This window comes from Thunnus thynnus, chromosome 14, assembly GCF_963924715.1.
Source record: "Thunnus thynnus chromosome 14, fThuThy2.1, whole genome shotgun sequence".
NCBI lineage: Eukaryota > Metazoa > Chordata > Actinopteri > Scombriformes > Scombridae > Thunnus > Thunnus thynnus.
This window is the reverse complement of record NC_089530.1, coordinates 16,210,212-16,314,738: the sequence shown is the minus strand read 5'-3', so window position 1 is coordinate 16,314,738 and position 104,527 is coordinate 16,210,212. Positions and strand designations below refer to the sequence as shown.

Below are 104,527 nucleotides of genomic sequence, written 5' to 3'. Positions count from 1 at the left end.
AGTGACTAAAAAAAGGGGCCTTAATATTTAAACCAAAGAAAACCAAAAGTGATACCACAGATGGCAGCACCACCTGCTGGTTGTGAGTGGTCAGTGGTGTGGGGTAAGAGGGTTAAGGGTTATCCTCACTGTGTGCAGAGATCAGTTATGGTTAGCTCAGCACTGAGTGAATTTCTAGAGTCTATAGTCTATGGATGTTGTGGCTTGTGATGTATTGCCAGGTCAAATCCCAGCAAAAAAGAAAGTCATGCTCTTCACTTCATCAAGTGTGAGCAATGGCACTAAAACCCCAAATGGTCCAGTGAAGCTGCTCGGTGGCTAAAAGCAGAAGACTGGAAGCAGGATGAAAAAGAGTTTCCAGGACAAACACAGGTTGAAAATATTTGCCGTTTCACAGCAGTCATTCATGCTCTCCATGCTCTTATTTTATCGCAGACACCCCTTTGTGATATGACGCAAGAAGTGGTGTTTTAGCTGTGCAAACATCTCTGGACTCTGGACCTCGATGACCAGTGAGCTGTAAACTTCCCAACCACTACCCACCCACATGTTGCCACATATGGGACTTACTGTACACAAACACAAAATGACTCATCCTTGTGTAAGAAGGGAACCGCCCAGGTGTGAGCAGTATCAATGTGCCAGTATCTCAGCCTATAGAGTACCTGACCCCACACTCAACTCACCACTGCTCCCTCTTCCTCATATCCTAATACTGTTTGGAATGTGTTGCCGGGCAACGGTCTCCGTAAACACAGCACCTGGCAACTTCGACAGGAAACCTCCACAGCTCTGTGGAAAATGAGATGCCATTGCTCTGCGCATACCCATTTTTTTTGGATAACTGTGCATGAGTTCTTTCTCTGCATCTGTTATTCTGTCAATCTTCACAATTTTGTACACCATGTAAAACAGTACCGATTGTGTTTGTTTTCAACAACTGCTGTGATTTTTCCAAACGATCAACCTAATCTCTATGTGTTGGTTCATGAACTCTCAGCATCGGCTCCCATTCCTCCTCATTACTACTAGTAGCCTTTCACCAATTAGCTCACCCTCTGATTTGCATTACAGAGGTGGCAAAGGAAGTGCCATTACTGGACCTCCACACTGCTTACTCTGTCCCATCAATTTCCTGTTATTGTTGGCAGTTGAGCTGAAGCCCCAGTATTGATCCCTCACCCTGGGAGAAGATAAGGTGGGGAATCGAGATGGATTCCATATCTATTATCTAATGGAATTCCTCCTCCCAGAAAGGGCTATGGATTTTCTGCCATTGAAGCTGTGAAAATGTGTGTCTATGTGGGCCTCTGCTGTGTGTGTGTGAGTGTCCTCTCTCCAAGCACAGAATGACGCTTTTGTAGGATGGATTAATGCAGTAAGCAGAATATGATGGAAAGTGGCACTGAGGCTTTACGGACTGTTGAAGCATTCAGGGAAATGCACTCTCTATGAATGTGTATTGACCTGCTGCTCTCCAAATGGCCCTCTCAAAGAAGTGCGCATACATAGGCTCTCATGTGTGGAGTATTGCATCAAATACTGACACACAACTAGTGCTGTGATGGGGGCTTTCTTTAGACTGCAGCTTATATATCAGAGGGATACCACTTTCTCATAACAAAAGGTATATGTGGTGGCTTATTATTGGTGAATAAATCTTGCTTTATAGATGGTTATAAGCCATTGATAAGAACACTTTTTGGCCTGTCAGGTTGTGGAAAAACTGCTGGTTAGTCATAACAGCCAAGTCATTAATAAACAGTCCCACTTTCTAATAAGCTGACAGCAAAAGTTAGTCATCTGCAATTAGAAATGTTAATAAGTCGCTAAAAAAGGGTTCACCGGCTAGTTTCTAACATTGTCTGTCTGCTGTTTGGTTTTGGACAGGAGGCGTACAGCGGGATTTTAGAGCTTTTTCACTGAAAACTGGCTACTGAGCCTGGAAAAGACATTCATTAGAGCAGTAACACAGAACCAAACAGTAAAGTTATGGGCTGTAAAAACTAAAACTATTACCTGAATGAAGCTAAAACGCTCTGTAGAGCCAAGGGAAACTGCAGAGTCAGGTGCTGTTAATTATCTGTGGGTTTGTCACTATGCGCAACATCTTTCACATGCACGCAATCATTTTGTTTATTGTCGATATAAAAATACTGATTAAGATTGCAGCTCTTTTGTCGAGGGTCAGAGGTCAAATGGCCAACTGGAGGGGTCTACTTGATGAAATAAAAAGACAATGGTTTATAACTGATCTATAAAGAATCAGTACATAGTTTATTAACCATTAGTAAAGCCATTAATTATAACTTATAAATCATATACAAAGAGTGACTTATTAGAAAGTGATACCTATCAGAGATTAACCATTTTTCAAAGAAAAAAAGATTTGTAATGAGTTGTATCTATGACATCATCACTGTTCACTGGCATACTCTCTTTCTTTGTTGCTTTCTTTTGTGCCTGTGTCCTGCATGCTACCTTATCAGAGCATCAGATAAGCTGTGCAGATCATCCTCCTCCTTAATCACAAACAGGCACAGGCAGACCCTGCACAGATAGCAGCTCTGATTTTCATTTTCTAATATCCCATATAGACATTAAGAGGAATTTCATCCCCAGAATTGCAAGCGCACATGGCCGAGGTGGGAGAAGCTGGAACCGTAATGTTTCTGCATTCCATTATGATTTGATTGTCTTCCAAAAAACCTGGAGTCGTCACAGTGGCAAAAATGTGTTTGGAATGCGTCGGAAATAATGAAGAATCAACAGCCCATCACTGTGAAAGCTGTGTGTCTAGTTGCTCTGTGGCCTCGCAACAATATCACATTCAAGCTTAAATCAATGTGCTATGCAGCAGAATGCAGGTGGGTCTGTGGTATGTTGTGCAATGATAAGTCCCTGTGTAATCAAGCTGTGGCACAGTTACACATATGGTGAATACTGTCATTCTGAGTGACTGCTGATAAGAGGGTGCCTGCTTTACAACACACAAGGGACAGAGCTGGAGTGTTTTGTGTGTGCAGTCAGGTGATTATTGTACATGAACAGTAGTTGTGTCGGAATATTAGTACTGGTTAGAGCAGCAGTATAGTTACCACCGTTTACCTTATTCTAGACTGTATTTAATAGATTCTGGTACACACACATACTGTACAAACACACTCCTCTGTGGCACAGGCTAAAACCCAGAGACAGAAGCCAGTGCTGTAATGGGGAAGGTGATAGCCTTAGTGGGTAAATGAATGTCAGCAGCAATTAGAGGCATCTAACAGAATAATAGCATCTAACAGAGAGGCCACAGCACAGAGGGGTCAGGAGTTTACCATGTATCACCAGGAATACATCCACACAGACCAGACACTTTCAGCCAAGGACGTCTCGAGGGCAGAGCGACAATAGGACAGGCATGCATGCAGGCAGGGTCCACATAATATGAGATCAGCAGACTCATAAAAAGAAAGAAAGAAAGAAAGAAAGAAAGAAAGAAAGAAAGAAAGAAAAACACTTAAAGAAAGGAAAAGGGAAGCAAAGAAAGAAAAAAATGACTTTTGATGTCCTTTAATAAAAACAAAGGCACTTAAAAATAACACCACATACAGCTCATACCCATTGAGAAAACATCTATTCACCAGACCTTCTGAAACCCAACAATATTATTTACCAGACTGTAATAGCAAAGAGCATATTCACCTCTAAGGTGTGCAGAGACCAATTTTTTCCACATAACACATTCAACAGAGCAAGAACAGGTGATACATGGTTACATTCAATGAACACATGTACAACAGTCTCAGGTAAATTATGGAAAGTACAGCCATTATCCACATTCTTATCTATTTTGAACAGAAAAAAAATTGTCACGAGGGCCCCATGAAGCACCCTCCACTGCAGATCCCCTGAACCTTGAAGAAAGAAGGTAGTAAACAAGGAAGTAAAGAAAGAAAGAACAAAGTAAATAAAGAAATAAAGACAAAAGGAAGACAGAAGGAAGTAAAGTAATTAACTGATTGGAGGAGCACCCATGTTCTCAGGAAATGACTCACGGTTCAGACAAAGAAGGAGGGAGAGCACACAGAGGGTTGGAGGTCAAAAAATGAAGCTATCTATTAAAACAAACTATTTACAATAAACAAGTCAATTAGGTGTAATAACATCAGCAAAATCAGTGATGTATGTGGGTGTGTGGGTGAGTGGAGAATAATGCATGGAGGTGGGATGCTGAAAGAAATGACAAATTAAACCAATAAAACCAGGAGACGATGTGGCAGCATGACTGAGCTGGCCAGCTATGAAAACTATCCAAACCAGCAACCCAGATGAACCTCCTCTCACTGATGACCTCCACTCTGCTCACTACTTCCAGAAAGGGGAGGAGAAAACACAACCAGACCAGGCAGAGTAGAGGAGCAGGAGGGGTCTTCACATACTGCATATTCAGAGTTTTTCCCAAGAGCCTGTCACACTGGGCTAATCTTATCCCACGCTGACACTGTCTACCAGCAGAGAGAAGGTCCAAAGATAGAAAAAGGGAAGATGGTAGCGGGAGGATGATGGGAGGTGTAGAGGGACGAGGCAGGGGGCTGAAAGGAAGGAGGCAGGAGATGGATGGAGGGACAGAGACAGTCAGGAGGGTTGTTAGAGACAAATTCCTCCCCAATTCGAATCAGAGAAAAGCACCTAAAACAATAGTGTACATGCATTTCAGGCGATCAGACGACCTTAAAGCAATGTAAACCTGTGGTGTCTTTTGCTTCAGTTCTGCATTTTTTTATTATTCCCCCCAAACAGATGCCTTGTGTGGTTGTTGAAGTGTGTGGGAGGCATGGGTTGAAGATGACATCAAGCTTAATTAGATATAATTATCCCTCTCTGTATCTGCAACCTCCAGACCTCAAGCTTAGCTACTGTACACTCCAAACACATCACACGGCGCCCTCTGTTGGCTGGAAGAGCCTCTTATTCTACAGTAAGTGTTTAGTGTTTACATGCGGTCAATGGGCCATATGGAAAGTGGAGAGGTTCCAGTTTTGACACCATTAACTTTAATATACGTATCTGTCCCTTGGCGGAAAAAAGTGTCTGAACACACCCTGTACTCTGGCGCCAAGCAGGATAGTGTGTCACCTCTCTGAACATTTAAAGCTCACTGTGGAGAAGGAGTGGGGTTTTTCCAGGTGTAACAAAATGGTATCGATCTACAAAAGCCAGCAGCACAAGAAAACTGTATCCTCTGAGAAAAGCTTACCATATGCCAGAAAGAGGTTTTATTAGCGTAAACATGTGATTTGACTGTGATGTGAGACATTTAATCTCCCTTCTGTCATATGTAAGTCTGTTCCCATTCTTATTTATAACTACAGTACATGTTATTGCTACAGCAGTGCAAAAACTGTTTGTGGATTTATGACACATTACATAGCAAACTGTGACTGAACAGGATGCTGACATACAGGATTATATTATTTGCTTCTACTGTTATAATGAACTATATAAGTCACATAACTGAGCTTATGTATGAAGATAACAATATATTTGAGAAAATGCAGCTGAGGAAAATGTTTTGACGTTTGCAAAGCACAAGTACATGTTGTCTGACTGAAGCAGTTCATGTCTCAAAGGTTAGTTTAACGGGTTAAATTTAAATATAGTTTTCTTTTCAAGCAATGTTAATGTAATCATTTCCAAAATGCTTGCAGATGAAACTGTTTGCATCCTATAATAATCTCCTGTGTCCATGGCAACCATATTTCCTCTGGTACCGAGGAGCTCAGGTGCTCGCTGTTCTGTTCCTCCACACATTCTGTGCAGACATCGCACACACAAGTGTACACACACACACATGCACACACACACACACACACACAGTCAAGATAAGGGCTCCCCTGACAACAGTGCACAGCTTGCATGGAGTGAATGAAATGAACACCAGAAACACCCAGCAAACTGTTACATCAACCCTTTCTGGCAAAGTCCTCCCCATCACATCTGCTTTTGTTATCGGTTCATAGGAGCTCCCTTCTGCTGGGTTAGGGTTTGAGAGAAATCCGTCTCTCGCTGCACTGTTCTTTTTTGCTTTCTTATCATCCTCAGGGAAAAATAAAACATACAGGACCCCGGCTGGTATGGTGCCTCTGCTATATAATGTATACTTCACTGTCAAGAGTAGAGGTTTGTAGTACCACACCTACTCCAGCACAGGTAGGATTATAGAGGATTTTAGGTCAATGTGGACACGGGATGATGAGTGACAGCCAGAAGATTGATATTGTCTTAGCTAAAAGGGTCTGTGTCACACAGAATACAGAGTATTATATTATAATGCTCCTCGTGTCTGTTTGCCAATACGACCTTGCCTGTCACAGACTCCTAAGTGGCATAATTGCTTGTACAACCTTCAGGAGGTTGTGGATGCTTGTCCCCCCATTAGATTCAAGTGTTTCTGGACAGCACATGGACAGTGCACATTAAGGGCGGGCTCTATTCCCTCCCTCTCCTCCTCTTCACCTTTCATCTCTCCATCCCTCTCTCTCTCTCTCTCTCTCTCTTTTTTTTTTATGAGAACTGTCACATTCATTCCCCTTGCTCTCCTGCTGCAAGTGAAGTCCTAGCCAGCCGCCAGTCTTTGCCTTAGGGTGTGTGATAGAAGAGCTTTCATTTATTAACGATTATATCACTAACACAAACCAGACCAAAGAGCTCCTTTTTCTTCTGCTGACTGGAACACAGGAGCAGCGCCGGTCATCAGAGGCAACAGTGGAAGTCCCCACGTGGAAGAGATCTGAAGGCTTCAGACAAATTCTCTGATCAACACGTCAGACTAGAAGAGAGAGCTAATGTATTCAACCTACATGCTTGTATCTATAGTTAAAAGCTGCAGGTTAACTGGCACGCTGTGATCAAATTGTGTCAAAAACTCTTTCTTGTGTCAATGCATGAGACATGAAATAATGCCTTGTGACCCTGAGGTAACAGTATTGTTCTGCTATCTATTACTATGTGCTTTATCACTGTCAAAAAAAATGACAAAAATTGTATCATAACCAGTACCAGTACCAATGTTTAGGTAAATCTCTTCATCGTCCTCTACCTCCCACAAAAGGTCAAGTGATGGGTATTGTTTCTCAATTTTGGAAGTGATATAAGTTGTTTCTTACTTTAAAAAAAAGGTGTTGTATCATTTGTGTTGTTTTTGTCACTTAGCAAATGACAACTTAGACAACTTCAAACCTGTAATTATTTTTTTCTTGTTTCTTTTTCATTTGTTATGAATGTTCTCTCATTCTTTCACAAAAACAATAAAGGATTATGGAGATTGCAGGTGATTAAGGAGGTGAGTGACCCCAATGGCTGCCACCAGTGTAATTTTGCAGTGTTTGTCTCACTTAGTTTTAATCCTTACAATCAAGCACCTCTTGAAGTCCCATCTGATTGCTCTGTTTCATGCAGAAATTCTGCGAACCAAGCGAGATCCATGTGACCTTTAAAAGAAATTTCAATCAGGAGAAACACAGTGAATGACGTAAAGATGATTGTTTATTATAACAGATGACGTAGTGGTAATTAAGTCTTGGTCAGGAAAGTCTTTGGTGCTTGGACTCGACAGGGAGATTTTTAATCGAGGGGCATCAGCCCTCAGCAGCAGCAGCATAATAAATCCCCCCATGGAGTCCAGGCACTGGTGGTGGTGGTGGCTGATGACTTCTGCTGAGACTGATAAGGATGATGAGCCTGATGAAGTGATGAAACTGATGAATCTGCGAAGACAGGGTGGTGATGGGGAGGTGGAGGGACAGCATGAACGCACTAGAGGCAGAGAGAGAAATATTTAAAAAGACAGCAGCAAGACGATAGGCTAACAATGGAGGTGTTTCACTGTGCTATTGGATAGATGTGAACAGCTGATGTGAACAGCTGATAGCTCAATTAACAGCCCCAGATAATGACAGCAAGGGAAATTATGAGTGAGCAAATAAGAAATATAACTACAGGCCTCTGCATGCAAAAGATAGTCTTCCTGACTGAACTTTTGCTAAAGCTCCAAAAAACATTGTTGGAGCCATCAGTTAAATTCCCGTGATGGAATTGGGAACAGAGTATTTAGGGGTGGGTTTGGAGTCAGTCTGGTGATTAAACTTTAGGAGGAATACACATAAACAATAAGCACAAGTCACCCAGCATGTAACTAATTCCAAACATAACCAATGATGCAAAATGATGGCGAAGTAAACATGTACTTAGTGTTTTGGCAGCGTGTCTGGTCACACCATTACATTACTTACCAGGCCAAGGTAGTGCCAACACAAAGACATGTTGGCTTGCTGGCAGACTGGCTGATCTAATGGTTGCTCTGTTAGCCTGCAGTCATCCAGCCCAGCTCCCCTGTCTCAGCAGCCCTCCATCTGTCATTGGAAAGCCGCAGTGGTCCCCCAGGTGGGAGCGTTGTGTCAGCTTGGCAGGATCATTACAGCAGGGCCTGGGAGTGCCGTTGGTGCAGCCTGCTCCTCTGCAGTCCCTGCCCAGCTCTAACCCCTGCCAGGTAGCAAGATCTCACACAGACCTAATGTATTCACACTAATTAAACGGTGCCAGGCACCACAAGTGCCCGGCCGTTAAAATAGAAAGACCAACTGTTTGTATCAGAGGATAGTAATGTCCATTCCTACCTCCAGTGCCACCTGGATCACCTGGATCTGAGGGAAACCAAAGAGTGGCAAAAAAACCCAACCTTTTCCTGGATTTTTTTCCTTAATTAGATTGTGTAGACAGTAGGGAGCTGACAGGAAATGAGGGGAGAGAGATGAGGGATCAGATTCAACAAAGGACAAGGTCAGGCTCTGATGTTGTGATTACACGGTCAGCATCCTAAGTCCTTTGAAATCAACACATCCACTACAGATATGAATTCTGAATATGCAAAAACATTAACAAGCCATTATGAATTTGACATTGAAACTAACTTAAACACTTAAAGATTAAGATATTAATTTTGATCCAAGAATTTCACAGAACAAGAATATGATTAAAACACATTTGACATTTGGCAAAGAACAATACATCAATTAATCAATGATTAAAAGGGTATAGGCCAAATATAACCGGATAATGACGACTGGTTGATGGCTTGAGGTTGAGCAAGGGCTGACTGGAAAGGAGGACGCAGATCAGTTGCAAACATGAGAGGTGGCAGTGAGAACACAATCCTTGGAAGCACATCATGTGTAATTGCAGAGTGAGTAACGGTGATGGAGAGGGCTGAGGGAGTTAATGGCTGATGCCAGTGGTTGGTCCTGTGTTCATTAATTTAATGTGTTTTACTCCTGCAACAGATGCTTTATCATGACTCGTTATTTGGCCCCTCTTTTGCGTTATATTAAAAGGCACAGTCCAGAAATCTGCAGGTAGATCTTCCTTGAAGAGACCACCGGCACCATCATGCACCATTCTTATACTAATGAATGAAATGACACCTGAGTTATAAAGAAGAAGGAGCTGAAGAGGAAGACCTGTGATGTTTGATAAAAAAGAATATGTGTGATGACAATCAGTGTGACTGTGGTGAAGTGATAGATGCTGTTAGGTCGCCTGTGAACAGAGGGATGAGGAGAGCTGAATGCAGTAGTCCAATATGTTTGATTGCTTATTAGTGATCTCCTTCCAGAAGTGTTGTACGGGTGGACAGCACCAGATTGCACACGAGTAATCATCTAAAGTGTTAGGGGAACAAAGTGAGCAGGTGTTTGATTGTGAGAGACCCATTTGGGACAGATTTGTCTGTGATAGATTTTGAGGTGTGACTGATAGATATTTCTCCCATTTTGTGTTCCGGAGAGAAATCGAAGGGTCTGGGTTGTTGAGTGGTTTTCTCTTGTAATATTCAGACTTTATCTTGCAATTATGGATGCTGGGAGATTTTTTTTTTTAAACTGACTTTTGGTGTTACAACAGATTTGACTAGAGGGAAGGATTCAGTGCCTGTATGTCATATTTCCGGAGCAGTTCTTCATGATATGAGTGAGTTATGCAAAACCCTTATCTGGAATGTTTATTCATCTATTTTTTTATTCGTCAAGCAAAAGTTCAGGGTTGTGCCTAAAGTGTATTTGTTTGGTGCCAGAATTGATATTAGGATTTTTTGATTGTAAAAATTTGTAATTTATAAACACACATTTCTTTAAAATCATATTGAGTAACCATTTAGATACTGTCAGATGGTAGATATTTAATGTACACAATCTACTGTACCAAATTTTAAGGTTTTAATTGAATTACCAGTGAGTTTGTGATAATTCATATGGTTCCATCTTATAAAAATAGATTTGTAATTACTTGATCTGTTATTACATCATAACTATATTATATTGCAAAAGATGTTTATATTTTTGACCTTTCCCTATGAATAATTCCAGCATAATTTATGATCTAATATCACTCTCAAAAATGTAGTTTCATATACAATTTCATCATTTATGAATCAGTTTCTACACTTGCTACTGGTATACACTCTTGGTTAGATATGCAGCATGACTGCTTCTGTTGACTTGCCTTTGTACACTGTCCCAATGATGGTCTTACCACATATCGCGGCTGACCCACAAGCCCTTGCTTGCCAATTTGCATAAATCACAGTCTACATCTGACAGTTACTAGGCAGCGCAGGCGAGGAGATGCCCAGCCCCCGTGCAGAAACCAGGCCACCAACCCAGAGAATGGGAGGCCTGTCTGCCAGAGTGACAAATGTGTGCGGATCCTACACTAACTGCCTCCTCTTGTAAGAATGGTGTGTGTGTGTGTGTGTCCATGTCTGCATCTGTTGGCACATGTGTGGGTACACCCCTGTGTGACATGACAAATAAAGGATAAAAGGTGCTCCAGGGCCTGAAATAAAGCAACTTGACAAACAATATATCTAGGAGGACTTAATACAGTGAAAAACACCTGCTGTCTTATTCAGTTTTCTGAGCTTCATTGCAGCATCACAGTCACCTTTGCTACTGGAGATTAAACAGAGCCAGTGTATGGAGGGTGAGGTGGTGTTAACCATGACAGGCAGGTGAATAAGGTGAGTGCGTCCCACTGAACCCTCTCAGACATGGCACTGACCCACGGAAACCCAGCTACCTCTCCATCCATAAAGACTTCTTATACACTACATGGCCAATAGTATGTGGACACTTAAACATTACAACCCATACGTCATGGTTGAACATTTCACTCTAAAACCATATGAAATTATCTGCTGCTTCCACTCTTCTGGGATGATTTACCGCAAGATTTTGTAACCCCACCGCAGAGATTTACTCCTTTCGGATTTCCAATTCATCCCAAAGGTGTTGGATGGGGTTGAGGTCAAAGCTCTATGCAGGCTGGCCAAGTTCTTCTACACCAAATCTTTATTGACTTGGTTTTGTGCACAGGGGCAGGAAATAGGAAGGGGCTTTCCCCAAACTGTTGCCATCAAGTTGGAAACACTATTGTCTAAAATATCACTGCATGTTTTGGCATTAAGATATCTCTTAATCAGAACTAAAGTAATTGGACAGTGGTGCAAATGTTCAATATTACACCCTATTGGATCAATTATTTTGATTGATTGTTAACAGAAACAACCACAGTAGATTATGATACTTTATATGAGTTTATAGCTCATATTTTGGTTGTGCCACCTATGATTTAATTTTAATGAACAATTATAATTCAAACAATAGACACACAGTGAATGACACTCATCGGGTCGTTTCAGCTATGATGATGATGATGCTTAACTGTGGTACTTGATATGAAAATGTCAGGTGGAGATAGAGGGCTGTGCTGGCAAGTTTAATGAGTTTCTAAGTGCTTAAGTAGCTGCATTGGAAGACACCATGGGGTTGGAGATGGGTCTCTCTCGTCTCTCCAATTAGATATGAGCAGAGGCTTAGTGTAGTGTGAGGCCAATCTAAAGTGACAGTCAGAAAACAACATGGCGGGGATTGAGGGGGATGAAAGATGGAAGTCAACCAGAGCGTGACAGACCAGTCATTTCCCAGAGTACAGCGCTGACGCTCATGTCTATCTCTCTCAGTGAGTGTTACACTACACAATAATGGTTTGCTGCAGTTAGTTTAATCACAAAGCCATGGCTTATACATCTATGGATACAACTCAACTCTGTGATCATGTGAGGAAAAAACATGCAGTGACAGGAATTCCACCAGATACTGAAAAAAGGTCTTAGTAACTACGGGTCACTGTGATTTTCCATGCAAGTCCTGCTTACACTCATACTGTCTCTGCTACAAAAGATGCCTCAGGGGTTCTTGTGTTATGCTGTGATGATAAAGCGTGCCCAGCACTGACATTGCAGCTGTTTACACATCCCCTATGGAGGACCACTCTCTTTGTAACACCCAGCCCCTGGGTTACATAATTCTACGTGCATGTGGGTAGAATGTGAGTAACAAAGCAAGGGGGGAGAAATCAGCCCGTTCTCCCAAGAAAAACAACAGTATAGGTCATAAATTCAGGAGCCAAAAATTACTTATAGTTACATTTGAGTGAAAGATGCTATCTAGCGGCTGTAGTAATTATGACCCGGAGAAGTGACGCAGTTCAGTTGACATCTATATAAGGGGACAAATTTCCATATTTGGAGGTGGCGGGTTGGGTGTCATGTTTCGAACCATGAGTCAGGACAGTTTTTTAAAAACCGTAACTGCGATTGTTGTGGTGTTGTTGCCATGAAGATGAAGGTTGCCTAACTTAAAGGAAGTATTAACTTTAACCCACACCACCTTTCAAGTGATCATTTTAACCCAAAACGTGATCTTTCCCTTACCCTAACCAAGTGGTTTTTGTGCCTAAACCAAACCAGACCTTAACCACAGTGTTGTCACACCATAAAACATAATTATTTTTTAATAGTGATTTGTAACGGTTTTGGAAAGCTGCCAACAGAGGCGGCAAATTAGAAAACGCTCCTTTAAGTTGTTCTGGAGTGCATGGTACAATCAACCTATGCGGTCGTTTAATTATGAGGATGTGTTAGAAGAAATCTACACACTTCTCAAGCTGTGTGTTCAGGCTGAATGATGATACAATTACACATATCCTTTACTTTGATACTGTTGTTTGGTTTGCGGATTAAGATGCCAGACACGTACTGTGCATAGGCAAACACAGCTGTTCATCCCAGCGATAAAAGAGGTGCTCTGCCCCCTCTTACACATTGTACAGCTCTGTCAGCATGTGTGAAGAAAGTGCAAAATCACCCTGTTGCTGAGAATGAGCAGCACATTCTCTGCATATACATATATATATATATATATATATATATATATATATATATATACACATACATGATATCTGTGCACTGAATCTGTATAAATGTTATCTGGACAGAGGCGTGATTGCAAAAAAGATTGTTCATCTCCTTCAGATGCTAGTTGTACACCAATCAGGATTCAGGTGGAAACATTTAGTTGTGGTCTGACAAAACCCCCACACTTCAAAAGCACTTTTGATGTTTCCCCTCTGTTTTTCCAGGCCACTCATGCATCAGTAGTTTTGTGAAAAACACAGACTCTGAGACAATATTAGAAACGATGCCTGCAGGCGGTTCTTTGAAGCTGAACGCCAGAGCCAGTCGGCCAGTCAGCCCATTGATAGCGTGCTACTCTCCCCACTAGTTTGGATGATGCTGGTCTTCAGCCGGGGCTAGAGGGAATACAAAACAGCTTTTTCCTCTAACCTATGTCAAGAGTGATGTTAAATCTTAATATCGTGGTCTGGGCTTCAACAGAGGCCGTTGAAAATCTTGCAGTCATTTGCTCAATAGAGCATGTTTGCATAAAGCAAATCAAGTATGTCATAATATGTACTCATTTCAAGTTAATATAACAGAAGTCAAAGGGTATCCTGGTGCTTTAGTCCTCTGAAGTGTTAAATATTCATGATGGCACAGGTTCACATTTTAGATCATGCTTGCACTTTTTCCCAGCTCTCCCTCAGGGCACTAAAATACTTAAGAAAGCAGATACATCCCTAAAAGCCCAAAGCAACAATGCCATTCAGTAAATGCTGCCCTGGCAGTAAACATAAACTCCACAGTGGCAGTACTCCACTAACAACACAATTTCCCTTCATTTTATTTGATCAGGTTTTATGTAAAGTCTTTGCATCAGATGTCTGAGATTCCGGGTTGACTCTCGCTGGGAAAAAAACACATCACCGCTGGGACGCTAATCATAGCTGCTGCTCTTGGAATAGCTTCGCTAGCAGGCATGAAATCATGCATACGTTACAGCAGCCATTAGGGATTACCTAGGTGTTCTATTTTATGTCACTTCTCAAACAAACACACAGAGGGATGTTCTTAAAGTAATTGGTCCTCCTTTAATGAATTATAATGAGCCTTGTATTGATATATAAGACAGATGATGGTGTATGGAGACACTTAATGCTGTCTTATATATACATTTGCATGATGCCACAGAGTGACAAACGTGTGCTAGTCATATATCACATACTGTTTTGCCTACAGACTACTGACTAATAGACTGAGATAATTTTTACTCATAGAATTCACATATCTAATTTAGAAATCCATGCTGCTTCTGAGGAAATGCCAAGTGATTGTTGTTGTCAATTTTTTTTTAGTTCTATCTTGCATCATTAAACTAATTAATGAGTGTTTTCCTGTTAACTTTCCTGGACTGCTCTCTTCCTGATATCCATATTTCATAAGCATGTCTCACCATTCCTCCCTTTCTCCTCTATCCCAGCTCTTTTTCGTGCCAGTGCAGTTGACTGCACAACAGGGAGCAGCTTATATTCTGGGTTCCTCTTAATTATTAATGGGCTTCTCGACACATAGCCTAATCCATCTACACAACTTGAAATACTGACACGGGGAGAAATCACTCTTTCTGAGGTGTGATTTCTCCTTATGTGATTAGAAGCTGACCCAATTTCACCTGGTTTTACAGTAGATACAGTCCCCTCTGGAAATATGGTGTTAGGCTGCCAACCTCTTCAAATCCTAAAAATCATTTAGTTGTAGGGTTACATTGTCTTCAGGTTCATCCACTTCACTTATCTAGTAGGTAATTATGTGGATTAAGTGTAAATTCACTACTTGCAACCAAGGGGAAACTCTCTTTGCTGATTCTGTCCACAATTTAAGCCTTACACAGTTATTCTTATCACTCTAAGGATATAAAACACTTTCAGTGTTGACATCTTTGTTAAAGCTGTGACACATACGGGCCTAGATAGGTTTGTGGGTCTTGATCAAATGTACTTACTAGATGCTGTGGTTCATGAATGCTCGAGAGGTTTCATGACTACTAATATTTACTTGTCAGAATGTTTTGCAAAATAGTTGTCAACTAGTTCTTATTGATGTGATTATTAAACTCAAGACTAAGAGTCTACAGCAAAGCTCTAGCTCTGTGAGGCTGTACTTTGGCACTGCGGTGCCTTGAGTTAATAGTAGTCATCATGCTAACATGCTAACAATGACAATATTAACATGCTGATTTTACCCAGGCATAAAGCTTACCATGTTCACCATCTTATTTTTGTGTGTTAGCACGCTAACATTTGCTAATTAGCGCTAAACACAAAGCACAGCTGAGGCTACTGAGAATTTCATTAGTTTTGCATGTATCTGGTTATAAACCAAAAAAAAAAGAGGAAAAATAAACATTTTGGCCTGATGATGGTGGTACATGAGTGTTAAGGGATTACTAAAGTTATTCCAATTCATCCTGAGGGAACATTAATGTTTGCACCAAAGCACAATATAATAGTTGGCAGGATATTTCACTTGAAACCACAAATGTCAACCTCATGGTGGTACTTGAAGAAAAGTCAGGGGATCACCAACATCAGTAGGATACATCATCTGGTAACAATGAATGTCTGTACAAAATTTCTTGTTAATGCATCCAATCATTGAGATATTTCCAGACCTTACATTGCCATCCCTACAGCCAAGCTGCTAGTGTGGCAAAGAAAACATGAATAGATAGCTGTTCTGTGCAGCATTTAGCAGCTTTGCACTTAAAACTATAAATATTAACTAGTAACTGTGGTAAAAAGTAGTATGTGTATATGCAACACAAATGTTTTACAAGTTAACTGCTGGAAATTTGGTGATACTGGCTAAAATATTTTATCCACAAGCACTCAGCTGTCACCTTTAAAACGTTGACTAGTGGTTGTACTGAGACAGTGGAGGACAAACTGTGTCCTGATGGGGTCTTCAACACAGCCTCTGACAGAGGTAAGGTCAGAGCCTATTGATTTTTAACACTGCTCAATGAGACAGCAGGCTGCTCAGTGCAAAAGACACCACTGTAGAGCCAGTGTAAAGAAACATGGCCTAAGCTCAGTTACACTGGCTGCTACATTCATTTCTTGTAGGTGTCCTATAATGAAAAAAGTAACACAGAGGATCTCTATATGATTGGCTTTCCACCTGGATGCTTTCATCCATTTTATCTCTCAGATCAGCAATCACCTCCAAGAAGAAAGGCAGCAGCAATAGGATAGGCTTCCATCGCGGCACCATGCACTACAGTAGAGCAGCCATGGATGTGGCCTTTGTGTGCTCTATAGCATAGGTGGGAGGGAAAGTGGGGCTTGGGATCTTTAATGTGCAGGGTGGAATTATATATCCTTTTAATCATGCTCCCCCTCCCAACAGCAGTTTAGGATGAGAGTGACGGAGAGCCAACACAAAGCTAATTCCGCCCCTGTCACATCCGATCGTCTCTTACCTCGCAAATGAGCAGCAGTAATGACACTCGCCTGATGGCCCATGCTCACGCACATTTGCAGGGGTAATGTTTGATAGAAATCAATCCGAGATAATATGGTGGATGGGAGCGCTGAGGTGATTTTCTGGAGATGGGTTTTGTCTAGTGGCAATGGCTCAGGCTTTGAGTATGTCTCTTTTGGCTTCCAAATCAGTTTGTAAGCCTGTATTTTCAAGCCATTTTAACTCATGACCCTTTCATTAGAAAATTTAGGGATCTTTTGCCTTGTGGTGTTTAGCACTGCTTGTTCTGTTAGTCACTGGAAGTCTTATGGATATAAAAATGTTAGCTGGATGTGATTAAGACAACAAAATAGATCACATCATTTCTGCGTAGGCTGTGGAGATAGTTTGCTCCATTCTTTTAGCATTAATAGTCTACACTTCTGTCATTGTGAACAAAACAACAAAATAATGCAGTGCTCTAGAAGCTGAAATGATACTGATAAGTCTTGTATTGTATTAAATTAAGGAACTCACAAAGCCATACACTACAGTAAAACTATGAATAACATTTTGCACCATGTGTGCAAGTGTAAAAAAGGGCAGTGGCTGATCAAACAATCAATTTAAGAAGACTGGTTGTCTGTGATACTAATGTGTGTAACAGGCAACCAGCAAGTCCATGTAGCAAGGTAGGTATATTATGACAAAAATGTCACCCAAAACTGTTAAAATATGGCTTTATTTTTTAAATGTTTTCACAGAAATAAGGTATGTTATTTCAAATATGTGCTAAACTTCTTATTGTTCCTATAAGAACCTAGACCTATCTAGACATATCAATGCCATGGATTACCACTAAATGTACCAGTGATGAGATGATCACTCACACAGCAATAATAAGATCTATTACATTATAATTACTTGGGCAAGTGTTAAAAGACTGGAGAGTAAATCAAGAGTCCCAACCTTAAACAGGGAGCATCAATTATTCCAACTAATTTGACTTTTTCACCCAATTCATACAGCTCTATGTACTGTATGGACATGCTGAGAGCCACTAACAACACCATGAATTATACATTTCTCCAGCGACAGAACATATTATGGAATCTGAGAGGCAATATGAGCAAATCTCCCTTTTTATTCATGCCAGTCTTGTTTAATGAATCACTTGGAGATTGCTCTCACTGTTGCCATTAATCAGAGCTTCTCTGCTGCTGATTGAAGAGGGTAATATGAACAGGAATACCAATGAGTGGAGGAATGTGCACAGGGCTGAAAAATGTCTGAATAACTCAGCCATACAAACAGCCAAGTGCTGTGTGCAGTCCAAACACAACCTTGTCCCATCTCTACTATGAATAAAGTCCATTACAATTTGACTGTGTTCTCCGATGATATAGAGTGACTATATCAAACCGCTGTGTGCCCACAAGGGACTGAGACAATTTGGTTTTAGACTGCTATTGGAAAACCATGTAAGCTACCAGAGTCATATTGGTATTTTGGAAGCTGCATGACTCAATGTTAAGTCCAAAACACAAATTTGCTTCATTGATTGAAGAAAAGTGGACTGGTCTTTTGGCTCGAGGGAGCATTTTGTTCATAAATTGAATCTATAAATTTGTCCATATGCAGTTAATGTCCCTGGAATAAGGACAAGTTAGAAAACATTTGGGTTTGTGGGATGTCATTTCTCTTTGCTTTTCATATTCTGTTCCTTTTTGCATCCCTACTGGATTCACAGAAATTACACTTTGAAGAGTAAGACCAAGATATTTACAGGAATAGTTTGACATTTTGAGGGAAAAACACTTCCTTGTTGAGATTTCGATGGGTTTGTGCGATATAGCCTACAAAGCTAACTCCAGCATTACATTAGCTTATCTTAGCTTAGCACAGAGACTGGAAACAGGGGGAAACAGCTGGTTAGCCTCTGTTCAACAGTAATAATGTGCTAATTAGTGAGTTTTAGAAGTGCTAATAGGTGGCTAGCTGTTTCCAGTCTTTGTGCTAAGCTAAGCTAGGATAACCGTGTGCTGGCTATAGCTTCACGTTCACTGTACAGACATGATATCAACTGTTTCATAAATCTCAGCAAGAAGGCAAATAAGAGGCGAATGATCATAGTTAATATTAATGTTAGCATCATGAATAAATCTTGACATGGCATGATATTACAAAGGGAGGGCAGAAATGCTGCTTCATGGTACTATGGTATAATTCAATTTAATTAGTAAATTGTTAGACCATGATGAATTGCCTAGAAAATTATCTGTAGGGCATACAACCATATTTTTGCACAAACCTGATAAGCCGAGTATCCTTTCTTTAAAACCCAAGGACACACACATGCACATATGCACATGATTCCTCAATGACTGCGCGCATGCACGCACACGCACACGCACGCACACACACACACACACACACACACGCACACACACACACATGAGAGTACTGCATGGCTATCACACAGAGCATTCCATCATACTGTCACTCACATCTGCTGCCCTTTCTCATTACCACACCCTCCCGATTCTCCCTCTCCTTTACCTCCCCTTCAGCCTTCTCTCTCCTCCTCTCCATTCCTCCACATTATTCCCCCACTCCCCTTCCTTCCTGCTCTACAGATTTATCCTTCCACGCTAACAAAAATGAACAGAATTCCCGTGCATGTAGCTCTGTGGCGATGAGGCAGGTGGGCTGACACGCTTTTACACCGGCCTGATGTCCTCTGAGCCTCAGACAGCATGTTCGCAGTCTGAAAAAAAGGCCAGAGTGGTTTCAGCACACCTCACATGATTGAAACCAGTGATTTTTCACATGTGCACACTGGTTAGTGTGCCAGAATTAGACAGCAGGTATAATTTTTTTTTTACATCTCACTGAACATGTGAAAATGGATTGATGGAATATACCATTGTTGCATCACTAGACAGTAAATCCAAGGTAGCTCTGTCTGTTTGGGCAAAGGTAGTTTGCTGAGGTCTCTGCAGGTTTTTTTTTCTCCTCTGCTGCTTCCAGAAAGGGATAAATGACAAAACCATGTCAGGGCGGTGATGCAAGGAGGATAATTAGGATTCACAAAACACAGTTTGTCCTCAAAAGCAAATCACTTCCCTGGTGCTCTGGGGCTACCAAGGCACAGATCATTTTATATATCAGCACCTAGCAACTGGCAGATGGAGTGAACTTAGTGCAGGCTGCCAAAGCTGATAGGACACTGCAGGACTGCAAAATGAGCTGTGATGATTCCCCTGCTGAGGCCAACAAGAGAGACATACCTCATTAAGATGCATAGCATCCTTGAATGCCCGGCCACACTTTACAGCACCAAGTTGCCCCTTGCAAACATGTTCACAATGCCACTGAAAACATACATTTAGTAGCTGATGGCTGTAAAATAGACACAGGCAAGCTTGGTGATAATAAATGTACTAGTAGATCATAAAATATGACAAAAAATAAACTAGATCACTATGTAATATGCAGTTTAGAAACACACTGTTACTTATTAATGGACTGCAAACAGCAGGACCATTGTCATCTATTGTTTGAAATGCTGCTTTTTTAAGACGGCTAACATGCAGCTATTGATCTGCGGTGACATGCTAGCGAAAACACACAGCGAGCCAACAGGAATTCTGTCCATTTTCTCCATATAAGACCACAACTCAACTCTCTACATGGAGAAAGACGGGCCATTAAAACTGCACCTGTTGTGAGGATATAAACATGTGTTCCTCATACCATCTATCATAAACCTGACTGCAAAGCACCTTTGTTGTACAAGCAGGAAGAGGCATATTCTCATTACGAAACTTCTTGCCCTGAAGGAAAGCAAAGATGAATATAGTGCTTTATCAAGGTGTATTTGGTATACGTGGGTGTCCCTGGAGACTGCAGCTACCTACTGTACAGTGAGTGTGCTTATAAACATACCAGCCATCTTTTCTTTGTCCTCGTAGTTCATTTCTTCCCGTTACATTCTCTATCATATCCTGTTTATTGTATTAGCCTGCTAATGTCATCCTCTTTTTCCAAAATAACAGGAGAAGAAGGAAAGGGAAACCGATTTCACTTGTCCAACAACTAAAACAAAGAAGTGGGGCCTGGAAGATAAGAAACAGGAGCAAGAAGAATGAGTGGGAGACACTGAAAACAGGGGCTGCGAGAAGAAAGAGAGACAAAGACAGAGAGGCAGAGACTCCTGGGACGGGCCTACAGGGCTGTGGAGAGAGGAGCTTAATTTCCCAACACCATCTGTTACCAGTCCCTGGGTTGAAAGCTCCACTTATGTCAAACCTCCCACAACCACACACCAGTAGAGCACCACAGAGCCGTGAGAAACCCTACCCACTGTCTTTCCTCGTCTATCCCCTGCACACCTATGCATGCACTCTCATCCTTTACGGTGGCACTACAACTCACACTTTAGCCGAGATAAATGAATTTGCCTGCTATTTTCTGGGTCATAGTGGATTTATGAGTCAGTATACTTATTTGGGCATCAGCATGTAAGGATTTTCTTTTAATATATTCACTTTTACACCTGTTCACTGACCACTTTATCAATGGGGTCTTGATACAGTAACTCCCATTTCTGCTGTGTTGGACTCCAAATTATCTTGATAAACTGTCAGTGTTTAATCTCAGCCGGCTGGCATCGATTGAAGAGAAGCCCACAGGGGATGCTGGGTGTGTATATATAGGCCTTTCTACTGGGAAAGAAGAGCCCACGACTCAAAATGTGTCAATGGAAGTGCCTCCGAGCTACTGTTTTTCCCTTTCTGCCTGGTTTTGTTAGCACTGAGCACTCTGGTAGAGAAATGTCTGGCCTATATTCAAGACTTTGTGGAGGCATGAAAATATGTCAAACTGCAGGGCTGAAGACAATTATGTATAATATGTGTAACATATAGTGCTTGAGTGCAGTCCCCAATGCGCTGGTGTTGCACTCTGGGTAATGTTCTTGTGCGAGATGTTACTTGCAAGAAGGTGAAGGTCATTGCAGGTTATCATTTGTGGTATTTTAGTGCACGAGTGAATGGCAGATTGTATTTTTCTTGTTACATGCAGTTTTTTTTATTATTAATGCATTAAGAGCTACATCTTCCTCTTTGGCTTCTTATAGGAAAAATACATTTTTCCCGCCAAAAATTCCATAAGAACAGACTGTAGTTGCAGCTCCTGCATCCCTGATATGAGGAAATGCTGATATCCATAAAAGAATGGAGGATATTGAGCCAGGGTGGTGGTGGTGGTGGGAGGGGGGGGGTTACCCTGAGGACAGACCATTCCCTGGCATTTTAATCACTTCATTTACACACTCTCTCAGGGTATTTCTATGCAAATTTTCTGAAAAGGTCACACCGCAAAGAGGGATATCTATTCTGTTCCAAATGGTGTTTATAAACAGGAAAAGGCCAAGTCCACACACAGATTGGCCTAACAGTGTATTAGCACAATTTATTCATCAGGGGTTTTGCCTCCAGGATGAATCGGTGGTGAATCCTCATGATGAAAATACTTTTCACAGGTATATACTTACAGTAATGGCTTCAGTGTACCTAAGTAGTCTGACATTTCCTTTAATGAAGGGAGTCCTCATGTGGCCATTTGGGTTACTACACCTAAGTCTTTAAACAAACTTAAAACTATCACTGTAATACTTTCTTTTACATTACTTATTTTACAGTTCTAAAAAGTTAAAAAAAGAAAATTAAAAAGTATAAAGTTCAGAACAAAATGTGCCACAAAGTGGTCACAGTACATATTTTGAGTAAGTCCTCAGAGTTGTAATTAAAAATATATATTAAAAAAAGTAGTAATGTCATTACAAAGGGAGTCCTCAAGTGGCCATTTGGGTTACTACAGCTAAATCTTTGAACAAACTTTAAAACTATTACTGTAATACTGGATGTCACTAACACTTAAGTTTAAATTCGTGCAATTTGAAAGTCAAATCTGAATCACAACCAAACCACTGAATATTGTGTACTTTGTAATGAAAACCATACTAAATTAAATGTAATTATGAAGAGATTTATGTACACCCAACTTGTTATACTGTTAAGCTGAACTAAAAATATAAAAAGGATCAGAAAATAGTTCTTCAAATAAATATACCCAAAGACAAAAGATATTTTTTTCCAATTTTTTCCAAAGTTTATTTGATGACAATATACAAGAACATCTTGAGCACGGAGACCATCCCTGGCTGTCCGGGCTCACTGTAGGGAGATAGAAGCAAAATTAGTACCAGAGCAAATTTGATTTCTACAACAAAAAACTTCTTGACAATGTGATATTAAGTTAAAGAGTGCAAATTCAGACAAATAATATTTTTAGGTTAGACAAACAATTTTAACCCAACATAGTTTGATGCTTTATAACAAAAAACATTGTTATGACTCATGTAAGACAAGTTGTTTTTTTTTCTTTTTTTGAGAACATAAATTTCAGTGACAAATTCACACATCCGCAGGCTTTTAGTTCAATTGCCCCAAATCCAACACACAAAAACAAAAAAATAAAGATACACATGCTACACTCAAGTTCTGCTTCTATTAACTAGGGATTTTAAGCATAGTAAAAGCACTTGTCTGTTAAAATGTAAGCAGAGTGGGCAAGGCCTACTGATATTCCCATTATAGCAGCGACAGTGGTACAAAGGACTGAGGTAGAGGGAAAATCTATTAGCAGGGAGTGTGAAACATTGAAAGGGGGGTGAACACTGAGGGGGAGACTGCAGGGGAAAGTAGGGCGTGACATGCACGACACAACTCAGGTCTATCAGCTTTTGATGTGCAACACAATGGCACACCATGCTTGTTGTGCTGCTATACCTGCACACTGACACTTCATTTCTGCCAAAGAAATCCATGGGAAGCAAAATCAAGAACAAAAGATGGAACAAAAAAAAAAGTTAACAAGTTGAAAATTGAAACATGAGAAAGAAACGATCTCTGAATGGATTTGTAGTGGTTGCACTCCACAGGTCATTCACCACATTTAGACAAGCCAATCAAAACCCTGGCAGACATGGTGGGACTGCATCATTTTAAAGAGCCAGTTGAGCTTTAGTTATTACAGGTGCAACTATGTGGTATTTAAGACAGTCCAGCAGGGTTTTGAAATTCAGGGGTCTATTGTAAGTGACTTTATACTAGTGACTTGTTCCCCAGAGGGTCTAGAAGTATGCTTGGTTTCCTTCAAACAAAAACCAGGTAGTGGTTACTTCTGCGTTTGCGGTTATGTCTTCTCACACCGTCATTAGGTTTGAAAAATACAGTCTAAAAAACACTATTAGTTTCCAGTTCAAGCTAGTCATCATTAGTGTAGAGCAGTGGAGTAGGAATGACCAGGTTAAGTATTAAATAATGGGTCAAATCCCTTCTGATTGGATGCTACTGTGCATCCAGAGGGAAAAGCATAAAGGCTATGACTCTTAGGTGGGAAGGTGAGGGTGTAAAAAGGGAGGAGTTAGCCAGTATCTATCACTCCTGGATTATCTGCACACTGCAGTTAGTCTACTTATGAACAACATTTACCTTCTACAGTTCCCGAAGAACATTTGATATGATTGGAAAGATGACAAAGGAAATTAAAACAGTAAAAGTTGTGAAAAACAAAGATTAGCAGGGTAGGAAAAGAACAGGTGTACAATGAAAATCAAGAAAGAATCAAGTGTACTGAATTCAACAACACCTTCCTTTGCTTTAAGGAATACTCATTTTAATTTTGAGCACAGATACGAGAATAAAAAAAAAAGACAAATATTCGCTTTGCACCAAGTGCATAAAACTACGGTCACAATACCTTTTTGCCAGCAGCGCCCACACTGGCCTTCTTGATGCCTCGTACTTTCTTCATTCTGTTCTTGCGTTCCTTGCGCTGTTTCCTTGAGGTCTTCTTCTTCTCATAGAGACCGTGCTGAGGAACAAAGATGAACGCAAGTTTAATTATATGATCTTACATGCAATACATAGCAAAACATACAATGACATGAGAGTTTAATTATTCTTGACCAGCCCTCAGACCAGCATTGGTGGCCTGGAAACAACTGATCTGTACCGTCTCACTACAAATAAATTTGACAGACTTGAAATGCTTGAGAACTACGTTAGGGGGGTCTACTTTAAGCATTAATGAATTTGTTTTAGATATTATTTAAGTTAACAAATGTGCAACTCAAAGTGCACATTATGTCTACATTAATAAAAAAAGACTGATCAGTTTTAGATGGATTCCCTCAGGAATTAATTAGAAGAGATTATGGAAATTCACAAGAACCCAGGGAAAAAATACAACAGAATTTATATTAATAATGGGATTAACTAAATTTCATACATACACAATGCACAACTGTTCAACATTATCCACATGAATTATGGATAATTACTTTACGGTGTTAACTTCATACCTTTCCAATAGTACCCATCATCCACCTCTATACTGTCAAATGCTGCCTTCTACAAAATAAACATGTGACATCTTTCAGTATCTTACAACTGCAAGGGGTGTAGGGTTGCAACTAATGACTTTACTGATTAATCTACTGATCGTTTTCTCAATCAATCAATTAGTCATTTTGTCCATAAAAAAATGCCCGTTTAATTTTGCTGTGCTCATGGTGATGTCTTCAAATGTCTTGTTTTGTCTGATCAACAGTCCAAAACTAAAAGACATTCACTAATATCACGTATGACACAGGAAAGCTTCAAATCTTCACATTTAAGAAGCTGCAACCAGATAATTTTCCATCATTTTTCCTTAAAAAAAAAAACAAACAATTTTCCAATTATCAAAAATATTTGCTGATTAATGTTCTGTTGATTGACTAATCAACTTATTGCAGCAGCTCTAGAGGGGTATTAAGACACAGAATAACATAACATAGAAAAGCCGGCTGCTTCTGGCATTTCTACTTTTAGCAGGAGTTGTGGGACTTGGATGCTTTCTGCAGTTTAAAAAAAAAAAAAAATCACGTTAAAATAAATGTCCACTCTTTGTCTTGATTTGTCGGGATAAACTATCAAGACAATCACAGAGACACTCAACTAATGGCTAAAAATTGACCCTAGGGTGTCCTGGCAGCCTAATAGTTAATGTGCATCCGATAACTGCAACTTCCCTGTTTCCATTCCAACTTGAGACCTTCAGTTTCCTGTATCTCTCTTGAAGAGCCACCAATCACAAATAAAAAATGAAATTAAAAAACTCACCCTGGCCAGTCTGTGCTTGGGCTCATTCTTCTTTGCGTAGTCTAGGGAGTCGTACACCATGGCAAAGCCTGTCGTCTTGCCGCCACCAAACTGGGTCCTGAACCCAAAGACGAACACGACATCAGGGGTGGTCTTGTACATCTTGGCAAGTTTCTCCCTGATTTCAGTCTTGGGGACTGTGGCCTTGCCTGGATGCAGGACATCGACAACCTACAGAGAGAACAGACCAATGAATACACACACACGCATGTGTACAACATGATGAAGCTCAGGGTCTGATCAACACAATGTACATGCAGAAAGGGTTTGAGTCTTACCATTTGCTTCCTCTGAAGCAGCCGGTTCGTCATGAACTTGCGGGACCTGATGGTTACTGTGTCATTCTGAGGAAGCAACATAAAAAGTAAGGCTAAATCATACAATATGTCCAATACAAGTCTCAACACATAACACTGATGGCTCCAACTTTTTAACGCAGGTGTCACTATGTTCTGTCACAACAGCTTCTCAGGCATCTTGCAGGCTAACCCGGGAACTTACATGCTCCTACAGTCTTGATACACCGTTTAATAATCAACAATGTGCCAACTGACGAAGCTAAATACTGTATTAGTTAAACACTTTTGCTCACCTAAAATGTGGGCCTCGCTAAAGCTATCGGTAGCTAGCCTCTTCTAGCTACGGCGTAGCGCTCCTACGGTAACCACTACTTGACATATACATACTGTTTTGTGTCTTTAGACAACTATAAATGTTATAGTAGAGCTATAGTGAATATAAATTACTTAACATAAAAACTAGAGACTATACAAGCCGTTCAAAAGCAGGTAAATACAGCCTGTGTGCCATCTGTAGCGACAAACAGTCATGATAGCATTTTGGATTTCACCGTTTAATTTCCTGTCAGATAATGTCGTATCACATCAATATCGACATTTCATTGTTAAGCAGACTTTAACGGTCACTTAGTCTGCATGAAATATGTATTGATGGAAGGATTGACTAGATGATCGGTGGATTTTGATTCAATTTTTGCCACAAGACTCACCATCTTGACGCCGGCCTCGCTCAGGGACGTTGAAAAGGAGGAAGGACCAGCAGGCGACCGGATTAATGCCTGCAGAAAACTGAGTGGGTACGTCCTTGTGTTGCCTGATTGTAAAACGTTTTAGAAAAAAAAATTCGAGAATACACTTTCTTTTTTTTTCTTTTGCTTATCAGTTATATTATAAATGCAGGATAAAGAAATCGCACCTATAACGTATTTTATACGTCCAATTTCCCTTTGGGGAAAGCTGAGTGGTACAGATTCTACCCCCAAAACATTATTTTATTCAGCTTGCAGATATTAATTAACAAAACTCAATAAAGTTTGGGTAAAATCGCGCGACGGGGTGTTTGAAAATGAGAATGTGATAATTTGTCACTAAAACGAACACCAGCTGCAGTTCCTCTTCTTCCCACTAAACGCCAGTAATACAACGTCTGAATCCATCCAAAGCTCCTCATTCAGAATAGAAACCAAACAGTACTCATGCATAATCACTACCTGGCCTCAGGTCACAAATCACACAGAAGATATCACAAATCAACTCTATTTAGGAATGTGCACCATGCGAGCATTATATAAACTACAACAATGGAGGTTTAAAACAAGATTTTGACATAGCTGGCACCTCTATAATACATGACCACAAAGTAATAACCTGCATTAGTTCATATTGTACTTTATTGGCACAAAATTACTTAGAATCTGATCCCATTCCATAACACCTGTTCTCCTTTCCTGCAATTCATCCAGAGCTGATTCCTTTCTACACCGCCTCACTCCCTCAGATCTTCCATCCCCTGTATGACAACTCAAAATAACCCATAATGTGCTTACTCAACATTGTCTATCATGACTGGTACTGGTTTTAAAAAGTGCTATATAAATAAAGATATTATTATATTATTATTATTGTTATGTTAGTGTAGGTTTTACGAAAAATCTCTGTAGATTTGGTCAATGTGGCTCCAGAATAGACAGTTGTTTCCATGATAAAATACCTTCATAACCAGTTTCCACAATACAAAGTGTGTTACATTGATTTGGGACACTACAGAAGGAGATAGCGTTCCGTGAATGACAAAATGAGTGGAAACAATGTCATAAAATGCTCACAAAGAGATTTTGTTTTTAGTTTGTTAATGTGTATATATGATGTGATGTTTCAGACGCAGAGAGAGGAGTCTTCTCTCCTACACAGCATTTAGATCAGTGCTGCCGAGATGGTGGAACATTGTGTTAATAACACGAAGAACATACAGGAGAGATTTCTGCTCCTCATTTAAACACTGTGAGAATAATGACCCTTATTAAGTCGTGTTACATGATTTCATCCACAACACGAAAAACACATCGTCTTATTTTCTTTGTTACGGAACTTTATTGATCTTGCAGCAACAGTGTCCACTGGCATTGGAGTTTCATTTAAAATAAAGTTATTTAAAATCAGAACAGAAAGTTACAGTAAGTTTGTTTAAAATCTCGTTCAACACACAATGTTAAGCCCTCATTGTCAAACCAAACTGATTCGAAAGAAATCTGCAATCTGAATCATGATGCCATAATATAAAGAGTTTTGTTGACCAAAATGTGCAAAGCAAAATGGGTTCAAGCAACCCCTCGATGTATTCATCACCACACATGGCCAGAATGGATTACAAAGCCAAAAAGAAAAAAGAATAAAATCTTTGATAGACATCATTTCAGCCATTCAGTTGTTCCAGTCATACCGAGAAACAAACTTCATGAATGAATTTTGATAAAAACTGGTACTTCATGGTGATTTCTTTGCCAAGTTCAGAGCTGCTACTTGGACAATTAGCAGACAGAACTATGATTGTGGTGTAAAAATAAAACTATTAGGAATAAATGAACATGTGGCACTCTTTTAACCACATCGCCATCTGAACTTCAGCATCCCAAAAGTGCACCAAATGTGCGTCATCACACATCCAAACTTCACACCTGCTTGAACAAGGAAATAATGTAGGAAAAAAAAAAAGTACAAGTATCTGTTTTGCTCAGTTGCTAAATACAATGTTACCTGTTCAATGTTATAGTGAAAAAATAAACATCTGTTGGAAAGTACAAATTGATGACAAGGAACCTAGTTTTAGTTACTGCATTTCATGTAAAGTAAGGCATGGGCAGACACACATGAGACATGAGAAGAATAAGGTAATGTAAGATGGATTAAGGACACTGGGGACAGATTTGTAGATAAAAGGGACAGCACCTGTCAAGCCTGATGCAAACATTATTTTCTGACTCTTAGACACTTCTAACAAATCCTAAGGCTTGACAGTGCTTATTCCCAAACAGATACCCTCAATACTATGAAACTGTATTAAAAAATAAAAATGCATATAAAACATCTGGATTATTTCAAGTCTTTCCAAAAAAAAAATCTTCTCGTATTTCACCCCAAAAACTAACATTGGGATATAACCATTTCCACATTGTTCTAAATGTTTATATGGTCTGGATATTCAAAAACACCTGACAGATGTTGTAAAGTATTACCTCCTTGCTTAATTTATGAACACAAAGCTCTTGCCAACACAGCAAATCTATTAAGTAACCATCAAATCTAGAGAAAAAGAGTAACTTTTCTTGGCAGGAGAGAAATGTGTAAATAATATTCACAGCAAGGTCAAAATAGTGATAAATCAGCCGGCTTGATAATGTTATACTATACTGAAATGTTATTCTAAATGAAAAGTTCATTTTCAGTTGCCGGATTTATAATTAGTCTTACAGAATAGCGGGAATCAAACTCATTTGATGAACAGTTCAATCATGGCCTAAACGTCATTTAAAAAATACTTTCCCCTGAAAATTGGAAACTGACACACAGGCTTGTGTTAGTGATTGAAAATAAATTATTGGAATGGCATGAAATTGTCAACTAATCGGAAAATAAAAAAACACAGCATCCCTTTACATACTGTCACTGGATACTAAACAGACCAAACAACCAATAATAGATTGTGGAGCTTTTCAAGTAGTTCCAAAAATCAAAAAAAAAAAAAGAAAATAAAAGAAAAATCACTTAAATAACATGCTTACAAAGGTCTTCAAAACCAAAGACTGTGATGAATATCAAAGCTTTTGACTGATTCTAAGGCCAGTACTAAAAATTACCACTCCCTCCCCCAGTTAAGTTGGAAAATTGTCAGTTTTGTGCAGTGCCCTGTTGAGGATCCTGACTCGCAGAAAGCTGTAAGATGAGCACTGCAATCTACGAACTGGACAGACTGTCTGGGTGCATAATATTCACGCCCGCTCCCTTGTTGTGTGGTTTGATGATTTCTACAGCGACTGGTAACCATGGAAATCTATTCAAATAAACCTTCAAGCTAGTTTCCACAGTTGGCCGCACTGTACCTGTATGTATGATATACTGTTATTCCCATGGTTTACACACATTACATCCAGCAGCGAGACAGAGAGCTAAAGAAGATGGCTGCCATGAGGGCTCACAACATTGGTTTCTACAAGCCAAGCCACTGGCACGTGTAATGCCAGGTCATTTGCTTTTGCTGGTGTGGTTCCAGTCAGTTAGATGTCCATTTCAAACTGAGCGTCATCACCTTGAAAAACAAAAAGAGACAATAAGATGTTGAGACATGTTCAAAGGGTGTCACAAGTTTTAGCAGGGAGGGATTGGTGACTATACTGAGCATTTCCTATGATGCAAGTCGATTACTGTATCATTGTTCTTACCGGTAGTGGGTTTGCCATCATGGTTGTTAATGTGGTTGTTGGCTTCATTCTTCTGGTTCTCATTCAGGACATGTTGGCTGGTCACTCCAGGGATGACAGGCAGGTGAGCTGGTGGGGTCTGGGCGATGGGAGAATTACGCCTGTCCAGTAAGAACTTGCGGTCATAGATGATCCGGGTTCCTGCAACAGGACATATTTCAAATTTAAAAACTCACGCTTCCTCAGAAGAAATGTCATATGTGGGTGCTGTCAAATGTGTTGTGTCCAAGTCACAACAAGTGTTCTTCAAGGAAAAGGATTTATCTCTACCAACCCCAGTCTGTTCTGTAGTAGATGCAGGGCTTTGACTGTAAACAAGCAAATCTCACTGGAGCTGGCAATCAAGTTTTCAACCCAGAAAAGAAACAACTAAATGTGAAATGTAAGGAACAGGGACAAACCATTGTGACTGCACTTGCTTTGAGTCAGTGGTTCTCTAACTATTTTTTTTGTCATGTCCACCTTTGGAAGCCAAAAAAAGTGTAAACTCATTAAATTTTCAAATTGCATGTCTCTTTTTTAACATGGTTCCCCTTAAAGGATTTGGCTGGTGTGCAAATGAATATGTTTAGTTAAACACACAATAAGACACAAGGCTTTCCCACCATACTGACAGTGAACAAGAGCAACATAGGCTTCCTCATATTTTGGATTTCACTGAATGCTTGATGAGTGTCACCTGTGTATGTTTTCTGTCCTGTCAAAAATCTGTCCATCTTGTCCTATACATGTAATTTTACATTGCAAATTAAGTTTCCTAACCTCAATCATGGTATTCTTACTAGCATCAGAGCACTCCTGCTTATTACCAAACTAATCAGATTCATAAATGTTTTTCACATTATACATTTTGACCTGTTGCATCGGGAAAAGCACAGGTGCTCTGCTCCAGCAATCACCACAATGCAATGCAGCATTTTGTCGCTTACGTCTTTGTTAGACAAGTCAAAATGTCTGCTGTCTAATCAGGCTTTTCATCTTTAGTTTCACTTCATGCTTTTTTTCTAGCTATGTGCCGGCGTTACCTTTTTTCATTGAAATTGCTTTCTAATAGCCTTGCACCTGTATGTGATATGCATATAATTACTCTCCTTCAACTATGTGCACCCACCCGCCATGTCTCCATGCCAACTGCTTTAAATAATAGTATTCCTAATAAAATATATAAAGAGAAATAAAGCAATAACAAGCTGGAGCTGGATTGATTAATCAATTAGTTGACTGACAGAAAATTAATCTACAACTATTTTAATAATTGGTCAATAGTGTGTGTCATTTTTTGTGTCAGCTTAGTAAGATTTGCTTCTTTTTTCTGTTTTATATCATTGTAAACTGACTATTTTTGGGTTTAGGAATGTTGGTCAAACAAAAAAATACATTTGAAGACATCAGCTTGGATTCAGAGAAAAGTATGATGGACATTTTTAACTGTATTCTAACATTTCACTGGCAAAACGATTAATTATGAAAATAATCTTTAATCTAATCTAATCTAGATAAACAATATCCCTTGGCAGAAAAACTATATTATTCCTAAGCAGCTCCTGTAAATATTTAAAGCCTGTGAAATACACACACTGTTGAGATCTCTGCAGCGTTAGGTACATCCTCACACTGTAATGAATCATACTTTGCAGTCTGGCTGTGCTCCAAACATTATGACACACACAGCTGAAACTGGTTATCACATACTCATTTGCTATTGGTGCTGAACAAAACATGTTCACCTGCATTTTTTCCTTTCATGACTGTAATATATATATATATATGCACAAAACATTCATCAGAATCTCTGCGCTGCAAACCAGCCAATCACGAAGCAGGCAGGAGACAAAGGGGGCGGGACTAAGCTTTGTTTTTGTTTTGATCAGGATGACAAGGCAGCCTATAGGCCACAGTGACAGGAACACTGGTGGGAATGATGAGAACACAAACACCACAAAAAAAGCTAATATTCTCCGGCTTTTGTGCAAAAAATGTGACAAATTAAACGCGGCATGTTCTTACCTCCGGGAGTGGTAGAGAATAAAGTGCCTCCAGGGGTGGTACAATAGTCATGAGGTAGCTGCGTTGTGTCGTTGATCAACACCGTCCTGGTCGGGATGGCCCTGCTTTCGCTCAGCTGACGACTGGTCGACATTTTCAGCGCCGATTGGGTGACAGTTGCAGCAGCTACAGAAATTTGGGGGGTGTTTCTTTTCCCGACGGACGGTGGAAACCCGGGCCGTTCCCCACTCTCTTATTTCTTTCCAAAAGCTTTCTTGTCTCTCCTTTCGTCCTCCCAGCCGTCAGCACCGTCCCCTCCCTCAGCAAGGCAGGAAGCACGACACGCTGCGGGCGGATATGAAGTCAGCTGTGCGGAGCCTGAGAGGCTGTCAGCCAGGGGCGGGTTTAGTGATTTTGGGGGCCCCAGCGGGCAAAATTTACTTTCACCATTTCTTGAACTGGGAATGTTGGTACTGACAGTGTTAAAAGAAGTACTCAAAACTTTTTTCCTGAGTCAAACTATAAATACAGCACAATAAAAATAATGTGAAAGCTGGATTCAAATTTTGATTTTAAAGTAAAGAGTGAAAGAGAGGTATTGTTAGCACAATGTACTTAAATTTACTTAACTTGTGTTCGGGGTGGAGCTTTTAATCCGTGCATAATGCTGGATAGTTTAATGAATGATAATGCATCATATTTTATTTGTTGTATTTTGAGAGTAAAATCTGAATCTGTAGCGTTTTTTATGTCCTTTGTGGCCTTTTGTAATTTATTTTGGGGCACAATGAGTTAAAATGGTAACATACTTCAATATTTGTCATATCTAAACATAGTAAATCTATAGCTGTTTGGGGGTCTTTTAGTTGAGGGCCCCAGGCTGTTGCCTACCTTAACTAATGGTAAAGTCTGACCCTGGTGCCAGCTTATTTTTTTATAGTTTATGTTTTCATGTTTTTGTTTAGAAATTCTGTCAGCTGGTAGTTAATAGACTAAATTTAACCTGATGTCTCCTAATCTGGTCACATCGCCTAAAGTCATTCTCAATATGAATAATTAGCCTGAAATTAAACCAACAGTTATGTTTGATTGCCTGAATATTCCTCTCAGTCTTAACTAGCACAACTAACCAACTGGCTATCAAAAACGTTTATTGTGTGCATGTGTGTAGCGAACAGAAGGCTTTAAAACAAGCAAACAAAACACAGTCAGCATAATTATAAATAATCGAGGGGAAATCAAAGGAACATAAGTTAATGAAATATCCACGTTTTAATGTGTATTGTCCGAGATTCCTAAAAGTTAAATAAGAAGCTCGATGCTGCAATGAAGTTCTTCTCGTTAATTTTCCACGAGTGCAAACGGCAAAACTGAGTCCCCAAACTACCTTTGACCGAGAGCAACAGATGAGGAGAACTGCCCCTTACATGGGTGCCATGAAGTGACTGTTGCATGTCGTTGCAGCCCCGAGCCAGTAGAGGGCTCTGGTACCACTTGCCAGTAAGAGGGATTATGTACAGTCTTACACAGAATGTTATGGCAGTATTTAAGAGAAGTTGTGTCCCCATGTTGGTCATGTTATAATGTGGTTATGGCCGTTACTACATTAAAGTCAGCTCAACTAAAGACAAGTGTCGTATCTGATGACGTGTACCCTAAGATATCACAATGGGGTTCACATATACTCTTTTGAGACGATGGAAGGTAAACTTTTACAACAACAATTAATTATGATCAGCAGATTTCATACCTTAGATGGTGACACAGTCTGCGTCCACCATATAACTTCTTTTGAATCCAAAGTGAAACTATGTTACTGCTTGATAAAGGTGACAAAATTTTCAGATTGGTAATATTGAAATAAATAAGTTTTTTTTTTTTATTATTATTTTGCTTTTGTAAGGTGCTTCCATGGTGTGTGTGTGTTTTTTTTTTTAGATTTTTTATTTGGTATGGTTTGTGTTTAAAATTCAATTTATATTGATATTATTGCAGGTTTTAGTGTTTAGATATATTTCGTAGCTGAGTGATATGAAAGAAATCGAATAACACAATATTTTGACTCACTCCTGTTGAAAAATTGATGGCATTTTAAATAGGACCACTGTCATATCAAAATGCAGTATTAACATAGCTGTACCTCTATGGGCTGTCTCAAGGTCTGTTTTAATACGCAGTGCAAACTTCCACTCGTTTTTCATGCTGAATGAATCATATTTGTGATGGTATTTAGGAAGTGTAATATATCCGATAGTCCCTGAATGGATCATTTTCCAGACTGCGCAGGCGCGTTGCCCTTTCTGTCTACAAACTACCAAGGGTCACGTCTCGATGGTAACCCTAGATTTGCGAAACTCTCGCGAGCCGCTTCAAAATATTTTGTCTCGCTGTTTTATGATGTAACAACATTGTGGTTAAGGTCTGGTTAGGTTTTTGGCACAAATCCTCTTGGGTAGGATTAGGGAGAGATCATAGTTTGGGTTAAAATGATCACTGGAAATGTGGTAGGGGCTGAATTTATTACTTCCTTACAAATCTCGCGAGAGTCTTCGCAACGCTAGGGTTACCATCTATACAAGAACACTACCGAGCCGAGCTTACAGGCTTCCTTCCGACGCCATCCGCCTTCCCAGAGCCAGACAGCAACTCAAACCTGCAGTAAAACATGAGCTTCACAGTGGAAGAGAGGGGGAACCCAAACTCTCTGACTTACCGCCTGTTCTTCAGTAAGTAGAAAATGAACAGAGATGTTAAACTTTTGTCTTTGTGTGTTACTTTTAGGACTCCAACGTTTAACTTACACAGGCTAGCCGCAAACTCCCACGTGTCACTTATTCATTTAATGTTGCTGGTTTTGTTTCATCATATAAGTGAAAGTACTGATATATATGCTTTTATTGGAAATCACACGCAGATCCTTCACTTTGTGTGGACAGCATCAATGTCTCTGTTGAGTCATTGAAAGAATGTGCTAACCAGTTGTGCCGGTGTTGGTGGCTTACACTGATCTCATGTAATTAAAATGAACTGATTTCATACAAAATGCCTCGTCATCGACCTTACACCAAGATAATCACTTATTCTTGCCTGAACGTGGTTATTGTTATTATAGAAGGAAGTTGGTTGTTACGGGAAACCTCGCACGGTGCTCAAACACGTCCTGTAATTCATAAAAGCTCAGTGTTTGGTGGGACAACACCCTCTCTGATTATAAAATGTTGATAAATGCATTGGTATCGACAAGTCAGCAGCTCAAGATTGGGAGTTGGTATCCTGTTGGATAAAGTGTTCTCTGTGGACTGGTTATTCATTATCATAATTTGTTGTAGGCCTGCATAGTTTCTTGTCATAGTTCATAGTTTCTCAAGAAATGTCCAGGTCAAGTCACAAATCTGTCAGAATAAGCCTAAAGTCATAACTCTCAATCATCAAAATGCAAGACTTTAAGGTCTCTGAATGCAGATCATGTGCATTACAATAATGATACAGAGGCAACATAAGACTTTGGTTGGACAGTAGCTGTGTGTTTGCAATTTTTTGTAAGATTAATATCAGGGTTTCAATTAAGGCTATATTAAAGATGTTCACACCAAACACTGAGACCAGAGAAATGAGCAGACAGCCAACGGGAGTTTATTTCATTACACACGAACATACAAAACTCAGAAAATCACCAATGCAGCGGCCCCTTCAACTCACACCCAACCCCTATTTATACTAAAGCGGACGTGATTTTTGGCACTTCCTTGAGTCAATCATAACTTGGATCTTGACCAATGGGAGTTGGACTATTCCCAGATGTCTCCTGTTTGTCTGGTGGCCTCACATCCTTTGGGTGTGTCAGTGATCGGCGTCAAAGCGGCCTGGCAACAAGAGTATTTGGCTCTCCAGAGATTGTAACCAGACCTTTCATAAACAACTCCTTATCTATCTCTTCTGGTTACCCAGTTGTTTATTAAACATGAAGTGCTCTGTGTATTGTTTGGTACAATTCCACATGCTATCACGTTTTCTCGCTTCTACATAATCCCCCCATAGGATGAATCCTTCATCATACCAGTTTCAGAGATAGCGTGTGATACGTGAATTTTATATGTGTTAAGGTACAATTGGATACTCAATTTTGTGAGCACAAGCAGTGTTTTCTCACTAACCTAACCTCCTGTTCATCTGTGAAACAAGTGGATATGAGAGTACATAAAAATGTATATATATGGTGTATATAGTAGCACATAAGCATAACACATTCTAGCCTTTGTCCATTTCTTCTGATGGAGGCAAAAAACCTAGTGGTTGTCTTTCCTAGGGAAAAATACCTCCATCGCCCCTTCCGTCAGGCGGCAGTTCCACTTGGATGGACTCCGGCAGCCAACCAACGGGAGTTAATTTTGTTACACATAAACATACAAAACTCAGAAAAATCACCAAGCTGTTTATTGATATTGTTTGTGTCTGCCCATCATATTCATACAGTGTCTGATCTCACTGTCTTACAGAAAATGCTGAAGGAAAGTACATTTCACCATTCCATGATATACCAATGTATGCTGATGAGAGTCAGGTAACGTCTGTCACTTTCACCCCATTAAATTTATATTAAATGTGTACCCTTTAAAGCTAACCAGTGAAAAAAAGCCACCTGCAGTGCTGCTGTGAATATGTAGTTCTGTGGGTTAAACCACCGATTTCGGTAAACTACAGTATATCAGTTACAGATACAGAAAGTGTCCTGAGGTAATGCTCTCCAGAATAGCAAGGTCATAGTCTATTTGCGAAGGCGATGGCCTTTACTCTTTATTTTTCTGTGCTGTGCCAATATCTCTTGTGATTGCAGTACAAGATCTATTATCTTATCTTTCTGAAACAATTAATCATATTTATGGAGTTTGGACCAATGTAATAAAAGCTAGCATATAGCATATTATGTAAAGGTGATGTGTTTAAAGGTACAGTGTGTAGAATTTAGTGGCATCTAGCTTAATGGACTTGGCAGAAATGGAATATAGTATTCATAAGTACGTTTTAATTAGTGTGTAATCACCTGAATATAAGAATCAATGTGTATTTTCATTACCTTAGAATGAGCCCTTTATATCTACATAGGGAGCAGGTCCTCTTCCACAGAACCTGCCATGTTGCACCATCATGTTTATACAGTAGCCCACTGTAGGTTTGTGGCCACTGTGGGTTCTCCTACATGCTTGGAAGGGGATGGTGAGGGATATTCAGTTTGTTGCAGTCTGCAGCCTCACTGCTAGATGCCACTAAATCCTACCTGCACCTTTTAAATTGTGTCATCTTCAGGTCAACTTGGGGTTAGTTGTATTAAAGAGGTAGTTATGCAATGTTACATAATATATATAATGTACCGTTTCAAATTGTGAGATTATAACAGATTCTTCTGTCTTACAGAACATCTTTAACATGGTTGTTGAAGTACCAAGATGGACAAATGCAAAGATGGAGGTAGGAAACTAAAATGATCATCCCATATCAACGTTTGGATCTGTTTTAATGTTGCTTATTGCTATTCATGGATGAATTATTTTTTTCCCAAAGCTTCAAATTCAAAGCTCCTCTGTTGTAATTCGACACTGAGCAACTCTTAAAGAGTAACGATTTTGCAATTTATTCCCAGATTGCTACAAAAGACCCCTTGAACCCAATAAAGCAAGATGTGAAGAAGGGCAAGTTGCGTTATGTTGCCAATGTGTTCCCACATAAAGGCTACATATGGAACTACGGAGCCATACCTCAGGTTAGTATTTTGTTTCTGATGCTAATGTGTCCTTCTGAAACTTTGATGGCATTCATTTATAAGACTAGTCCTCCAAAATATTGAAAAGTGCCTTGTTTTGTGATGTTTTTAGACATGGGAAGATCCAGCACACAAAGATGGAGACACTGGCTGCTATGGTGACAATGACCCCATTGATGTCTGTGAAATTGGCAGTAAGGTACGACACCAGCTGATGATTTCACAGCCTTATGAAAATGTTCAATGTCTTACAGATCAGTTAATTCACAGTGACTAATCATTTCATTTTGTACATTAATATCAAGCATAATTGAGCTGATGCATGCTCTGCAAACCGAAAATGAACAGCAAACTGAAATGCCCTCAGGTGTGTTCCCGCGGAGAAGTAATCAAAGTGAAGGTACTCGGGATCCTGGCCATGATCGATGAGGGTGAGACTGATTGGAAAGTGATTGCAATCAATGTGGAGGACCCTGAAGCCAGCGACTTTAACAGTAAGGACCTCAAATGCCCCCATTTTTCCTTCTGTCTGACTGTCTGAACACTCCTGCATCAATCATATTCTGAACTTGTCTTTTTGTCCCCGTCTGTGTTCAGACATCAGCGATGTCAAGCGCCTGAAACCTGGCTATCTGGAGGCCACGGTCGACTGGTTCAGGAGGTACAAAGTGCCAGATGGGAAACCAGAGAATCGGTTTGCTTTCAATGATGAGTTCAAAGACAAGGTATCCAACTAACACACTTTATTTAGTCATTATTTCTAATGTAACAAATGGATTATGATTGATCTTAAGCAGTGTTCTGCTTTGTAAAACTTGCCTTGATTCTTTTTTTCAATTGACATGTCCTGCTGTAAGAAAAGTACACTGTCAAAGATTTGCAGTTAATGATCAAACTTGTGCAAACCTTCTCTAGTAAACTGGTCAGTGAGATGTGATACCATCATTTTAAAGGCATAGAGGTCCTTGCAAGCCTTTAAAAACTTCACTTGAACTAGAATTAAAATAGAAATTTTCTTGCATGAACCTTGTTGTTACCTGTGAAAACTTTTTGTGTTTCAGGACTTTGCCATTCAAGTAATCAAGAGCACTCACACATTCTGGAAAGACCTCATTTCCCAAAAGACCAGTGCTGGGGAACTGAACTGGTAAACGCCCTACAGATAAAAATACAGTTCCTTTTAGAACAATTGAACACTAACATACATTGATGGCTCTTGATCACATGACTGTATGTTTTCACACAATGCAGCAAAAACACTTGTGTCTCTGCCGGCGACAGCCCTTACTGCTGCTCAGCGGATGAGGCTAAAGCTACCGTTGGTGGGGTAAGTAACAGTTTGTTCATCTCTTTTGGCAACACATGGTCTGAAATTTCAACATCAGGCATCATTCCTTTTTCAATACAATTTCATAATGGATGTTTCATTGTATTTTTAGACATGTCCTTGTGGAAAAGAGGAACCTTTCCCCTCATCAGGTAACAATATATATTCTTGTCAATATTGCCTTGATTAATAAAAGCACATCTAATTTCTGCTGAGGTTGATTAATCTGTCTGTGACTCACTGTTATGTTGTTTTTTTCATTTACAGTAGATAAATGGTTCTACTATGAGAAGAAGTAAACCACCAGCTGCTTGAATTGGAGGAAAATAGGAATTCTTGAAGATGTTTCACATTAGGAACCAATGGGATGGTGGGATGGGATGTGGCAGGTTTGGTCTGTGTTGTCTGTTTTCCTGTAGATGGACACATAGTGGATAGATGCTGTAGAGAAAAAGAAACGTCAAAAAGTGCTCATGTCTTGACCAATGAATTTCCATTTATTTAACAAAGATCTCTTTGGAGATGTGCTGTCAAAAACCAAGTACAGATACAATGCCTAGTAGATAATTGTGCCCTGTATGCTATTCTGAACTGCTTTAATAAAGCTTCTCCAGTTAAATTATCATCAAAGTGTGTTTTATTTATTTTTTTTATTAAAAAAATAATTGCGTAACACTTTTCTATTGCAGAATTTATTCTTAAAAACCTTCCTGTTCAATAGTCTTTTCTATACAGTCTTTAGTTTAAACTGAACTTTTCTCATTGTTACAATGGTGCCACCTTGTGTTCACTGTCCTACATTACCTCTCCCTTCTAAACGTAATGTGTTTACATGGATACTTACTGTTTTCATATGGCTGTTTGTTAAGTGTGTTAGGTCATATCATCTGATTCCCTTGGCTTAAATGTTTGTTCCATAAGGGTGCACTATTAGGCCCAATGTGTACTATTTGACCGTAATTCCATTTTCCATTTCTCTTAATATTATTGATAAATAGTAAAAATACATTAAAATCAAAAGTACATTCAAAGTTACTAAAAAAAAAGACAAGTACAGTAAAAAGAATTAAATTTAAATGTTTTAATCATAACATTTATTTGTGGAGTTGTATTGTTTTATGTTGCTGGTATAAGGGTATAACAAAAAATGCAGTCTTGAGGGAAAATGGTAAACATGGGTATTCTTTTTTTTCAAACATTGTTTTATTTTATTGTTTTGATATGCAAAACAATAACAACCATGTGAGCTCAGGGAAAACATCCATAAATCAAATCAGAAAAATATATATCTGACAGATCATTGTCACTTTCAATTTAGTCCACAGTGTTTCTTCCTTTCTTTGGGATAATGTCCATTTCTCCCACTTTCTCTATTTGGGTTTCTAATTATCTCACAGTGTGTGTCTACTGATCCAGTGGGTCAGCTTTACCCCATTTCCATGTTATAGCCTTTTCACAGACCGATATTAATATTTTAACCAGATATTCATCCTTTCACTGTAAAGGACCATTTGTAAAATTATTTAAGTAAAGCAGAGAAATATCCATAGGGACATTATATCTTAATATTCTACCACTGCTGGACATACTGGTTCCCAGAATTTGGTTATTTTGGAGGCATTTCCAGGATACATGACCATGATCATCATTGACAGATCCACACTCCACACTCCAACACACATTATTTTTTGTTCAGGTGTTTAGCTGAGGTGTGATAAAGAATCTGATTCAATTTTTCCGTGAAAACTCCCTCCATGTCCACTAACTAGTGGTTTGGTGTTTCTTCCACATACTTTGCCAATCCCCGTTTGATATTACAATATTGAGGTCCTTTTCCCATTTCCCTTTATAGCCTATGTGCTGTTGAATGTCTACTGTTCATTAACAATCCACAACAGAGTGTTAAACATGGGTATTGTAAAAAAAAAAAAAAAAAAAGTACCTGGGTGCTTACATTCAAAATACATTATGTAATCTTTAGCGTTAAACTGTGCCAATATTAGATACTGCCAAGAAGGAAAAAAGGTCAAAATGTACTAGACCATTTGACCAATACACTTTCACTTATGACTACACCGTTATATGCTTATATTCTTGACACAGAGACAAGGATTATGGTTCATTTTCAATAAAAAAAACATTCCGGGCATATTTTTTTTCTCCTTTATTGAACATTATGAACATACAGACATTCAGCTGGTGGACATTTTATACAATTCAAGATTTCATAGTTTGAAAAAAGTAGATATCAATCGAATGAAATATGAAACGGTAAACAAATTAAATAATAAAAAAGAATCTAAACATATTAAATAAACAGTAATATCAGTAAAAGTCAGTATAACTTAATCAGCGGCTACAGAAAATAATTCTTTTTTCTTCATAAGGGTTAATGTACAAATTGAATTCAACCAGAAAAACATTAAAGCTTGGGGAGGACTTAGAACATTTCTGGCATGTGCGCCCCTCCCGCGGTCCATAGTGACGTATTTCCGGTTAACTGTCAAACTTGTAGGCTACATGTCAGTTGACGGGACGGACGGGACGGGCTTGGACCAAAACCCAACGGACGGGGAGTTGATAAAGTCGGCACACCGAGGTAAAAACCTCCCAAATGATGTACTAAATTTAATTCCCAGCTGTCACATTCCCGCCGTTGTCTTGTTTTCTGCGTATTATCCGATATTATAAAGTTATCATTGTGCGCGCTCAGGTTGTTTACTGAATTATTGTTTACTGTGTGACAGCTGATGTCGTTTTTACTAGCTACGTGTGATCAACCCAACTGAGGCAGCGATCGTGAAATCACTGGAAAAATCGTTTCTGAGGAGCTCAGTCATGAGTTTTAGTTGCCTGTCGAGTTTCACAGTATCATTAGTCAATATTTATTTGGGAATATTGCTTTTAGATGTGTGTGAAAACCTGCCGCCATTTATTACAAGACTAACGATATTTTTGCGTGTTAACTGAGTCCACAGTGCCTGTTATTTAACAGTATTCAGTACATACAATTAGCTGTTAAATGCCTCACTATATGCACTGTCTATATATGGAGTTTGGTGTGTACAAGTGATGCAGTTGAAACACTGTGTCATAAACAAATAATTGTAAACAATTGTGTAATTTATATTTCCAAGACCTCACTATTCATTGCAATAAGCACATCAAGTTCAACAGAGAGTGACAGGTGTGTGTGTGTATGTGTGTGTGTGAAGCAGGGGGTGACTGCTGATATCAAGTGTCCATGCCACAACCTGCCATAAAAATAGTCAGAGGAAGATCAGTGTGACTCAGTGAGAGGAGCTCTCAGAACAAACCGGCATCTAAAAATCACCTAAAACCAGTTTGTTGCTTAGTTTGTCCTCATTTCATTTCATGCTTTAAAGCTTGTGTGATTACACAGAGCTTACACATACCAGCAGAGTAATCCAGGGTCAGGAATAATGATTAACAATAAGCTTCAGAGCTAGATTCTGTAATGCAACAGCAATGTTTTGCAATAGTATACTAAATTCTATACCTAAAGTATTGGATAATTTATCATTTGCTTATTTGTGGTGTGTTGTAACTTTGGATGTGTGTTTATTAATAAATGTAGGTGTATTCGGGAGACAAGTCGTGGTAAATGTCTGAGAGGAGCTGGAACCTCACTGAGTGGTATCTTATGTACATTGCAATGTTCTTTAATGTGCCATAATAAATAATTAACTCCAGTCACATTGTCTGTATTACAGGCAGTCAGGAGCAATGTCTTTTATATTTGACTGGATCTACAGGAGCTTCAGCAGCGTCTTGCAGCTACTAGGTAGAGTATTGTACACACCTATCAACAAAACCAGAGGTTTTTTGTCACAGAAGATGAATTTACTTGACTTACAGAGCATCAATTGTCAAACAGTCATAACAATGCTGTGCTATTTGATTTTATCCTCCATCATTCCACCCCTATTTTGGAGCAAAATGCCTAAAATGCCATAAGGTCTGCCTAATAAGATCTTGCCAGAGCTTCCTGAAGTTTCTTGTGGAAATGTCAGAAGCGCTATATATGCTACAGAAGCAGAGCAGCAGGCCTAAAAATTGATTTTTTGTCTGCCTAAACCATTTTTTTTCAGTTTGAACAACTATGTGTGCCTTTGTCTGTATAGGTCAAGGCTACAAACAAAATACCAATCAATATCTTCCTAAAATTCAAAGAATACAGCACAAAATATGACAATTTTGACATTTTTTTTCTAAGTAGGTCAAGGCAGATCTCTAAAAAGGGCATTTGGAGACAATAAATGGACAACATTGTTAAAAAATAATGGCAGCAATTCCAGCCCAAATACTTACAAATGTGCAGATTTAAACTTTTCAGGATTTTCCTGGTATTATCTTTGTTTCTAATACCAATCAATATGCATAAATGTGTAGAAACACAGATTCACTAAAACCTCACTGACATTCCTGAAATAACAAACATGGTGTTTCTGATGACTGGAGGCTCCCATTCCTCCTCCTCCTCCTCCTCCTCCTGCTCATTATCATCCTCTTCAAGACTGAGATAGCAACATAATACAAGTTTGGAGTGACTTTTATATTAAATTCACATCCGTTTGTTTTCTTTCTATCACCAGGGTTGTACAGGAAGACTGGCAAGTTGGTGTTCCTCGGGCTAGACAATGCTGGCAAAACAACGCTCCTGCACATGCTCAGAGATGACAGGCTAGGACAGCACGTGCCCACGCTACATCCAAGTACGTCTTGTGATGTGACGTGTTGCCAGTTCAGCACTCAGCCCTGTTAGCAGGGCTGTAGGTCTTCTTTTCTTCATCTCATATCTAAAGTCAGTGTTTTCTTTCTGTCTTCAGCATCTGAGGAGTTGACCATCGCTGGAATGACCTTTACGACGTTTGACCTTGGAGGTCATACACAAGGTAAGAATAAAGAAAATGCTGTTTGATGCACTGGCAGCCGCCATTTAGAGTATGTGTCACATAAATACTGATGCTGTGTTGCTCCAACAGCACGGAGGATCTGGAAGAACTACCTCCCAGCCATAAACGGTATAGTCTACATGGTGGATTGTGCTGATCATGAGCGACTAGCGGAGGCTAAAGTTGAACTGGATGTAAGTTGACTGTATTGATTTCACCTCTTTTTTGTGACACACAACTGGTATCAAAGAAATTTCACTGATTTGGTGTGCATTAATATGACACTTCCTGTGTGTAGGCCCTTTTAACAGATGAAACCATCTCAAACGTCCCGGTTCTCATCCTGGGGAATAAGATTGATCGTCCAGAGGCCATCAGCGAGGATGCACTCAGAGGGATGTTTGGTCTGCATGGACACACAACTGGAAAGGTAATGAACACATGTGAGATTAACATCTGGTGCCACTCTAACACAGATTTTGGTACTAAATAATGTGATTGAAAGCTGAAGTCTGCAGATTTTTCACCAAACCTACCTACCTTTCAGCACAGAAGAAAGGTGTCATTAAACCGTCTGTTAAAACAGCTTTGCTTTAATTTCTTACAACAAATCTGAATTGCCAACAACAGGCAGCAGGCTTAGATCACCAATGATCTTGTTAAATACAGCAACAGTGAGAAGCATTTTTCACAATACTCGTATTATGCAATCGTTAATGTAAATCATGTTAAACACCTGCTGTTTCTAGGCAAAAGAGACAAGAAAAGAGAGCAGAGGGTGGCAGAATGCTATAGAGAAGCATTGGAGACGGCCTGTCTCACTGATTCACATCATTGAGTCAGATTACAGCTCTCACACTACCCTATGTTCTCTTTGTAGAACGTGCAGAAAGATACAGCTTTAGGAATAATGTTGCACACACAATGTTTATCGTAATGCATGCTGAAATGTGTGGGTCACTCAGATGTTAAAATCTGTGCCTTTTGATGTGTGTTTTTGTTCCGTTTCAGGGCAAAGTGTCACTGAAGGAGCTGAATTTGAGGCCAATGGAGGTTTTCATGTGCAGCGTGCTGAAGAGACAAGGATATGGAGACGGTTTCCGCTGGCTTTCCCAGTATATTGACTGATTCACTACAATTTCATACTTTACCTGATTAACAATGCTGCCTGTGCACACAAAGACATGTTCCACACAAAACTACCTGCTGTAGAGAGATGTTTTATTAAATATACTATAGATTGCAGATTTCCAGTTGGAAACATGTTTCAGGAGGTGTTTTTGTGTTGATATACCCTGTTTTGTTCATGCGTTAGAAGAAATCTGTCATATCAGTCATACCGCAGCGAGTCAAAGATAAGTTATGAATCATCAGTCTGTACTGTTCAGATTGAGTGTAGAGAATAATCTTCATGCTGTGGGTTCCACCTTCACTTAAAGCCTGTAGGAATTTCCGTCTTCTATATAGAACATGTCATCGCTGTGAACCAGTTTCTGACCCGGGTTTATTTTTAGCTGCTGGTGTAGACTTACAGCGAAGGTCAGTTTGGTTAACATTTTGTGCTTGGAGTCACTCTTCCTTGATTGAAGACAAAAGCGTTGTTGGTACAGATAAAACATATTTATATTTATCTTATTTATCTAAAACTAGTGGCTAACTTGAAGTACTATGCACCTTTTCCTAAAGTGCTGCCGTGAATTTGTGCCATATTTGTTTACCACAAAAGTGTTATCAATACAGTAGCCTGCTACCTCCAAGGATACTGACAGTCTTGCTGATTGCATGTTTTTTTTGTTTGTTTTTTTTAAAATCAATTAAGGGTTTACCAGTACAAGCCAATTATATATGAATGTGACCACAAGTGCATTAACTGGTTTATTTAATACCACATAACAGTGTTAAATCATTGCAGTATATGATAACTGCATCAGCACAGCCAGGTGATGTAACCAACTCAAACGTGTCCACAGTGGTGATGCCTACCTACCTGTTTTCATGATGGTGAATCACTGTGAAATGACTTGAGTACTTTGTGATTAGTTACTGCTCACAACATGCAGTGATATTATGAGAGTACTTGGGTGGTGCTTAGAAATAGGGTATGCAACAGCTATGCATGCAATTACCTGTTAGTGCAATATTATACCTTATTTTGTATATAAGCTATTATTTATATTTTGCAATATGAATCTGGCTTGCCGTCTGTTACATCAAGCTCATCAGCCCTGAAGTCATTTATCTGTTACAAAAGGTAGGTCATGTTGTCATTAAACGTGTGTGAAGTTTGAGCATAATAAATATTTTTGACAATCCTTTTAATCTGAGTCATTGTTATTGAATTGACATGACCAATTAGAAACATTCTGAAACCATATTTTTATTCCTGTATTATAATATATTATTAAATAAGATTAAACACTTATAGGATTATTTCATATGACTCCATATGTAATAAAATGCTTACATTTGTAATTTCTTACACATTTAACATAATTAAACTACAATATGGGCCCTCCTTAAAAACAACAACAACAACAAAAAAACAACTTAATTGTACAACGTTTTTGCCAAAGGTTGGAAACCTCTGGTTTAATCTTTAACAATGTGTTATATTTTAAAGGCTTGTCATATTATCCATTGTGTCAAATTTTCATCTATAAAGTAACTAAAGCTGTCAGATAAATGTAGTGGAGTAGAAAGTATAATATTTCCCTCTGAAATGTAGTGGAGTGGAAGTATAAAGAAGCATAAATTGGAAATTGTCAAGTAAAGTACAAATACCTCAAAATTGTACTTAAGTACAATACTTGAGTAAATGTACTTAGTTACTTTCCACCACTGACGAGTACATAACACATAACACATGAAATAGGGGATAAAAACAAAATAAATCAATGAAACGAGAGACAAAACATATTCTAAACAAATTAATTAAGAATAAAAAAAACCTTGAAAAAAAAGGAAAGACATGAGAAAAGAGCAATCAATTTGACCTCTGGTGCTTTCATCAAATATATTTCTGTAATATATGTATGTATGTAAGACCCCGTTGCTTTTTTTATTGTTTGTAAGAACAAGAGACTTGGGCGTTGAGTTATATATGGAAACTAGGCCAATTTTTTTTCCAAGAACGGCGAAATCATGACCCGCCCTACTCTGCCTCTGATTGGCTTACCCTGATATTCCTACCCTGACTTTAACCAATCTCACTTCTCATGCCTAAATTTAACCAACCCAACCAACGAAGGCAACGAGTACTAGCCAATCAGAGGGAGAGTAGGGCGGGTCCTGACTTCGCCATCCTTTGGGAAAAAATGGCGTCCGGTGACATAACATGACTATTCCCGCCTCCTTGTTTCCCATTGGTTCAGAGCTGGTCATGTTTACTCTCAGTCCAATCACAGTAACCGACAGTTGTCGTCTTTTTTCTTCTTGAATACCAATGAGACACAACCAGGAAGCTGGTAGCAGTCAGTTTGTAAACACAAACTATTACTGTAATTAAAGAATATTCATGATAGAAGAAAAGCTCGGAGGCCGTATGCTATATCTGCTCAGTATGTAGGTTTGTTTTCTTGTCTCACCGCCGGTGTCTTTCAACGGTTTTCCAGTTATCGACATGTGAGTAAAGTTCATCTGCATTGCTAACGACATGGAGGTGAAAGAAGTGGAGAGTTGTTGCTGTGTAGTCACGGTGTCAGAGGCTTTTTCTGCCAAGAGTCCCGTGAGCTGCAGCGGAGTTATCGTCCACCCCAGTACTGGAACGGTATTATGCACCGGCCTCCCGTTTTCCCGTTTTATCACCGACAAAGAGCCGCTTTCCGCACACCGAGGCTTCCTCTCGCCTCATAGCTTCAGCGAGAAACTTAAAATCCGCGTCAGCTTCTCCACTCAGCCAAATCTGGAGACAAACCAGTGCGCACAGGGAGAAGCATTCACACCCCCGAGAAGCAAAACAACGCATCAACACGAAGTTGTGGCTGAGCTGCTCATGCTGGTGAACTGCCTGGAGTTCAAACAGGCTTTCAGGGCAGTTTTCCAGGAGGCTGACCAGTGGCGTTTCCATGATGATGAGGAGGATGAGCAGCTGATCAAAGATGCTCAGTTCCTCAGCTGGTTTGCACTGCTCAAGACAGATGAAGGGGCACACAGCAGCCCACATGCAGGTACCATACCCTGGCAGAGCAGCTCATCTCTTCAGAAAGGCTGCCCGGTTGTTGCATGTGGTTCGCCTTTTGGCTCCCTCTGCTTGGACCTCTTCATCAGCACCCTCAGCAGAGGTATCATCAGTAACCTCGCAGGAGAGGACAATGCTGTCATCCTCACAGATTCCCGCTGCTTGCCAGGCACAGAGGGCGGGGGTGTGTTTGTGATGAAAGGCGCAGGCTGCTTCCACCTCATTGGGCTGATTGTGTCTCCGTTTGGCTGGAAGGCGACTGAGTGGATTGGCCTCACTCTAGTCTGCTCTGTCCAGTTGATCTTCAGGAACATCATCCGCTGCATGAGCATCCAAGATCCGCTCCGAGGTGTTTGGCTCCATCCAGGAGAAGCAGGCCTCCAGATGTCCACCACAGCCCAAGAGTCAAAAGCTGTTAAATACCCCACAGTGTGCTTCGTGGACAGTGGGCAGTTTTGGGGCTCAGGGGTTGTTGTCACCTCTCACCTGGTTCTAACCTGCCGGCACGTTGTCAACGGAAAGTCGACAGTCACCCTGAAGTTCCATCACAACGAAAGGTGACAGCACATTGATTGTCTTAACCCTATCCGGTGTAGGCTGTCACATCCTTCTCTGTACAGGAGGGGATTTTATTTAAAAAGGGGGAATTTATGCAAATGTTTAATCTGCCTTTTTTTCCTCTGCAGAAAACATTTTGACTTGTTAAAGCAGGTGGAAGTGATAACATTAATACTGGTGAGCCTGTATGCACACTACCAGGAGTCTGACACTGAGCTACTACTACTGTCATATCAAAATATCTGCCCTGAGATATTTGCTGGAGCTCACACCGCTCCAATCAAGCAGTACCTAGACAGTTTACAGGTGTATTTTGGTAGACAGATGTTCTCATATGTTTTATCATAGGTTGGCGGGTAATCTTAACTTTTTCTTTATATTTGCAAAGAGACACTGCTGTTTAATTGTAATTATTTGCTGCACCAGGCACTGCCAACTAAAGGCCACAATTTCATTAAAATATAGTGAAACTGGCACTTCTTTCCTGTAACTCCTTTCCTCTTGGTTCACCCTCACAGGTGTTTTCACTTATTTTGCCAGATTGGACCTCTTCTCAGAACTGTGCGTATGTAAACTGTGTATACTACCCACCTTTCAATAAGTATAAAAACACTGATTCTTTATATTCTTGTTTATCTGCAGGAGAAGTAATACAAGCAACAGAGAAGGAGGGACACTGCTTGGCTGTAGTGATAGAGGTTACTGACAGTTAAGTTTTTGATTAGAAACTGTATAATTTAAAACTTAATGGACTGCTGCTGTCTCTGCTTGCAACAACCCTAATCATGCTTTTTCATATCCCACTGCTTTTTGCCACACCACATGAGTAAATTTCACCTGGTGAATTACACCTTTAGTACGTGGATTTAGGTGACCTTATGTAATAGGATTTTTCACAGCAGATATTTTGAATTGTTGTAGTAGGAGAAGCAAAGGTGTCCCTAATAACACTAAGGATGCCTCTGTTTTATTCAAGTATCATGACAGTGTGACAATACACCCCTGAAACTGAAGCAGCTAAATGGAATTCAGCAATCATTAATTTTATTATTTACACCTGTGCTTTTCCTACTGTGACATTTTGACATGTCACAGTAGGAAAAGTGTCATAAATTGCTTCATCCAACTTCAACCTGAGCGGAGGTCTAATCAGCAGGATAACTGGAAACACCTGTGTAGGTGTGCAGGTTCTTTTAGCAAGTTCAACTGCTATAATGTTCCTGATCACAGTGTGTACTGATTCGGCACAAGTGGTACATAATTTGTAATGTTTGACGTTTGTCCACATGATTTCTGCTTCACAGATTCCATGATATTGTAGGTGATGTGCTGTTTTCTACTCAAGTGTCTTCACCCTATGATGTGGCTGTGGTGCAGCTAAGAGACTCAGCCCCAGAGGTTGTGGTCCCTAAACTGGCCCAGAGTTTCAATCCAGGTTTGATTTTAGTCTTGTGTAGCGGAAACAGAATTTCTTTTAATATAGCATGTTGCATAATTAGTGTCAGAGCAAATTTCAGTTTCTTTACACTAATGAAACTTTTCTGAGATTAATGTCCAGCTTGGTGTCTCTGCTTACAGGTGAATCTGTATTAGTGGTGGGCTATGGTGGGTTGGGTCAGAGATGCGGTCCCTCCCTGACCTGCGGCATCCTCTCCAAAGCTATCAACCTGAATTACCAGCCTGTCATGCTTCAGACCACTTGTGCAGTACAAGCAGGGGCCAGCGGAGGTGCTGTGGTGCGGACACACTCTGGAGAGCTGCTGGGTAAGAAACCCTGCAGCTACAAAGTCATGTTCTCTTTTTGATCAGTGGGGGGCACATGATGACCACTGAAAACATCAGCGTAACAATGCACCATATGTGTAAAGAAAAGGCAGCTATACTCATCAGATTGATCTTTCTGCACTGCTGTAGTGGCACTTTTAACAGAGCGTTAAGATTATCTGCTGTTTTGCAGGAATTGTGTCCAGCAACACAAGAGACCTGGCTGCCAAAGTGACCTACCCGCACCTCAACTTCAGCATCCCAGTTACTGTATTCCAGAGATTGCTGCAGCGATTTAACCAGACAAGAGATGTTAATGTGTTCAGGGTGTTGGACACCACAGCGGAAGATGTCAGAAGGGTTTGGAGGCTACAAAATGCTCAAAGTAAACTATAACTGAGGATCTAAACATCTTGAAAAGGTTAAGCGATTAAATAAATATAGATTATATGCAAAATCACATTAGATAATTAAAATGATATCACAAAACTAGTATTTTCAGATAGAAAACTTAACATATTTCATACCTCAGTTTGTTACAAACAGGCACAGAATCACAGATCTGAAGGAGTTAATGCAGCAAAAGAATCATCATGTATTTGTAATGTTAATACACTCACCCAGAATTATGCAGTAAACTATTACTACTATAGTGACATATTTAAAAGACCACTTCATAGTCAAGTTAAAGCTACTTTAATACTGGTAATGATTGTTTTGTTTTACTGTAATGTACAATAAGGTAATTCAATTAATAAAATTGTTTATTTTTGTGATATTCAATGTATCCTGGGTATATATTTCTGTACACAACCCTCGCAATTTACCCACATTATGACAACTAAAATACCAAACGAACATAAACAGAACCAGAGGGCTGAATAAAGCCAGAATAATCACCCTTATTTCTCCAAATGTAGTTATAAAGCATCAAATAAAACGATGGCAGAAAATATGTAAATTAGGTTTTTCATTCAACATCTAAGCATTAGTTATTGTACAGTTACAGCATCAAGAAATACTGAAGCATGTGTTAGGTGTACACCTGGTTCTGTTACGTATGGCCTGTTTTTACCAACCAGGAAAAATAATATAAAAAATGGACTGACAGGTTGCTGAAAATGATTGGTCCCTTTGGGTAGCCAGAAGACTCGCTGCCGGTGTCAGGTATTCAGACATCTGTTGGCAGGCATACCCACTCACAGCTAACACATTTAAGGTTTCACCCACTGGGACATTACTGCTCCTGATTTCCATTATCACAGAAACGTGAAACTGAGAAATGACATTTCAGAGGATTGGTTACTGTCAGTTTGTATGCTACGACAAGCTTTCTTGGCTTGAGCTCCCGAAGATGTGAGTACATGGTAACATATGTCACTATTCCCAGACTGAATAGTTGAATAGTTAACAGTGAAGAGGCTTAAGCGATGTCACAAGGAAGCCGAGGAGAGAGTTTTCTATAGGCATTGTGCTTTTAGAAGTGCTGATACGCAGACCTGGGTCTGTATCTCATTTCTGCTGGTTCCCCGTAGCTATAATCTACACTCCATTGCAGATTGAGGCAACACAAGAGTAGAAGCGAGCTGACAATAAGATCAGATCTGCTTCTCAGTGGAAAAGTCATAGAGAGGAGGTTTATGTCTTCTCTTCATGAGAAGAATTATTGTATATATTGAATTGTATATATTGAATATATTGAAATAATCTTGCCCAATAGCAGATTATTCCACTTGCAAGAACAGCAAGATTTCAAGAATAAATTAACTTGGTTAGGTGTTAAGTATAAAGAAAACTATAGGTATGAAGTAATACATTTTATTTCTACACTTGTTAAAGCTCCTCCAATGAATCACAGGAATTGCTTGGGGAAAGTGGTGGGCAATTGAAGGTGTGGCATACTCTGAATGTGCAGACCCTGATTATCTCTTAATGATGTATTCTCCATGCAAATATATGCAACAGTGGCGTTAGAGCAGACTGCAATGTCAGTGTGTATACTTGCATATACTTTGTATCCCACTCCTTAAGGATGAGAGAGCTGAAAATTCAGAAAGGAATAAAAAGGAAGTGAGAGAAAGAGCACAGACTTAGATGTATGGTGGCCAGCTGGGCCACATAGACCAGTTTATTTAATTTCATTTTTTTTATTAAACACAATAATTGATCCACATTATGATACGATGCACACTTGTCAACCAAGCAGAACGCTCTGCTAGTCTCTCAAGGCATTGATAACAGGACTAATAGGTGACGATCTGTCTTCTGATACACACATTATATACAAGCTAAAGAGTGATGCGTGAGAAATTTTTCTTTTAATAAGTCATGAATGAGACAGAGCACTACTGTCACACATGAGCTGAAGCGTATGATACGAAAACGGTAAAGTCAAAGGGTGCTTTTCAATATTCCAATGTGGCTTCCTCTCTTTATTGCCCGTTTCCTGCCTAAAACCAAGACTGGATATCTAAATGGTGTTAATCTACAGGAAGAAAAGATGAAAGAGGCCAATTAGACGACTGAAATGCACCCAATCTGTCTCCATTTTTTTAATGCAAGCACATGACAAGCACCCGCGGCTGCTTAAAGTCTCCATTATGCCAGCTAAAAACTGCTCAAAGATAGTTCAAAGGACATATAACAGAATAGAACAAAGATTCACAAATATGAGGGACAAAATCTCTGACTCCAGGCCCCATAATTACATAATAGTGATATTTCCCCTTCCCCTGCCCCTTTTAAGAACATTCTGTAACATGAAATACTCCCAAAACATAAGCATCTTCCCTCTCCCAAGCCGTGCATCCCTTTCCCTCACTTTTCAAAGTTGTTCTGAGAGCTTCACCATGTCCATCTCTTTGCGGGATCTGTGTGTGTGTTATGTGTTTGGAACCGTCGAGATGCTCCTGTAGAGAGGTTGGATCACACGTTGCTATTTACCAGATATATCCCCCATCATCCACCTCTCCCACCTCTCCCTCTTCCTCCTCAGCCTCCTCTGCAGTCTCCTCGGCTTCTTTCTCTTCCTCGTCTTCCCATCCAACCCCGCTGCCAAAATCACCTGAATATGCCAGTTCATCGTCTGTGGAAAGACGAAGAGAAAACACATGCAGGGAGATTGAATTATCCACTGTGGTCATCTTATATAATGCAATAAATTCTGTTCAGCATGTCTTCCACTCAACTTTGACAGAGTCCTCTCTGTACGAATGAGAAATTCTGAAATCAATTTAAAAACACTGACTGCAATGGCAAAATAAGGGCATGTGTTTGACTTTGTCTGGATTTTAATAGCTATTTCTAAACCTTGCCAGGGGACCCATTCTTATCAGGAGCAGGTTTAGTCCAACCAGCCCTCATTTATCTTGAAAGACTTTTCTCACAGCGACAAGCGACGCTTTAGAATGCAAATGACTCTGGACACATGAATGTGGCACTGGTCCCCGCAATGAGTTATGTTGCAGGGGGCCTAAGTCCTTTAACATAAAGGAAGCCTTGTGCAGAATGCAATTGGGGGTGCTGCAGAGAAGTGGGCTGATTTTTGAGTGTTTTTCTTCTTTTCTCGCTTCCAAGTTCAATTTCTATGCATGTATTGACAGTTGAAACCTATGGGATTTACCGCAATCTGGCTTGCCACGAATCCTAGATCCGCCTACTTCTCCACCATTTTGGTCCACACACCAGCACTCTCCCCTGTCACACTGCTGCTTCCTGTAGTAGCCGTCCTCGTCGCAGCTAGGGATGAATCGACCTGGCATTCACACGCACACACAAATAAATAAACAAAAGTCAGGTACAGGGCGGCAGCCTTACCGTACATGCTGTACATTCTGTCTGAACTCCATGGAGGCAAAGGCAGATAAACACATCCTGCATCATGCCTTATTACACGTGGCACTGAGCCCAAGTCAGAATGTAATGCATGCAGCATATGTGGCAGCCAATTCCATATTCCATGAATACAAATATGTTCACGGAGCAAGATAGGGAATAAGTATTAAGTCAGCATATTGGGGTTGTGTGTGTGTGTGTGTGTGTGTGTGTGTGTGTGTGTGTGTGTGTGTGTGTGTGTATGTGTTTGGGAGGGGGAGTGGACAGCTAATCATCATGGGATAAGGGAGGACATAAGATTGGAAACTTTTTCCATTTCTGAACTGTTACATGAATATGAAACACAGCTTGTGTTCACAAATGTGAGTGTGGAAAGATAGGAAAAGGCATGACAAAAGTTGTGTTTATCACTGACGCAGTGGCTCTTCAGAGATGGATGAATTTGTCATAAAATTAAATACTTCAGGGATATTTTTTATTAATTATAATGAAAAACAAGAAAATGAAGTGCGACACAAATGAGACTGGGCAAAACAGAACTGTCCATCCAGTCTTTCAAGGGAACATCTGAGCGTCGGGCTGGCGGCCTGCCCTCTGCTCGTCGCTCTGTGTCCTTGGAGAGTCCTGACTCAGAGCCCAGTCAGCCGGCCAAAATCTGCAGTGCACATATTTACCCACTAACACACACACACACACACACACACATACAAGCAACACACACTTATGGCTGCTTCCCTTTGCCGTCTGTCAGTATCAAGTTCTAATCCACAAGGCTGATCAGGAACTAATCCCCGCCTCCTGCTTGTGATCTGGTTGATTAAAACCCTCCACCAGGAAAGACAGATCTAGTTGGGTTGTAATGCTCTTATAGGAAGTCAGATACCTACCAAACTTTCTTTTGCCACCGTCTAGTACTTGGATCCTCTCAAGTTCAGCCAGGCAGGGCGGCTCTGAGAAAAAACAGGGCATGGTTTTTATAAGAAAAAATAAAGGAATAGAGCACACTCAAAACAATCAGCAAACAAAATCTGAACTCTCTTGTTGATGTAATCAATGACCTTTCCAATGACCTACTTCAGTTTTAAAAACAATTCCTATGCATTCCTTCATATTTTCCATAAAAAAAAAACTCAGGAGGTAGACCTAGTTTCTGCTTGGCTGGTTGGCTGACAGGTGCAATCTCCTAGAGCTGTGGGAGAACGAGGCTGTCAACGAGCAGCAGGAATGTTTTTAGTGGCTTGCAGTGACCATTTCACCTCATAGGGGAACAAGAGGATGAGTAGGATGACAAATAGTGACCGGCGCACCACAACAACACAGAGCTTGCCGTCCGCTGAGTGTCTTGAAATTTGAATGTATGAGCCAAGGGGAATGTCAGCACACAGGCATGTGAAGATGTAAAGCTAACATCCTCCCCACAATACTCACTCTCTCTCCAGAAGCAGAGGCACCACTCGGCGGTAGAGACCTTGCCGTCTCTGAAGGAGTCACAGGATTTGAAGAAGGGCCGGATGCAGACCTCGTATTTGTCCAGGTTGATGGCAGCCAGCTCTGCCTGGTCCAGGTACAGGTCGCTATTGGTGTCCAGCTTGGAAAACATCCAGCCTATAGAGTCCTTACAGCTGGCCACCAGGCTCCTGTCCAGCACTGCAAACACAAAGATAGACAAATAAACAAACATTAATTTTTTATCAGGGGCCAGCTGCACAAATGGAAAATGAAACCATGCCAGTGTGCTCAGAAATATTTCTTGTTCCCAATGTAAATCCACTCTATTCATCATTTTCTTCACACATGATGGGTTCAAAAAATGAATGAAAACAGTATTATAAAACTTATCTCAACCCATTAAGAGAATTTTCAACCTCAGACTTTAAATTTTGGTTAAGACTTGACGCTTATCAGGCATCAACTTGCTGCCAACCAGATCCTGAGGCTCACTTCCTGTTGCTTTGAAGCACAGCATGCTCCTGTAAGTGATGCAACATAATTTCGATGCATCCACCCAAGAGTTTTTGAGTTTCCAGCCCTCTTACTGTTTTCAAACACCTTTGATATCCAGAAAGTTGTTGCTAGATTTATCCAGTGAGAGCTTGATAACACGTGGGTGGATAAAACACCAACAGAACATAAAACTGAATTTGTGAGAACTTAATTTTTCTTGTTGGACTTCCTTTTGCTTTTCCAATTGCACTCACTGCATGATACACTTATTGCTGGTTATGGCTGTTATGTAATTTTGCAATCAACTTTTTTATTGCTCTTTTGCATCAGATACATACAAACAAACTACAATAAAAACAACAACAACAACATTTTGCAGGACACAAGGACCCAAAATTTAGCAATAGATAGAAATGGTGATTACAGCAATTCCTTGATTTTCTCTGCCATCACTTGCCATGCTGAAATAGTAGCAGCAGTATCCAGCACCATGCATTCTTGCCACTCATAGCTCCATATTAATTATATCTATATATGTGTTAATCCATTGAGCTTTTGTAACTGTATGCTTTTTGGCAGCAGTGATGCCCGTTACGTCTATTCAAAGTTAATTTAATGAGGAGGTATCATTTAAGAGTAGCACAGTGGGAGAGCATGGCACAGCTACATCCAGTAGAGGATCACAAACCTCACCCCAAAAAAGCCTCACATCCTTGCATTCCCAATACACATGCCATGTTCTTACATGGTAAGTCAGATGTAAGTCCATCTGGGCACCTTGGAGTGAGGGAGTCCCCTGAATATAGTTGAAATGAATCTGCTGATTCAGTCAAGTGGATCCTCTCCAATGTAGTACTTCAGATCCTTAGTCCATACGTGTATAGTGGAGAGAGCTTTATAGGAAGTAATCCGGAAGGGCCAATATAGTTGAGATACCAAACCTCTTTTATGCCCATTGTTATCCAAAATGGAGTACAAGGGATGGGTGTTAAATGGAGCGTTCCATGGCACTCCGTATGGTTTCTTCTATAATCGCAGTTGGAGATACAGAAAAAAGGATGAGATCACTAACGTTGGGGAGTCCTTTCTCATTGTAAATGTTGGCAAAAGTATGGACACCTTCAGTACTCCAGGCTGGGTATGTGACTGGGACCCCCACAGTGAGAAGAGAATACAGTAGTTATTGAAGATTGGGCTATTAAGATGCCATTTACATGTACTGTTAGATTCCTTCTCAGCAAGACGCCATACTGACAAAAGGAAACTCATTATGGGGCCAAGCTGTAGTTTAGCTTCCAAAGGGACAGCAGAGTAAATCAGATCTTCCAAACTATGTGGGTATGCTAAATTACCCTCTACAGGTTTGAAACAACCAACAGAATCAGAATTAACCCAATCTGATAATGGTCTCAAGACAAATGATCAAAAAATACGTTTAAAGTTAGGAACTAAAAGACCACCCTCTGATTTGTGATGTTGGAAAGCTGTCAGCTTTATGCATGGCCGTCTCCCACCCCAAATAAATTAGCTAAAGACTTCATTTTAACCCTAATAGGATTCAATTCTGAGTTTTATGGAAATAATGATGGTTTTGTCCAGTTAATTTTATAACTGGACAGGAAACCAAATTCTTCTTAAGTATCTAAAATATGAGGTACTGAGGTGGCAGCTTTGTCAAAGTATAACAATATGTCATCAGCATACAATGATATGGAATGAGTGGTATTATTGAAGTTGATGGGGGTGATAGACGGGTGTTGACAAATTTTCTGAGTGAAGGGCTCTAGTGATAAAGCAAATAGGAAAGCTTAAAGGGCAGCCCTGTTGACAAGAGTGCGATAAGGTAACCTTGGTTGATATAATGCCATTAGTGTTTGTCATTGCAGATGGGTTATTATATAATAATTGAATTAGTTTAATGAAATTGGAACCCAATTGAAAATGTTGCAAGTTCTCCCATAAGTAGTCCAATTCTAGCCTATCGAAAGCCTTTTCTGCATCAAGGCTCAACACGGCACATGAGGAGGTTATATCTTTGGCAGTATGAATTACATCGAGTAGTTGCTGAATGTTATCAGATGCAAGCCATGTGTTCATTAAACCTGTCTGATTGTAGTGAATTAATTTTGTTATATGGGGTTCTAAGCGGGAGGCTAAGATATGGGCAAAATTTTTTATTTCGGCATTAAGGATAGATAATGGTCTGTAATTGCTGCGTTTCGTGATGTCCTTGTTGGGCTTGGGCAATACAGCAATTAGAGCAGAATTAATGTCATTGAAAATGGCACCCACATCAATAGATCTATGAATCATGGCTAAAAAGTATTGTCCCAGCTCCTCCCAAAAGGTGAGCTAAAACTCTGGGGGCATCCCATCCCATCCTGGCAATTTGCCTTTTTTCATTCCAGCCATGGCATTTTTCAATTCAGTCAGAGTGATTGGTTCTCCAAGGCACTCAGCATCCTCTTGAGTGAGAACGGGAAGTTTTAAATATTGTAAAAAGATTCACATTTAGCTCTATGTAATGTTATTTCAGATCTGTAGCTCAGAATAAAATGAGCGAAACTCTGCATTTATTTCTAAGTAATTAACTTCTGCTCTGAGCTAATAGCCATGATGTTTGAATATTTTTCACATTTCTCCAAACTTGGAGCAGAGGGAGACTTGGTTTTGAACCATTAAAATAATAAGTTCTTCTTGTCCTATGCATTTGGAATTCAGCCCTTGTTCTTAATAGATTACTCAGGTTCACTCAGACTGAATCAATTCCCTTTTTCCAATTCTCAGTAAAACCAACCCCTTGCTGGTCATGTTTCAGCTTTTGCAAATCTTTCTCAAGTGTATTTATTTTGCCCAGTCTTGTTTGATTAAGGTGAGAAGCAAAGGAAACTGTGTTTCTTACAAATCCTTTAATTGCACCCCATAGGACTTGAGGATCCTCAACTTAGTCGGCATTCTCTAAGAAAAAAGTATTTCTGAAATGTTCACAATAATAATTGTTTTTAAGTAACATGGTGTTAAAGCACAATCTTGTAACCTTGGTAGGAGTATCGGCTGGCGTAAACTGTGAAGTAATAACACCATGGTCAGATAAAGGGTTAGGTAAAATCACAGCTGAATGAATTTGAGAAAATAAAGTCACAGAAGCCAGTTAATAATCTATCCTTGAATAGGTTTTATGTCTCTCTGAATAGAAACTATATTGCCTTCAAGAAGGGCTTACAGCTCTAAATAAATCTGTGAGACTGAAATCACTAATCAGACCTTGGAATGCTACTGTAGAGGGATGAGTATGCTGTGGTGGTACACTTTATCTGTCAAGTAAGGGATCAAGGATAGCGTTCATGGTTTAATGGTTTGGGATGTATAAACAAAGAAATACAATTTTCTGCCCATAAATATTTGTTTTATTGTAGGCAGTTCAGCTACCTTCACTTGCACAGCTTTCAATTACTGTGAAGGATAGACTGTGTCTCAACAACACTAAGGCACTGCGACTTGTGGAATTGAATGTGGCTGCAGTTGCAGTATAGTAGTGTCAGTTTGCCAATTGGTGCTTATAAGAATGCTTTAACTGTGACACTTGAACAAAAGACACATCTATCCTGTGCCTTTTAAGTCAATCTAGACATATTGAGTGTTTAATGCGGCCATTTAGGTTGTTTATATTCCACCTAGTCACATGTAGTATAGTCATAATTACAAATAAGACTAGGCAAGTTATTATATTCCTGCAGATGTACAATAATCAGAACTGTGGAGATCCAAAATCTAAAAAAAACATCTAACATTATACAACGAGGTAGCAACAGCCACTAACCAAATGCCCACCAACTGGGCACCTGATCTGAGAAAGCTGGCTATCACACCACCACCTCACAAAAGGTTATTGATCAAGATTAGAGCCCATTGAAATTATTTACCACGTAAAAATGTGAAACTAACATGAGATAAACAGCAAACCTTGGTGAGACAGGTAGCCTATGTAATGATGTTAAGTATGTCCTGAGATTTTTCTGTGGTATAAAACAATGCTTCCATATTCTGAGGTCCTATCTTTTGTAAAACAGATATCCAGTTGTGAGTTTTACTTCGTCAGTCTGTTGGGTCTGAGTGATGAGGAAGTCGTCAGCCTCTGCTTACGTCTTGAAGAGGTGGACTTCTGATCCATGAGACAGCTTCAGTCTGGCAAGGTAGATCAGGAATGGAGTGAACCCAAGTTTCCTTGCTGACTCCATCGCTTGGGAGAATGAGCGGTGCCATTTAATTGTGTAGTTACTATAGACAGCTACAAAGCGGATGGCTCTGATGATGACCTCAACCTGAGAGATCTGGCTGCCTTCAGGATTTGGTCATTCTCTGTGTAGCATAGCATCTTGCAGATAAATGTGCAGGACCCCCCAGTACTGTGTTCTGGTTCTATACGATGAGCCCTCATCACCTCCAGCAATAATCACTGGATTATTGATAAAAGTTGGTGAAAAATTGGCAAGAGCAATTGAGCTAAGCAGCCATCTTGTCTGCAGGTCACATGTCCTCACATGGCTGCTATGTCCTGAGGCAGAAAATACCATGTGAAAGGCCGCCAGAGTTTATTTATTTCCAGGGCACCAATGGGTATTTGTGCCAAAACTACCAAAAGTATTAGCACCTGTGTTTCTAGACTGAGGTATAATATGATGTAACTAAAGTATTGTAACTCCCTCTTAATACAGTTGGGATTCATTAAGTAGTAGCTCTAACCTGATGTGGTGCTGGCTGTAGTGGTTCTGGCCCCGGGCTTGCTGTTGTTGTTCTGCTTGGCATTGCTCTGCAGTAGCTGGAACCAGTCCCTCAGACGCTCCCCAAGATCAGCCAGATCCTGTCCGGTACAGCTATCTGTGGAGACCACAGGGAGAGGAAGAATATGATATTTGTTGCACCTATTCATGCTGGTGTGATGATTGTTGTTATTGTGTATGTCTGTGAGACACAATGAAAACGAATGATAGGGAACCTCGTATTCTAGTTATTACTGGTGAATTCATATTTAATATATTTGCCCAGATTACTTTTTGTCATGGTTATTGTGTATGTTCAATCTTACCATGATTACTCTCCTTGGAAGTAGGGGCAGCAGTTGGACAAGGACACAGACCTGAACACTTCAGAGTAAGATCTTTCCCTGTAAGACACGCCTGCTGCTCCAGCTTGCACTGCAACGCAAACACATACACATAAGTGCATTGAAACACACACACACACCAGCAATATCGACAAGGGGACACAAAGGTGAGGTAAAATGAGTTATTGCTGCAACACAGATCAAATATTCATGAGGTGACCGACTGTACGCCTTAATTCAAATTTGAGACTTGCTCCTGAATGCGCTTTCCAACCTCTATGTGCACACAAGGTCAGGAATAGTGATCCAAAAGACGAAGCATAAATCAATAAACACATGGGATTCTGTCATGACAATCCACCAGTTGGTCCTTCTAAGGCCATATATCATGGCTTTTTGTCTCTGCACCTCTTGAGAGTTTCTTCACACTGCTCAGCTCTAAATGCATGAGGTGTCGTCACCATTTACCCTACAATGAATAGTACATTATATTATCACGTATATAACAGAGTCAAAGCTGTGAACAGATGTACCAGCATCTGACTGATGCACATATTGTTATACATGTACTGTGTAGTATTTCACTGCACATCTGTTGATAGGTGTCAGGACTATTTTAGCAATTTTTATTACCACAACCAATTACAAAGCATACAATATATAACAGAACATGTGTGATGCTGAATCCACACGTACATGGGAATAATTTTCACTTTTTTTATTCTGAGAGATGCTGTGCAGTTCCACTGCCAATGATTTCCACCCTCCACCTACTCCCAGTGATTATTTACCTACCTTCATTTCTTTTCTATTTACAGAGAGATATAAATGTTCATTACTTTGATTAACAGTAAAAATATAAGCTTGTTAGTCAGTTTATATAAAAATGATTGACTGGAGCAGCTTTACAATAGTATAATATATATATATTTAATTTACAAGCAAACTATTTTAGTGGGGATAATTTAATACCATCTCCACTTTGGGAAGGAGGGGTGTCTTCCCCTCAATATAAGCCTCTCATACTTGACTCATCCTTTTTAGGATTGTATTTGATTTAGGTATAAGGTAGGTATAAAATATGTAGGGCTGGACAATATTGTCAAAGTCAGTATCATGATATTAATAGAAATATTTTTCCATTACTGCTATATTGAATATCATAATATTGTAAATGTATGTAAAATCACATAGATAGAAATAATATAAAACAATCAAATTTGTGTTACATGCAATTAATTGTGTTCTTGTTCGAGTTATGTTCATGTTGTTATGCTTTACATCATAAAAAACTCTTCAAATGTGCAAAACAAAACTTTCTTTTAGCTAGTTTTTAATTACAGTTGGCTTAGAATCATTAAATTGGACAACAGTTGTTAAATGTTAAATGATAACATGATATAACCACACCACTGAAAGCAGATAACCAGTAACACTGAATTATTGCCCAGCCCTATGAGTATGTATTTGTTCCAGTGTACCTTTGAAGCATAGTTGTGTCCGTCTGATCCGCACACAGGCCCAGTGGAGGAGATGGGACAGGGCTGACAGTTTCCATCAGGAGACCTGAGCACAGGCTGCTTGAGTCTGCAGGACAGAGGACACACAAACACTTGAGCCTCACTAAGTCCAGCTGAGACAGCAACTGTTTGCTAATTCTGTGTACAGACAGAGCAGCACCAACCTGAACATGAAGGTCTAGCAAACAGCCGTCCTCCATGTTGCCTGAATGTATTAGCTTATCATTAAACAGCAGGCAGTCGTACTGCACTGATGCACAAACAAAGCTTTATTATGACCACTGTAGCCAGCAGGGAAACACATCCCAGAACCAGCACAAGCCACTGACTGTAAACTTGGTTGTGTTGACCTTGTGTTAGTGTGCTTGAACAGAAAGCATTTTTGACTACAGGTATTTGTGTGTTTTAGGAGTTAGTTAGTCAGTACTTGTGCAGGGGCTACACACACTCACCTGTGTTCAAGTTTCTTGCGGTTGACGCACACAGCTCTCTGGTAGCCCTGGGCGATACACACCTTGTGTCGGCTGCACTTAACCTTTTGACAGGGATCCTTGGTGGTGTCTACATCTGGAAAAAAATAGAAAATGAGATGTATACTGCAGTATCCTCACTGATTCACTTTATACCTCTTCCTCTATCGTTCTCTGCTCCTCCATTCTACCTTTTCCTGCCGGTCTCAATTCCCAAACCTCCCTATTTCATCGCATAACCTGAGTGAGTCTAACATATTACAGTACAACTGTTGGTTTAACACTGCAACAAATTTGCATCTTGAGGCCTTCTGTGATTTATAGAGGGTAAAAAAAAACATATTTGTGAAAATGAAAATGAAAATAACTTCTAAGAGGATCAAGTAGATTAGTTAGTTTTTAATGCATATGTGATATTTATATTTGAGTTTTGTAATATCATCTCTGTAGGCTAAAGCCTCCATGGCCAGCTCATCCAGCCCCATCCATCACACTCTTTGCTAGGAGCTAATGCTGGACTATGTGTCAGCACCGCACACACACTCATATGTCACAGCTGTCTGTTCCTAGCAGGCCTCCTGGAGCCTGAGCTGGATGTCACACTCTATTCTCCTCAACTCCTCCGGCCTTTTTTCACCTACACTATCCATCAGTACAGTACACCGGAACACAGCTTATTCACAATCTATTACAGCAGGTTTCATCTCTGTGACAGAGGTGACTTGTAAATCATGAATCCATTCATCCCCTGCCTGCTCTTACTGTATTCTGTTTTATGGCACTATTATGATTTAGCAGTCGGGCTTAGGCTCTCCTCTCTTGTCCTCTCCGTTGGCTGAATACATTAATGCTGCCTACATCACAGGATTATTGAAGCGAACCAACAGATATCTGATTTGAGAAGCAAATCCAAAACAATACACACACCCCTCTGTCATGGCTGAGCTGGTTGTATAACTGACTGACTGACTGCTCTGCTGGGGAGAAACAGTGAGGCTCAGAGGCATTAACGCTCAGATGCAGACTCCTCATCCATTTTGACTGTCAACAGTGGAGCCTTATTCTCTGGTCGCCCCTTATCCCAGTTGGCATTGATTGTGTAGAGTATCTCAGTGTACTGTATCACACACATCTCCTAGCTTTTCTTTCCGTCTTTGCCTTTCCATTTTAACCTTCTCCTTTTGTTGCTGCCTGCCTTTCTTTTCCTTGCAGGTTTTTAAGTGTGACCCCCCCCCCATCTATTTCATACCAGTGTATCAGCAGAATCAGGGTGCATTAGCCCTTGAGATACTTTCTGACACAAAGAACAAGGAGATTAAAGTAGTAATGGGGATACAGCGCAGTAGTCAGGGGGGCAAGTATTCAAAACTATGTCTTTTGCAATCCATCCGATGCCTATTTAACCAGACTTAAGCCAAAGAAATGAAAAGAAGCAGCATACAAATAGAGAGCAGATAATCCTGCCTTCTAATGGCAAAATATTTGTAAATAAATCTTGTCAGTGGTGAGCGGCTACAATGCTGGCACAGCGTTGTGTTGTGAGTACAGAAGCATAAGGTGGCTGCCTGAGCCTCATGTTAACTTAACAGGCTTCCACGGATTAAAGCAGTGCCTGTGATGATGATGTTCCCATAGCAACAGGCTCCCAGTGGTCCAGGAACCATTTCTGGGTTGACTGTGATTTGCAGCTCAATCTGGTGTTTCTGAGAACTCTCTCCCTCTCTGTTTCTGAAACCCCCGTTGCGCAATCATGTCTATCAATCTACCTTTCCTCCATTTTTTCACATTCCTTTGTCTTCTTTTCATATCAGATATCTCCGCTGCAGTGTGTATTCTCATTCTTGCTCTTCTTCTTTGTGTTTTTTCTCTATTCAACCCTCTATGCACCCACTGACTTCCATTTTTACTTTTCGAAAGTCTCTCCTTCGGTATTAGACTAATGCCTGCAGAAATAAACCTCTCCTAATTAGGCTCACGGTGCTTCAGTCTAATCCAATCCAGATTGAGGTTTATCCCTGTAGATTGAGGATAACGGAAGCAGAGCTCAGGCAACATCCTCATCATCAACCCTCTTATCTACTACTTACGCACTCAGCCTCTAATATCATCAGTGCGATCTTGTCTTCTAATGGTGAACCCAAACATGTGTCTGCTGTCTACAATTGTTAGTCCAGTAAATGAAAAATAGTAAATGAAAAAATAGGCTTCATTTCCCACAGTGACACACACACACACACACACACACACACACACACACACACACACACACACACACACACACGACACAGAACGGAGAAAAGAAAGTCTAAAATTAAAATTGCATTAATAAATGTGCCACTAAATGGGCCACTTTGGGGCAACAAACTTACCTTGAGAAGCAGCTGGATTCGCAAGATCACAACATCACATGATCATGTGAGACTCCATCTTGTCAGGTTTCAAGTTATGCACTTGTGTCTAAACCAATCAGCGTCCTATGAGGATTCTCGTGTAATCTCATGAATCCAGCTGCCTAGCAAGGTAAGACGGTGATAGACAGATGGTTCATCCAATCACCTGCCAAGTATTTTTTTGAAAGCGCCTACCCTTTTCTAAACAGTTTCCAAGGACGACTACTCAGATGGTTCTATGTAACAAACCATCTGGTGTGTCAGGTTAGCAACAAGCTGAAACACAACACTGACATATTATCACCCTGTAAAGTTGTTGAGGTGAATGTATTGGCAAACAGTTGCTTATTTACACATCCAGCAAACAAGCAACATTTTGGAGTTGTGTTTCTGGCAATATTGTAAATGTAAGTCTAGTATTCACTCTCTTTTAAGCTCTGTTTTCTCCACCAACGCCTGAGGGAAATATCTTGCTCATTAGCTGCTAAATGCTCCGCTATATGTTCACCAGCTAGATGCTAACTTTGTCTGGTTGCTGTTTGGTGCTGGGCAGGCAGCATCCAGTGAGTTTATCAGAGCTTTTTTTTTTTTTTTACGGAATATGGTATTTCTTATGCACTTGTCTACTTCCAGTTGTTTCTTATTATTACTTTATTACTTATCTTATTATTTTAAAAAAACAGAACAAAAACTTGGTCAGCTTGAGAATTTATACTATGTCTGCCAAATGACAAAATGTAAATGTAAATTAATACAGCGGTCTGTTGCTGCTGAGTGTGAACCAAAACAATAAAGTTCCAGGCCGTAACACCTAAACAATCATCTATAAGATGCTAAAAACCTCTGTAGAGCTGAGGGGAACTGCAGAATCTGTAGAATCCCCTTTTGCATTAATAGCCATTTGATCCATTGTTAAAGGAATAGTTTGAAATTATGAGAATTTACTTTCTTGCTGAGAGTTAAAGATTGTTGCCATGCTTTTGTCTTTATGCTAAATATGAAGCTACAACCAGCAGGCAACTTGGCAACTCTCTATATTTCTGTTTGTGTACAGATGAAACAAAAATGTTAACATGTTAACTAGTACAATTAAGACGTGCTGGTAGGTGGATTTTTTTCAAAGCTATGGACAAAACCAGCCTAGTTGTTTCTCCCTGCCTCTAGTCTAAATGCTAAGTTAGGCTAATTGCCTGTTAGCTCTACAGTAGCTTCATATTTAGCATACAGACATGAGAGTGGTATCGATCTTCTCATCTTCCTCTCTGCAAGAGAGTGAATAAGCATATTTACCAAAGTCTCAAACCATCCCTCTCACATTATTATTTTTGTCAGTGCAGCTTTAAGTCTCCTGAATATAATAACATCTAAAACCCAAGCCACAGAGAGATAAAATGTGAGGGATTTATTTTGATGACTAATTAGAGAATGATGAATAGAGGAGATTCAGTAACAAGAAGATGATGTGAGGCATGTCTTGAAAAGATTAGTTCAAAATAAATGGGGGTGGGGGGTTGCCTCCCTGCTGGAGTCAGAATAACATGCTGATCCTTTCACAGCCTTGTATGTGGGATTTTGAATTTGATAGAAGCAGCCCCAGGTGGCCTGTAGAGGGGGAGCGGTACAGGGTGACACTGGGCAAATTTACAGAGTGTGAAGGTGAGAAGGGCAGTGGCAGTCTGGAGGATTGTAGCGGCTGTTTATGGAGGTTGAGAGTTGTAGTAGTCCAGACAGAAGATGTAGATGTGTAAAAAGAGCAGGCACACTCACTGTAAGGGGAAGGATCTGATTTAGTGATACTGAGGAGTACAAATATGTTAATAGCGACAGAGAGGTCTTGCAGAGGGCAGGATTTTCCAAGAAAGAGCAGCTTGATTGTCTTGAGTTTTGACAACCACTTGTAGACTTCAGCAAGGCATTTTATAGCAATCTATCATTTGTGCGTGTGTGCTACTCAAACACCAATATCTATCAGTAGCTTCAAGAAGTGTTAAACTCTAGACCTTGTAGAGTGACGACTCAGCGAGTTTTCCTATCTCTCTAGTGTCTGCCATTGATCTGAAGCTATTGATTTGCCAGAAAGTTCACCATTCACATTTACCTTGCCTCTCTGGCTGAGATAAGCTTCTGGAAAACCAAGGTAGGCTTAACTGTGTACGTATAAAAAGATCAGGTCTTTTGTGAGTGCTCTACACAAACACTTGAGTATTTGTGTGTGTGTGTGTACATGTACACTTATTTGTCCTTACAAGTCTAAATTACAGCCGTTCTCCTGCGGTGTTTACTGTCTCAAGAGTGAGGTGATTCAATCACAGAGCAGAGCCAGTTGCTTGATTGATGAATTGACTGTAGAAATCGACTGCAAATTACTACCTCATTCAGCCCGGCGCTGGCTGAAGTGGAGTCAGTCAATGCGGTGCCTGAATGCAAATTTCCATCTTGTTGGCGTTGACTGTCTATGGCCCTGTTCACACCTGGCATTAACAAGCATCTCTGGTGATCCGATCACAAGTGGACAGCTCTAAATATGTCAGTTCACACCCGGCATTAGAATAGGTCTCCATATGCATCTCGATTGACCACCTGTGATCATATCTCACTTTCCCAGTCTATATGCAATTAAACAGGTACATCATGTCTGTTTGCAAAGACCAAATGCGGTGCAGAGGAGAATAAAACTTGGGAGAGACTCAGCAGCCAGACATTTCTCTGTTAGGAGTGGCTGAGATTGCCACTAAAATGCGAATAACTGGTCAACCTTAAAGGTCAGTCCACCTTAAGTGAGCCTGGTCAGGTTGCTAACTTCAGGGCTATGCCCCTTCACTTTAATCAGCAGGTGTTCAAGCAAAACACAGGAACTTGGCTTGGGTCTTGAGGAGTTGTGGCATTTATTCACCGACAAATAGCCTAAACTGTACACACATTGCACCACTATGTTCACAGCTATACTGCTAACTTCATACTCTCTGCTCTGGTCACCAGCCCCCCTGTTGTTTTGGACTTTAATATGACACCACTGGTGTGTGAATGAGTACGTACTTCTGCTTAGGCAGAGGACGTCAGTTGAGTAGGTGGTCCTTCAATGTAGCCCAAGACACATTCAATACACACTGCTAAAAGAATGTGGCCATATTTGGCCCAGACCACCTCTGAATATGGTCTGAGCGATCAGATCTCAATGCTTCCTCAATGTGTCTTGGGTGCATTCGAACCTATATTTAGAACTGTCCACTTGTGATTGGATCACCCAAGACGCATTTTACTGCCAGGTGTGAACAGGGCCTGTGTGTTAAGAGTGTTGACAGTTCAAAAGCTCTGTCTTCCTCTGTGCGGCGGTACTACGGTCTGGCCTGCTTCTGAGAAATGAGGTCTGCAGGCTCGTCTGAAATTGGGAGTAAAGACATCACACTGATTTAGAGATGTCTCAGAGGGACAAATCTCCTCTTTTCAGTCCTTTGCTTCATTAGGCCACTCACAAAGGAGGGCAGATCAATGGAGGGAGATAGCACACTCATGTCAAAACGAGAGAAAGAGAAATAGATAGATGAAGCTTTATGCTGTGTGAAATGAATGTACTATTCATCTGACAACCTGAGGCAAGCATATGAAATTTAACTAAAGTTTCATAAAAGCTGAACACACAGTTGAACATTATGTGCCTGCCACTTGTGAAGTTGATCTATGTCTGTAGGGTTAATAAAAGTCGGTGTCTTATTTAAACCCTATTGGCAGACAAGAAAGCCAATATTGGACAATTCGGCAAAAACCTGGAGTTCAATGTCAATGTTTTTTTTCATAAAATGCCAACATTTTTTAAATTCTCTGACTCACTACACACTCATTAACCACCCCAACATGCATACTCTTCTTACTTTTTTATACCTCACTACATGTAGGGTAGGTAGGTCATATGCTATGGCTTTTACAGTCAACAGCTCTCAAGCCATTTGAAGCCTATGGAAGATTTTGGCAGTGCTCTCCACCACCATCATCAAAACACCAAATGAGAGACTATCTTTGGCAAGAATGGTGTTTCATTCTTCCACAGTTCCAGACATTGTAGCAACTATGTCAAGGAGCACTGAAGCTGTTCTGGTGGCTCATGGAGCCCCATGGTTTTTTCTTTAATTTGTCACCCATCTGTATCTTCTTATGCTGGAAAACACCCTTTGAAAACCTACAGAGCAAAATCAATGCATGAAATTTCTTAGGTTGTCTGAACTGACATATTGGGTTTTCACATTACTTAACTACAAAATTACTTCCTAGGATGTGAACTTTCAGCACTGGTTTAAATGCAGTTTCTCTATTATGCCCTTACTAGGAAATGGCAGTGAAATTACACTAAGTAATTTTTTCTGTTGTATTTTCAGGCTTTATTTGTTCTTGAAAGACTGGTTCATGTTAAATTTAAAAACATAAATGCAGCTTTTCAGATGAAGATCAACTTGTGACACATTAAAGCATTACACAGCTAGTGAACTGTATGTGCAGTGGCCTTATTTCTGAGTGCACACTCTTCATATCTTACAGCTTCAGTGTATCACATTTTTTTTGCAAGCTAATGCTTCTCTGTATTCTTCCTAGTGAACAAACAGCTTCCTCTTTAGAAATTGACCAGAGCACAAAGACATCCTTTCAGTTTTCTCTTTTCATTTTCATCCTATCATCCTCTCCTAGTCAACTTGCTTTCTCTCCCCTAGTCCACAATTTCCTCATGACCAAACCACCTTAGAGTTGGCAGGAATAATGTTGATGTCAGTCGCTCTACACTAAATCAAGCTATATTAGCCCCCACCCCACTCCACCCCCTTCTCACTCTTTTCTCATGCTTTTACTTCTCTCGGGCCTTTCATTGGAAACCATAATTAGTCCTTCATTAAGCTCTTGGAAATTGCGCTAATGGACTCTGCCATTCAGCCGACATCATTTAAGCTGCAAATCAAGCGACAATGGTTGAGGACACGACTCTGTGTCATGACTTCATCGGGCAGAGGCTCAATTAAGTCTGGAGTCTCAGCAGGAGTTAGGAGGACATCTCAGACAGTCGGTCTACATGCACAGCTCTTGCTCGAGTGCAGCAGAGGAAGAAAAAGGAGGAAGCAGAGGGAAGTGGTGATCGGTTGAAGTCGAGCCAATGTTTAGCATCTCCTGGGGGAGGCACATCAGATCCACTCGAGCAGATAAAACAGAGCGCTAACATCTTTCAACCTTTTCGCTGAGGAACCCCTACAAGTGTGGACAGCGGGAGACCACACAAAAAAACAAATACGACACTGTCTAATACAATGAACCACTGACAGTCTGGGAAGCATCACAGTTCAACTGCAGGCCATGGATTCTGTCTCCATGCTACAGTGCAGGCTGATGACATTCAGTTTCAATAAATCATGTGGCTTTGCTTTCTCTGCATCAGTGTACAGCCCAAGTTATATCCCCCATCCCCCAAAAAAGATTCTTATTTGGCCTATATGTATGACTCCATACATATAGGCCACATATTTGGGCCACAATTTGGAATACATGATGGGACATTTTGAGCATGGACAAAGAATATGTAATATTAGCAAGCAAAACCTATTTTGTGCTCAATAAATGTATTGTATGTTTGAGTTCATAAAGGTTCATAAAACTAGATTACACAAGATTAACTACTTTGAGCTAAATGCCAATGTCAGTATGCTAAAATACAATAACAATACTAACATGATGATGTTTAGTAGGTTTAATGTTTACAACATTCACCATCTTAGTTAAATGTGTTAACATGCTACATCTGCTAATTAGCACTAAATACAAAGCACAGCTGGGGCTGAGTATATATCTTTCGTGCTGCAGGTTATTTATTTAATCCTTTATTTAAACAAGCAGTCTCATTTAGATCTCTTTTTCAAGAAAGATCAGTGCACAAGAGAACATAAACAGTATGGACACACACTGCAACACAGACATTTTTAAACCAGAGTAATGGGAGAATTTCAATTTTGACCTCACTAGCGCTAGAGGAAAAGTTAAAGGATCACCAGAGTCAGTAGACTTCATCCTCTGGACGCCGTGGATATGTGTAGAAAATGTCACTGCAATCCATGCAATAGTTGGATCTACAATCCTCGAGCCACACGGATAGAGTGGCTAAAAACTAAAACTACATTTTCTTGAGCCCAGAATAGATTTTTTTGTTTGCTACAATGAAATTATTATTCGTGTTATAATTATTTCTTTTAAAAATCTAACTCATCTGTTGAAAAAAATCTTTCTTTCTGTTCAAAATATACCATTGTGCACTGAGGGATATAATGTCACATATTGAACTAGCAAAAAACAGTGTTCAGGGACAATGAGAGAGAGAGATGAGATGGTGTAAGACTTACTGTCATTAGAACCTTGATTTTCATCCCAGGTACGCACATAATCATCCTGCAGAAATACGAAGAAAACAATAATTTGTTAGCAACTGCAGAGAATGAGAAACCATGTAATTTACACTGCAGGCTTGAGCACATAACATATTAACACTCTGTCATCTTCATAGAGGAGAAGAGAAGTAGTTTACATTATCGTTGCACACTGATTTTAATGTGAACATTAGTCTTACAGCATGATGATAATTAGCCAAGTGAGTCACACTGGAGACAGACAGGTATGTACTGTGGCTGTAGATCTGCATGGAAATGAGCCCAACAAATCTGCACCCGATGCCTATATGTGAGACATATGGCGTTGGGGGGGGTGAGCAGCATTTTAAGTGCTCTGACATTTTTTCCCCCAACTTAATCAGAACATTAATTGTTCTAATTAAAATGGGCAAGTTGAAGGAGAGTGACGGAGAAGCAGAGATAAAGACACACAAAAAGACGAGGAAATGAGTCATGAATGACAAAGATGTCATACAAAGGCAGCTAGAGTAACAAAAACGGGAGAGAACTGACCTCTACCTCCTGGTGAAATGACAGCAAACGGAGAGAAAAGAGCCAATATTAGTGAAGAAGAAGAAGAAAGTGTAATTTTAGATACAGGGTATTATACATTCACTGACATTGTAAAGCCACAAAGAGACTTTTATGTTCACTTTAAAGCCCCTGAAAAATCTTAAGTACTTCTTTATAACACTAAATACTCATGACTACATAAGCAACAAAAGTTAAAGTTCAGGAAAAACACATCATGGATCTTGTAGGACCCCATCACTCTTAATTGAACCATAATAATCCTTTATAATAAAAAAAATGATTAAGAACATTTGTTTTAAGGGCTTTTAATATTAAATAAAGGTAGAAGTGAAGATTAAATTCATACACTGACTGAATCAAGACCTTTCTCACTCATTTTCTAGTGCTGAAACTGAAAACATGTCTCGATAAACCCCAAAATTCATAACAGTGTATGAACATTAAATTAGACACATTTTTGATCGGAGTTCAGCAGTTAGAAGGGGATCCCAGGGGAGACAGTACAGATGTAAACCTTTTTCAGCATATTGCTGTGTCTGAAATAATAAACATGAGTCATTTCAAGATATTTACAACCCCCCACCCCACTCCCACCCCCCCCTCCTTAGTGATGACTTACTCATCACCGTAAACATTTACTGTACTGGAAAGCGTGCGCCAAACAGCTCCCCAGGAGGCGATAAATCCCGACACAACACATGAAATAAGCAGCTCTTGTGAAAGCTGGGACCTTCTTCTTTGACTCTCACAGTTTTATCTCACAGAGGTAAATATTTTCATCACTGGCAAGGACTCCGCTCGAGCATTGAAATCTACCAAACTGCACTAATGTGGCTCTGCTCATCCTCTACTCACTGCTGCGCCAAGCTCATTTCCCTCTCCTCAGTGACAGCAAAATCACTTCCAGTAAACTGGCTTGTGTCTGTGAGAGCGAGAGTCTGGATTTTAAGTCAACACTCACAGCTGAGCTATATGAATGATTGTCGGTTGTGTAGTTTAACCTTGTTGGGCCTGATGGAGTCAAACATTGGCAGGGTAAGACCTCAAAGAGTTTACGACTTGACCATTAATCCGACGCCTCCCATGCCTCCTTTATTGATGCTTCAGCTCCTGCATTATTTAGCAGCCTTTCTCTATTTGTGTTTCTGCCAGGACCGATGAGGAAAGTGTCCTGCTGCGCTGACGGCACTGGAAATCAATGATTTCATAAAAAAGAAAGAGGCTGCAGAAAATGTATTCAGGGGTAAAATAAATTCTCCTGAGTGTAAATGTAAGTGAGCATGAAGCGCAGAGCGCAGTGACAAGTTTGGCACACAGCAGAGAGGTTACATCACCCGAAAAATATGACTCATAAACCCAAATTCCGATGAGAAGACTGCCTCTCTTTACACCAAAGTGATTAGAGGAAGCAGGCTGAGAGTTGAAAATGTTCAGCTGTATCCAGAAACTCTGTGATCTACCTGATAACATCAGAAAGATCTCCTCTTGTTAAACAGAGCGGGGAAGCTTTCCCATCGCATCGAACATGGCAGACTGTTCACCCTGCTGCCGAGCTCCACAATACTGATTGACAGATCGCAATCCCTCATATCTGTGGGATGAGGATCACGACCCGTTGAGCCTGTCCCCTGTTAAATTGGGCTCAACTCAGGAGGAACGGCGCTGTGTCGCACTGATCTCTGAGAAAGTGTATGTTTTTGTACAGGTGTGAAAGACAGAGATTGTACTTATTGAGTGGGTTGAAAAAAGAAGAACAAACAGGAAATTGGTTTAAATGAACCTTTGAGTGTGTGTGTGTGTGTGTATCCATCTGACAGGATGTGCTTGTGAGTGACAGGTGTTTCTGGGTAAATGTCAGCTGTCAGATGCACTCTGAGTTCACTGCGGTAATCCTGAGGGGGTTGCTCATCATGACAGCGGAGCGCATCACCACCTCATCACCGAAAAAGGACACTGTGATAACACTCTCATGTGGAGTGGCGCGCAGGCTCGTGTGGCGGATAGAGGTTTATACTTGACCTTTTCTCGCAATCACTGTTAATATATGCGTTCAGTGGGTTCATAGAACCCATGCAGAACAGCATAGAGCGCCGTACTCTATATATCAAAAAACGGCAGGAGTCACAACATTCAAAAAATAATCAATTTCAGCCCCAAATCTCCCACTTTGATTTATGCCTGTGCAACTTTTTTTTATCAGTGAGGTGAAAAAGCCTCAAAGTAAATACAAAAGGAGCCAGTTTCAACCTCTTATGTTAAACTGATCAAGAAATGTAATTTCTGTGTCTGTCCTTGATTAAAAAAAAAACCAACCTAATAGTTCATTGGTACAGGTTTGATCTAAGAAAGGCAGTTGATTGTGTAGTTCCCTTGAATTTTCCCACAAGGGTTCAGCATGCTAGGCACCTGCACTGCAGACTGAGTGCCACTCTACACTCAAGGTCCTGCTTACTGTAATCTCCCTCCAGACCTTGTTGAGGACTGGGCTACATGCCCACCTCTTGTGCTGCTGAAGTCCCTTTCTCATCCTCTTCCCAGTCGACTCTGTCAACAGCGAAAGGTCCTTAAGCAAACGCAAGAACGCCCCTCAAAGACAAGAGTCACTAAGAGATGAGGATTCAAAGAGGCTGACCATGAACAATGGAGAGCAAAAATCAGCTGATCAGCAAGCAGCAAAACACCCTAATTTTAGCTTAAAATTGTAAAAAAAATAGACTTAGAGTGATTTCAGTATTCAAAAAGTGCAATAAATATCTCTTTTTTGAAATAATGCCTCTTATTTTACATCAATGATAATCTTGAGGAAGCACAGTACTGAACTTAACTCTGCTGGATAATGTTGTAGCACAAAATAAAACCCCAAATATGATGAAATAAAACTGAAAAATGAAAAATGAACTTGCCCCAAGGTTGTCTTCAGCAGCAATGCTACATAAAGCATCGCATCACTTCCTCCCACCTCAAGATCCACATAAAGACTTGCTGTTCACAGCCTCTGAGCTTTGGTTTACAGATCACATGAGACGCGCCTGAAATGAAACAAAACCCCTCAACAATATTCTCATCCTATATGTCCTCTTATCTCTGCGCACACTGGGCTGCAGGGCACGAGAAGCAAGCCCGCTGATGCCTGTTTTTCTGCATGCGCACGGAGCTCTGAGCTCTTGCAGAGCGGAGGCAGAGCATGAAACGCTGAAGGGGTCTGGTTTGCTTCTCTTACAGGACCGAGTCAAGAGCGAGGCTTATGTAAGAGAGAGCTGAGAGGACTGGATGAACAGAAGGTAACGTGGGGGTTAGCGGGAAACATAAGAACCAGATTGAATGGATCCGAATTTGGGGTTTGTGACCCCATATGGCTCACAAGGTGACTCAGAGGTGATGCACAGGATAATATTACCTATCCAGGCCTCTAATTTTAACTTTTGATAAATTGTATTAATCTTTTAGTGTTTTCTCTCCATTTTCAGCATATTGAACAGTTCCCTTTACATCCTGTGGGTTTAAATGTGGAATTTTTAATATGATATATATATATATATATATATATATATATATATATGTATATATATATTATATTTCCATTAATTTAATTTCTTTCTGATTGTTCTGTATTGATTTCTCTTTTTTGTGATTATGTTTTATCTGCAGAGGCTCTGATATATTTCAACAATTGCAAACTCCATTTCTCATTTGTACTTGAATGTAAAAGCACAGGTGCGCTCTTTTTGATGTTATTGTAACTTTGGGGTTTGTTGAACATTTGCCCTGATGAAAGCCTTGTTGGCTTCATTGTTACAGAGCGTTCAATTCGTTAATAATACTTAAGTTCAAATGGAGATGGGAAAAACAGGTTTAATATACTATGCTCCCAACAAATGGACTGAGTTACAAAAAGTTTTAAAATTAAAATTGGTTTTGAACATTTTTTAAACATTATACTCAAGAATTTTGAAAGCTTGATTAATCCTGTGTATGCATCTCTCTTGAAAAAGAATCTTTGATCTCAATAAGAAGACGTGTTTAGCTTTAAATAGATAAAAGTTAGAATGGCAGAAAATCCCTTATTTGCATTTGAAAAGCATATGTTAGTTGAAAGATAAATTATAACTTTACATTACTTTTGTTTTTTAGAAGAATTATTAACTGTGCTTTTTTTCCCCATAGTCTTGATTACATTAATAAAAACACATTTTGGACCCTACAGTGGGAAAGTTCAGCCACAGTGACTGGTTTTTCTGAAAGTCTGATTTAGGATTAATAATGTGCATTTTTCTAATGCTTTAGTTTGCAGATAGATTTCAATATTAATCTGAAAACATACTTTGAGAGATTAATAGACAAATAGTCGGTATTACAGGTTCAAACGAGCAACCTCTCTCATACTCAAGGGACAAAAATAATAATGTACTGCACTGTCTGCATTGAATTGTGTGACACTGCTGGAGATATTGTTCATTATAATAATAAATCCCCTTTTTCATTTGAAGCAATGATTGTAGTCAGAAATACTGTGACAGCAAAGGGTGGATAAAAGGTCAAATACAAAGCCTGGCTGAAAATTGCACTCAATTATGTAACCGCAGAATTGCTTTTTCCATTTAATTGAATACAAAGTCAAAGGTAAAGGACAAAAGAATTGACTGGTTTCACTGAATTTGACAGAAAATTTGATACCGTTGAATTTGTTTTGCCCTCGTAGTTTTGCAATATACACAGCACACACACACACACACACACTCTCTCTCTCACACACACACACACACACATACTCACACACACACACACTAGCACAGATACAGCTATAAAAATCACACTTAGTCCACAAAGTCTCTATGCACTCATGCCAGCCCTGTACTCACTGTCTATAAATAAAATCCGCCCTTGTACCTTTCAGGGCCCTGCAGGGAATAAGGAAACAGTCTGCAACTCACAGGAGAAACTGGTACAAAACAGCGAGAACCTTCACACTTCACTGAAAACACGGAGCCCGAGTGAAAAAAAGACTTGTAGAACAATGGAAAATCAATGAAGCTGCCTTGGTAGGGACTACAAGAAGGCTAAGAATAAGCCAATAATTTGAGACAGGGGAGCCTAAAACAATGTAATTGAATAAGAGAGTCACAATCAGATCTGCAGCAAAAGTGGACTGAAATCTGGACAGACTGGCTGCCATTTCTAGTGCCTAACGTCATCAGGCTTACTCATATCTAAAGCTGCAAAAAAAAATCCTTAAAAATAGATTCACATGTTTGTTTTTGTATCTTGCTTCAAATAACTGCAGTTTCAAATGAGCTACGAAGGCCTTTAAATATTCTATATTGCAGACAAAAGTCTAATTTGGTCAAAATCACACACTTTTACTTAGATTTTCTAAATTTAGGGTATGTTCAGTGAAGTTTTGTATGCATTTCTATGCATTTAATATATGAAATTCTTCAACAGTAGTCATGTCATGTCTTGACTTCATGCTGATCAACTTCTCAGCGACCAGCTCCTCTCTATAAAAGCATCTCAGCTCCAGAGAGTATGAGTTTCTGTATGTGTGCGTGTATCTGCCTATATTTTTCCGATTTTGATTACTGTGAACACTTTCTCAACAAGCCTACTCTCAGGTGCGAAAACATCCAGATTGGGGCTGTTATTTCCAACCACTTCAAAGCCCGCGTCGCCGACCTCACACTGTCTGTGACTCAGTCTGGCTCGAGCCTAAAGGTACTAACACTTGTGTGGCATTTAGGGACAGCTGCTGACACTTGGAGTTATTGTTAGTTTTAACAGTAAAAAAGGTGTTATTTATTAAACCAAACTGACAGAATCTCAAAAGCCACGTACAATCTTTATTACTGTTGATAAGTTGACTATTTAAGTTTTGTGACTACAGGAGGACACTGGAAGTATCCCAAAAAGAGCTCATTACAGGCAGACTCCTGGATGTCAGTTCTCTGCAGCACATGACCTATTTGGCATACCGACTCCCAGGTGCAGCCAAAACAGAAGCAGGTCACGCCGAGAAGTCATGCATGTGAGATGCTGAGATGCAACTACTGGCAGGGGGATTTCTGGCATCTGTGAGGAAGAATGTTGTACAAAAGGATGCTTTCAAATATCTTTTGCAGCTGTTAGTCACACCTGTACGGACAGCGCCGCACGATGATGCATCAATTCAATTTAGTGTGCGACTGTATTGGGTGTAGAAATTTGATATTTATCATCCTCCTTCACTTCTGGAAAATCCTCTCCCTGTCTCTCTGCGGCACCTGTGCCCTTCAGCTGTGGCTATTGTACTGCAGTGGGAAGCAGCTGTAGCCGTGCAAGCGGAGCATGATGAAAGGCTGTTTCCTTTTTTTTTTTTTCTTCTTCTACTCAATTACAGCCCACCTAGGCCTCTGGTAGCCAGCCAAGACACCCCACAGCGCACCAGTAGGCCATCCAAACCCTGAATAACCGAGCCATTTCTCCCAAAAACTGTCGGAGCTGATCGAGACGCGCTCCATCTGCATCGCCAACAGAGCTGTGGACTTTTGCAGCCTCTCAGAGAATCTGGATAAGGAACGCTTGCCAGAACAAAGCATGACTAGATAGAATAATGGATTTCTGATAAGCTGTTATCATCACTCATAACATTAATGCATCAGTAGCAGCCTATTCTAACATCAGAGGGCTGTGGCTTTATGCACAGACTGTCTGCACGATAAGAAAGCCAGACTGAGTGTAGGGCCAGTGATAATAATTTACCGTTCGTCTGGAGAGTCTTTAATGGAGTATTTGGCTCCAGTGTTACAGATGCCATTATCCACAATTATGTTTCATATGCTTTGGTGAAATAATAAAAAGAAGCACTGAGGGGTGTAACCGCAATCACGAAACATTAAAATTCTGTTGGACTGAATCCAGTTTAAGAGCAAGAGAGGTCAAAATCATAGAGGAGAATATGAGTAGCAAAAGTAAACCTGCTGTCAAAATGGTGCAAAAGAACATAACATCACCTCGTAAGGAGGATTGCCAGGAACTGCCCCAAGTGTTCCCATCACTCTGCATATTTAATCTGGTGTTGATGAGGGATCTGATGTTTTTGTGTTGGCACAGAGTGTTTTCTGTTCATTAAAAATGAAGTGAATGAATAACAGGTGCGGGCACAATTGGTACTGGGTGGTCCAGAGTTGCGTGACTGTACAGGCGTGTGGTTTGTACCAGGCACAGACAGTGCAGCATGGGATGGGAGAAAGTAGATAAAATGAGAAAATTAAATTTAAAAAGAAAAAAAATAGACACATAGACACAGTGCCTTTCATGTCATGTTCATACTGGCATGCATAATGGATGCCAGCAATAAACATCCTCATGCTGGCTAAACTTGCATTACATGTCCCAATCATCATCCATTTTTAGGCACATATCCGAGTTCATCTTAAATCAACAGGAACAAAACATCAGACCAATTTCATGGCTCGGTGAATTCATGGACAGTATCATTTTAACAAGGTAAGTTGAGCAAAAAAATGGACTTTACTGTTGATTTGGCTTTAGTAGACACACCAAATTGGATCTGCTGTGCATAGAATGCAGTAGTCTGCAGTCATTTAATTTCATACTGAAATCAAGACAGACAAAGCCTAAATTGGTGAGATGATCCCAGTTGATGTCTAATTGTCCCTGAAATTGAGTCTCTGAATTTCTGTCATATTTGGGATCTGGAAGAATAATACATAACACAGACCATCACATGTCCATATGTGCTTAATATTGTAAAGATGTACTTTAATATCATATCTGCAATGTCTTTCTAGTTACTGTATTTCTCCATCTTTTAACCATCCATTAGAGCTATCTGATTCTATTTTGAACTCCATATTTAAAGTTCATTATTAATAAGATGTCCCAGTTGTGTTGATTAATTAACACTTATGTCCAAAATGTTTTAAATCAGAGCAAAATATAGACATGAATAAATCCATATTGTGTCAACTTTAACTAAAAGTGACTAATTTATTAGAATATATCATAACTATGGAGCAGAACTCTCAAAGCCTTTGGGTTATAATAACAACTCTGCCTTCAGTTACCATTGCTGCCTTCCCTGTTTTCTTTTTTTTTTTTTCCTACCCTGGATTTGGTGCATTAGTGGAATGAAATGTTGAGTGCACCTGTCAGATTAAAGGATTGAAGGTATCCCATTCTATTATTTGTTGACTGTAACTGTTAAATCTAATCTCCTTGTCTTCCTGTGAAATAGATTGAATTGAAGTGGTGGAAGCTATTTTTATTAGAAGTGAAAGAGCCTCTTATCCCAATTCTGCTTTTACATTTTGCAAGAGAATAAATATAAAATATTTACAGTATCATTCTGCAGCCTATGTATTGTGTGCGTGTGTTTATGTGTTTGTGTGTGTGTGTGTGTGTGTGTGTGTGTGTGTTTGTGTACATGCAAAAGGGAGAATGAAAGAGCTCCTCTTTCATGTTGTGCAGCTTTGATTATTGCTTTCCAGTGTTGGATTAATATTCAACATTCTGCTCTCGGAGGACTGTGTGAGTCAACATCAATTTGTGTAATCTGAGTACCTATAACTGTGTCGTTGGCAGTGCTTTACACATCAACCAAATAATTCCCAGAGACTCAACCATTGTGCTCATTTTTCAGTTCGGATTGTTTTCCTAGCTCAAAGGCCAACATGATGTAACATTAATTAAAGGTTGATTATAAAGAATATTATAGAATATTCAGCAGCTCTCATTAAGAATCATCAAAAAAATAATTGTTGGTTGCAAAAAGGGTGTTGAGTTTGAATGATAGGGGGAAAAAATGCTAATATAGGATGTTTCCACTTATTCTTGCAGCCTGAAGCAGGACTGGTGAGAGGATAGAGTCATCAAACTCCCTGAGAAACATGCTCCATTTCAACACCATAACACAGAGACTGCTGTTGCTACGGCAGCAAGCTGAAATCAAAGTGGTTTCTATTGGCGATTCCCTCAGGAGGTTCAGTGGTTCGCTTCTCTGATGTTTCTCCTGTCATCATCATCATCACCAGAGACACCACCATTGATGCCCTTTAACACGCTTGCAAATACATGCTCGTGTGAAGCTTACACACACACACAAACACACACACACACACACGCACGTGCACGCACACAGCCCTGCAGTCACACTTGCACAAGTATAGACACGATCTTGCATGCATATGCGCACCCACACACACACACACACACACACACACACACACAAAGACAATCACCTCTGGGAATAATGATCATGAAAGAGATACAGAGTGGAACTGTAGGGGGTTGTATGCGTTTCGCAGCAGCTTTGATGTTAAATCGAGTGAAAAAGGGAAAGCAGAGCAAGTGACATCTTTATACTTGATGGCAAACCCTTAAGCAATGTTGAGAAGATGATCCCACTCTACCTCAGCTGTTTATATCTCAGGATGCTCCACATACTCCAGGTGTGGGAAGCAGGGGTATTGCACAACCAATTGTCATGTGCTGATTTCAAAGTGAAGTTTCTGCTCTAATGAACATTTTGGACCAAAAGCTTAAATATAGAGCAGCATCCAGTGAGTTATAATCCTGCAATAATTCTGACTTAATCTTTCCATGCCCACAATTTCATTACTTCCCTAAGTACAGCTCCAGAGGACATACTCTTTAAGTAATCACAGTCAAACTAATCCCCCCCAACCCCACACCCCACGGCCTGGAGGGTGGCTGCCAATTTTCACACGCATTCACCTTTTCCTCAGGGACATCCATGACCCTCGATCTAAGGAGGCGTGTGAATGCTGATCAACAATGACACCACAGCTTCTCTGGGGAGGTTATTATTTAGAGAGGATCACCATCTCCTGTTGAGAAGGTCTGGAATTTCTTCTTCTCATATGGATGAAGCTGAAGCCAACGCTCACATTTCAAATCCAATAACGATATCTATCACATGCAGCGGTAACCACCCCGGATCAATTAAAACCCAATTAACAGGATTCATATGGAACCTAATCTTGCTGCACTATTGTCCAAATCCTATTGGGATCATTAGTAATCATTTCACAGCGCTGAAAGCAAAACTACATCCATACATTCGCAGACACAGCAATACATCACCACGCATACCCTGCAGGCTTTAATCAATCCCTGCAACCCAGTTCAGTCTGTTCAGTAGGTGAATATGCACATCAATCAATCTCCGCCCCTCTGCTCTAATTGCTTAATTCTCTTGTTTGTGAGATCTCCCGGGACACAATCCTGAGGTAACCCATATTAGAGGCAGGGTGATGGAATAGGTCTATACTGCTCCTGCTGTGCAAATGAGACTAAAACATTAATTGCTTAATTAACAAAGGGCCTATACACTAAAAATAGGGAGAGTATAGTAGCCTTTACTCGGCTTGTATTTGCAACCGTGGCTTTAATGTGACCTGACATGGGAAAGCTTGTCCCCTCTCATTTGACCTCTCCGATTAAATATCACCGTGGACACCCTGAATTTTGAGGAAGAAGTTAGAAAAGTAAAATGTCCAGTTGGTGTTTAACATTTGCCATTCTCCCAAACTATACATCTCACATAATATACCATATACTTTGAGTAATCCTTCAAAAACAAAATCAGGCTAAAAATGTAGGGTACATGCAGATGGCATTCATGATAAATAAGGCATGTTGTGAACACTGTAAACACAATCCTTCCTTATTATATCTTCTTATGACATTATGCTTCATGTAAATCATGAATATATGTTTTGACCACAGAAAAACAGACCCGCACAGTGATTATGTTTGGATATCTTCTCATTTTGAAACATTCAATCTAAAGTGTGTGCGGTTTTTCCCCCCCGTGTGAGTTGTGTATCAACAACAGCGCCAACTTTGTATGTATCCTAAGGCTAAGAAAGTGTGTGCTAACTATTATTATTACTGTTTCTAAATGGCAGTGAGTGTTTCCCCAATCAGCGCATCTTCTACCGCATTACCGCGCATCTCTCAGTCAACGCCGCGGACTTACGTCTCTGAAGCGATTCCAGTGCTTGATCTTGCGGCTGTACTGTGAAATGGTGGACAGCCACTGTTCGTCTTCCATGAAATTCCCCCTGTTTTCCGCCTCTTTGACGCTCTTCACGTCGGTCTGGAAGGTAGAGCCCACGAGCATCGCCAGCGGGACGAGAAGGCACACAATATCCGTAATTTCCACCATGGTAGCGGACAAAAACACCTGACGCGCACCGGCTGTCCTCTTCTGGAGAGAAGGAGGAGGAGGAGGAGGATGCTGAGACTGGAATGAAAACTATCAACTGATTAGCCTATAGGATGCTCCTTCTGCTGCTGGCAGAAAGAGAGAGAGAGAGAGCGAGAGAGAGAGCGAGAGAGAGGGACAGGGAGAGAGAGAGAGAGAGAGAGAGAGAGAGAGAGAGAGAGAGAGAGAGAGAGCCTGAGCCTATTAGAGGATGTGGTCAATCCTGGTGCACACTACTGTATGTTCCTATAAATACTTGACAGACTTATTTACATTTTTATGTTGAAATCGATGTTTACAAGCCGCACTTTCCTATGTCACGTGACTCCCTGCATTCCCTGATTCCAGCTTCTCAAATATGAATACTTTCTGGTTGATTTAGTCTTCTAGTAAACTGAATATCTTTGGGTCTGGACTGTGTGGACAAAAGAAGACATTTGGGGCCATCCTTGGGCTTTGGGAAACAGTGATTGACATTTCTCACAATTTTTTTTGACATTTTATGGACCAAACGACTGAACGAATGATTGAGTCGACAGATGAATCGATGATGCGCTACTTGCATGTGCACACAAGATGTAACTGTATGCAAAATGTATAAATATATCTATAAATGTTCCATTTCACTGTGTGGATTAGAATAATTTCATATTAACCAGAGTGCAAAAAAAATCTGAAAAACTGCTTTCAAGATGCATTGTGAAGTTAAATGTGAATATAATATTTGTTCATTTATCAACCCTCAATCCATTTATCATTAGTCTGGTGACAAGTTACTAATTTTAGGGTTTGTAATAATATTTACAGCATAAATAAAACAGCAGAATATCTATTGAAAAAAGCTCCTGCACTGAGTCTGGACATCATAAATTTGTCCACTGTAGATATTTTTTGTACCAAACACAAAACAATATTTTGGGTTTACGTTTTTATCATAATGTAACAAACTTACATTAGCATTACTTTAGCATTGCTGACATATAGATGCATTCAATCACACTGTACATTTTATGTATTGCTTTATTGTTCATCACATACATTTATTCATCTTTATGCACTTTTGCTTCTGTTTGCATTCTGTGGTTAGATGGTAAACTGCATTTTGTCGTACAATGACAATAAGGTCTTTTTTCATTTCACATTAACGGTGGCTCCCTTTTGTCCCATTTTAATATCCCAGCAAACCAGCACGCAAAACACCAGGAACGTGGAACTGGAACACCGACATGCAATGCTGCCATAATTAATGTCATTAATTATATCCAGATATCGCACGTGCCTGCTGTGTAAAAAGTCCTACCACTGAGTTAAATCAACACCTCTCTGACACAGTCTGAACATTTAATGACACACAAATTATTTAGTATTAGCTGCAGGGCTATTATATGGAATTATGATGAGCTTGTGGTCTGGAATTAAGTAAATTGATCATTGATTAGACTACACAGGTGTTTCAACAATGAAACATACCTGGAAAAAAAATGGACAGTAACATTTCGTAAAGCTGGAAAAGTGTAAAAGTGAGGTCTGTGCTGCAGCTCTGAAACCTGGATTGATTAATAGACAACACAACAAGGAGGTTTGTGTCGATTAGTACGCTGTTGCTCTCTGCTCCTCTGTGTTCTGATGTCCTACAGATAATGTCCATGTTTTCTGATGTATTACTGGGAAGCAGAGCATTTACATTGTGCCATCCTATCTGACTGTATCTTTCTCCTGCTGCGGCCTCAGCCAGTCCCCAGAGACACAAGCTGAATGACAGCTTGTAATTGAAATGCTGGATTAACTGATGCCTTCTTTATTTCATCCTGAAAAGAGTGTTTTTGAGGCCCTTTTAATAAAGGCAGGCACGAGACACAGCGTCGTCTAATCTCTCGGCTGAATGCAATCAAGTTCATGAGGAAAGACAAAGAGGGGGGAAGTTGTTTAAATTGAACACACACACGCACACACACACACATACAAGCAGCATCATGCAGATATTGGGATGTGATAAAATGAGCGTCTGAAAGCAACACAGCATATCTTTATCCAGACACAATGCATGTATGCTCATTTTCCACAACACAAAACTAGTCTCAGATGAGTAAAAGCAGCAAATTTACATAAGCAACTGGTTTGGACTGGACTGTCCTGCACGTCCTCACTGTGTATTCATGGCTAGAAACTAATGCTCTGTGTAGTCATACTGAGGCCTTATTCTCACTGATAGTAATCAAACTAATAGCAGTGAGTTAACTGAAGTAAAATAGCAGTGTGATTAACATTATGCATTATTAAGGCATATATTAGTTGAAAACCCTGAAGCTGCTGCACTGGGAGTCAGCCACATGCCTGGTCATGAACCCACAGACAGATGTGATGTGACAGTCAAGAGAGCGCAGATCCAGAGGGAGAGGAGGGCAAAAAAAAAAGGGAGGCCAACAATGTTCATCTCATTTATGGCAGCCAGTTGAAGAAAAAAAAAAAGGTAATCCTATAGAGTCACAGAGCCATAGGGAGTTTCAGGTAATCTCCTTATAAAAGCTGGGGAAAGAATACTCTGTCAGTCATGTGAACGTGGTTTCTCCAGGTCTTTGTAAAGCAAAGGGAGGGGATCTAATAGTGATGGCTGGATGATGGCTGCAGGGGGGAGACATGTAAAGATCAGATGATGCTTATTAACAAAACTTGTAATCAAGAACAGGCGCCTGACATGGCTAGATACAAGATAATGCTTGGTAGCCACGGGCCACTCAAAAATGTGTTTTTCTTCTTGTTCCTTCAGTTGGATGTTTGAGCTTCACTGTGCAGAATGATGTTTGTGCAGAGTTTAACACTAGAAGGCTGTTGTCACATTCATCTGCTGAAAGTAGAAAGTTTCTCCATGCCCACCGAAAAGCTGAGTTTAGGGTGTGAGTCCAGTGAGCAGGATTTGTGACATCACAACTAGTTTGGAGCCAGTCATGGTCCACTGTTCAACTTACACAAAAACTTAAGTCTCCAGTGCACATGCACTCAGAATGGACTTTTTACTGAAGTAGGAGGCATCTTGTGTCAAGTGGTTAAACTTGTGAGGTTAACAATATTTATACATATTAATAGATTCTTCAATATTAAATGAGAGAAGGAGTAGATATCATTTTAATGATTTTAACGAAATAATGTAATCCTTTGTGGAAAAACCATATTAGACAGAAATTATTATTCAAAGCAGAGTACATTGTTATATATCTTGAAACATGTCTGGATGAAATCCTTTAAGTTTTTGCAAACCTTAAGAAGGTTATCATAAAAATAAATTACTTTGTAAGAAATGAGAAATAGCTATAATTTACAGTATAGCAAGGACGTCATACCCATTCAACTTAAAGGTGCAGTGTGTAGGATTTAGTGGCATCTAGTGGAACAGACTTGGCAGAAATAGAATATAATATTCATAAGTATGTTTTAATTAGTGTATAATCACCTGAAAATAAGAATTGTCGTGTTTTTGTAACCTTAGAATGAGCCCTTTATATCTACCTAGCGGGTCCTCTTCCACAGAGCCCGCCATGTTGTACCGCCATGTTTCTACAGTAGCCCAGAACAGACAAACCAAACACTGGCTCCAGAGAGGACCTTTCACTTTTTTCATGAGTTTTGCAGCCACTGTTGGGGTATTCAGTTGGTTGCAATCTGCAACCTCACCGCTAGATGCTGCTATATCCTACATGCTGGTTCTTTAAGGGGGCATGTTTCATTTAGAAATTCGCTTTTCTGTATTTGTTTTTCTTAGTATGTGTCTATAACTGTCTATTAGTCACAAACCCTCAGGTGAAATCTTACAGTAGATAACTGATTTCTAAAAACACTTTCAGTCTAGTGTCTACCATCATCATTTAAAGTCTTTATCACAAAACTCAAAATTCAAAATCTGCCACTATATCTTTACATTTTATGATCAAAATTTCACAGTTGACAACAAAACTTGTTTTATATAACATTAATTTACTGACTTCATAAGGAGATAAAACTGCTCATGTAAAGTTATGAAACTGTGTCTCCTTAAAACATTTGAATGCATTACCCCCCTAATATTTGTATATTAACAAATATGTATAATTAGAGTTTAAATTGACAGCGTTAATCAAGCTTAAAGGACACAATCTATAACTTGCATCTGATATCTGTCCCGTAAAATATGGTCAACATGGCTGATATACAGACTGATTTAAGATTCAGAGAGCAGTCACAACAGCCCACCGAGTCTTGTTTAATTCAAAACCAAACACAAAAAGCATAACATTGGCTGCACTGATAAATAATGCATATGGTTCTAAAATGAGAGATAGCTTCACTCAAGTCCAAGTCACGGTAAGAGTACTTATAAATAATGATCGGGATCTTTTTCTCTGTCTGATGTCATGTGGTTACAGTTCATCATGTATGCATTGACTTTCTTACTCCGGCACCTATCACTTAGCAATGCAGCCTCTCAGTCTAATGACATTCAATCAATATCAATAATAAGGCTCATTCTCAGGCACAGCAAAACAAAATGGAAACTACAAATAATCCTGTTCCTTTGGGTATTTTATGTCAAGTTGGTAGTCAGAGGGGGAGAAATGGTAATACCTTGTTCTAGGGGGAATACATTTGCATTCAGTATGTACAGTACATATGTGATTCTCCTGATATGTGTATAAAAGAAGCAGAAACAGTATATAAATGCATCAAAACACTTGATGAAAGTCGACTATAAGGATGTGAGTCTCTTAAATTGTAGCCACGCACTTCACTCTCTAAGGCTATTTAATACTGTGTAAAATTGGTATTAATTAGGTTGGTTTTCTTAATGATAATGTAGCAGAGTTTGGAGAACATTGTTTTAAAATATGAATGCGTGTCAAAAGGCTGCTTCAGTTTGTTAAAGGACCAGTGTGTAGGATTTAACGGCATCAAGCAGTGAGGTTGCAGATTGCAACCATCTTAATAGCCTTCTCCTCCCCCTCCTCCCCTTTCAAGTGTGTAGGAGAACCTATGGTGGCCGCGAAACTAAAAAAAAAATGTGAAAGGCTCTCTCTAGAGCCAGTGTTTGTCTGTTCTGGGCTACCATAGAAACATGGCGGGATCCATGGAAGAGGACCCGCTCCCTATTTAGATATAAAGGGTTCATTCTAAGGTAATGAAAACACAACAATTCTTATTTTCAGGATTATATAATTATTATACACTAATTATATATTATACACTAATGAAAACATTCTTATGAATATTATATCCCATTCCTGCCAATAGATCCCCCTAAATTTTACATACTGGTCCTTTAAACCTTAGCTCATAAATAATGTTTTACTAAAAGACATATAAGTCCACTTTCCCTAATTTGCCAAAAACTGGCATTAAAAAAAATCCAAAGGGCTTTATTTCTAACACAAGGTCAGCCAAAAATGAAAAGCCCAACTTTGCATTAGGCTAATATTCCATGTAAATTTGAAAGTGGTGTGTTAAGAGTTAATGCTTTGATAACGAAGATTGCGTCTCAGCAAAACATGCCAAACATCACAGTTTCTCGTGCTCCCCCTGAGATTGCAGGTCTGTTTCTGCTTCCTCCTGCAATAAATCAAAACCTAAATGGAACGTTGTCCCAGCTCCAACTCCAGGTGACGCAGGCACACAAATCCAAAATGGGTAAAAATGTTTTTTTTTAGATACACACAGGGCTCAGATGACAGAGTAATGAGAGATTGTGTGATATTTACCACTGAGGTGGTTTGATACTGTTATTCCTCTCTTACTGGAATCACTGCTGCTGACACCGGCCCACTTTTAACAAGGCATCCAAGTTTGTTCCACTGTAGCTTCTTCAACAAAACATCTCAGTCGTCTCAGCGAGATGAACCCTGCTCACAACAGCATGTTGTTGCTATAGCTACTGCCTGGCAAACACAACCCTGGGACCCTTTTACCCCTGGCTGAATTAATTAACAACATGAGCATATTCAAAAGGAGTCTGGAGAAGAAGGTTGCATCTGAACTAATTTAGGTGTAAATTCTCCACTTTCGTGTCTCATAATTGCTCTGGTTATTTCACCCCAATTACTGAGACAAATAGTTCTTCGGAATGAAAAATAAAGGTGCCAAAGGTTCACTCCGCTGCACCTCAGATTAAAGCAAATTGCTCCAGAAAAAAAAAATCCATTCTTAACAATCCATTTGGTAGTAGATTTATTATACATGAATTACATAGCCTGAGGCAAGCCAGCCTAACAGCTCTCTGAGGCCTGTTTGAATTGTAAAACACAGAGCCTGTCACGCTTTATTTCCCCTTTTCCATTTTTATGTTTTTTTCCATGACATGGCACAAATAATGCTTTACCCCAAACATTGTAGTGTAGAAGCTCAAACCTGCAGTTAAAGTGAGAGATCGTCCATCCATAAATAGCATGCTGAGACACATTAAAGATGTAGAAAAACACAATTTTGATCTTTAAAGTGTGTTTTTTCTTTTCTTTGCACAAAGTGTACAAGGACCGATGCATGCCAAAGTGTTCATGGGCACATACGCTCAAAACAATAGGTGCACTCAAGCATTTTACACGAAAACAGGCAAACACATACACACCACACTGGGTTACACGCTCCATTGTGTCATTTAAAGGTGGTGCAGTGAGGCCATCATCTGGATATTCTCTGCATTACACTTGACCCATAAGGACTGTCACAACATATCTATCATAAGTATCTTTTGTATCCTAAAATCCCTAATCCATCTATAAACTATGATGCTATATATTCTTGTCCAGTCTCAAATATTCAAATATTTGGAAATATACAAGATTAAAAGGAATTTCTGTGGGATTCAGTGTTTGCAATGTGAGTTTGAAGAAGATAACTCTTGTTGAGTAAAAATTACCAGCTTTAGTTTGCTTATAAAGGATCTAGAATAGAAAAAAAAAGTTTACTGTGTGGCAAGACTTGTTGGTTTTTCATTTGTTCAAGTCTGTCACAAGAAAACACAATGGAATATTTCAGCTTTAGCAGACCACAATGGTGACAACATGAAATGACTTGGATCAGCTTGGATACAGGAACTGTTCCTGTAAATGTGGAAATAAGGGAAAAAACCCAGACAAACATACTGTAAACATGTGAGAGTTAAAGGAAAAGTTGATGATGTCACCTTAGCTCCTGAGCAAGTCTTATTGGGAAGTGGGGGGATGGTTTGTGTGTGTGTGTGTGTACGTGTTTGAAGTCGAGTCAGAAGTGTGAGAGTTGTTTTCACAGATCGGATAGTTTATTGACGCATATCTCTATCTGAACAATAGATTTTCTTAAAATGTCAAACTATTCAAATGATCAAAACGATCAGAAACGCTCTCACACAACTCAAGCAAACACATTAAACAAAATGTTTGCCTATATTTAAACACATCTACCCCAAAATACCTACATTTACACCCGTACAAACGTTTTAACAAGCTCCTTTGTCTCTTTGGCAATAAAACCTTCAATTGGTTGCAGAAAGAAGTGAATAAACGACAAACACACAACGTCGTCAGATAAGTCAGAAACTTACCAAAAATAACTAATACGTGAGTCATCAATTAGCCTAATTATGCGTTACTAATCATTTTTTAATTTAGAAAGTCTCTAATAATTCTGATAACTTGAATGTTATGATCACAATAGCTCATTACTTTGTTGCTAAGATAATATCACTACATTAATTGTGTCTGGAGCTCAATTAATTTTAGCTTTCTTCGAGTTTGAACACAAAAAGTTTGTTAACATAAACATAAACTGAATCCTGGTTTGGATGCATCGTTTTAAAAACACTGCAGGATTCATGCGGTCCCATTTCCCGATCATTTCATGACAAATACGCAGCCTACGTGCGAAACGTGCCAGTCTGGGCTGTCTTTCATTCACAAGCATAAATCTTTCAACATCTCTCACATCATGATTTTTGTCCAAGTTGCTAAAAAGCCGAGGGGGTGTGTCTTTTTATTGTCATGCCATCCAAGCGACGGACATTGATAGAGTTGAATTTAATTGGTTTAATTTCACATTTGGCAAATTATTTTTTATTATTTTTACAACAACATGAACTATGCAGACGAGTTGGGTTGGGGGTCGGACAGGGGTCTGGCCTTTGCCTCATCAAAGGGGACCAAAAATGTTACCAGGCAGGGTAGAGAGATGAGGACGTGAGCTGCAACCTGATTGGTTGAGAATTACAATGGGCGGAGTCTTCTGGCTTGGGTATTTAATGCTTTGTTCCATTGTTGCAGACTGTGTTTTCCAGCTGGTCTGGCTCAAGAGGGGGGGCCTACTGTTTGAGGATACCTTTGCACTTTTTAAATTTTTTTTAACAATCAGATCTTCTTTTTTGTTGTTGTTATTTTGTTTTAGAAAATGTCTTCTTGCAATCTTTCCCTGGACGGCAGCTTTCCTCCATCCCCGGCGGAGGACAACAGGGTTTCACAGCGGCTGTCCTGGGGCAGTCTGCTGCACAGGCTGACTGAGCTGAAGGGGATCAGTCAGAGAGTCACAACAGATCATCAGTGCTGCAGGAGTGAAACTGGTGAGTGCTGCAGGCTTTTGTCATAGGGGGCTCTTTTGTCTTTTGTTTGGGTTGAATCACACAGTATTTTTTTTGCAACTGTAAAAAGAGAGAGCACACAAAGGGGTACAAAAAAAAGAGGGGGGCAGATGCATTTACTGATGACCCATCTGTTTTTATCATCAGAAAACAGAATAAAAAAAGTTTAGAGTAAATCTTGCACTGCTACACAAGACTTTAACCTCTATTCCTTTTTTTTGTAGGATCTGTGTCAGACGAGTTCCTGACAGAGTCAGAGAGCAGTTTCTTTTGTTACCCCTTGGAGGAGACTCTGGCTACAGAGGTTGTGACCACCATCACACAAAGTCTCAACGATGCATCACACATCCTGGGCTGCTCCAAACTCATCTTACCCGACTGCCTTCTGCACAATATCAGCCAAGAGCTGCTCCACCTGGCTGTCAGCGAGCCCTGCGGCCTCAGGGGAGCACTCATAGACCTGTGCGTGGACAGGGGGGACCAGGACTCCCTATGTACTGTGGATCAAATAGCAGTAGATTCAACCCTGGTCCCGACCTTTCATGTGACCCTGGTGCTGAGGTTTGAGTCCAGCGGGCTGTGGCCAAAGGTTCAGAAGCTCTTCAAGGGAAGCAAGTCCCCGCAGACACCGGCATCATCTCCAAGACACAGACACACTCTGAGGCTGAGTACGAGCTTCAGGGCTATCAAGAAGAAACTATATTGTTCAGGGGAGCTGCTGATTGAGGAGTGCTGCTGACCAAGCACTCCTGCTACTGATAAGCTGAACTCAGTTCATGAAAAGAGGCTGGCGGGTCAAGTACTGTCTCTGTAATAAAATGTAATTCTACACATGTCAAACAGCACTGACAACATGTTCCTGTCTGTTGCTGTATTACGAGGTTTCTCTGGAACCGACTTATGTCTCATGGCAGCTATTCACCTGGTTACAGGTGACTGAAAAGTGAAGACTCATGTTTGAACATGAGTTAGTGTCTTACCTGTGAATGTACAGTCACACCCTTAAGGGAATGAATCATGTATTTGATAGTCAAATATTATCATCTGAAACTTGCGTGTTTTGAATTTTTAAAACAACTTTTAAAAAAACCTGAATAAATTATTTTCCATTAATTTGCTGTTTCTCTTCTAATTCATAAGCAACTTGTCATAAGTGTGTGTGTGTGTGTGTGTGTGGCTGAATGTGTTTTTAAAGAGGAAATATACACCAGTCATTCATCAGACAAATTTAATTCAAAGAAACTTTTATACAATTTTAGCATGTTAATTTAATAAATATGGTTTACTTTTACTTGTGCAATGATTTTCAATACTTATGATCCAACAGGCTACAAGCAAATCCACATAATAACATTATAGTAAATGATATTAACTCCAATAAACCCTGCACTGTTAAAAGTAAAATGAATATTTACAATGGTAAGAACTATAAAAATTACACACTTTCCTTGTGAGTGGCTCAGACACCTGTCTATGAGAAGGCCATGAGGTTTCTCAAAAATGTTTAAGGAAAACAAAAAGATTGGGACAGAGAAAGCTTAATCTTAGCAGCTTTGTTTACCATTCAAATAGACAACTATGCTCTTACTTTCCACCGTGACGCCCAGCGGACTCTCACCGTTCCAGAAGACGCTAAAAGTAAGAAAATATCAGTCGTCAACTCAAAGCTTCTCACAGTTCTACAGGAAGTCAATCTACACCGAGTTGCAGAGAGGTTCCCTGATGAGGTCTGCTGCCCACTGCGCGTAAGGCATGTTTGATTCTCTTGGTTTGCTGCAGAAAGATGCTCCAATTTGTGTGGGCTCTGACCGATTTCTTCTAATTTGATTCAAGTACAGACGAACCTGAGAAAAACAGAGGGATTTATAATAGTTATGCAGCAGTACAGAGGATGAAGTTTCATTGGATTCCACCCCAAAAAACTATACACGAAACTTCTACACAAGTCATTCATTATCAGTGTCACTTGAGCAATAGTCAGTATCAGTGGAACAGCTACAAAAACAAACACATCAACTGACAAGTTTTAGCCAATTAACTACTGCAACTAAAAATGCTTAAAACTGTTCAACAATTTTCAAATCATACATGTTTTTTTTTTATTGATTTCCTACCTTCCAGGCAGAACAAAGGTTTTTGTTCATTTCAGAGACTTGACCCTTGCTCAAGATAAGTAATCCATCACAGTGACCCATCAGTTGCCTTTATTTCGTTGGTCAAAGTCCTGTCATCACATGGTAATGCAGTTGTGAGCAGAGCTTGATTTGAAAACTCTTCTTATTGGTGCTCTCAAGTAGCTTAAGTGCTTGTGGGGAAACTCCGACATCTGAGCCAACGCAGCTGACTTTCAAATATCAGGTGTCGGTCACTGCTTGCGAAGGCATTACCAAGGAATGATAAGTCTGACAGACGAAAATGAAGCTGACTAAATGCTGGCTGTAATGGGTTAGTATCTGGATTGCAACAGCGGCCTAGAAGGTTGGAAATCAATCCAAAAACATTATGTCTTTAAAAATGGTCAACAGTAATGTAGAGCGTGTGTGATCTTGGCAGTTCATACACTGTATACAGTAGCAATTATGTTGTAATGTCACTGTGATGTTTGAGGCAACTTACCCATGTGTGTGCAAGTGATTTCTAGCCATCCAGTATAACCTGAATCTCAGATAGTCTGGAACAACTGGGAGTCCCCATTCTCTGCGCCCTTTGGTACAACTCAGAATCCCCAAAGTAACGAGCGCGATAAAGTAAGCCTTCCTCTGAAAGCACAAAGACACAGAAAACTGTAAGTTGGTCTCAATCAACCTTCTCAGAAATTTAAAGTCATATAGTTCAGGTGTTAATTTAATTGTACTTTTATTGAACTCAAAGAATGCTGTTATTTAATTTTAACAATGAACTAAGAACACACCAAACTTGTAAAGAAAACCAGCAGAAAATCAGGGGTCATACTGTACAGTTACAGGACTGTAAACTAGAGCTCAAATTAATTGTTGATTTATCAATCAATCAACAGAAAAATAATGTAATTAATTAATCATTTAGGTCAGTTTTAAAAGCAAAAAAATCCAGTAGGGTTCACTGGTTCCAGCATCACAAATGTGAATATTTGCTTATTTTCTTTACCTTCTATGACAGTAAATTGAATATCTTCAGGTTTTGGACTGGTGGTCGGACAAAATAAGTAATTTAAATATGTAAACTTGGGCTCTGTGAAATTTTGGTTCATTGTTGATTCATTAATAAAAATGATTGTTAGTTGCAGCCCTGCTGTGGACCTACTCTGCTGCTTCTCCTTCCAACAGTTGTTTCTGAGATTAGAGATGTAGTCTTCTTCTACACTTCTCTCGACATTCTTCAGGTTATTTCCGGAATATTCTTCATTGAAACGGTCCCCAACATAGAAAGGCACCTTCAGGTGTGTTGTATGCCTTTTGTGAATATGTCCGGCTGACCTGGTGTAATAGAAAAGACATAAGAACTATCAGTGAGACCTTTTCAGACGACCTCAGAGAGCTTGGCAAGAGGTGACGCACTTACGGGCGGTAGCTAAGGCTGTAGGGAGGCTGCGTGACCATTATCTGGCTGAGTGCAGAAACAATGATGAGGATTAAGATGGGCATCAGCTGGACAAACAGAGCCAGACCTCCCTGTCCAGAGAGAAAACACAACACTTGATTACAGTTTCATTACAGGACACACACACACACACACACACATCAGATGGTACGGTATCAGATGTTACAAATAGGACTTACATCTCTCTGTTGTTCTCGTCTTTCTTGCCTATTATGATGTGCAAAGTGCATTCTTCCATTTCTGTAAACATGTACATTACCTTAAAAAAAAAGAAAAAGAAAATAAAGATTAAAAAGGGTTTTCAATTCAACCAACCTATTACAACATAAGCTGATTTCACCTATGATCACATTTTCAACCAGAGAGAAGGAACAACTTTTACATACAGGAGTTTATGTTTAACATGGTGGACCAAGCAAGCCATCTGTAGATCTGTGCATATATATAAATATAAAAGTAATTTGCCTGATCCGGTTTAAGAACCATAGTTGTGGTTTCAGCCTGTTAACTTGACGTATACGCTACACTGCTGTGCCTACAAGAGAGGAAATTATCTATGGAGAAGCCAACAAAGCAACTGAACAACCATTTTATGCCACTGTTTATCTGATAAAACAGTTTTCTCGTAGGCTTGTCCTATAAATTGAGAATATGTTGATGATTTTTAAAAAAAAATTGCAGCTGGCACAATAAAGTTTGAAAGATGAAAACATGGTAAGATTCACGAAGCTGAACAGCCAGTAAGACAGCTCTATCTCACTGACCCAGTCAATACGCTGAATCAGCCTAACTGATGAAGGACTGAGTTGAGCCAACAGTGCGAGAGACAGTGCAAAAACTAACGGTGGCAGTTGATGACACAAAACCCAACGGCTCCTGACAGTCAAATGTTGGCTTGGTATGTCAGGACACCAGGAGTTTTCAAAACATGAAGATATAAAAACAAAAAAAATAGAACTAGTTTACTTTCATGCCATATTGGGATAATCTAGCTACTCTAAAAATGTGTGTTATGCGTTGGGAAATTGTCAGTTTTGAGGTACACAGTATTTTATGTCATGGCATAAAACATTCAGTACCAACAGCATAGTCCTTTAAGTTAACACTCCAGTTCTGCAGAACACAGTTAACATATCTGGCTTGCTGTGAGGGTAATTATTGTATGAATATATATAAAGACATGTGTGAACTTCTTAAAGGTTAAGAATACTGACAGTGAGTCAGTCATAGAAACCATGTTTGTGCATCTGAGCAGCATGTTCCTGTGTGAAAGAGGAACAAAGTGCATCTTACGCTGAAGCATTTCCTGTCATGTCTGTAGGGGTATAACCATGCAACAACTGAAAGAGATAAAGGAGTATTCACACGACTCTTCGGGCTGACTTCTCTGCAGCAGCTTCTATGTTTGTATCGAGTGTGAGTGAGCCATGCTGTGAGCATTAAAGGGAGTGTGACAATACTGTACTGAGAAGTTGTTTCTTTCCTCATTGAAGTCAAGTTACTGGGGCATTTGGTAGCATATGAAAACTAATAGCACTGCACCATAGTACAACAATTTCTGGCCTCTACTTACTTGATGGGAAGCCTCCACCAAAGAACATGTTGAAGAGGTCCTCGGGTGAAATGTCCGCTTCAAAATCACGGTGGTGCCTGTGTCTGCTTGGGTGTGATCTCTCTTCTCCGTACTGGTCATACTGCCTTCGTTTCTCAGCGTTACTCAGCACAGCATAGGCATTACCAATAGCTGAAAACCACAGACAGACAAACATTTGCACTTAGTGAGGTTTGACTAATGTGTTTTATCTAGTGCGGCATTCGGGATTACTTTCAATTTACCTTTAAATGCCTCTGTGGCTCCAGGTGCATGGTTTTTATCGGGGTGAAATTTCAGAGCCAGCTTTCTGTAAGCTTTTTTAAGATCCTCCTCAGGTGCAGTCTTTTCAACTCCCAGAATTTGGTAGTAATCTTTACAGCTTTTAATCCTGCAATGAAAACAACAACAACAGCAACAAAACACCACAGATGGTTAGCAGATTGTGGAATAAACCACAAAGAAAACTAACAATACACCCCCTGAGATATTTAAGGGTAATGACACACAAAAGTAATGACACTTCTTATCAATGAATGAGCAAACTATGATCATTTTAAGATTATTATATTCATTTTGTAGTGTTTCTAAATGCTGTTGGCTCTCCATAAACATTGGACAACTGCAGCCACAAAGTGAGCTCAGTTTCACAGAGAACTGTTGGTCAGTGAAAAAAACAAAAACAAAGGAGTAGTGTGGATATATTTCTATAAATTTGGTTTGATTTTGTGCATTTTGCCATTTCCAAATATTCTTACAAAACAACTATGTTGTTTTTTATACTCATTTTAAGTCTCTTTAATAAAATGTATAATAACTACATTCAATGCTGCTTCTGAAATATCTTGTATATCTTGTAAATTTGCTTACTCCAGCTGAGTGAAATGATCATCATACTCCGATAGTACTGATATTTTGTTATCTCTCCATGATATCAGGTAGTGAGTAAAACATATAATGTTGCCAACATTAACCAGCTCTACTGTCTCATGGGATATTGTGGTACAAAGCTGGGTGGTAACATTATTATTAAGACAATATGTATACTGACTTTCTGACAGCTTCCAGCTGATCGGCAGTGTATGGTTTGGCTGAATCTGTGGACCCCTGTGCGGACGCATCAGGCTCCTCTGCGGGGCTGCGGTGCCTCATAGTGGGTCCATCTCCGTTCACAGGACCACCATTCTCATCCGGAGGCTTTCCATTCTGCGCTAACGACTCCAATAAGCCTGTAAAGAAAAAGTGGAGCCACAATAATCAAGGATGCCACTTAGCTTAAGTCAGTATCGCTCTATTAGTAACGTACATTTACGAGCATAGTGAGCTAACGGCTAGCACTATAGCTTATAGCTAGGATGTAAATGCTAACTGCGAGTAGGCAAGCACCAATGTAAGCCAAATAGTATCCATATATATATTAGAGAAAATGCGGGTGGTGGGGCTGAAAAAACTACAAATACCAGTGTCAGTTAGCAGCAGCAGCTGGTGTAACGTTAAGACGGTTTATGCTAACGTTAGCTGATTCGATCTCACAGCCATGGCCCAACATTTCACATATAACCACAGCTAAAACACACGTTTATTCGACGTACCTTTGGCCTGATTTGTTGGAAACAAGCGCTGAGCCTTCTCTAGAAACTTCCTGGCTTTATCCGGTTGGTCGTTGCTGATCGCATTTCGGGCTATTTTAATGCACCGCTCGGCTTCGTCCTTGTTTGAGTCCATCGCGACACAGCGGAAATGTTTACTTGCCCCTGGGCGCGCGGAGATGACGTCAGGGAAGCTATCTGGCCTCGTAAATAACGCGTCATAGCAGCAGACTTGAACCCCCAGCATGCACTTTTTCACACCCGTCGGAACGTGCGTTTTTAAAGTCACTGGTGTTATAACAGCTAACATCTGCAGCACATTCAACCATAATAGCTACTCCTTTGAAAGTCAGAATGGCTTGGGCAGCTCCACGCAGCAGGTCAGTGATGAGGTTATTTCTTAAGCACAAGATAAGAGGAACCTGTGTGTTATTTTCATCTAAATATACAGCTGATCAGAGGAGGACACCATCAAAGAAACGGTTGAGAAAAAGTCAGAAGAAGCCTCCCTGGACTGATACTCTGTCCTGGGAGGAGAGGTTAGCTGATGTGGTGACTCCTCTGTGGAGGCTGAGCTATGAAGAGCAACTTGAGCTCAAGCAAAAACATCAGGAAAGCATACTGTCACAGCTTTCTGGTTATCTCTCAGGTGACTGCCTATCACACTCCTCATCACCTGTCAGAAGTAAACCCAGCTTCCCTGTCCTGCCCGTCCTCCCTTCCCCAGTTAGAGATAGCTACCGCAACAAGTCCACGTTCTCTGTCAACAGAGGAGTGGATGGAAATCCAAAGACAGTTGGGTTTTATGTGGGCACAGGCAAGGAGGGAAACATTGTCTGCGTCAACGGAGACCACCTGCTCAACATGCCGGAGAAGCACAAACAGGTAGCCAGATGCTACCAGGACTTTATCCGCCTGTCTTCCCTGGAGCCCTGCCTACTGTTCCACACCGGGGGTCACTGGAGAGAGGTTACGGTGAGGACAAATGCAGCGGGCTGCACCATGGCTATAGTGTACTTTCATCCACAGACGCTCACCCCGGAGGAGGTGGCGGTCCATAAGGCTGAACTGGTGGATTACTTCGTGCAAGGTCCTGGGTCAGTGTGTCAGCTGGACTCTCTGCTCTTCCAAGAGAGCACCATGACTCGCTGCACTCATGAGGAATCCTCCTACCAGCTGCTGCATGGCCAGCCACACATTTATGAGGAGGTAATTAACATCGCAAGGGACTTCAAACTACAAACAGCTAACATCCAAACTGTCCAGCCTCATAATCTCTTGTTCAGCTGTATCAGACATTTTTTTATCCTGATACAAATGCAGATGCAAATTTCTACTCACATAAGAGTGAGCAGCAATCCCAATCAAGCAAGAAAGTCTCTGCATGCTTACATTGTGTTTGTTTTTTTGTTTATTAAGTGCTGTTCTTGTGTTGTTTTGTCATTCACAGGTGCTGGGCTTTAAGTTCCGCATCTCCGCTGATGCCTTTTTCCAGGTGAACCAGGCAGCTGCTCAGGTACTCTACAGCACAGTGAGAGACTTGTGTGTCCCAAACTGGGATGAAGGTAGAGGAAGAACAAAAGTGGGAGACACTCTCCTAGATGTGTGCTGTGGGACAGGTGCCATCGGCATTACTATATCTCCCAGAGTGGACAGAATTATTGGTATAGAGCTCATAGAACAGGCGGTGGAAGATGCTCAACACAACGCAGCGCTCAATAATGTCCTGAACTGTGAGTTTATCCCAGGAAAGGCGGAGGCAGTACTCCCTGGCCTTATGTCCCAGTTTAGCTCTGCAGACCTTACAGCTGTGGTAAACCCTGCTCGAGCTGGCCTGCATCCCCGTGTCATCCGAGCGTTACGAAACCAACCTGCTATCCGCAGGCTGGTCTATGTTTCCTGTAAACCGGATGGAGAGGCCATGAGGAACTTTAGGGAGCTTTGTTGTGCCCCTGACCCACAGAAGAAACTCACAGGAGGGGCATTTTCTCCGACTCTGGCTGTGCCTGTGGACATGTTCCCGCATACTCCACACTGTGAACTGTTGCTACTTTTTGAGAGGTAGCAAATACATTTTTATTCAGAGATGGGCTTTAACCCTTTAACAACAACTCTAGTTGCTTTAGAAAGCTAACAGGGAGTTGAATAATGACGCACTGTATGCTGGACGATAACCACCTACAATTATCTTACACATATGATTCACCCACATAGGTGTTACACTTATTTACTTGATTAGACCTGCTTACAGAACTGTGATAGGGCTGCTACTAATGATTATTTTGATTATAGATTAATCTTTTTAATAATCATTTGGTCTATAAAATTTCAGAAAAAAGTGAATAATTCCCAAAGCCCAAGGTGACATCTTCAACTTGCTTGTTGTACCAAAAGTCCAAAACACCAAAGATATCAAATTTACAATATAAAACAGAAAAGTAAAATCAAATCCTCACATTTGAAAAGTTTGAACCAGTGAATGTTTTGCATTTTTTTTGCATGAACAAAAACCATTTGACTAATCAGCCCTACTGTTGGGGTGGGCTGCAGAGGGTGAACACAATGACACAAAACACTTGAACAATAAAATGCGATGTAATAAAAAAGTCCTGCAGTAAATACTACATGATTCAAGTCTGAAAACGGACACAAATTGACTAAAGCACAGAAAAACCTCCTGAGATTTGTGTCAGCAGTCTTTTGCCCCACAGTTGCCCATTATAAGCTTCACAAGGGTAGCATTTGCTGCACATTGGATTTCATTAGATGTTCATACATAATTGTGTCCAACTCCTCCTGTCTTGTCCTATTGTTGTTCCCTGTCTACCTTGCACCAGCTGTATTTGTGCAGTAGATGGTGTCATTTCAACTCCTCCGGAACCATCCTTCAAGGAAAGTTGCTATGTAACGGCTGTTACACAATTCCCGCTTAGGTTCATCCCATTCATTCCAGTTCACTAAGGGTCATAACATAATGAGTGTACAGTTTGAGCAGCCAAGTTTAGTTACTGAGAGGTTACCACCGTTTATGTGAGGTCATATATTGCAACAAGGTGGCCTTGGTTTGAAGATAATATGTTCTCTTATCTCTTGAGTGGAGTAATGGGGTGATGATGCCCATCCACATAATCATCTAAGCTGTGCCAGTTTAAGCAGAAAGACTGTGAAATAACCTTTTTTTTTTTACCCCCACAACATTGCACTGCCTGGGTGCTCGGGGTTCATATCAATCAGCATATTTTTACTCCTTTCTGCTTCTGTTCTGTCAAACTTTACTGAAGTTTAAGATTTGAAAAAAGACACATTTTCACAACACATCTTTGTATTTTATTGACCAAACCTCAATCATTTTGAAAATGTAACATTGCATTTCAGTACTACCACATTGGTTTTCTCTGTTTGAGTTGAGTCATCTGCCTATTCTATGTTTGCTGATTTATAGAATATATTCTACTAGAAAACTGTAACCAACCAAAAGTTAGGATGTTTTGGCCACAGTTTCACCACATCAGACTAGTCTTGTTTTAAAATTCCTAACTGGAGCCTGCAAAATCACAAAATTGCCGTGTCTGTACTTCTTTGGAAAAGTGACATGTGAGTTGGACTAAAGGGCACAGTCATATGAATGCAAATGTCTTGATGGCCCCATGACTCAGACAGAGACTGTCGTTGCCGTGTGGCATCATGGTGTCAGATGAGTTGACCTTTGTTTGCAATCTCTTGCAATGTTTCATCAGATTAAAGTAATATTTAGATCGAGATGTTGATTCGAAAGATCGGGCGATGGATTCCTTATAGGATACCACTTTCTGTTTGAACATTTCCAACAGTATCATCTGCCCTTTGAAAAACAAAAGAATCAGTTCTGCAACTGTGTTGTTTTTCTTGGGTTTAATGTGTCTTAGTTTCCCATGGTTCCAACAAAATGTAATTTCTTGTGGAGCCAAAGAAAATATAAGTCACATATGTTAATTGATAGGTTTGGGTGTGTTGAACGTGCCCTTACTTGGTCTGGGATATAAGCCAATAGCTGGGATCATCACCTTGGCATACATACACCCCTAACAATAAACCAAACACAGCTCAGTAGGGCTTGATAAATTGTGTAATTATCATATATGCAGCATACAAAGAAGGAAAACTCAACCTAAACAAAATTGTCTTCAGGATTTCTCTTCCTTAAACTTCAAGAAATGTTTTTATTTTCAGCAAACACCTTAAATAAAAAGACAAAAAAGTACAACTTGCTATGATCGTTTTATAATCATACAACATTTATGGTTGGTTCTTCGGTAAAATGCCTGGCTGAGTTATCTGAATAACTAAGCTGAGTAAAACTGAGAACAGATTTTTCTCTATACTTGGATGATTTTCAGGTTAGTCAGCCCCAGAATAGTCAGATGATACGGGTGTGTCCTTGTTAACCCTTGGTGCTATTCTTTTGACTTTTATGTGATAAATATACATTTGACACAACATTTTCTTACTCT

At 40.0% G+C, this 104,527-nt stretch overlaps 9 protein-coding genes across 12 annotated transcripts; 5 read left to right on the top strand and 4 right to left on the bottom strand.

The window, feature by feature from the left end:
- Positions 1-22,893: 22,893 nt before the first annotated feature.
- Positions 22,894-27,116, bottom strand: rps24 (ribosomal protein S24). 3 transcript variants are annotated; one of them, XM_067610231.1, is made up of 6 exons: positions 27,026-27,116; positions 26,295-26,360; positions 25,978-26,187; positions 24,561-24,685; positions 23,599-23,611; positions 22,894-22,983 (listed from the first exon to the last, which is right to left on the bottom strand). In XM_067610231.1, exons 1-4 carry the CDS (start codon positions 27,026-27,028, stop codon positions 24,563-24,565), a joined length of 402 nt encoding a protein of 133 aa, XP_067466332.1. In that variant the 5' UTR covers positions 27,029-27,116; the 3' UTR covers positions 22,894-22,983; positions 23,599-23,611; positions 24,561-24,562. The 3 variants fall into 3 exon arrangements, with proteins under 3 accessions (XP_067466332.1, XP_067466333.1, XP_067466334.1); XM_067610232.1 differs by having other exon boundaries at positions 23,599-23,619; positions 24,572-24,685; XM_067610233.1 differs by lacking the exon at positions 23,599-23,611 and having other exon boundaries at positions 24,572-24,685.
- A 1,267-nt stretch (positions 27,117-28,383) lies between these two features.
- eif4ebp2 (eukaryotic translation initiation factor 4E binding protein 2) lies at positions 28,384-33,123 on the bottom strand. The gene is made up of 3 exons (XM_067610230.1): positions 32,798-33,123; positions 30,752-30,931; positions 28,384-30,618 (listed from the first exon to the last, which is right to left on the bottom strand). The coding sequence occupies exons 1-3, from the start codon at positions 32,928-32,930 to the stop codon at positions 30,587-30,589; spliced, it is 345 nt and encodes a 114-aa protein (XP_067466331.1). The 5' UTR covers positions 32,931-33,123; the 3' UTR covers positions 28,384-30,586.
- A 2,225-nt stretch (positions 33,124-35,348) lies between these two features.
- On the top strand, positions 35,349-40,483 carry ppa1b (inorganic pyrophosphatase 1b). 2 transcript variants are annotated; one of them, XM_067610228.1, is made up of 12 exons: positions 35,349-35,502; positions 37,083-37,157; positions 37,273-37,337; positions 38,189-38,242; positions 38,415-38,534; positions 38,647-38,733; positions 38,902-39,028; positions 39,132-39,259; positions 39,596-39,681; positions 39,786-39,861; positions 39,974-40,013; positions 40,129-40,483. In XM_067610228.1, the coding sequence occupies exons 1-12, from the start codon at positions 35,442-35,444 to the stop codon at positions 40,158-40,160; spliced, it is 951 nt and encodes a 316-aa protein (XP_067466329.1). In that variant the 5' UTR covers positions 35,349-35,441; the 3' UTR covers positions 40,161-40,483. The 2 variants fall into 2 exon arrangements, with proteins under 2 accessions (XP_067466329.1, XP_067466330.1); XM_067610229.1 differs by lacking the exon at positions 37,083-37,157 and having other exon boundaries at positions 35,351-35,502.
- A 1,854-nt stretch (positions 40,484-42,337) lies between these two features.
- sar1ab (secretion associated, Ras related GTPase 1Ab) lies at positions 42,338-47,096 on the top strand. Its single transcript, XM_067610227.1, has 7 exons — positions 42,338-42,460; positions 43,596-43,666; positions 44,478-44,597; positions 44,712-44,777; positions 44,868-44,971; positions 45,076-45,207; positions 45,789-47,096. Exons 2-7 carry the CDS (start codon positions 43,609-43,611, stop codon positions 45,903-45,905), a joined length of 597 nt encoding a protein of 198 aa, XP_067466328.1. The 5' UTR covers positions 42,338-42,460; positions 43,596-43,608; the 3' UTR covers positions 45,906-47,096.
- A 1,120-nt stretch (positions 47,097-48,216) lies between these two features.
- tysnd1 (trypsin like peroxisomal matrix peptidase 1) lies at positions 48,217-52,054 on the top strand. The gene is made up of 4 exons (XM_067610225.1): positions 48,217-49,511; positions 50,817-50,947; positions 51,091-51,276; positions 51,470-52,054. Exons 1-4 carry the CDS (start codon positions 48,430-48,432, stop codon positions 51,670-51,672), a joined length of 1,602 nt encoding a protein of 533 aa, XP_067466326.1. The 5' UTR covers positions 48,217-48,429; the 3' UTR covers positions 51,673-52,054.
- A 1,312-nt stretch (positions 52,055-53,366) lies between these two features.
- Positions 53,367-84,811, bottom strand: spock2 (SPARC (osteonectin), cwcv and kazal like domains proteoglycan 2). Its single transcript, XM_067610224.1, has 10 exons — positions 84,485-84,811; positions 72,907-72,952; positions 64,131-64,245; positions 63,640-63,745; positions 62,141-62,249; positions 61,798-61,932; positions 56,539-56,757; positions 55,998-56,060; positions 54,899-55,030; positions 53,367-54,361 (listed from the first exon to the last, which is right to left on the bottom strand). The coding sequence occupies exons 1-10, from the start codon at positions 84,671-84,673 to the stop codon at positions 54,216-54,218; spliced, it is 1,260 nt and encodes a 419-aa protein (XP_067466325.1). The 5' UTR covers positions 84,674-84,811; the 3' UTR covers positions 53,367-54,215.
- Positions 84,812-92,600: 7,789 nt separating this feature from the next.
- LOC137197094 (DNA damage-inducible transcript 4 protein-like) lies at positions 92,601-94,391 on the top strand. The gene is made up of 2 exons (XM_067610223.1): positions 92,601-93,260; positions 93,503-94,391. Exons 1-2 carry the CDS (start codon positions 93,092-93,094, stop codon positions 94,015-94,017), a joined length of 684 nt encoding a protein of 227 aa, XP_067466324.1. The 5' UTR covers positions 92,601-93,091; the 3' UTR covers positions 94,018-94,391.
- Positions 94,392-94,492: 101 nt separating this feature from the next.
- On the bottom strand, positions 94,493-100,218 carry dnajb12a (DnaJ heat shock protein family (Hsp40) member B12a). Its single transcript, XM_067610221.1, has 9 exons — positions 100,041-100,218; positions 99,500-99,677; positions 98,694-98,839; positions 98,431-98,601; positions 97,037-97,116; positions 96,819-96,928; positions 96,561-96,733; positions 95,895-96,037; positions 94,493-95,122 (listed from the first exon to the last, which is right to left on the bottom strand). Exons 1-8 carry the CDS (start codon positions 100,171-100,173, stop codon positions 95,916-95,918), a joined length of 1,113 nt encoding a protein of 370 aa, XP_067466322.1. The 5' UTR covers positions 100,174-100,218; the 3' UTR covers positions 94,493-95,122; positions 95,895-95,915.
- A 53-nt stretch (positions 100,219-100,271) lies between these two features.
- On the top strand, positions 100,272-102,562 carry trmt2b (tRNA methyltransferase 2 homolog B). The gene is made up of 2 exons (XM_067610220.1): positions 100,272-101,246; positions 101,488-102,562. Exons 1-2 carry the CDS (start codon positions 100,392-100,394, stop codon positions 102,100-102,102), a joined length of 1,470 nt encoding a protein of 489 aa, XP_067466321.1. The 5' UTR covers positions 100,272-100,391; the 3' UTR covers positions 102,103-102,562.
- Positions 102,563-104,527: the final 1,965 nt, after the last annotated feature.

What these genes read in the sequence shown, in the direction of transcription:
- ppa1b (XM_067610228.1), top strand. Translation starts at nt 35,442, where the DNA reads ATGAGCTTCACAGTGGAAGAGAGGGGGAACCCAAACTCTCTGACTTAC. An exon ending in GGACAAATGCAAAGATGGAG is followed by an intron (nt 38,243 to 38,414) that starts GTAGGAAACTAA and finishes ATTTATTCCCAG; the next exon opens with ATTGCTACAAAAGACCCCTT. An exon ending in ATGATGAGTTCAAAGACAAG is followed by an intron (nt 39,260 to 39,595) that starts GTATCCAACTAA and finishes TTTGTGTTTCAG; the next exon opens with GACTTTGCCATTCAAGTAAT.
- spock2 (XM_067610224.1), bottom strand. Translation starts at nt 84,673, where the DNA reads ATGGTGGAAATTACGGATATTGTGTGCCTTCTCGTCCCGCTGGCGATG. An exon ending in TTCCAAGGAGAGTAATCATG is followed by an intron (nt 61,933 to 62,140) that starts GTAAGATTGAAC and finishes TGGTCTCCACAG; the next exon opens with ATAGCTGTACCGGACAGGAT. An exon ending in TCGTGGCAAGCCAGATTGCG is followed by an intron (nt 54,362 to 54,898) that starts GTAAATCCCATA and finishes GTCTTTCCACAG; the next exon opens with ACGATGAACTGGCATATTCA.
- dnajb12a (XM_067610221.1), bottom strand. Translation starts at nt 100,173, where the DNA reads ATGGACTCAAACAAGGACGAAGCCGAGCGGTGCATTAAAATAGCCCGA. An exon ending in TGGTGGAGGCTTCCCATCAA is followed by an intron (nt 97,117 to 98,430) that starts GTAAGTAGAGGC and finishes TTTTTTTTTAAG; the next exon opens with GTAATGTACATGTTTACAGA. An exon ending in TACAGCCTTAGCTACCGCCC is followed by an intron (nt 96,734 to 96,818) that starts GTAAGTGCGTCA and finishes CTATTACACCAG; the next exon opens with GTCAGCCGGACATATTCACA.
- LOC137197094 (XM_067610223.1), top strand. Translation starts at nt 93,092, where the DNA reads ATGTCTTCTTGCAATCTTTCCCTGGACGGCAGCTTTCCTCCATCCCCG. An exon ending in GTGCTGCAGGAGTGAAACTG is followed by an intron (nt 93,261 to 93,502) that starts GTGAGTGCTGCA and finishes TTTTTTTTGTAG; the next exon opens with GATCTGTGTCAGACGAGTTC.
- tysnd1 (XM_067610225.1), top strand. Translation starts at nt 48,430, where the DNA reads ATGGAGGTGAAAGAAGTGGAGAGTTGTTGCTGTGTAGTCACGGTGTCA. An exon ending in AAGTTCCATCACAACGAAAG is followed by an intron (nt 49,512 to 50,816) that starts GTGACAGCACAT and finishes TCTGCTTCACAG; the next exon opens with ATTCCATGATATTGTAGGTG. An exon ending in ACACTCTGGAGAGCTGCTGG is followed by an intron (nt 51,277 to 51,469) that starts GTAAGAAACCCT and finishes GCTGTTTTGCAG; the next exon opens with GAATTGTGTCCAGCAACACA.
- eif4ebp2 (XM_067610230.1), bottom strand. Translation starts at nt 32,930, where the DNA reads ATGTCGACCAGTCGTCAGCTGAGCGAAAGCAGGGCCATCCCGACCAGG. An exon ending in ATTCTCTACCACTCCCGGAG is followed by an intron (nt 30,932 to 32,797) that starts GTAAGAACATGC and finishes GTCCTGTTGCAG; the next exon opens with GAACCCGGATCATCTATGAC. An exon ending in TGATGGCAAACCCACTACCG is followed by an intron (nt 30,619 to 30,751) that starts GTAAGAACAATG and finishes TTGTTTTTCAAG; the next exon opens with GTGATGACGCTCAGTTTGAA.
- trmt2b (XM_067610220.1), top strand. Translation starts at nt 100,392, where the DNA reads ATGGCTTGGGCAGCTCCACGCAGCAGGTCAGTGATGAGGTTATTTCTT. An exon ending in AGCCACACATTTATGAGGAG is followed by an intron (nt 101,247 to 101,487) that starts GTAATTAACATC and finishes TGTCATTCACAG; the next exon opens with GTGCTGGGCTTTAAGTTCCG.
- sar1ab (XM_067610227.1), top strand. Translation starts at nt 43,609, where the DNA reads ATGTCTTTTATATTTGACTGGATCTACAGGAGCTTCAGCAGCGTCTTG. An exon ending in CGTGCCCACGCTACATCCAA is followed by an intron (nt 44,598 to 44,711) that starts GTACGTCTTGTG and finishes TTCTGTCTTCAG; the next exon opens with CATCTGAGGAGTTGACCATC. An exon ending in AGGCTAAAGTTGAACTGGAT is followed by an intron (nt 44,972 to 45,075) that starts GTAAGTTGACTG and finishes TCCTGTGTGTAG; the next exon opens with GCCCTTTTAACAGATGAAAC.
- rps24 (XM_067610231.1), bottom strand. An exon ending in TGCTTCAGAGGAAGCAAATG is followed by an intron (nt 26,188 to 26,294) that starts GTAAGACTCAAA and finishes TTCTCTCTGTAG; the next exon opens with GTTGTCGATGTCCTGCATCC. An exon ending in CCAAGCACAGACTGGCCAGG is followed by an intron (nt 24,686 to 25,977) that starts GTGAGTTTTTTA and finishes TTTGTTCCTCAG; the next exon opens with CACGGTCTCTATGAGAAGAA.